This window comes from Staurois parvus, unplaced genomic scaffold (genome assembly GCF_062004578.1).
Source record: "Staurois parvus isolate SC_StPar_1 unplaced genomic scaffold, SC_StPar_1.0 ptg000438l, whole genome shotgun sequence".
NCBI classification, from domain to species: domain Eukaryota; kingdom Metazoa; phylum Chordata; class Amphibia; order Anura; family Ranidae; genus Staurois; species Staurois parvus.
In genome coordinates, this window is record NW_028318234.1 from 7,796,198 (window position 1) to 7,940,376 (window position 144,179).

General features: G+C 40.8%; 1 protein-coding gene across 1 annotated transcript; it reads right to left on the minus strand.

The window, feature by feature from the left end:
- Nucleotides 1-1,617: 1,617 nt before the first annotated feature.
- On the minus strand, nt 1,618-118,681 carry SLC1A3 (solute carrier family 1 member 3). Its single transcript, XM_089687843.1, has 10 exons — nt 118,528-118,681; nt 90,451-90,722; nt 78,639-78,776; nt 20,058-20,262; nt 15,088-15,130; nt 11,490-11,782; nt 10,609-10,842; nt 10,330-10,524; nt 9,005-9,139; nt 1,618-6,899 (listed from the first exon to the last, which is right to left on the minus strand). Exons 2-10 carry the CDS (start codon nt 90,629-90,631, stop codon nt 6,695-6,697), a joined length of 1,629 nt encoding a protein of 542 aa, XP_089543969.1. The 5' UTR covers nt 90,632-90,722; nt 118,528-118,681; the 3' UTR covers nt 1,618-6,694.
- Between the last annotated feature and the right edge of the window lie 25,498 nt (nt 118,682-144,179).

The following is a 144,179-nucleotide window of genomic DNA, read 5'->3' on the forward strand; positions in this document are numbered from 1 at the left end:
GGGCCAAGTCTTTTCATCCCACATCAGTGCCGGACCTCACAACTGTTCTGTTGGCACCAATTCCCATAGACACTCTCCAAAATCTTGTGGAAATTGTTTCAGAAGAATGGAGGCTTTTATAGACAACAATGGAGGGCTAACGTTTGGGCTTTTGTTGCAGGCAACTGTTTGTCAGCTTGGCATGGTTGCCACCTAGGCTTCAATCCTCACTTTCTCTCTGTCTTACCAGGGGTTTGAGGTGATTGTACCCATATTAGTAAACTTGCAGGAGGATTAGTTGGGTGCAGGGGCGGACTGACCATTTGGAAACTCAGGCACTGGTCAGTAGGATGCCCCATGAGATGTCCCTGGTACCTTTACACAGGGGCCCCATGATCCCCTATTGCCTGGGGGCCCTATTAGTTGTCAGTCTGCCCCTGCTTGGGTGCTGTCTGTGGTGCACTTTTTGTTTGCCCTAGCGTCTGGGTTTTTAGGGTGGGCTTTCGAGATGTGCCCTTGAAGGAGCACCCCAGGGGCTGTCCTTGGGATTTGGATGATGATGCAGATGGAGAGGGTGTCACAGACGGTGCTCAATTGTTTTTCTACCATGTGGACATTCGGCCTCATCTGAAGCCAGCTTCTGGTATAAGAACCATTGGGCAGACTCCCGTTGCATCAAGAGCCAGTGGACGTTTGTTTGCATATCCCACAGTGGGATTGCTTTGACCAGCCTTAGGCCAAGTACTCCCTAAGTACATCAAAATCGAAGATAGCACACTTGTAAACAACAGTAGTTTAGGTTGCCAGAACAGCTATACCTAGTTCCTTGGAAACCAACAAGGGCTCATCTTGCAGCTCCTAAAGTTAATTCAAAGAGCCCACTAAACTGCTGGGCCGCAGCCACTAGAAGTAATTGCTGCACAATCGATCAGCAGCATCTGAACATTGTGGCCACCATATGCAGGGATGTCAATCGACACAATAGGGAGGACAGACAAACAGGACCTTTTATGCTGCGTTCATGATGGGCTCAGTGGTTCTCCCTGCAGCTGACTTTGGTGGGAGGGTGGTAGCTTACTCATTTTTTTTATAAGATATGAATTGCTTATCCTTCCCACCCTGGTAGCTTGTCATTGGTCTACCACATGTATGCTGCCAGGTTGGTGCCAGGAAAATGAAAAATTGTATACTTACTGTAATTTTCCTTTCCTGGCGCCAATCCATGGAAGAATACTAAACCCACCCAGTTTGTTCATAGCGATGTACAGGGAATAAGCTGTTGTATAAGCGTCAACTCTTTATAGCTATGCACTGGTCCTGTGGGCAGGGGCAGAGAAATAGGCAGAGCTACTACCACATGTATGCTGCCCTGGATTGGTGCCAGGAAAGGAACATTACGGCACTTATGTGATACAAATTTCCATTTCATGTTCATGGTTTTGGAATGGGATATCCATCAAGCTCATATACTGTAGGTGTAATGGTCAGGTGTGAGCAAATGGTGAGAATACTTTTGGGTTGTTCTGCATGGTTTGTGGGCCCGACAATGCAGTTGTTGGCATACATATCTTTTAGTAAATCAGGCTCAATAAATCCTGAATCTATAAAATCAAAATATATCCTTGCAAGAAAGCAACCTTTATACAGTCTAATTTTTTTTTTATTGAAAATCCACCTACAAATACAGATGCTCAATTCACACTGGGTACATGAGACAAGAATCAATGACATGGAAAAGACTTTCTAGTGTACCCGATATTCATGAAAATAGTTAGTCAAAATCAAGTACATGCAACACAGATGATTTTTTTTAATAAACATTCAACAAATAAAAAGACCAACTTTGACATTAGAATCTTGTCATAAAATTTCACAGATATCAAGAAAATTAACAAATAAAAAGGTACTGACTAAAGTTAAGTTTTGTACAAGCGTAAACATTTTATCTATTATAAAAATATTTCTACTTTACATTTACATAAGATCTGTTTTTCTCTCTATTCATATTAGCAAAATAAAACATTTATATTGTATATGTGTACGTCTGACTTGTCATGTAATGCCTGTATTTTCCTTATAAAGGTACCCAGTTTACAATTCTAAAAATACAGAGATATCTCCGAGATAGTACAAACTCTTCATTCATGAAAACAACTCTCTTTTCTTTCACAAATTATATATACAGAACAGGTATTACATATCCTTCAAAAAAAGGCAAAAAATAACTTTCAAATACATTTGGGCTCAAAGTCAGGTGAGTTCACGAGATCACGTTTAAAGTGGAATTTCAGCCAAGGAGTAGGCTAGGTTGGGACCTTTCTGACAGTTTAATTGCTGCCTGTTCTGTTGGAGAGCTTTAGCGTCGCTTCATGTTCTGTGACTATCAGGACAGGAACCCAGGACAAATCTCTTTAACAAGAATACAGACAGCAATAAAAACACGACAGAGGTTCAAACCCCGTGCTAGTCTTCAGTTATTCCAAAACGAAAAGTTTCCCCTTTAAACGTTTTAATTGTTAACAGTGATTATACTCTGTTCTATAAAAGTAGAAAAAAAGTAAAAGAGACACTTGTGCTTCCTTGTGACTAACGTAAACCTTCATAAGATGCCTGATTTCCGGTTATGAAAGCAATACAACAAACGTCTGTCTAAATTGTATGATTAAATGGCAACTCCAAGTTAAAAGGACATTCTACCCAAAATGTAGGTGAATCATCATATAGTTTCTTACATCTGAACCCTGGCAATGAGATCACTGAACCTGCATTTGCCTACCCAACTGGAACACTGAGAAGAACCATTCTATTGAGACTCTAGGTAATCCTTCCCAGGAGCAATCTCCTTGATGATATAACAGCCCTAGCATACCCAAGTCTGAAATATTTTGTGGACAGGCCCTTTAATGGAGACAAGTGGAACAAGGGGAGGTAAAGGCATTGTACTGATTTTACCCCCATGTCTTATTTTCCTCCAGTGCACTGCTGGAAAACCCTAGAGTGATCCATTGAGAGGTATGAAAGATATGTTTGTGGAATTCCCTTTTAAATGAATATATTATACAGTACTATCACTGGATATGTGACATCTAGTCTTCTACTGATTCTAGGTATGCACATCATATCACAACCACAAAGGAAAAAAAACAAAACAAAAAAAAAAACATAAAAATTTGGTACTCTGGGTAGTAGTCTTTGCTGCACTTTAAAACACTCCAGTCGGTTTGGCCAGTATAGAATTTATACTGTACAGGTGTAGTAAGTAAAAACATACTCTTTTTTTGTGGGGTTCATTTACTAATGGAATCATTTATTGTTCACTTGCACAGTAAGTGTTCCCATCAATCATCCATTCAGGTGCAGGAAAATGTGTTTTATTTTTAATTTTCATATAAAGAATAACTACCTATGGATGACCACACGTCATTCAGATTTGACTTGGGGTTTTGGATTTAAAGGCTAAGTTCACCTTTTCCAGAAAATAACCCATGCAGTCAAGAGGCCCCAGTAGATATTAAAAAACAGCTTGTTCCTTCATTGTATTGTCATACCTGGGCCCCTTGGAAACCTAGCTGAAAAACTCCCATTTAGCAATTACCACATTCGACCTTGTTGTTCATGTACAGCTCAGAGTGTTCAGCAGTTTTCATGTCCTAGCAACAAGAAAGCACATGGTGGTTACTGTCTGGGATCTTTTTGAGCCAGGCTTCCAGAAGGGAACCTGGCAGAACAGATATCGAACTGTCAGACCTCAGGTGATCACTCTGAAATTCAAGAATCTAGCTCAGACACACTAAGCAAGTCTAGATAGAAGACCACATAGTCAAATTCCTGCAGTTCGATTATGAATGATTCTCTTTAATGTCAAATTTGAATATAGTAACAAGGAAGAGGAAGAATGGCCCAATACATACCATTGAAAAGGTTTGTTGAATCCTTGCAAATGGCAATCTAGGAATGTTTGGGCATGGCTATGGAGTTAAATGTTGACTTTTTCTTGATTGTATAATCTCCTTTGAATTGCTGGATATAATTTCCTGTTTATAGATTGAATGGATCGTTTGGGTAGACCCTTGCACTACATAGATGTTGACAAATCTGCATGAATTTATAGACAAATTATAAAATCTCATGCCATGTGGACAGCTTAAAAACTGACTGGATCCTGAAGGAAGCACGGTTTTGCCTGGCCAGAAATAAAACAACTTCTATACTAAAACCTTTACTCGTACAATTACCATTAACCTTCTTTTGATTTATGACTTTAACTTTCTCCATGTCTTTCTATAACCATCTGTGCTCTTTTTTACATTCTATCAGACGTCTTTTCCAGCATTATTATTGCTTTAGATAAACTCACGCTTTACATTCATTCTGTTACATTCAATTCAGTATTCCTGCTCCTCCAGACCAGAGCGCTTGTCTACAAGGCCCTCTTGCCTTCATTTTTTTTTTTTTAGTAAAATTGTTTTATACATGAAGAGTGATAATAGTGGTGCTTACATTGTGAAGACAGGGAATCCTGTGCTTTAAAGTATTTTTAAAGACAAAAGTCATTTTAACGCTCTCAATCAGCCTCTCTCAAACTTTTAACTGTAGAGGAACTCTTAAAATAATGTTCAGAACTCAGTGAACCCTTCCAAAAACCAATTCATTGTCGTTCATCATGATCAGTGGGAAAATGCCCCTTACATTAGTGGCTAACGGGAAGAATGTCTCTCTTATGGTGGTGGCCAGAATGTCACTTTTACAGACAGCTAAAAAGATCATTGGTGTCACACAGCTGGCTCCGCCAAATGGCATTGACTCTTGACCTGTACAGGCAACATTAAATGAGAGGTCAGTCAGCCACAGCTCAAGGAACCCCTAACAACCTCTGGAGGAACCCTAGGGTTCCACAGAACCTTACTTGAGAATGTCCACTCTAGAGGTTGCTAAACTCATCTGGAACCAGGAGGGATTTTTATGTGCTAAATGCTTATATTTTATATCTGTTATAGCCTGATTTGCCTTGTAGAAGCAATGCATGTGAAAAATGTAGTACTGCAGTGCAGAGTATGGTCAGCCAGAAACCCATGATGTCCGATCAGATTTCATCAGAACAATAGGTTTATTGACCAAATAATAAAGACTGTTCAGGAGTCCGATAGACGTCCAGGGGGCCCAGCTAAAACCTTCATTCTCTTGCAGTAAACCAGGGGGAAAGCACAATTGGTCAAAGCTATGTGCCTGCCTGTTACATTATACGGGACAATGTACTTGTAAGTATCTGGTGCCCGAGGGGTCCATGCTAGTACGGACAATGCAAAGGTGTAACTTTTCTATGCTTACTGCAGTCAATACCAATTGAAGGAATGGGGGCCAGGTTTGCTACCCTGCCTAGGGCCCTATTCTGCATTAATGTGTCGTTTTAGCTTAGTAAGTAAGGTGAAGCCATGTTAATGTTAATTACACAATCACCTGCAAGAAAAATATCCTTTTTTTCTTTAATTACCATAGCAAATGATTGGGCATTTAAAGTAAACACAGCTTATTTATTAAGCTCATACATGAACGATGAACATTCCCTTTGTTAAGTAAACAGTCTATATTTCTTTCCTAAATGATCCCCAATGGCTTCTGATTAGTTGCTATGAATTAATTTACAAATAGACTTGCTGCTATTACTGAGCTCTCATATAAAACTGCTTGTTGTCTGCATCTTATAGTTGATATAAAAACTTAAATACTTTGCCAGCAGCATGTTTGTTCTGGGCCAATGACTCAAAAAGTAGACATCCAGGCAACTATAATGTTTAGAAGTAGGTCAGAAATGGTACTCTGTGTAATGCTGTCAGTGCTGTTTCAAATCATTCATTAACCCCCATTACGAATGAAGATATATGGAATTTTAAGAACAAAATAAGATGGCCAAAAATAACGACCTTACTTAAGTGTGACCGTAAACACAAACATCCATAAAGGACTAAGCAATCTAAAGCCTATCTACAATCTCCAATCCCCCACGATGGCTTGCAGGTGCTTTCTCGCCAGCTAGTGGGCAGCAGTTTGTCCAGAGCTGAGCCACATTTTGGGAAATTGTGGGGAAAGTGAATACTTTCTATACTCTACAGTTGTAGATACAAGTTGCTTCATCACATATTCAATGGTACTGTGCATTCCTATGTCAGTCACTCAGTAGTTTCTATAAAATTAATTTGAATGCATCATCTACATGTGCATTGGCACTGTGTGTGCTGCATTATAGAAAAAGGTTATTTAGCTGTACAACTGACAAGGAACTAAAAAGGAAAATCCATCCCCCCAAAAATTAATCTATGTAAAAATATTTGAAGTATTATCTGTGTTGTGGAGTGAAGAGACTTTTTATGAATAAGAAAGACAAATGTAATTTCCAGTATTCAAAAAGACTCTCAGCTACTTGGGTTCCCCTTTCATAAAAATAAGAAAGCAACAAAACAAAAAAAAACAAAACAAAAAAATGGATGTACAAACAATGCAAGGTTTGTTTCCTGGTTAGCACAGAGATGGCAGGGCCACAATGGCAAAATGTTACATTGTATGTTTCACATTGTACAGACACAGGTATTGTGACACCTGCTGATGTTGAATCTCTGATTGCTCCCTGGTGTTGCCACCATCACGAGACCCAAAGTTTGATGATAGAAAAGGAGGAGGAATGTGATTCTGGTCATTTATTCAGGACACATTGTGATGCCTACATCTTGGTCTCACTGTCTATAGGTTTCTCTGTTTCGTTCTCCTGGGAGATGAGCTGGTAGGGTTTCTTCATCTCATTTTCTTCAATCACTGAGTTGCCCATCTCTGCATCATTTTTCTTCAGCTCGTGTCTGGACAAGTGCTCCACTATGCCGGCACCAAGAGAGTCACCAAGCACATTTGTGGTGGTTCTGAGACGATCCCTGAAAAAAAAATCAACAAAGGATCAATAGAAACTCTTGTTCAAGAAAATTCCAAGATACTGCCATCCAAATGAATATTTCACTACTTGGTGTATTATTCACTCTAAAGTTCATCCTGACATTCTAAAGAGAATTAAACATCTTCTACCATCTTTTGTCTCACTGAACAAAAAATACAGATATTATGAGAATGAGATTAATGCTAGTTTTTATGACTATATTCATTAAATGAAATTTTCATATTTTGCATTTTTGGAATAGCTGATAAAGTAGTGAAAGAAAATACATAACAAGGCTCCAAAGAAAATACTCTGATATGAAATCGAAAAACAAAGATCCAAAAACCGTAGTCCAATAGTTTACAGTGACGCGAAAAAAGGGGGGCGGCACCATCTAATTGCAGCAAGTAAGAACATTTATTTAAAAGATAATAGGCAACTCACAAGATGGAAAAAGATAAAAGCGCATGTCCTTGTAATATTCATCCGTTGTGGTACGGAGTGCAGTTTGGATATTACAAGGACAAGCGCTTTATTTTTTTCCATCTTGTGAGTTGCCTATTATATTTTAATGCAAATAAATGTTCTTACTTGCTGCACTTAGATGGCACCACCTATTTTTCCTCATCTCTCTACAGAGTCCCTTCTAGCTTGATGCAAGCTGGCAGTCTCTAAGTTAAAGCTCACCCCCAAGGACTCCCATATGGACTTATAACCTCATATCATATGGACTAAAAATTACATAGGGACCAACTTTGTGTATTATAGTATATTTTCTTTCCTGTTCATCAGGTACCCCCATTTGATTGATCCCCACTTTGCAGCGACCACTCTAACCCATCTGGGAGTGCCCCAAAACACTCCATTTTTTTCAGTTTACAGTGATGCAACTACATTATATGTTATGGAACAGAAAATGCCTAGGCAAACATGGACTATGAACATTTCTGGAATCTATGACTATACTGCCATCAAGTTTCACCCCCTAAAAAAATCTTTTCTTACTTGAAGCCCAACAGCAGCCTTGGTATGTATTACTGTAATCACTAAGTGCTGCAGCAATGGTTAGGATACCCTGTACTAACAGCACGCTGGAGAGCCAGACCATAGTCCTCAAACACAAAGCACAGGTGTGGGTCTCCAGCAGTCCGACATGACCCCTGCACAGTGCTCCAATCACAAGCACTGCTAATGACAAAGCACAGGTCTGGGTCTCCAGCAGTCCGACATGACCCCTGCACAGTGCTCCAATCACAAGCACTGCTAATGATTCTTCATTGCTCAACGTTGTCTATACTCATGATTAAGTTATATCTCCATCATGTATCATAGCTACGCTGGATGGTCTTCAGGTATTGTCTCATGAATCTCAAATCCATTTCCAGGTGCCCACTCCTTGTTTTTCTTCTCTCTTGGTCTAGGCTTCCAGTCATGGCAGTGACTTGAAGTGGAACTTTACCCATAACAACTTGATGAAAAATAATATTCTTTAGCAGGGAACATACATTCCACATTAATAATGATGCTACCAAAATTTGTGTGTGCTGTAAATTGCCTCCAGCATTGCTCCTGTTCCTTCTTGCTGAAGGCTGCTATTTTGCTGAAGCCCAGAGCGCCTGAGCAGCAGAAAATCTTTAGGCTGTCAGCAGATCGGCCTCTACATGCCGAAAATAGCAACTGAGCATGTGCAGAGCAGGGAGAGACCGTGCATTAATGGATTTTAAGCAGTATATGCACTTTTTTTTTAAATGTTTTACATAGCTATACCTGCAAAAAGGGCCAGCATGAAGTGATCTAGCAGGACTTAATTTTCTGACTAAAGCTCCACTTTAAAGGAAATCATGTTATATGTTAATTTTCATTTAAAAAAAAAACTTATGAAATATATTCTGCAACCAAAGGACATACGGATATTACCAGAGATGGTAATCCGTAACCACAGATTCCAAAGTGTGTCGGGTGACTCAGAAAAGTAACAGTTTATAGTGAGCCTTTGGTATTCATAAAAATAGTAAATGAATTGTGCATAGTAGGCAGTTGAGCATAAAATGTCAGCCTATACTTTTGTTGTCAATGTCCTAAATATTTCTGTCATCAAAAACTTACAAGAACCAGTCAACAGCAATGATCAGCGTGATGTCCTCTGTGGGCAGTCCTACTGATGTCAGCACAATGACCATGGTCACCAGGCCGGCTTGTGGGATTCCTGCAGCTCCAATACTGGCTGCTGTGGCAGTGATGCTGCAATTGTAGAAGGAAAAACAAAGAATGTTTACCTGTATTTAAGGACCAACTAAATTATGTTTAGTATGCAGCATATATCATTTATAACCACTTGACCGCTGGAAGGTTTTACTCCCTTCATGAGCAGGACATTTTTTTTTGCTATTCAGCACTGCGTTACTTAAACTGGCAATTGCTTGGTCATGCAACACTGTACCCAAATGAAATTTATTAAAATTTTGTTATACAAATAAAGCTTTCTTTTGGTGGTATTTGATCAGCCATAACCCCAGTATTTTTTTTTCAGCAGCCATTTCTTTTTTTCATAAAAGCAACCCAAATGTTTGATTAGCCGCTGGATAGCTTTTAGAAGCAACAGAAGGGGACGTCCTCCACTCCTGCCATTGTTTCCTACAGCTCTCACTGGCGAGCCTGGAATCCGATCTGGTGGTTATGGCTGCTGGGCAGAGAAAGGACCAGATCATCTTTCCTCACCTCTATGATCTAGGAGGATCGGAGCAATGTCGTTACATCACTTCCGATCTGGGATAGATATAGACAATTTTTTTTAAAAAGCATAAGATCAATTTTTTTTTGATCCTTTGCTTTTAAAAAGGTAGAGGAGAATTTTGGGATCTGTTATAAAGAGGACCTGTCATCCCTTATTTTTATTACAAGGGATGTTTACATTCCTTGTAATAAGAATAAAAGTGATCAAAAAAATTAAAGGGACAGTGTAATAGGAAAAAATAAATTAAAATGCATCAATCCCACCATAAATTGAAACAATCGCCATTTTATTCTATATGGTCTCTCCTAAAAAAAATATATAATGTTTGGGGGTTCAAAGTAATTTTCTAGCAAAAAAATACTATTTTTACTTGTAAACAAAAAGTGCCAGAAGGTTTGGTCTTCAAGTAGATAGTTTTATCTTTTGAATAAATATTCTTTTTATGCAAATAGTCTGCTAGCCTTGCTTGTTTTCCTGCAGTGTGTTCATTCACATTGCACAGTTTTACTATACGACTAGGGTCAGCTAGGATGCAGGAAGCTGCTCCATAAGCCCTACATTTTAGAAGCCATGAACCTGTATCCATGACATAAACCACCGATACTAGATGCAAAGTAGGCCAGATGAGCATAAAGGAGTGATGTGGTGATACATAATATGTTCTTTTTAAGGAAAACAATTCTGTATTTCACATTACCTGATTGTGATAATCTGTCCAAAGTTAAGGTCATAATTGTTCACCTGGGCAATAAAAATTGCTGCCAGGGCTTCATAGAGTGCTGTGCCATCCATATTGATTGTCGCTCCCACTGGCAGTACAAAGCGTGTCACCCTCTTATCGACCTTGTTGTTCTCCTCCAAGCATTTAAATGTGACTGGTAAAGTGGCAGAGCTGTAAATATAATACATTATGAATCCAATGTTCAAGACATCCAATCGTTATGCAGCAAATGTATACAGATGGCAGAATCCTCACCTCGATGAGGTGCCCAGAGCTGTAATTAGGGCTTGTATCAGGCCTCCTATGAACACCCAGGGGTTTTTGCGAGTCACCAAGAAGTACAGCAAGGGCAAGACAAAGATAGCATGAATAAGCAGACCAATGATGACCGTGATAGTGTACATGCCAAGCTGTCCTCCAACCACTCCCATATCTTCCATCTCTGCAATCTTCCCAGCAATCAGGAAAAGGATTCCAATAGGAGCATACCTATGGATCAGACAATCTGTTATTAGTGCTGAGAAAAAAAAAGTTTGCCTGCAGTATTGTAAAGACATTTATGGTAATTAACAGGATGAGCTTATATTTGTCTTTTACCTATGTAGTAACAGGTTTCCTTTACAGGATGAACCATAACCAGCTGGCATTTATCTTTCCCTCTCTATCCAGCCATCTAGACCACCCTGAGATTCATGTTTATACATTTAATACATAGATGTACATTCTTCCAATTAAAGGTTTTTACAAGATTTTCGGGGATTGTCTATGGGAATTTGTGCTCACTTAGTCACTTGTTAGTCAGGTACAGATGTTGGGCAAGAAGATCTGGTTTTCCAGCTCATCCGAAAACTATTGATTAAAGTTGAAGTCAAATCTCTAACTTCCTTCATGCTAAACTCATCAAATCGTGTCTTTAAAAATATGAAATCCTGATTGAGTAAGTAAATTCTGGGTAAGGAGTAGGAGAAAAAAAACAAACATACAAAAGATCATTCTTAAAAGGAAAACTATTAATGTATATCATCACATCGATGCTGCTCTCTAACCTTCAGCAGTGTTTTGGCCTTAAGATTGGTTCTAGTCTATTTGGTACATTTAGGATAAACAATGTTGGTATGGCAATCACTGCCACTTACCACATTATAACAGCCACTAATCTCATAATAGCCTCATTGAGGCAGTCAAAGAAATCTTTTAGGGCTTTTCCTTGTTCTTTCATGTTTCCGATTACCAGCCCGAAACACATAGAAAAGACCACAAGTCCCAGTGCATTCACTCCATTCACTGCCCCTGGCACAGGGATCATCTCCTCCCGAAACCTGGTTAGAGACTCCATGGCATCTGATACATTGTTCATAACTGCAGATAGTAATGTTTCATTCTCTGGAGCTGGAATCTTGAAGACCTTCTTTTCGTAGTTTGTCTTGAACTAAAACAACAACATGACAATTGGTCAGTGTTTCTTAAAACATGTGAAACCGCGCTAATGGGTAAAAAATAAATAAAAATCTGCAGGCACACCATTAGATACCCATGGCTATTGTGTCAACAAATATCAAACAAGTGCTGTGCTATTTAGACAGATACCAAACGAATGAACCACCAAATAATCACAACCCCAGGAATAACCTCAAGAGGGTAACCAATTCATCCAGAATGCATATAAAACAAAACAAAATTTAAAAATGAAAATTAATTAATGTCCACCCTGTACAAATCAATGTCCTTAGTGGCTGAAAACAAATCTTTCTTGTGAATATCAAACTTTTGAAAAAGTGAGCAAAGAAGATGGTGAGAAAACTCTTCAAAGTGTTAAAAAACACCATATACAGTGTGTACTGCTCTACTTGATGCCACACAAAGAAGCTAATGTAGAAAAGTCACATAATGCTTTAAAATATCAGACAGACACCAGCAGTATGTCAGGGGTATAGCTACTTCCATCCACAATGTGAATCATATAACAAATAAGCAACCAGTGCTGCTATTTAGTCCTGGGATATTAAGAGCATCACTTCCCTGGTATGTGGTGATGTAATAACTGTTGGCTCCACCCTACGCGTTTCATCACACCTGGCATCATCGGGTCCTCCGTTTCATCACAACTGGTTTCATTAAGGGCTCAAGTTGAACGAGGAAGCTGTCCGCCTAATATCTTTGGCTCTTGGAATACAGTGCTATTTGCCGAATTTATATGTTATACATGGTGTGGATGGAATAGGCGATACCCCTGACATTCTGTAGGAGTCTGTCTGATATTTTCAAGCATTATAAGACTTTTATTTTAGAGGGTCATAACTTTGCACAGGGATGGCCCACTCTTAGTACAAGAGTACCTCTGTACACCAACTTAGAACTGGTCTTAATTACCGCCAGTAATCTTAGAACTGGTGGTAATTTTTTAGGAATCCGTCACTGCCATAGTGACAGGTTCTTAAAGTGGCAGTAGTTAGAACTAGTGGAATTGGTACCATTTGTATGAAAATTAAACAATATGCAAAATACGTGTTAACAAGGTGTCAATGTATTAAAGTGTTTGTTCACCAATGCCAGAAGTCTACCAAGCACAATAGGTGAGTTGGAAGCTTTGGTGCATGAAGAGAACTATGATTTAATTGGTATTGCTGAATCTTGGCTTCATTCTTCACATGACTGGGCCATTACTATTCCTGGCTAGGTTCTCTTTCAAAGAAAACAGGGTAAATAGGAAAGGTGGTGGTGTCTGTCTCTATGTGAGAAGTGATCTCAGAGCGAGTGTGAAAGAGGACCTAGTTGATGGAGAGTGTGATGAGGCTGAAATATTATGGGTGGAACTGCACATGGGAGTGCATACTACCAAGGTAATCATTGGAGATTGTTATAGGCCTCCCAGTGTTAATCAAAAGGTGGAGACTCAGCTCCTTGCACAGATCGAAAGGGCTGCAAGGGCTGGGACAGTGATAACAATGGGGGATTTTAACTAACCAGAAATTGACTGGAGTAATGGTACTGCAGGAACAGTAAAAGGGAAAACATTTTTAAACTTACTACAGGACAATTTTATGGTATAGTTCATAGAGGCCCCTACTAGGAATGATGCTCTGCTGGACCTAGTAATCTCCAACCATGCAGAGGTTATTACGAATGTCCATATAAAAGAACATCTGGGTAGCAGTGACCATAACATGATTTCATTTATTGTTAGCTGTAAACATCGATGTCAGAGTCCTGTCCACGGCAGAAGTTCTGGAAGATCTGGCATTTCTGCCAGTACCCTGCATGGCTGCAGAAGCACATATCAGCCTCAGTTTGGTGCCAGACGGCCTTTATAAGGAGGCTCATCACTTCCTCAAGTTGCTGGATGATCTCTAGCTCCCCGTGCCTTGTTCCTGTTTCCTGTGACCTGTGACTTCCTGATACCAACTCGGCTTGCTCTTGGACCTGTCTACTCTGTTTAACCCCTGATCTGACCTAGGCTTCACTTACGGATACTCTCTCTCTCTTTCTCCTCTGTGTATGACCTCGGCTATCCCATCTGACTTCATCTGCTCTGATTCCCACCTGGTACCTGACCTTGGCTTGAATTGGCTATCCAGTAAATCTGTAAATCCTGGAAGGACTTGCATACCACGCACAGGCGCCAGACCTATCCCTGTACAACAGCTGTGCTTCTGGGTGGACCACCAACCAGCACTCCTACAGCCGACCTGTGCCACTTTGGGCCTGACTCCTGCTGTCCCACTCTTAGGGGAGTCTGAAACTTAGCCGCAAGGGAAGCCCTCTCTCCATTGGCCTCCATCACCAGGTACGTGATAAGTGAGCACATACGGGAAAAATAAAAATGCTCAATTTTAAGAGAGCTAATTTTCCAAGGCTGAGAGCTGCTCTCCAAGACAGACTGGGAGGGAATATTGGCATCAATGAGCACAAAACAGAAATGGGAGTTCTTCAAAAAGACTGTATGTGAACACACTGCAAAATATATTTCCATGGGCAACAAGTTTAAAAGGCTAAAAATCAAATCTACTGTATGTGGCTTATGGCCAAAGTTAAAAAAGCTATAGATAATAAGAAAAGAGATTTTATTAAATATAAAATGAAGGAACGATATCATCGTTTAAACATTACAAAGAATATAACAGAATATGCAAAAAGGAAATAAAGGCCGCAAAAATTGAAAACGAACAACAGATTGCAAAAGATAGCAGGACCAACCCCCACAAATTCTTCAAATATATTAATAGTACAAAGGTCTGGTCCGAGCACGTAGGCCCTTTACAGAGTAATCTAGAGTGGGTGACTGGGGACAAAGAGAAGGCACATTTATTAAATACCTTCTTCAGCTCTGTGTATACAAAGGAGCATGGGGGAGCTCTTGTCCATAATGGGCATGGTATTGACACAGCTCTAGATTATCCACATTGGCTCACAATTGATATGATCCAAAAATATTTAGACAGAATAAAAGGTGAATAAAGCACCTGGACCGGATGGCATACACCCATAAGTCAAGAATTGAACTCTGTCATTTCAAAGCCATTGTTTCTAATTTTTAGGGACTCTTTAATGACTGGCGTAGTAGCACTGGATTGGTGTAAGGCCAATGTGGTGCCAATATTTAAAAAGGGGTCAAAATCTTTACCAAGTAATTATAGACCTGTTAGTTTAACTTCTATAGTTGGGAAGATACTGGAGAGTTTAATAAAATACCACATAGATGAACTCTTGCTGGAAAAAAATATTTTAAGCAAGTACCTGTTTAAAGCAGGCTTCCACCATGTTCGGAGGGAACATATTTCTGTAAGAAAAGCGATATAGGTTTAGTAAATTATAATAAATATAGTATAATTTTAATAGTAATCATTAGACTTATCCAATCAAGCCTATCCAATGAGATGCACAGCTCCACCTTCAACTACATTCTCATATAGCACAAAACAAGTAAACAGCACCCCACAAATAGTAAAAGATCTATTCTTTATTATATTACATTTGATCATTGGTATCTTCTAAAAGTCCAAAATATTCCATTCATAATTCAAATGCAGACTCAAGTGCATGCACTTTACTGAGTTTTGACATTTCACATCCTCTGAAATCATATATTTACTAAACAGCAACTTTCTAGTGTAAAACCCTCAGAGGAAAATGGCTATCCAAACCAGGACTTTTTCAAGTCCAAAACCAAGCAATCAAAATGTTCTTAATGGGAAGCGAAATCACCACTCTTGAGCACAGGTGAAATATCAGTCCAAAGATGCCTTGAGCAAATTTAAAATCTCAGGAAAAATTAAAAACAACCAAAACAAAAGTCAAACAATATCAAAATAAAAATCATGAACAGAGACAGGCATATGTGGAACTTCACCACCTTGGAAGCAAACCTTTAAATAAGTGACATACCATCATCTATTTATTGGTGTGGGCAGCATTACCACATTTTGACATAATCTGTATGGTCATCTGTTCCCAGAAGGAAACTGAGATGTATGGAACTAGGTGGTCCTATTTGTAACTATTGGATAAAAAGACTGACATCCCATTGTCTGTTCATTCCTTGTAGAAAGTGTGTCTGTACCTCACAGTTCCAATATGTTTATCTATGAGTAGAAGCTTGGAAGCTTAGAAGAGTAGTACAGGGTATTAAAAAACAAACATTCATACTAGGTGGATGCATTGGTCTGATACTGCACCTGTTCCCTGCCGGCTCTACACTGAGAACTGAGTGATCAAAGACCGCTGATAGCTCAGTTCTCGGTCTTCACTGTCAGTCACCGGTTCTCTGCATCTGTATGGATCCTGACATTAAAGTCAGGATCTCTCTAGAGCCTGGACAGGTTAAATGCAGGTTACAAGAGTGCAGAACGAAGTGCACTCCTGTGATCCCCAGGTGAAGTAAGGCCAAAAGAGCTTTGGCCCTTCTCCTTTAAACCTGTAGTGTCCTCCTGATGATTATTATGGAAATGTCTGAAGACAATGGATGGTTTGATACATTTAGGATTAGTATCCCTTGAAATGTGTTCCCCAATTATTTCCTTCAAGGGATGTGTAGTAGAACCTACATGGTGAATGTCACATCTTGAATATACCATTTGTATTATAATGTTTCCTAGTTGTCAGTGACATGATATCCTTACCAACAATCATATATTTACAACAAGTACATTTCATTCTCCTATACCTGTAAGTGCCTTTCACATCCAACCATGTGCGTCTCACATATCTTAGCATTTAATTGTCCTGAAAAGCTTGGAGACAACATATTTCCTAGTGTATGAGTCCTTCAACCCAAATATCTGCATTCCTTTGATAAGACTTTGTACTAAATAAAATGAGTATAAAGTATAGGAACATTCTTTTTTGTATTATATGTTGACAACTTCCTTATATTACTCACTGCAGGCTATAGGAAAAATGGGTACAGTACCCTCTTCCATCTCTTATTATTTCTGCTTGCTTTCTCATTGGAGTCTAGATTTATTGGCAACCATTTTAGATAGGGCAAAGCTAATAAATGCTAGACCTGCTTTCATTTAGACACGTAGAGTCCTCAGAAAAAAAATTATTTCACAAGAACTAGTTTACCTACGAGTATATACCTATTGGAATGTCTAGGATGGCAACTTTGAGCTTTTAAAAAGGTATTTCCCGCTGTTGTCTTTCTTTGGAAGCTGGATACAGTATTCTCTCTTTCCACATCACCCTCTAATGTAAGATCCAAAAAATCAATATGTTGTTCATCCCAGTTTGCAGTAAACAGAAGATTGTCCAGGTTGTTGTTGACTTGCCTATAGAGCTCTGCTGTTTAGATCCAACATGGTGTACAATAGTACTTCCAATAATCCTCCCCACTCATGCTCATGCATCAGTTCCATTAAATTCCCTGAGGCATATTCTGATCCATTTCTGACAATCATAGCAGCAAAGACAGAAAGGAGACTGAGGATTTAAAAGGGGGCTTGCATTGCCGACTTCTCAGTCTGTCTCACTGACCCTTTTGCTTCAATACCCTGAGTATCTAGCAGGACATCTGACTTTTTTCTGACTGGACAGTAACTCAAGAAGCATTGAAGCCAGAAGGTCAGTAAAAATAGGCAGTCTACTAGCTATAGGTAAAACTCAGTAGGTATTCATATTCGGTTTTGGAGCATACATCAAATGCCCCAATTATCCCTTCAGCTTAAAGCCAATAGAGTAAAAACCTAATATGGTAAACCAAATGGAAAAAAAATTCTACCTTTAGCACACTGGTGGCCAATTTGCTTGATATATGAGACTTAAAAGTGTTACTAAACCCCGGACCCTGCATCCACTATATCTGGTCTCCCACAGTACACACAACATGGAGATGCAATTATTTTAGTAATCATAAACTGCTAAATACCTTTTCTCATCAGCAGTTAGAGCAGTCTTGTGACTTCTTTTGTGGGTTTAGTAACACTTTAAATGTGGCCCCTTTTATCACCAAAGGGCTACATATAATATTCAGGAAATGTAATGCTACAGTAGATGGTCAGAGACTGCAAACATGCTAAAGGAGATGTAGGAGACTGGGGGCATGTTGTTTCAGAAGATGGTCATGGACTGGAGACACATGAGACTGCTAAAGATCACTGCTAAAAGAGCCATTTTGCAAATCAGTGCTTCCAAGTTTGTCCTCCCTACAGTCCGCTTAAAACAAGATTTGATATTTTGCTTAGTAAGGTTCAATATAAAGGATCATAAAATAAAAAAAACATAAAAAAGGGAAAAGAGATGGACAGCACAGAAAAAGGTAAAATATTGTGAAAGAAGGAAACTAAACCATTTAACTCTTAGAAGCTAGTCTAAAGAACATGTTTCCTGGCTTGAGTAAGCACCAAAGCATAGTATAGCACCTACAATGATCCCAAGGGCCACACATTAATTTCCGAAGGGCTGTAGGTTGGGCACTAGGTTCTTAGCATATATCATTCTTTGGATTAGAAGCAGCAGACCACTGACTCAAACATGACAGGGTCTAGGCACTTCTGTCTTTTGTTCATCCAGCTTCACAGGAGCCGATCAGGAGTTTTTCATCAGGAAAAGCATGGCCCACCTGCTCCAGCCTTTGATCTCAGATTATTGGATCAACTGTGCATAAAATAAATCCCACACTGATGTCTCCACTCTTAAAAATTATTTTTTGAGGCAAACAGCTGAACAGTACATGCCAGAGAACCCCACCTGGAGACACATTCACCCCAACCGGCTTAGGCATGCTCTTCAATAGAGGAACTGATTGAAGCCTTTGGAGCTACGGGATTTATCTTTATCTTCTGACTATGGGATTAGCTTGATGGTGTTCCAGTCATTTGAAACTTTAATGAAGCCTTCTCATGTGCAGAATCTAACAACATATTACATGTGACAACAATTCACATGGCTGGCCTTCTTTACTCTCTGTTGCAAAGGGGATCTTTCTGCCTCAGCCCCCACCACCAAAATGTGTTTGCACCTCAGCATAAGAAGGCCCTCTTTTGTAATGTGCAAAACAGAACCTCTGTTAATGTACTTCAGTGAGAAAGTAGTGTCAATTCTCTTAACAACCCTATTAGATCTCTATACATCTTGCATAGAGTTTGGCATTCCTTGCAATATCCTTGAGTTTCCACACCTGGGCATTCAATATGTGGTGAGTTACTTGTCTAAAGCAGCCTTTTGCCTTGAGGTTATTTCAGGGGTGCCTTGGAAAATGTGTAAAAATTGGCCAAATGTTTACAAGCCAGCGCGTGAAACAAGCCTGCCTTTTAGTTGCATAGAGCCACAGGTTTTCATTGTGCACCATTACAACCTTCTAGCTGCTGGCATCCTTACAATCAATAACATCAGGAGGATGTCAGCTGCCTGCACAGCATCCTTGTTTGACTCTCCCCTGCCCCTCTCCATCAGTACTGGGGTCACATTAGCTCAGTGATGGAGAAAATGGAGGAAGATGAGAAACAATGGAATACTAGTCAGTACTATTGTGCAAAAGTGTATTTGTTTAGGAAGAATAAATCATCTCTAATGTTGGGTGTCCTACATGTATGGATGTTGCTGCATTATATAAAACCATTAGAATGTTTTTACATTTTAGAATGGGGTGCCTTGGGACTGTCCATAATTTTATAGGGTGCCTTGGGACTGTCCATAATTTTATACAGTGCCTTGGGACTGTCCATAATTTTATACGGTGCCTTGGGACTGTCCATAATTTTATAGGGTGCCTTGGGACTGTCCATAATTTTATAGGGTGCCTTGGGACTGTCCATAATTTTATACGGTGCCTTGGGACTGTCCATAATTTTATAGGGTGCCTTGGGACTGTCCATAATTTTATAGGGTGCCTTGGGACTGTCCATAATTTTATACAGTGCCTTGGGACTGTCCATAATTTTATAGGGTGCCTTGGGACTGTCCATAATTTTATACAGTGCCTTGGGACTGTCCATAATTTAAGAAGTGTGCCTTGACATTGTCCATAATTTTAAAGGGTGTGTTGAGAAACACTGGTCTAAAGGGAATACCAGGAATGTGTTTTTTTATCACAACACTGGGACCGATCATACAATAACAATAAAAGCAGAACCTCACACTAAGCGCTCAATTTGAAAGATTTCAGCAAATGCACTTGAATGGTCCAGAGTAGGCGAGCATCGGTTTTAAAGTTTACTAAAATCTATGCAATACTTAAAAATTTATTTTCACTTCCATTGCCAGCATACCTGATTAAATCCATAAAGGCATCAGCGGCTGTCACCTGCTCAATCTTCCCCTCCCGATGCATCTTATCCTTGCTGCCCTTACCAGGGTGGATAATGATAACAATGATGATTCCAATGAACACAGCAATCACTGTGGTTGTCATATAATAGACTACGGCTCTTATACCCATCTTCCCTGAAGCTTTACTGTCCAGCGCCGCCATACCTAAAAGAAAAAGAAAAAAAATTCCAGCTGTCATTTTTGGAATTGTAAGCTGAATGTGGCAGAAAGATTAGTGCAGCTGGTAGTATGCTAGTTCCCTGGCTGTCACACTACTGCTAACATTTCAAAGTTTTCTTGAGCTACAGACCTGGATCAAGAATAAACATAAGAAATCCTCTCTGTTACTCAAAAGCATGGAAGCCAGACATAGAAAGGAAACTAGCTGCTTCAAAAGGAGGTCAGCACTGCGTGCGCACACACACACGTTTCTCTTGACTGGTGAAATTTAAAGTGGAAAATTGTATCCAATGCCCTAATTTTCCTTTGCTAGTGCCAATCCATGGCAGCAATCTACCACATGTATGCTGCCATGTTGGTGCCAGGAACAATTATTTGCCACCAAAACCTTTTTTTTTTTTCTCAGTTGTGGGCAGTGTGAGAAAGGGTTAGAATTCATCAGCTTTTCACTGGTATCTGGGGGACTGTAGAATATGTCCCCTCATTTCCTGCCCTGATTTTCTGTAGTAAAGTGGGGGAAGCTGTGGATTTTCCCACTTTCTGTCTGTTGAAACCATAGGAACCGAGGGGACTCCCCACTATCATCCCAGACATTAAAGCTGAATTCCAGGAGTTCAGCTCCTCTGTAAAAAGCGAAGGCACACTATGAATTTAAGTCCAAGGAGGTGCAAGGCATCTCCTATACTTATCCCTATTATTTCTATCTGACAGGTTTACAGCACTCCCGGAAGAAAGCTATTGCTGTATTTCTGGGATCAAGACACTGATCCTTTACATAGTTAGTCTGGCTGAAAAAAGACAAAAGTCCATCCAGTTCAACCATTAAAAAAAAAAAAGTTATAATCCTATACCCACAGTTGATCCAGAGGAAGGCAAATAAAGGTCTCATCATCTTCAAAAGTAGAGTCGCTGCAGCTAGTATGCCTACCCCTCTCTTTCTCCTGCCCAATCACAGAAGTCTTTGTGTTATGTGAACTCATTAACAAAATGCAAAGGCTTCTCTGAATGGGCAGCAGAGGGGAGGGGTGGGCATAACTGCTCTGTGTGTGTCTCTCCTCTCTCTCACAGCTCCAGAGCCATGAACCTGTCAGATATGAATAATGTGATGTCATGCACGCGTAGCATTCCTTCACTTTTTATAAAGTGGCTGAATTCCTGAAATTCAGCTTTAAACTGTTTTGTTTTTTTAGTAATGTAGGAAGGTTTCTGAAAGATTTTTACTTCTGTGACCCTGTTGAAAATGTCCTCACTTTCTGTCTGGTGAAACCATTGTTATTAGCACAGGCAGTGAGGGTAAATCAGAATACCAGATAGAAGTAAAAACTACATAGCAGCTCTAATCCTTCCCTAATCCAAAACTTGAAAAATGTTTTTAGTTTCAAATACACTTCAAGGTTCAGCTGAATTTTTTTATTTAAAACCACTAAAAACATTCCAAGTGCATGACAACAAAATGGAGCACAGTCCTGCAGTTTTATTTTCTTTAGAGAGCAGCCACAGCAGGAGTGGAAAAGCCTGTCCCTTGCCAGCATGTTGCAGAAAGGACCTTTGCTGTCTGTGTGGAAGCAGTGGTCTCTCTGCAAAGGTCCAACATGCCCAATGCAGAGTCAGACCTATAGCTCTGAAATCACTAAAGCTCATGCTCCCCACTGTTTGGAGACCTCTAGCTCTAATCTGTGGTCTAAAAAAACATTGTGGTAGTTACTAAAAGCAATAGAGTGGCTTAGATCTCAGTACTTAAGGAGGCATCTGGTATAATTTGTTGTTTGTGCCCGCCCTGCTTTAAAATCACTGGGAGTCAATGGGAGGTGTGTTGTCTGTGCCCACCCCCACCACACGCAAAGCATATGAAGGAGACCACCTATTGATTCATAGTAGCTGAACATTTGTGTTCCCGATTTAAAAAGTGATATTAAACTCTCAGTTCTTAAGCACTTTCAACTGGCGATTTAATTACTTAAGCTGGTGATACATGGGTCAGTTTTTTTTGCTCAACCGGTGGGTTGGCCACAATTCAAAATTCATCTGGTCTCTGCTGATGAAATTTGAGAGCTGGCCAAATTTCAATTCATATATGGCCAGCTTTACTGAGTATTCAGCTTCTTTATCTTTTAATCCTTGCATATGTTCCAGTTTATGCTGGTGTCATGACGTTGTCCTGGGGTTCCTCTTGCAGTGTGGCTCCTCTTGCAACATGCACTCCTCTTCCACCCTTGCATGCAGGGACTAGACTTGTGTCTACCTATAGCGTGTGAATGGATAGAAACACACAGCCCCAGAATGTATGTATAACTGATGCATTAAAGTATGGTGCAACCCCCCCCCACCCCACACACACAGCCCCCCTCCCCCATTTTTTCCTTCTTACCGCTCTCTCTTTTTTTCCCCCTTTCTTTTAGCTTTGTTAAAAAATGAAACATTTTGGAAAAAAGTAAAAGATGAATTTAGGAATTTGGTAGGCTCATGAGGTCTCTGCTATAGTCTTGCAAGATTTTTTCACCACCAGGTCTGTGGATAAGGAGGTACCACCAGTCCTCCTGTACGGGGCCCAGGCCAGCAGGGGGGGGCCCAGGCAGCTGGGTGAATTGAATAGGGGCAGGGAGGGTGATCGGCACAGTGAAGGTGGGGGGGAAATTACTGGAACCAATCCCCTGTATGGCTCTCTCTGCAGCAGCTGAAAGTTGGCTTCCACTCTCTTCTGCTGGCTTTCAGCTGCTGCAGAAAGAGTCGTACAAGAGTCAGTTCCAGTAAATTATCATTACCTATTACCCCTGCTGTCCAGGCCCCCCTGTGTGCCCCCACCTCCACAGTACTGCCAGCTTCCCTCGTTTCCTTCCCACCAGCAGCTGCAAGCACACAGTAGGATCCTTCAAAATAGAGTGGGGGAAAGGTCTGGTAAGTAGGTCACATTTACCCAACCTTTCTTTTCATGAATAAACACAGTGAGTGATTGGTACAGATCACCCATTGTGTTCATTCATAACTGAAGCATGGTAAACGGTTTTGTTTTTTGAGGGGAGGAGGGCCCTGTCAGGTTGGCTGTATGGGGCCCCATGGTTTCTAACAGCAGCCCTGTTCACCACCATTGACTATTGCTGACTGCATCTTTACGAGTGCAATACTGATCTTGTTTGATTATTGGTCGATATAATGTGCGTTTTGGCTGTTTACACAATTTGGTCTGAACTTTCAGTTCTGCCTGAGATTTTCTTTCATACGATCATGATTGTATACTTTTGTCTTTCCCTAAATAAAGAATTAAAAAAAAACACACACACACACCCATAGCCTATGATGGCAGGACATTCCCTTGCTCCTCCTCCTGGCTGGAGACTTCACTGCCCACTGTAAACTCTTTCCTGTGAAGACCGGAAGTTCAGGGAAGCAGCACTGACATAAAAAGAGCCATCAGCATTGAAAGTTGTAAACTGCAAGAGCTGAAGTAAGAATGTTACTAAGTAGTTGACTGGGGAATGTTTATTTTTTGATGTTCAAGTTGTTAGGTTTAAAAACACTGAAGGTTTAATACTACTTTAACCCTGTTAATTTGTGACGTGCCGAGGAGGACTGTACACATGCCAATCCTGACATTTGTCATTTTTGCACATGTGTATAACTGTTAGTGTTATAGGGGGCCCTATAAACAATTTTCTCCCCCCCCATTTTTTTTTGCAAATTGCATTAGAGTAATGTGTTCAGTTTGGAAGCAATCTCTGCTTTGCCAAGCTCTTCTTTATTACATGAGAACCCTTAACTGTGGAATTTTGCAACAATTATTAAGTGAAAAGCATTCTGTTCAGGCTCTCGCTCTTTGTTCCGAGCTGATTTAGAGTGAAACTGGATTTTTCTTTTGCATCCCTTGCCATCCACAGAAGAGCTTGTTATGCCTTTCTATCGGCTCAGTGGGACTATTTTACACTCACTTAAGAAAAAAAAAAAAAAGAGCCTGGCTGAGAGAAAAAGGGGATTGAGGGATATTTTTCTTGTTTGCAAGATCTGTTTATTCCTCACGTCATTCCTTTTACTCTTTGAGAGAGTGTGTGTGAGTTACAGAGGGACAAAATCTCCTGGACTCCTCTTGGAGTTGCTGTGGCAACAAGAGAGGCATCCTTGTTTGTGGTGCCCATTGGTGCTGCAAGTTTCCCAGGGCCCGTCAGAGATGGGAACGGGAGGAGGAGGCCCACGGAGAATGGTGATGAATACACTATGAGGGATGTGGGAGAGAGAGCTTGCCCTGGGATTAAAGGAGAACATACATCTCATCAAAACAATGGACGCCTTTGCTAGAGGCCTGTGAAAGAGAAAGCAGCACAAAGGCCCCCGTGACACGTGAAGGATACAGAACTAACTTTATCGCTCCTCCATCAAGTGTCCATGTCAGGTCCCTTTCAGAACCAACACTACTTACTACCCAGCTTAACTCAACGCATCTGGTACGAATAGTGCTGGGCGGCCATAGCCAATTCACAACTGTGCCCGCTCTGTGTCATAATATAAACACTGCTTTTATTAGGTACAGTCTATGCAACATGCGTGAAGTGGAAATTAAAAGGGGTGTCCTGAAATTGCTAAAATTCCTGTTCAATTCTAGCATCTCCTAGGGAAAACAAGAAGCCACACAGTGGCTAAAATGGCAGCACAGTGGCTAAAATGGCAGCAAAGTGGCTAAAATGGCAGCACAGTTGCTAAATGTTTAGCACTTCAATTTTAAAGTGTTACTAAACCCAGGACCCTGCATTCACTATATCTGGTTTCACTCAGTACACAGAACATGGAAATGCAATTTTAGTAAATATAAACTGCTAAATACCTTTTCTCATCAACAGTTAGAGCAGTCTTGTGACTTCTATCGGTGTCCAGCAGAGCAGTGGTTAAAACTTGTAGGAGGAGTTTGTATTCTGCTCTAGGAGGATGGAAATCCCCTGACATCTGTCTGGACAGTGCTAATTGGCCCTGTGCTGATCACATGTACTCTCCCAAGGAAAAAAAAACAACCTCTCTTGCAATACACACCAAACTGAGCATGTGCAGAGTGACTCCACACCATATTTTTTTTTTCATTATTATACAGTATTTATATAGCGCCAACAGTTTGCTCAGCTCTGCACATTACAATGGGAGACAGTACACGAGACAGTACAGTAACAATACAATTCAATACACAAGGGGTTCCAGGGCCCTGCTCTTTGGAGCTTACAATCTAGGAGGGAGGGGATAGTGGTACAGGAGGAAATAGCTGTGGGGGATGGAGTGGTAGGAATATGTCTTATAGGAGGTAAGAGGGAGACACTGGAAGAACAGAGAAGTCAGGATCAAACAGCATTTTTAAACACTGCAGAGGATTAACCCCTTAGGTTCCACAGTGAGTATTAGAAGCATGCTTTACTGCATATACAGACTGATTTTACTGTTGTGGGTTTAGTAACACTTTAAGGTGTTAGCAAGAGTGTGAGTCGAGTATAAAACTTACCCAAACAAAAACCACTGGACTTTATCGGCTCAGCACCAGAGACTTTACATGTATATAAAATCAATAATTTTATTACAAATAGATTAAAAAAAATAACCTAAAACAAAAGAGTAGCACAGTGGCTAAGTGGTTAGCGCTCCCACCTAGCAGCACTAGGGTCATTGGTTTGAATCCCAACCACAGCACTACCTGCGTGGAGTTTGCATGTTTCCCCTGGGTACTTTGGTTTCCTCCCACACTCCAAAGACATGCTGGTAGGTTAATTGGCTCCTGTCTAAATTGGCCCTATTATGGATGAAAGTGAGTTAGGGACCTTAGATTGTATGCTGTTTGAGGGTTAGGGACTGATGTGAATGTACAATATAAATGTAAAGTGCTGCACAGGGGCAGACTGACAACTCATGGGGCCCCCGGCAATAGGGAATCATGGGGCCCCTGTGTCCTTGCACACCCAAAAAAGCCTATAAAAGGTACCAGGGGCATTTCATGGGGCCCCCTACTGACCCTGGGCCCTTGGGCAGTGCCTGAGTGCTTGAATGGCCAGTCCACCCCTGGTGCTGCATAAATTGATGGCGCTATATAAGTACCTGTAAAATAAAAAGAGATAACCCAGGGAGGACATCAGATGGATGATAGAATAATAGGGAAACTTTAGCTATTTCCAAATGGTCTAAATGTATGTTAAGGGCATCCAAATTTAAGGAAAGAAACAGGCCGACTTGGGCCATGGGATCTAAATCTGCACACCCAGATGGCCAGTATAGGTCTGTGATAAAATGTCAGCAGCTAAGTGGGCCAAGGACAAGTAGAAAGTAGCTTCCCAATAGTCATGCTCCTATAACATGTGGTCTGCCCCTCGCTATCTGAGGACCAAAAGTATAGGAGCACAACTATGGCGAAGCTAAAGTTTCCCTATTATTCTATCATCTGTCTGATGTCCTCCCTTGGTGGGTTTGGTGTGGTCTTATTATCCCGGTTTCCCATGCCTGTTGATGCCTACTCAACATATCGGGTCCTGAAGAAGCCATATTTTGGTGAAATGCATTGACCTTAAGACTGGAACAGCACAATATATCTACATTTTACCAATTGCTGAATATCAAATCCAACAATATGTGCATCGTGCCTATAGTTCCAGTCCATTGAGAACTTTATAACCTGGGGCTCTTTCACCCCTAGGTTATTTCATTTTATTTTGGGGGCACCTCTTTTGTTTTATGTTTTTGGGGGCAGTTCTTTTATTTCATGTTATTTTTTTGTATATGTGTTTTTATCTATTTGTAATAAAATTATTTATTTGATATACAAGTGATGTCTCTGGTGCTGAGCTCATAAAGGCCAGTGGTTTTTGTTTGGGTGAGTTTTATACTCAACCTATACTCTAACACCTCAAACTTGTTGTTTTGTTCAGCAAACCACTCTGGAATTTATCAGACCAGGCCACTTTTTCCCGTTGCTTTGTGGTCCAGGGACAACATGTTCAATTGCTGCCTAATATATCCCACACACTTTCATATGGCATTGTAAGGGGATAATTAATGTCATTCACTTTACCTGTCGGTGATCATGGTGTTATGGCTAATTGGTATATATAAGCTCTTATAGGTTCTCTTTAAAGTCTCATTTCATGTTTTAGTAACTATTCAGCCATAAGGGCAATACAGCTATACTCAGCAGTCTATTTATTCAAAATTTGACGGGCAATAAGCATTTGCATAGCTGTCACGAAGTATTACTGTATTGTGTATAATATGTTTATTTCCTATGATCCTCAACTCCATCTATTAGCCAAAATGAGGTGCTTTCCTGAAATGCCTCAAACAGAAAAATACCACATTATGGCCACTAAATGGATCTGAGGGCCATAGGAAATAAACATTTTATACCCAATGCAGTGATTTGTGATGGATGTGCAAATGTTTAAGGTGATCCTACGGCAATTTTTGTATGACTAGACCCCTGAGTATGTAGTACTTCCACCATAAATTCTCTTTGCTAGTAAGCAGTAAAGACAAGTAGAGTGATATTGGCAAAATCGATTCAATAAAATTTAACTAAGTCAAAATTCACATTTTCTTTGAATGGCCTACATAGGGGAAATTCTCTTGAAAAGAAATCAAAATGTTTATGTAAAGGGTGTTTTTTTTTTGAAGGGGTGTATTTAGGGTAGTTGATTTATTTAGTGTTCTTTGCATTTGTGTTTTTCTTTCTGTGAAAAAAAAAATCATAAAATAAGGAAATGATTGAGGTGTTTTTTGGCAGCAGAATTGGTTGGGGATAGTTGAATGGAGCTTCCATAACCCTCAGAGCCATTTAACATCCACTGCACCCTAAGACCACCTTAATGACCCTTTATCTATTTACTACAGTGTATTTAAGCAAAACTACCAAAATTTACAGCTTTTCTCTGAAATTTAGAGGAATAAAAAATCTAAAATTAACTTATCTCTATTGGGGAGTCTCTCTTTCTTTTATGTATTTTAAATGCAGACAGGGACTCCTGGATTTTAAAAAAACACAAAAACATTTTGTTGTTTAAAAACTAAACAATCCCAATAAACCCTTTTCTCTTTCTCCCCTCTGTCAAGGCACCCCCCCCCCCCCATGTTGAGGGCACATAGCCTGGTACAGTTCGGAGAAGTTACATTATGCAGTCTCATGGAAGTGGAACTTTATCCATGGGGTTGCATATATGTGCCACTGTGATTGTGCTGAGAGCGCGCTGCGCAATGCATTCCCAGCACAGGAGACCAAGCTCTCACCGAGAGATTCGGGAGGCTGGTTCAAGATCACCAGATTGCTGTGATAGCATCTGATTGGTGACAATTGTAAAATATTGGATTCCCCATTACTTTCTGTCCCCATGAGCATTATAGGGACATGTAGGGGATAAACATACTTTGCAGGAACACACATGGCAAAACTAAAAATTGACAAAAACACCAATTCTTTATTATTCTATCCAAAACTATAACCATGTTTGTCTATACATTTTAAACAATGAACAGTGTTGTGTCAAAGGAGAAAAAATAAATAATTGTCTTTAACCAGTTTTGAACAATGGGCATTCAGCAGTTGCCTAAAACCATTCATCAAAATGCACAGAGCATGTGAAGTACACCCTGTCCTGCGCTGCTGCCACTCCTCCCTTTGCACCAGTAATTCTGTTGCTGTAGAAGCTGCTGCTGTCATAAAAATGGATCATCTGACACATTGTTCACATGAAGGATACAGAGATACAAAGTCACATTGTTACTTTTGTATTTAATCAATTTTTATAAATTAATCTGCAGATCAAAAGGATGAGCTTTGATCTGCATATGATGTCACTTAAAAGCAACCTGACAAGTAAAAAACAAGATTTTGTTTAAAAAAAATTTTTTTCCTATTCAACCTCTTAATAATCCTCCATTTACCCCAATCAACCCTAATGAACTTCTTCCCCATCTTCCCTATTATTTTCCTGCTGATTTTTTTTTTTATTTCTATTTTTGTAACCAATGGCATTTAAACTTTTTTTTTGTTTTGGTCTTTTTAGTGTCATATAAAAAAAAAAAAAAACTAAACTACAAAAAAAAAAAAGCTCTTATAAGTTCATCTTCCGTAACATATTACATGTTACACCTATATTTACGGTAAACCATGTTACTGTGGAACCGCCCCCCCCCCCCCATCCTCTATCCCCATTTTGACAGCCAGCAGGGGATCTTCTTCCCCTGCTTGCCATCACAATTTGAAAAAAAATGTGGCTGTGCGAGGCTCCGCCCACCGGACCGCGTCATTTTGGGAATGGGAAAGTACAAGTACCATCAGCCTCTGCGGATGTTGGCATGTAATTCGCAATGAACTACCATGGTGCTGTTGAGCGCTCTTAGGTTAGCTCATAGGTTCTACCTGTCAGTGTGAAACTACCTGCCTGTACGGATATGGGCAGACAGCTTACACTGACAGCAGAGGCGTAGCTAGGATATTTCGCGCCTGGGGACGAACGGCCACCTCATGACACCCCCCGCTTCATATGGTCCCTGTAGACCCCCCTGTCCCGATCACATTGCCCCCCCCCTTCATCCATGGCACTACTCACCCGGCTCGGCTCTCCCCTCGTCCCCTCCAGCACATGCCCGTCTCACTGCCCTCCTCTCCGCTCCTCTCCCGGCCGGCTTCTCTCTCCTCTCATAACTCACTGTGGATGGCAGACGTATCAGATGGCATGTCTGCTGCAGTGATCTTGTGACCTCATTTTGGTGCCCCTGTACCTTGGCGCCCGGGTACATATGTACCCCCCTGCCCCCCCCCCCCAGCTACACCTCTGACTGACAGTCTGTAGGAGTCCGGCATGGCATCCGGGATCTACTGATCACGGATTCGATGCTTTCCAGGCTCCTACAAAATAATAATAGCAAATACACATTTTTTTACCAGCAAAAAATATGTGCATTTATTATAAATTTTTTTAGGGGAACTTATCCTTTAATAACTGCAATGTGTTGTGCTAGAATCCTAATTTTAGTCATTTTTAAACAGGAAAACTTTTTATCTAAATAACACTGATCACATTAGAAAAAAGACAGTATCACTATGAGAAAGCCATATTTGTCCCCAAAAAATGTTATGCATCACTTTGTTATCTTAAAGGGGAAGCAAACTCTCTCAATCAACATGACCTATTTTCAATTCAATTTTCAATCCATGCTGCTAGCATTAGTAAATAGATAAGAAAGTATATTTACTTGTTTTATACTTTTTTTATATTTCAATATTTTTATTGATAAACAAGCATATTAAAGCGTAAAACAAGATGGCTAACAATAAAAGAGAAAAAAAAGGGCCCACCCGCATGGCGGAACAAGATGTAGAATCATAATCAGAACACTGTTTATACTTTTTTTAAAACATTTTTTCAGTTGCTTCCTGATGTCTGGCCTAGGCCAAAATTATAGATCCCAGGAGTCTTCAGAAGAGGAGGAAGGGTTTTCTCAGCTAAGCACACCTTCCTGTCTGCATGCCGGAGCTAAGGGCAGATGGATTCTAGGAAGTAAATACTATGAGGAGTGGTCAAGTCAAACCAAGACTTTTGAGTTTATATAATAAAAAACACATTTCAAGGAGTGGAAACTGCATTTATTTTTCAACATACTCCCTTGCTACATTTATACTCTTATCCCAGCGTTTGACTAATGCCTGGAAAGCTTTGGCATAGAAAGATTTGTCAGTACCCTGAACCATCCTAGGACAGCCTGCTTCACTTCCTCTTCTTTGTGTTCACCGCTCCCACAGAAAGATTCATCTCTTGTACAATTTCATGACAGGGTATGCATCGATTATCCAGGATCAGGTGTTCCACATGCTGAATGTTCACAGAAATGAGTGCTGTGGGCTGAGAACCACCACGACCGGGATCATCACTGACGAACATACGGCCATTTTTCAAACTTTTACACCTTTCAAATGTCTTACTGCAGCTGAGCGTCTCATCGCCGTAATGTGCTTGCAGTCTTCTGTAGATATCCGCGGGTGAAGCTTCACCTTCACACGTTGTTCCATGACTGTACTAACACTGTTGTCTGCCATCTTGATTAATGGTCTCTGGACTGGCCTGCAACATGTGCGCCGCCTTTTCACTAAATACTGCATGTAGTACCGCCATGCTAGGATCCCTATTTATACCTGTAAAGTTTAAAGTCCCGGTTTGACTTGAACTTCCCTCGCACATGAATCATCTGCCCTTACTCAAGATGGCCACAGCCAGAAATGCTAGGGGGTTGTTTCTCAAAGTGATTTCTCAGCAAAGTAAAGCATGGAGACATGGATGGATGGGGGAGTTAGCTTTAAATATTAAAAATTAATTTATTAGCATTTTCGGTTTGTGGTGCTCAGATGCAGTGTAGTTCCACTTTAAGTAATGACAAAGTTATTGCCCAATAAATAGGACTGAGATATAAACATTGCTCTGGTTTCTAGGTGATTTATAGGTGTGAGAGATGAAGCTGTATATGGCTTTGTTAAATGTCTGTCTTACAGTGGAATATGTGACCTGGGGTTATAAGTAAACACTTTTTTTGGGTTGAAAACCAACAAAAAGTGTTTCTGGATATGTTCTGCAACACTACAAGGAATCTTAAAGTGTTACTAAACCCACAACAGTAAAATCAGTCTGTATATGCAGTAAAGCATGCTTGTTATACTGTGGAACCTAAGGGGTTAATCCTCTGCATTGTGTAAAAAGGCTGTTTGATCCTGTCTTCTCTGATCCTCCCCTTCTTCTACTGTCCCCAATCCATCTGCTGATAGTACAGAGCTTTAGGAGTCACTCTGCACATGCTCAGTTTAGTTTGTATTGCTAGAGAGATTTATTTTTATTTAGGAGAGTGCATGTGATCAGCACAGGACCAATCACTACTGTTCAGACAGAGGCTCAGGGGTCATGCAGCCTCATAAGACAGGCAGAACAGAATGAAAACTCCTCCTACAAGCTTTAACCAGTGCTCAACTGGACACTGATAGAAGTCATAAGACTACTCTAACTGCTGATGAGAAAAGGTATTTAGCAGTTTATATTTACTGCAATAATTGTATTTCCATGTTCTGTGTAGGGTGGGAGACCAGATATAGTGAATGCAGAGTCCGGGGTTTAGTAACACTTTAAATTATTAAGTCTTATGAATTATTTTTCAAAATATTTACACAGAATGAAAGTCTGACTGATGACTCAGGCTTCAAATGTCCACATTTAATTATAGTGCCACACAGAATGCCTATAATAGTCACAACATACCATCCATGCCCCAATACAAATGCAGCAGAGCACAGATTACACACAGGATGTCCATCATTGCCATAACAATGTCACAATAAATGTTCACCAATGTCTACTATGAACCTGCAACACTGAATTCACATTAACAGCTCCACTGAAACCTCTTGTGGGTACATCACCACACAAGGCTCCCAATGTGTAAATGCTGTTTGCTGACGTGCTAACAACTGGAGCTTACATAATGTTTACCTGGGCCAGAGAACTACCACACCTTGCTTGTTTTCCTGGCCAGATATTCAGCATTTCCTCCCCATAATACAGAAATCACACGTAACACTTCAGTCATTTAACAGCCCTGAAGAATGGAGTGAATTCTTACTCTCAAAACATGTTGGCTTTTATGTATACTAAAACCAAAAATGGATAATTATTCCTTTTAATCACGGCTCTGGAAGGTTTTACTTCCTTCATGACAAAGGCATTTTTTGCTATTCGGCACTGCACTACTTTAACTGCCAATTGTGCGATCATACAACACTGTACCCATATGAAAGTTATTTACTTTTTCATTTAAAAACATAAGGGGTTGCGTGGCCAGGCTAATCACACAAAATATATAAATAACTATAAACATGAATCAATACTAATAAATAATAAATAAACACCTAACAGCCCTTCACACCCCAACACATGAACACACTTAATAATCTCATAAACAATAATTCAAATAACACAGATAAATGGCATGTACAAATAAACCCAAGCGCAATGATATCAACAAAAAGGGCTGCTTATATAACGAATCCCCAAATGAAGAAAACTGAAGTATAAATTAATTAATTAAAAGACGTAGATGAATAAAATAGATGTTATGGTATTCATATAAAAACATCAGTGTATAAATACCATTAGAAAAAGATCATAAAAGGTGATTTCATGAATATAACAAAGTGCAAAAAATTAAGGGTATATAAAAGTCCAACAAAACAGTCCAATTATAAACCTCATCTGTGTTCCACATTTCCCAAGACAGTGGTCACCAGTGGATCCAATAAAGCTCGTGTACCTTCACCATACGAATTATGCCCTCACCTAAATGATTGACCCATATGTCACAAGTCACAGTTCACAAATCCAGTTTATCACGATCGCCCGCCAGATGGAATCATATACCATACAACCTGGATTGTTAGGATTAAAAACAGTGCCAGTCCCTTTTAAGACTTCCGTGGTCCTGGGCGGACTCCCCCATTTTTATTTTTTTAACTTTTCCTTGACAACTGAGTTATCCTAAAAAACATACTCACCTCTCCAGCGAATCCAGGATTGTCTGATGTCAGCACTCAATGTTCCGTGCTGCTAGGTTTCAGCACTCCAAGTCCTGTGCTCTTTTGATGTAATCAGGAGGCTAGTGATCCCTTGAGGTTTCTTTGAGCTGGCCCCCCAATTATGTTCGGCAGCAAATTCTCAGTATGTACAGCAAAAAGTGGAAAAAAAGACTATGGCTTTGGAAGCCAGCTACCTGGAATAAAGATCTATGGTATGATTTTACATACTGCTTCCACATTTTGCTCTTCCTCAAACAAACTTTAAGCCAATGAGCAATGTGCTATAATCCATGGCAGCCAATCAGAATTCAGAGAGACATATTATACATGGGGTAGGGGTGTTGAATCAACTCATGCCCTTGGAGGTATTATCCCTAGCATAATAAACAGAAATGAGAGCATGCGGAACATGGGACTTTAAATATACCTCCATAAGGTGTAACATAAACACAGGATAAGTATATAATATATTATATAAAAATGTCACTTTCTTTAGACATATAATGGAAATATTCATTTTAAAAAAAACATCCTAAATCCAAACATCTAAGTTAGCAATCTGATGTTTCTGTATATATGGCCTTGAGATCAAACTATGAAGGTCAACGCATTTCCTTCACCTTCAAACAAGCCTTGGCCACTAGCCATTCTCCCAAGGCTTGAATGACGGTGAAGGATTTTGTTACTTAATATTGTATTTTATATAAGTTTTTTGCTTATTTTTCTTTTTTCCCCATCCTCCTTTCAGTCCAGAATTGATATATATATATATATATTACGATAAACTGTTTTTATTTATTATGTTATGTTACATGACTTTCCTTTTGAAGATTCTGTATAAAATGTCAGAACAATAATTTATTTGTATTGTATATGTATTGTTACAGCACTTTTATATTGAGATCCCAGGTCCTGATGAAGCGGGGTTCCCTGTGAAACGCTTTGACCCTCATTAGTTGATCTCAAGACCATATATACAGTAATATCGGATGGCTAACTTGGATGTTTGGTTTTAAGATTTTTTAATGTATATGTCCATTATATGTCTAAATAAAGTGATAATTTTATGTTATTTTATATAATATATTATATTGTTATTCTGTGTTTATGTTACACCTTTGGAGGTATATTTAAAGTCCCAATGTTCAGCATACTCTCATTTCTAATCAGAATTCAGTAGACAGTTGGGAACCTATGTGCTATATTCTATAAGTGTACAGTATAAGTATATATATATATATGTACAGTATAAGTATAAGTAGTACAATACTCAGCTATGTACCCAACTTTTACATTTACTAACTTACAGAAAATAAATCATGCCTTTTTAGTTACAGCCACAATAGAAACAAAGTCATATATGTTATTTTTTTTCAGTGTGGTTGGTTACTAAGCTGCCTTTTTGATGTTTCCTTGGGAGCTTGGCCTCCAGTTTTGGGCTACAAAATCCAATATCTCCCAGTTGTTATCCCCAAATAGTATAAATTGGAAGAGTTTTAGACTTCTAGGAAAAAAGTACATGTTTGGGCAGGGCCAGGAGTAGGGTACCCAAGATTAGGAAGCAGCATATACAGAGTCCAGGCAAGGTTTAACAGTTATTGTATTTAGAAGAATGCAGGGTAAAGAATCACAAAGATGCCTGCAGAACAGAGACACTAGTACTAGTATTATTACTGATAGTAACAACTGTAGTATGACTTGCAGTAACAGGCACAGTAACACTTGCAGTCACCAATATAATTGTCAGTCCACACAGACACAGTGTAGTTCCCAGAAGGATGCTATCACAGTCCTTAATGGCACAGGAGGGAGAAGTCAATTTAGCTAGGCTGGCTTGTCCTGGGAGGCCTTATTCCTGCAGGCCTGCAGCCCTTATTCACAGATATGCAGTGGCATGTCTTCAGCACAACAAATCACAGAACAGACAAGACCTATATTACCAGGGTGGCATCTGCTGGAGGGGTTGCCGGCTGTCAGGCTGCTGGCACAAGAGGCACTTTGAGAAGTTGAGCAGATCTTCAATGGCAACTCCAGGGACTGGTGGCTACGTGTGAAATACAGGGGTATCCTTACCTTTACCCTGCTTGCACTGGAACCTCTCCCTATTGCTAGATATCTTTCCCTGCCAAGTGGTGTACGTCTCCCTACACTGTTCACTGGCAAATGTGCGCCAAAACTCAGCATGGCACTGCTGTTTATTAGCACTGTTTCAACCAAAATAGCCACAGAAGATCACTAGGGGCTGCAGCTTCCAATCAGACAGCAGCTCCCCTGGTGACATCTATGGAGGCTGCAGAGGAACATAATTCCCCTGAGACTCCACTCTATCCTCTAGGTGGCAAGGTGCCACCTACTGGATGGAGAAGGAACTATACCTGCCAACACATGCTATTTGCCATATAAATTATTATTATTATTATTACATCGAGTTTATATAGCGCCGAAGGGTTTGCTCAGCGCTGTACAATAGAGGGGGGGACAATACATGAAACAGTACAGCAACTACAAACAGCACACGAGGGGTTAGAGGGCCCTACTCTTTCGAGCTTACAATCTTACAATAAACCCCCCAAATTAGTTACATTAACCACTTCCAGTCCGCACACTTTTACACCCTTTCCTGTCCAGGCCAATTTTCAGCTTTCACACTTTGAATGACAATTGCATGGTCACGCAACACTGTACCCATATGAATTTATTTTGGTGGTATTTATTCACCACTGGGATTTTTATTTTTTCGCTATATAAATAAAGTCCAAACATTTTGAAATAAAAAAAAGTGTTTTTTTTATAAAATTTTGCAAATAAATAATCTTTCTTCATAAATCTTGGTCAAAATGTATTCAGCTATCTTTTTATTAAAAAAATTACCCAAATTAACTTATAAACCAAAAATTATAATTTTTAAAAATTCTTTTTTACATTTTTATTTTATTTTCTAATATTGCTATTGAGATTTGTTTTTTTTTTTTTTTAACCTCTTCGCTCCGGCCGCACGCAAATGTGCGGCCTCCCAGCGTATGGGCCTTGATGCTGAGCGGCCGCACATTTGCATGCAATTAAGAAAAACATATATGTGCTGAGAGCTCGCGCCCTGCACGCTCCCAGCACACATGTCTGGTACTCACGGAAAGGTCCCGATCTCCTCTTTTGATCGGGACCTTTCCCGATCATGTGACCGCCGTGACTGCGAATCATGGCGGTCACATGACCTTAAAACCCTGCCCCACCTCCAGGCTTCTGAAACCCTTAGACAGCACCAAGGGGGTTAACATAAGGTCACCCTAGCAGTACAGTGTCACCATAGTGACACTGTACTACTTGTGGGGGGGTGAAGATTTTTTTTTTTTACACTGATTGCTTTTACACCCATAAAAGGCTGTAAAAGCAATCATTTCTCCTGCTTTCTGACTGCATTCTTGCAACCATTGAGAAATTCTGTGATAGCTGTGATTGGTCACAGCTTGTCACATGGTACAAGGTTGTTGTGAATAGCCTTGTACCATGTGATCTCTGTGATCATTCACAGATTTCACTAGTAGTAAGCAATGATGTCAGGAAGGGACATCTTGCTTACTACTATTTATGTGATCACTGATTGGCCAATCAGTGATCACATGATCGGGACCTCACATAGAGGTCCCGTACAGTGATCGGTGGTCTGCTGTGTCCTCCGGACACAGTCGGCACCGGATCGCGGTGCCGCGCGCTCTCAGGGAGTGTGCAAAGGCTTAAAATACGGGCGCGCTTATGAATGGCAATCCGCTCCTGCACTGCTCCCGTCCGGCCGTTTATGTACATGGGTCGGACGGGAAGTGGTTAACAACAATAAATGCCACATGGCGTATTAAAGTGGAGTTCCACTCACACTGAAAAAAAATAAAAGTCAGCAGCTACAAAAACTGTAGCTGCTGACCTTTAAAAAACAGCCACTCACCTGTCCCTCAATCCCGTGGTGTCCTCGCTGCAGCCAGTTTCACTGGCTGGCCGGTGTTCCTGGCGCCAGCATCTTCAATGTGGGAACCTGGCTGTGACAGCTTGTGGCTTCACAGCCAGGGGCCTGCTTTCTGAATGGTCCTGTAGTCTTCTGGGCAATGCCATGTGTCCCAGAAGACTACAGGGAAGGGGGTTGGGAAGACAACGTCTGCTCTCCAAAAGGTGCCAATCCCTAAATAGGGAGAAGGGGACCAGTCTTTAAAGAGCTTCCCTTTTTGGGTGGAACTCTGCTTTTAGGAGAAAAGATACATGAAGATCCTAAATGTTTAGGGTTTAGCACTAATTACCTTCAAACCTTCTGAAAGCAAGGGACACACCCCTACCATGCTGATCATGAAAATTAATGCATAAAAATAATTGCTTAAACTAATTAGCGATTTTTTTCACAATATTCTTTTGCTACTATTTTAAAATAACAATTAACACTGAGGCTGGATAAAATATTTGAAAAATGTGATATCAAAACTAGTACTTTTTTATACTGTATAAATAAGACCAAAAACAGGCATATACGGGGCATATAGAGGGATGGGACTTGGTTTAAAAAGATGGATTGGTTTCAAAAGATGGAGAATATGACACCATTGCTTTTCAACATTGAAGTCAATATCTGCATGGTGTATGCAGGTTGTATATTTCTTTCTGTATGACTGTGGTGAGGGAACTAGACTGTAAGCCTCATAAGAAGCAGAAACATAAGTATTTGGTACATGTAGTCTCATGTAAGGCTAGGTTCACATCTGTGTGGGTGGTTCTTGCTGTGAGTCCACATCTGTTCCAGCAGCCACAACCACCTGTACAGAAAAAAACAGGAGATGCATGCAGGGCCATTAAACATAAAGACATGCCACATGCACCAGAAATCACTCCCACACTGGGAACCGCACTATACCTGAGGTTCCTGTGCAGGCTGCGATTCTAGAAATGGTGCAGGGACCTTTTCACTGTGTTTCAGGAGGTATGGCAGCCCATTCAAATGAGCGTAAAATGTTGCTGGCAGAGCACTGTGAACCTAGCCTAAATGTTTGTGGCACCAAAGATTTCATACCAAGTGTTATTTGCTGTTACAATGTTAAGACCTTATCAGGGGCGGACTGACAACTCATGGGGCCCCCGGGCAATAGGGGATCATGGGGCCCCTGTGTACTTGCCCAAACTCAAAAAAGCCTATGAAAAAGCTACCAGGGGCATCTCATGGGGCCCCCTACTGACCCCGGGCCCTCGGGCAGTGCCTGAGTTTCCAAATGGTCAGTCCACCCCTGGACCTTATAGATACAGCTGGAAAAGTAAGCCGATACCATCTTTACAACATATAAACTAACAGAGCAATTCTACATTATTCTACACAGTAATGAGACACATCTATGGACAAAGTACAATAAGCATCAGTCAGTAACAATCTTTCACTAGTTTGACGATGAAAGGTGATGTGGGCTATTGCACATTGGAATTGCTGTTCCCTTCTCAAAAAACCAGAAAGGCACCAGGAAAAGACTGTGGTTGCAGAAATAGCCGGGCCCAAAAATAGCCGTCTCTTGCAGTGTGTTTGTGCCTAGTCATCCAAAACTGAAAGGTACCCGAGACATACTAATTGAGGAACTTATTGTTGCAATCATTTTCCATTAGGCCGGGTCACTTTAAAGCACTAGAAAAGGCTTGTGCTCCAATCCAGGAAGAATTTTAATCCTAAATAAATTGTTTTTACCAGCGTTATGACAGACAGGTGTAGGGAAAGACAAGGTTCCATCAGATGTGTGTCACCTGATACTGAGAATGTACACCTCTTCATTTTATAAATGGATAGTGCAAGAGGAAGGAACTATTGCACCAGACAGCCTTGTGACACAGGGTTACTTACACACTGTCTGTATGATCTCCTTGTATCTGCTGATTAATACAACAGATGTGGATAAACATGGACACATAATATATATATATATATATTTATTTATTCATTTTTATCTTCAATAGCACTATATTAATTAAGAACGCACAAAAAATATAAAAATGTATGTATAACATACACATTTTGCCTGTGAAATAAAACACTAGGTATATACTCCCTATGAAAACAGTGTGCCATCTAAAACCAGGAATGTCATACTGGTGTTTTTTTTTTTTTTTTTAGATCAAATGTGTCTACTTATAACATCCTTGCCTGCTGTGGCCAGTTTAGGAGTTTAACTTGTAACTGTCCTGTACAAAGAATTCTGTAATTCTATCATTAGAATAGTACCACTGCCCCACTATTTTTTTGCAGTGTTTTTTTTTTGGTGGGGTGGGGTGGTTGGCGGTAGTATGGGTGTTGGGCTGGTGGATTTGCATTATTTGATGAGGAAGCCTCAGTGGCCAATAAAGACGTCACTTTATTGAAGGCCACTGGAATAGAAACACTATTTATCAACAGATACAGTAAGAGTTTGCCAACCTAGTTGGCTAAATTCAATGAAGTGTACAGGACTGACCTCATGGATGGGAAATGGTTTGATTCAGAACTGCTTCTCTCCCCAAACAAGTTCATGGGAAAGCAGAAGCACCATAAAGTAGGTCAAATGCAGGTCAGAAAGAAGAACTGCAGTTTAAATGTGCCTCTCAATTAATTTTGAATAATCTCAGAAGTGTCTCAAAATGATGTCAAAAGCATGCTGCATTTACCTATAGACGTCCATCAACACTGGCCCTTATTAGTTTAATTTCTTATTAATTTACAGAATTTTTTTTACCTGGAGGAGGGCTGCAAGAAAGAAATAAGAAGGTCAAAATGCCAACCCTATACCAAGTATGCAAAACTGGTGATTTTGGGCCATATGCACTTACACCTTTTTTGAAACCTTTCCTATTTTACTGAACGGATGTTCCAATATAATTCATAAAGCCTACACTTCTTTGCATAATTTTGAAGTTTTACAATTGATTTCTGGCAAAAGTATCAGTGACAACTTATCAGTAGTAAATAATACAATTAAGCTAATACTATCAATTATATTATGCAAGTCATTAAATTACAGTTTCTATAAGTGAGTAGACCTAATGTGGCCACTAGAAGAGTTCTTCTACTGAACTTGAGTTTGATAAGCCTGCCTTAGACACAAAATGCAAATCAAAATGTATCATTAGGCCTTGAACAGTGGACAGAACAATCAGCTCCTGTACTACTATACTGAATTGTGTTATATAATAATTTATCAAAATAATCATAAGATTAGTAGGGATACATCAATACTGATATAATTGCCGATACCAACTATTTTCACAAGTACTCATGAAAATTCCCCAAAATGCTACTTTGTGGTGTGATTTGCTTCAATACAAAATGTATTCACTGCACTCTGCTCCTGTATGAACCCAGGCTTGTCATAGCCACACAGGAGTGGTGCAGGAAACCTCCCTGCACTGATCCCATGCTGAGTGGAGAGTGGGAAAGAAGGGCATGTGGGGATGTATACAGTAGTGTTGGCTATCAGGCAGGGATTTGAAATCCCCATTGCTTTCTCTCCTCTCCTTTAAGGGTTGACATTACGGGCTAGATGACTTTTGGTTGGTCACCACCGTGCTAACCAATCAGAAGCTGTCTAGCCTGTAATGTCATCCCTGCCCTGAGAAGAGAGAAAGCCACGGTGATTTGAAATACCTCCAACTTTCTCTCCTCTCCTTGCATGGATGCCAGGATGGGCTAGACGACTTAAAGCCGTTTAGCCTGTACTGTCATCCCTGGAAGGAGAGTAGAGAAAACTGCTGAGATTTCAAATCCTCGCGGCTTTCTCTCCTCTCCTACAGCTGAGAATCCAGAGCATCTGCTTCCATCCTCCGCCTGATTGTCGACACCAAGGTACACATGCCCACACGCCCTTCTCTCCCACTCTCCGCTCAGCATAGGATTGCTAAAGGGAGGTTTTCCCACACCGCTATTGTATGAAATCAGGCTACGACAAGCCTGGGTTCACATAGGAAAACACACGATTTGGACAGTAATTGCATTCCCGTTCAAATCACATGCTATTCTTTGTGGTGCAATTTGCATCCATACATTTTGTATTGCACCACAAACTATTGGTACTTGGTATTGGAGAGTACTTGACCGAAAGTATTGGTACTTGCTGATCAAAAAATGGTATCAGTGCATCTATACTGATTAGTATTTTGTTGGCCTAATTTAAATAATTATTTAATACATGTTTGCTTTATTTATATATTGCCTTTTATCAAAATTGCTAAACTACTTATATACTATAAATGTCTTTATTAGACTCCCAAACCAGCAATGTCTCACCAAGAGCAACTTCTTTTTATTACAGCATATCTGCCTAGGGCTTGAAGGTGTCAGTGGTGGCTGCAGTATAGAGTGAAGACCTAAGCTGCTTTATAGATCTATCCATATCCAGGTGGATTGACATGTCTGAGATCACAAGCTTTGGCAGCATTATTTGATACTCTGGTTCATTTTGCTTTTACAAAGGACAAACTCCTAGACCACAAAGTCATATAGTTACATAGTCCGGCTGAAAAAAAAAAAGACAAAAGTCCATCCAGTTTAACCATTGAAAAAAAAAAAAGTTATAATCCATACCCACAGCTGATCCAGAGGAAGACGAAAAAAACCCAGCAAAGCATGATCCAATTTGCTCCTGCTGGGAAAAACAATTCCTTCCTGATCCCCCGAGAGGCAATCGGATATTCCCCATATCAACTTTACCTATAAATGTTAGTATCCAGTTATATTCTGTGTATCTAGGAAACAATCCAGGCCTTTTTTAAAGCAATCCACTGAGCTGGTCAGAACCAACTCTTGAGGGAGTCTATTCCACATTTTCACAGCTTTCACTGTGAAGAAACCTTTCTGTATTTGGAGATTAAATCTCTTTTCCTCCAGATGTAAAGAGTGCCCCCTTGTCCTCTGTGATGACCTCAGGGTGAATAGCTCTACACCGAGTTCACTATATGAACCACTGATGTATTTATACATGGAGATCATATCCCCCCTTATGTATTATAGATGGAGATCATATCCCCCCTTATGTATTATAGATGGAGATCACATCCCCCCTTATGTATTATACATGGTGATCATATCCCCCCTTATGTATTATACATGGTGATCATATCGCCCCTTATGTATTATACATGGAGATCACATCCCCCCTTATGTATTATACATGGAGATCATATCCCCCCTTATGTATTATACATGGAGATCATATCCCCCCTTATGTATTATACATGGAGATCATATCCCCCCTTATGTATTATACATGGAGATCATATCCCCCCTTATGTATTATACATGGTGATCATATATCCCCTTATGTATTATACATGGGGATCATATCCCCCCTTATGTATTATACATGGTGATCATATCCCTCTTATGTATTATACATGGTGATCATATCCCTCTTATGTATTATACATGGTGATCATATCCCCCCTTATGTATTATACATGGTGATCATATCCCCCCTTATGTATTATACATGGTGATCATATCCCCCCTTATGTATTATACATGGAGATCATATCCCCCCTTATGTATTATACATGGAATCATATCCCCCCTTATGTATTATACATGGAATCATATCCCCCCTTATGTATTATACATGGTGATCATATCCCCCCTTATGTATTATACATGGAGATCATATCCCCCCTTATGTATTATACATGGTAATCATATCCCCCCTTAATCTCCTCTTCTCAAGAGAGAATAAATTCAGTTTCTCTAATCTTTCCTCAACATAGATTTGGACATCAGCAATTGGACCTAACTGCCACATGAAGAAGACCATGTACCAACTGTAAAGGTTTGCAGTATACTGACAGTAAGTGCCATATCTTAATGACTGCAACCTGTATTCACAAAATCTAAACTCAACCTTTTCACACAGAACAATTTTCTTGTTTTGCTATTCCTAACCTAGCTTAATATAAAAGCTGCCTCTGTAATTCTGTTCCCTACAGGCTTAGGCCTACTGTGTCTAATGGTAAATCTGGCTCTGCAGACAGAAGACTCCAACAGTTTATGTCTATTGACACCCATAATTAGTGATTTAATTAAGCATTGATAGCAAACATTACACATTTACTGACACTAGTAACTGGCTCCAGAATCTGCAAACAGAACAGTGGACGTGACACTTAAGCACCACATGCTATAATTGACCCTGGCTCCGTATTTTGCTGAGACAGCCCAAACGGCATGAAGAATTACAGAAATCGTAGTGTGAAATCATGGATTAGAGCAATGTGTTATGATACTATTTTGGGACATCAAAGGGAGAAGGCTGTAAATTTAGGAAGCTTAATTTAAAGGAAGTGTTTTACTTTACATACCGTTTTAATATTTCAGGTCACAGCCTTTGTTATCTTTTTATTATCCTCACCCTGATTTCCTGATTTTCCACTGTATGAGATGATGTAAATAAGAAATGTATGAGCATATCACTATTAGATACTAATAAAAAGAAATATTATACAAATAATATTAATAGATTTAATAGTAATTATTATTGCATCCTGTATATGTGTATGCTACTTCTAAAACTGCTTATCCAGAAGGAGGGAAACACAATTCCTCAATTAATGACCGCTATATAATGCGCCAATAAAGTAGTGAAGGTCAAGTTGTCAATATTGTCTGCTTTCCTACTGGGGAGATTTTCTTCCATTTCCGGTCTCTGTGACATTTTATGGGCAGGGAGTGAATGGAAACCTGACCAATGGGGACACAGGCAGCAACGGTAATCTACTTTTTTGGACCCTTGACTTTTTTCGAAATAAAGTTGTATCTGGACCTCTTAGCAGTTGTGTGGTGCTTCAATTTCAATTCTTTACATCATTCTACAAGACAAGGAGGCTGTGGATATCCTCTAGGGTGTAGAAGCTGCCTGCCCAGGAAGCAGATCATTTACATTACATCAACCTCAATTTATTTATTTTTTTATTTCAGGTACTTATATAGCGCCATCAATTTACGCAGTGCTTTACATATATATTGTACATTCACATCAGTCCCTAACCCTCAAGGGGCGTACAACCTCAATACTTTAAGATAACAATACCAGTGAGATAACCCTTTGGATCCAGCGCTCTCTTTCCCCTTTCCTCAATTATTCTTTTCTTTGAGGCTGGTTCCCATATAGGTTCTGCAGTTTGTTTTTGGAAATAAAAATTTACACAGATCCATTCATACCTACACATGTGCATTACAATACGTGCTGCATGCACACAGGTCTGTATGAATTCAGCCAAAAAAGATGGAGCTTAATGGCTTGTTCTCACCAGTTGTGCTGAGTTGCATTGATCAGCATTAATCAAACACACGTTCAACGCAAAAGCACAGAAAACAATTGTTTTCTATTTACCCTGTTTACACCATATAGGTGCGTTAGTATATGTTGCACAAACATGCAGTGTGTCTGCAAAGTGCTGCTGTCCATACAGTTGAATGAACAGTTCTTTTGTGACATTTCAATAAAGCTAATAAAAGGAACAAAAAAGAGAGCTGTAGTGCGTTATAAGAGCGCATCACTCCACAATACACTACCCTAATGCACAACAGTGAACATGCATTATAGGGAGAACAATGCATATGTGTTCGTATGAACAGTTCCTTATGCTCACCTTCTTAGCACATGGTGTGTTGAAATTTCACAGTTTTGGATGTCGCTTCTATCCAACACTTCAGAAAGGGTTGCTTAGCATGTCCCCTGCTGGCCTCTGTGGTTCCATCAGCCGTATCCTACATAACTACAGGACACAGTAGGAATATAGGGGGTGGAGGGAGGAACTATAATGTCCAGCATGGGGCGAGCCATCGGTTACACCTGGAAGTCTTGGATAGTGGCTGTGCCTGGAGCTCTTCAAGGGATCAAAGTTTCAGCATGTGGCCTGCTGGATTAGTAAATATAAACCTTTTTCTTCAACAGGGTATTGCTGTTCGCACCAATTTATAGGGTCGCTTTAACAGTTTGAAAATTATTACCATAAAGAAGAAATTTTATTTTCCAGTTAAAAGAAAAACAAAATAAATTCCTCTGCAGGCATGAGAAACACTAAAGCATGAACCAAGATAGTGAAGCTAAAGCTTCTTCTTGACACCATCCAAAAATATTTAATTAAAAGCATGACTGTCACATTTCATTGACTGAAGTTGGTTCATTGAGGCATGACGAAAAGCTTGCGTGCAATTTGTGACCCCCTCTAACAAAATGTCAACATTAGAAATGTTAATATTTGCTAAAGACAAAAACTCAAGTGTGAAAAATGAAAAAACACTGTTGATGGGCACTTAATCATTTCATAAATGCTACGTTCTTAGCAACTGCCATTTATAAGGCTATTGTTCTTTTTTTTTTTAAAAAAAGGCATCACTTTAGCCTTCTGTGATTTGTGTTTCCTGAAACAGACAGTTTAGCATTGTGGTCTCATGCTGAGAGTCTGTTTGGTACCAATCTTAACTCTTTCTATTACCCCAGCCAAGCTTCTTGTATCGGAATGTGCCAAAGGGAGGGAGGGGGATTTTAGTTATTTATCTCCATTTTGTATTCTCTGCAAGCTATACTGTGGTGATTAGTAACAGCTGACAGTCTCAGCCCGAGAGTCTTTTTATTTGGTTACCTCATTGGAATTGTGGAATACAAAGAGCTGACTGTCCCCTGGCCAAGAATGAGAAGGCCCGGAACACAACAAAATAGGAGCACAGATTCCTGTAACCAAATATCACTGCTACCTGAACAATGGCATCCCTAAATGATACCTTTTTTTATGGCAAGCTATTCATCCTACATAGGATACAGTGCAAAGGTTTTTATTTTTCCCGAGGCTGTGGACACTAATGGATGAATTAGACATCTTATATTTGAGTATACAGCTTGCGTTAATGGTTATGAAATGAAAAGAATTGGGAGAGGCCTGAGTTTTTGAAAGGGCTGAGTTTTGTGGATATAGAGTTAGGGTTATGGAGAGAGCTTCCATGGGAATCATTGTTTCAGATTGCTATAATGCGTAGGAGCTTCAATTTACTATCCAGAAAAGGAATGACACAATTGGTGAAATACACATAGCAGTATGATTCACAAGTTCCTAAAGGGCCATTGTGCTTCGTGCTAACAAAAAACTAGAATATTCAAACCTCATCTTCTTCTTACTTAGCAAAAGCTTGACAGATCAGTCTATATAAAGAAATCTTTGACCCATGGAACATGAAATTTCATGGTGAAGTCCACATTAGCGGAAACACTGATATTTATATTAGGAGATCAAGAAGCATTTATTTATGTGTAGGGAACCCGGAAAAGAGCTTGTGTTTCTAACGCAAACTAGTATTAAAATGTATGTTAACCATAGCAATGAAATTCTCTTTTTTGTTACTTTTTAGTCTTTGAAATTTGCCATTGAAAGTGCATAAAATGCCATGGAAGGGAATAACAGACATGGTTGCATACATGGACCCACCATGGTGGGACAGTCTTGCAAGCTGTACTGGTTCATGTAAGGCCCCTTCATAACGCCAGTAAAAAAAAATTGGTACAAAGGACTTTGTTAAAATTCTTTCGATGAAATCTTCTTACACATTCAGGGTCCTTGTAGGCACAAGTGCAATAGCTCTTTTAAAACAGTTTGTAATAACAGCACATTTTTGGGTCTCCTATCACTCTCTATCAGATTATACCTTAAACAGCCCTGCAAAAAATTAATCAGCTACCATTAATAGCACACTGACAGTGATGCTCACAGCTTGATAATGGGTTGTATAAAACTGGAACATCTGCTCCTGTAAGAAATCCTAAAAAAAAAGAGTTATGATATTTGCTTTTGACAATATTTTGTATGTTTTAACCTTAAACATTCAATAGAAAGAATTTTAAGCAAGACCTCTTTGCCATCACTTATTAGTATTTTGGACCTTTACCTCACTGGAGCTCAGAGGGCTTTACTGATAAAAAAAAACTGAATAGTGCAGTTTGCAAATTATCTTTGGGTTTTGTCATAATGCCACCATTTGCTGTCAAAACATCCAGAGTAAAGGAATGACTAATCCCAAAAGAAAAAAAAAATCTAAATTCTATTATTCTTCATGGGTGGAGAAAGACGTACATCAGAGTTCTGAAACTGGAAACCCTTTACAGTCTTCCTGCTTCTAGCAATACGAATAAAAAGGACAACTCCAGACAAGTAAAATAGTTTAAAGAACGCCTAGGACAGTCCAGGAAACATAGCATTACAGATAGCCATGGATCCTGCTTGTAATCATTGGTAGATGAAAGCTTATGCCAAGGTTCTGTGTCTAAGGAGGACCCAGTCTTTGCAAGAGACCCCTAGTAGTAGGCTGTGTTGTATGAGAATCCCAGGTTTCAGGTGCAAAGAATTCAAATAAGGGAATGGTCCTTAACAATGACAATATCAAGGCTGGCAGCAGTAGGCACAACAGCTATAATGGTACAAGGTCAGCAATGTGGCAGACAATTAAAGATCATCAGCCAGAACAGCAGATCAGAATAATGGGTACCAACATATAACCCAAGCTATTACCAGAACAGATCAGGATCCTGGGTATCAGCAGCCAAAGTCAGCTATTGCCAGAATAGTAGATTGGGATACTGAATACCAGGAGACAAGACAAGCTATTACCATAATAACAGATTAAGATACTTGGTACCAGGGCTGGATCTAGCCTGTCTGATGTAGTAGTGCAGTAAAAAAATGTCAGGGGGGAAGAGGATGGGAGGTCAGCAGGGCAGAGGAGAGGGTAAACAGTTTGTAGAGCAGTGTACAGAGGCCATTACTTTGTACGGCAGTGTACAAGGGTCAGCAGGGTTGAAGAGCAGAAGGACAGGGTATATGGTCAGCAGGGTGAAGGACAGGGTTCAGAAGGTAAGTGAGGCCAAGTTCAGTATTTGATGAGGCAGAGTTCAGGGGTCAGTAGTAGATGAGGCAGAGTTCAGGGGTCAGTATTTGATGAGGCAGAGTTCAGGGGTCAGTATTTGATGAGGCAGAGTTCAGGGGTCAGTATTTGATGAGGCAGAGTTCAGGGGTCAGTAGTAGATGAGGCAGAGTCCAGCGGATAGTAATAAGTGAGAAGAATTGGCCTTTGTGCAGGGGCAACTGAAATCTAGGGAGGGGGGAGCACAGGCCATTCCAACACCCCCCCACCTTAGATCTAGCCACGCTAAGTACCAAAAAGCAAGATGTACCATTACCATAATAGCAGATTGGAATGCTGAATACCAGGGACAAGATAAGACAAGTTAATTAGATGATGATTAGTTCAAACCTTAGGGGAATTACATAAATATTAATCCAACCTATCATGTCAAAATGGGTCCAGAGAAGTTAGGCTGGCAACAAATACTTGGAATCCTAACACTTGTATAGGGTTTGTGAATGAGAGGGGTTGGCATTGCTCTGGGCAAACTAGACCACAAGGAATGGCTATCTATTCAACTAAAAGTGAGTCTTGACCATTGGAAGAGTGCAGCACTGCACAACAACCTTGAAAGTTGACTTGTGGGTACTGGTGATAGTTAAAGCAGAACTACACTGCACCTGAGCAAAACAAACCAAAAACATATTTATAACATTTTTAATATTCAAATCAAACTCCCCCATCCATCTATGGATCAATGCTTTATTTTGCTGAGAAATCACTTTGAAAAACACCCCCCTAGCATTTCTGGTCATGGCCATTTTGAATAAGGGCAGATGATTCGTGTAACATTTACTTCCTGGCATCCATCTGCCCTTAGCCCATGCATACAGACAGGAGGGTGTGCTTATCTTTGAAAACCCATCCTCTTATCTGAAAGGCATCTGGGATGTATGATGTAATTTGCCTTAGCCAGGAATCCAGGAAGTAATTGAAGAAATGCAAAAAAAAAAAAAGTTAAAATAAGTAAATCTGATATACTTTCCTATCTATTTACTAATGCTAGCAGCATAAGGATTAAAAATAGTCAGTGTTGATTGGGAGAGTTGAACTCCACTTTAAGCAATCCTGTGTTGGAAAATGTCTGCATCAACCTATAATGTGTGCTCACAGCCTGCTATGACTATCCAAAGTATGGGTTGGATTTACTAAAACTAGAGCACTCAGAATCTGGTGCAGCTGTGCATGGTAGCTAATCACCTTCTAAATTCAGCTTGTTCATTTAAGGTTTGGCAATAAAACCTGGAAGCTGATTGGTTTCTATGCAGAATGATGCAATTCAGAATTGCACCAGATTTTGCATTCTTCCATAAATATACCCCACTGTGTCTCTATGTTTGAAGTCCCTGTGCTTCCAGGTTTCCTGGTATGATCTATTTCGCTACAATGACTAAACTGACTTTCAGATTCTTTAACCTCCCTGGCGGTATGATTATTTCAGATTTTTGGTGCTGAAAGCGGTACCATTTTTTTGCATGGAAATATGTATTTTTTTTATTGTAGGCTGTAATTTTTAGGAAAAACTCACTGAAATCTGTCCGAACAAGAGTCTAGTAAACATCCCGGGTATGATAAAATTTGAAACACAAAATCATAAATTATAATTTAATAAATAATCATAAAAATAATATAAAATTTAATTCAATAATATAATCAAACCAAAAACACTGAAATGTGAAATAGAGCGCCAAGTTCGCACATTGCTGAGCTCACTAAACTAAAACTAAAACAGGGTGAGTGAGCGCAAATCACAAGACAGCAGCTAGCACACAAGGCAATCCTCAACACCAAAAAAACAAAATATACAAATGGTATGCAGCGCTAAATGGTATATCAACCATCAATAAAAGGATGGATGAGACAGTGAATAAACAGTCAAAATATGAATAGTTCCATATAGATAAAACATAAATAAATGTTAAAATCCAATCCGGCTTGTGGTATGGAGGCAGCTCAATTTTATCTTAATACTGTATCTGATATCCCCCAACAACAAAAGGAGTTCATTTTGGAACTTCTAGATTTTGCTATGCATAGGAATTTTTTCTGGTTTGACCATGTTTTTTATCTGCAAGTTATGGGAGTTGCTATGGGGGCGAAGTTTGCCCCCAGCCTGGCCAATTTGTTCATGGCCAGGTGGGAGGAGGACTTAATATATTCCCGAGATTGGCCGCCCCTGATCTTCTATAGGCGTTACATTGATGATGTGTTTCTTTTATGGCAGGGGGATGAGTCTTCACTTAACAACTTTTTTATCTCTCTTAACAACAATAGTTTGAATATCAAATTGTCTTATGTTTATGACCTTAAGGAAATCAACTTTTTAGACTTGGTTTTGATTAATGATGGCAGTAAGATTTTAACTAAAACTTATTTTAAGAATACAGACAAAAATGGGTATATACCCATGGACAGTTGCCATCACCCAGCCTGGTTAAGGAATATCCCGAAGGGGCAGTTTCTCAGGTTGAGGAGAAACTGTACGAGTCTGGATGATTATCATCACCAATCATTGGTGCTTAGAAAGAGGTTTACAGAAAAAGGGTATGATCCTGATATTCTTGATCAAACCATTCAGGAAGTTGCCTCCTCCGATAGGACTGTACTACTTACTGGGGGTGGGAGAATTAGACCAAGTAAATTTAGTCCATTTATCACAAATTTTTCCATACAACATAGGGAGGTCACTAGGATAATTAAGAAAAACTGGGCCATCCTTAGAGGGGATCCTATTTTGGGTGAAGCATTACCTGACTATCCTGAGATTACCTTTAGAAGGGCACCTCCCCTTAGGCTTACAGTGGCCCCCAATGTGGTGGATCCACCTATGAGGTTGTCATCTGCTTTTGGACTTAAAGGGTTTTACCCGTGTAACAGGTGTATTGCCTGTAGATACAATGGTATACGTAAAACTAGGGTGGAGGATTTTGTATCTAATGTTACAGGTAAATGTTATGTTATTAATCCTATGATTACTTGTAATACCACCCATGTAGTGTACCTTCTTCAATGTTCTTGTAATCTTCAGTATGTGGGTAGGACCACAAGGCGCCTCAGAGATCGCTTAAGGGAACATTTTAATAATATTAAAAAAGGTTTTAAATTCCACTCACTATCCAAACATTTTAGAGATCATCATGCTAGGGACCCTTCATCATTAAGATTCACTGCTATTGATGTGATTATCCAGCAGTGGAGGGGGGGACATAAAAGGAGAGCAGTGTCCCAGCTCGAAACTAAGTGGATAGTGGAGCTTAAATCTTTACAACCTCAAGGTTTGAATGTTGATTTGGATATTAATTCTTTTATTGATAACAGTTGATTTCCTGCTATTTTTGCCCTTTGCTTACTTAGAATTTTAATAGATATCCAGTTTCTACCATTATCATCTTATTGTATTTACCTGATGTCAATTTTTTCATTCATTTATACTATCTGTGCCCTACCTACATGAGCAAGGGGGTTAACAAATGGTTTTATTTCATTTTATAGTATTTTATCATTTTTATGTGTCCACTAACGGATAGCATAGGATGTTTTTCATATACTAATATTTATTTATTGGATTACACCACTATACACTCCAATTGATCGTTAATGTACGGGGTCACAAGTCATGTGATTGCACGATCATATGGTTGTAGTGACATGTATTGCACTATATTATGATGTTATGTATATTTACGGTATAGACTCCTGTTGGGGGGCTCTGTATCCATCGGGCACCCCATTGTGCTTTTATCTGATGGGGTGTCCCTGGTTTGCAGTATAATGGTTGTTCCCATGTAGCAACTATTTATTTGTTTAAGATCTGTGGTCCCTTTAAGAATACTATAGTATTTGCTTTTAGGGTTTCTTATTTATATTTATGCTTTGGAATTTCATGGGGGAGCTGTGGTTGCTAGGTAAACTGGGCTTCCTTATTTACCTCCCTGTGCGTTATATGCCCGCCCATTAGGGTTGGGAGACTTGAGATTTTAATTTTCGTCTTTAATGACGTCGGCGCATGCGCCTGCGCATGCGCAGTGTGGCTTTCCCTTCGGATTTTTGCCCGCTCACTTGCGGGCGGATGGCTGTGAGAGGGGGATTCATTATGAGTTCTGCGCATGCGCCTACGCATGCGCAATGGGGTTCGGCGGCGGCTGGTGAGTGACGTCACCCGCGCATGCGCCATTCATTTCAGCGGCGCGAGGTGCTCACTGCGCAGGCGCGACCGCGGTATTTTTAAATGCTGGCGTCCTTGGGATAGGATTCACCCCTTTCACAACGAGCGTGGCTCGAAACATGTTAGGGGATCCACCCAACAGACGCCATTAGATTACCAGGGAACCACAGATCACCAGGGAAAATTATTCGTTTGACCTGGGCTGTGTTTTTCCCACTATGTGAGTTATATGCTTTATATTTTACTGTTCACCAATTAAAACTTACTTCACCATCATTGCCCATTTTTGCTCTGGCTCATTATTTATGAGCGTTACCAAGGTGGTGTGATCCAGATGAACAGTGCGTGGAGAGGACTTCGTTGGACCTGCTGGTAAAACCGGAGATGACCGTGGGGCGTTTCCACCATTCCTGGAAGTCTCATATGGTGACCGGATGCTGTTCTAGTTGCTGACCAGGCCCTGATGTCCATCATATACATACAACGCTTTGTTTGTATGTTTTTGTGGTAAGCGCAATCATTTACTGGATTTTTCCACAAGCCGGATTGGATTTTAACATTTATTTATGTTTTATCTATATGGAACTATTCATATTTTGACTGTTTATTCACTGTCTCATCCATCCTTTTATTGATGGTTGATATACCATTTAGCGCTGCATACCATTTGTATATATTGCTGAGCTCAGTCGCAAAATCGTTTTCAGTTTCTGATGACGAATTTCCCCCACGAATCATTATCACTCAATTCTGTAAGTGGTTCTGATTTACTATCGCTGTTCTCTAGCTGATCTAAACCGCTTTTGACCTAAAGGGACACTTTTTGGACGCCATGGACATTTCTCAGTTTCCAGGCAGAAAGAACAGACAAAATGCAGGCAGGGCGCAGGACAAAGCACTCGGGACAAATGTATGTGAAATAGGTTGAAACAGCAATGTTTTACTGTGTAAAATGAAAAAAAAAAAAAAGACATTTTTTAAAATTTTTACATTTCCCGCCGCCGGCAGCGCCCGTACGTCCCGACGTCACAGGGACAGGACACAGAAGCCGGATGCCGGCATCGGCCGGAGGAGATGGCCGGGGACGCTGCAGGGGACACATCGTGGGAGCGCAGGGTAAGGTAAGTGAAGAACACATGCCGGAGCAGTGCCGCATGGTATTCCCGAGTGTAGCTCGGGGTTACCGCTTTTGGTACTGAAATGTTACCCCGAGCTACACTCGGGAATACCGCCAGGGAGGTTAAAGTGGTAGTAAAGTAAAAGGTACTGTAAATATTTCCTAATTATGCACCAGGGGCAGACTGACAACTCATGGGGCTCCCAGGCAATAAGGGTTCATGGGGCCCCTGTGTCCTTGCCCAAACTCAAAAAAGCCTATGAAAAAGGTACCAGGGGCATCTCATGGGGCCCCCTACTGACCCCGGGCCCTCGGGCAGTCCCCGGGTTTTTAAATGGTCAGTCCGCCCCTGTTATGCACTGTTTGGGAGATATTTACTTGTGTAGCAGCACCAGGGCATGCACTCTGAAGGAATGGCATGCCCAGGCCCAGACTTGCCATAGGGCACACTGAGCATTTGCCTGGATAGGAGGGTGGGCCAGGCGGCACATAGAAGAACCGAGAAATGCACGGTCCTCTATGTGCCGCCCAGCCGCCTCTCCTATCCATCTCCTGCATGTGGTCGCTCCTGTATACTCCCCCTGTGGCCGCCCCACCATCATCTCCTCCAGCGGTCCCCCCAATCATCTTCTCCAGCGCCCCCCCTCCAGCGCTGCGGGGGGGATCTGTCAGCATATTCCGTTCCCAGTGCTGACAGTCCCCGCCCGCCCCCATACAGACCAGAGAGGAGAGAGAAAGCTGCCCCTCCTCCTCCCGCCCTCTCCTCCTGTGTTTGCCTCGCCCCTCATTTTTTTCTCTCTTTCTTCCCCTCTCTCTGTCTCCCTCCTTTCTCTCTCTGTCTCCTGTTTCTCTCCTTTTTTCATACGTCTCTTTCTCTGTCTCCTGTTTTTCTCCTTTCTTTCTCTCTCTCGGTCTCCTGTTTCTTTCCTTTTTATATGTCTTTCTCTCTCGCTGTCTCCTGTTTCTCTCCTTTCTTCCCCTCTTTCATTTTCTTTCTCTCTCTGTCTACTGTTTCTCTCCTCTCTCTTTCTTTCTCTCTCTCTCTCTGTCTCCTATTTCCCTCCCTCCTTTCTTTCCCTCCTTCTATACATCTTTTTCTCTCTCTCTCTGTCTCCCATTTCCCTCCTTCCTTCTTTGCCTCCTTCCTTCCTTCTATATGTCTCTCTCTCTCACTCTGTTTCCCTCCTTTCTTTCACTCCTTCTTTCCCTCCTTCTATACATCTCTCTCTTCCCCTATTTCCCTCCTTCCTTCCCCTCTTTCCCTCCTTCCTTTTTCCCTTCCTTCCTTCTTTCCCTCTCTTTCTTTCCCTCCTTCTATATATCTATTTTTCTTTCCCTCTCTGTCTCTGTTTCCCTCCTTCCTCCTTTCCCTCTTTCCCTCCTTCCTTTACGTCTCTTTCTCTCCTGTTTCCCTCCTTCCTTCTTTCCCTCTTTCCCTCCTTCCTTTACGTCTCTTTCTCTCCTGTTTCCCTCCTTCCTTCTTTCCCTCTTTCCCTCCTTCCTTTACGTCTCTTTCTCTCCCGTTTCTCTCCTTCCTTCTTTCCCTCTTCTTCCTTTCCCTTTTTTTTCTCCATCCTTCCTTCTCTCCTACAAAAAAAATGAAAATAAATAATACAAAATTGTAAAAAATTAAATAAAAAGAAAAATCTACTGACACTAGTGGCGGAACTAACAGGGTCGCAAAGGTTGCTCTTGCGACTGGGCCCTGGCACTCCGCCACCAGGCTCCAAGGAAAGGGTCCTCGGGCTTTGGGCTGCTCAGTCCAAAGTGCCTGGGCCTATTTTTTTATCCCAGTCCGGGCCTGGGCATGCCCATCCCGTTTCTTCAGAGCTGTGTACCATAAAAAGTAAAAAGCCCACAAACCCGGAAGATGGACCGGGTGAAGATTGAAGCCTTGTCAGTGGTGACAGTGTGCAGCTGGAGGGCTTTGTTTAAAGTAAAGTCTTTCATAATGTGCTAGTATGCGATGCAGTAGAAAAAAGGCAAATGTTGCTTTTGGAGATATTCTTGCACCTCCTGTCTGGTGAAACTGTTGTTGGCAATGGAAAATCTCCCCAATAGACATGTGCAATTTTGTTTCATTACAAATCGAAATTTGGATGAAAGAGTATACAGAAATACTTAGTAATGAATTTTAACAAATCCAAACTAAATACCAAAAACAAATTAATTTTTATTCATTCGTTTCATTCCTTTGCAACTTCAGAGGGTTTTGTAAGTTCAATAGTGTGTCATACTCTGTATTGTTACGATTGGCCAAAGTCAAAGTCACAAAACATCAAAGTCGCCAGCAAGTGGCATCAAAGTCACAAGTAAGTTGCACCTAAGTTGCAGGCAAGTTGAAATGAAGTCGCAAGCAAATTGCCAAAACAACAAACACATGAAGCATGAATCTGAATCTTCCGAAATAACGTCTGAAAATACAAATTCTTTTAGAACTACGAATATACAAATTGAATTAAAATACACAAAACGAATTCCGAAAATGAATCATTCCAACATCACGAAAATGACGAAACAAAATGATTGACAGAATTTTTCATTGTGCACATCTCTACTCCCCAACAAAGCCCCAAATTGCACTAAAACTTGACAAAGGTTCTAATCTTCCACCCTCTCCAAAACTGAAATAAACGTTCTGGTTGGACATAGACTTTAATATTCTTCCCTCCAAGAAGGGTCATTTGAGATGTGAGGAGAACAACAGCCAAAGTTGCTATGCAGCACATAAGATTTAATGTAAAATCAAATCAAGAGATGTAATATTGAGTAATATCCAGGAAGGCTTGACTACAGTGATAGGAATATTGAAATTCAATGAGATTTCATACTGAAACATGACGATGTGTTTGGTAAATTTAACTTGGATACTAAAACAGTTTCTTATATGTTTAATCGGCCAACCTTCTCCCAAAATAAATAATAAAGACTCCAAAAATGAAATAGAACCTATATATGTGTTTGCACTGTGTAGTTGGTGATGCATGTAGACAAATTCCATATACTGATTGACACTGAAGAAAAAAAAAAAACTTACAGAATTCCACACATACATGGTATTTAATGGATCAGCATTGCAGAGCTGGAACAAATCTTCCTTTCTGTGCTCCTATTACCTAAAATATTAATACCTAGGTCTGCTCAACTATTTCCTGAGGATCCACAATTTCTCCAGTGCTTATTTTCTTTCTCAACAGAGTGGTGATTGAGAAACATCCCCCATAGAATCAACAAAGACACGTGGACCAAGAGTGACTCAGCACGAGGGCTTCTCATGAGCTCTGACAAATATGATCAGTGGGGTTTGTACAGTACGCATAATGGATATTTCGTTCCAGATCTGGTGAAAACAGAATTAGATGTGGCTTTCACCTAAAGCAAAGGCTTCCTTACTCATATGGATACAACTTAATGGCAGTCATGGGGATGATGCCGCTCTTTCTCCTCAATGGGCTTTTTGTTATCCTACTGTATGTTTACAATGCTTTGTTTCGGTGACCTTTGAACCCCTGGTTGGAGAAGCTGCAGAAGATCAAAGCTTGACGAGTGTCAAACATCTTGGCTGCCTTGACACAGGGAGGACCACATACACTGTGCCCTACTGTTTACTGCTTTTCTCTTTATTTTTCTTTCTTTACCATATGTTAGTGATGTCTAATTTCCAAACAAGCAATTTTCAGCTTCAAAAAGGCTCCCTTCAGAACCAAACTGTTGCATGTTTATCCCTGAATAGTTTAAATGGAAACTATATTTTCAGTAAAACATTCACAAGGAAAATGGTAAATCTACTTTTAAATTATGGGTCATCTACTTATATAATAATTATTACTTTTAATTTACTGTTACAGATACTTATGTAGCGCTATCAATTTATGCAGTGCTTTACATATATATTGTATAATCTTACATTTTACAAAAAGCTGACAATACTGGAGCTTACACTGACTGCTTAAAGCGGAGCTCCAGTCTCCAAAGCATTTTTTTCATAAAAATGATTCTTTTTTACTTGCACAATATACATTCACCAGCCACTTTATTAGGTACATCTGTTCAATTGCTTGGTAACGCAAATTGCTAATCAGCCAATCACATGGCAGCAACTCAATGCATTTAGGCATCTAGACGTGGTGAAGAAGACTTGCTGATGTTCAAATCGAGCATTAGCATGGGAAAGAAAGGAGATTTAAGTGACTGTGAACAAGGCATGGTTGTTGGTGCCAGACAGGCTGGTCTAAGTATTTAAAAAACTGCTGATCTACGGGGATTTTCACGAATAAACATAACTAGGGTTTACAGAGAATGGTCCAAAAAAGAGAAATATCCAGTGAGCGGCAGTTGTGTGGATGAAAATGCCTTGTTGATGTCAGAGGAGAATAGGCAGACTGATTCGAGATGATAGAAAGGCAACAGTAACTCATGTCAATATGGACCAAAATCTCTGAGGAATGTTTCCAACACCTTGTTGAATCTATGGCAGTTCTGAAGACAAAAGGGGGTCCAACCCGGTACTAGCAAGGTGTACCTAATAAAGTGGCCGGTGAGTGTAATTAGGATATTGTTATTACTGTGATCAGTTCTGTTGATTTTAAATCAATAATTGCTTACATAAATCTGGACGGCAGGCTGTGGCCATTGCTGCTGTGGGCATCTGAAGCTTGTTCCTATTTGTTTCTGGGATCTGTGCAGCTAGCTACCCAGCATGCACCTCCCAATCTTGCGCCTGCGCAGTAATGACACTGCTCGGCGCACCTTGCTGATTACAGGTTACCATAGCAATGCTGGCATTAGCGAAAGTTCCCGCCTCATTGTTATGGCAACTTGTCAATCAATTTCACCATTAGGCTTCCCGAAGACTCCTGGGATAGATGAAACCGATATCTCAGTTGTCCAAGGTCATCGCCTAATGATGAAATCACCTAGGCGGCCGAGACAGGAAGTACTGCCTACATATACAAAAAAGGTATTTAGAAAGAATAATAGAAAAATAATAATTTGCCATAACATAGTGTACCGCGGGTGGGCATTGTGATGCTAGGAACCTGTAAAAATAAGTGAAACTTTGCTTTAAAAAGAGAGCACAGCCAGAAAAAACAGGACTCAATGGCAAAAACTGGACATGTGCAGACATTTGTGTTTTGTTTTGATGGCATTTGTTCATTGAAGAATTTCATTTCACATATTCATTATGTTGAACCCATTTGTTTTCGGAATTTGTTTTGTATCTTCAGCATTCGTTTAGTGTATTCACTGGTCTGTGTGGATTCGAACATTTTGCAGTTTTTTCGGAAGATTGCTATTAGTTTATAGCTTCTATATTTCGGGTAGACTCATTATACATAGAATAAAACTAATTGATATTTTCAGACTCAAGGGAATAAAGGAAAAGTTTCAAACTTAAGAACTCAAGACTTCAACTGAACTGACTGACTGTGACAATTAAACTTCAATTTAAACCACAAATTTACTTGAATCCAAATTACCGGTCAAATTAAATTATTGAATTATTTCCCCAAACTACTATCCTATCATGTGAGGTCATCCGAATAAAACAAATGAAACAAATGCATTTGTTAATTTGGTTATATTTTTTTTTTTCGGATTCGTTGACATTTGTTGCTACGTCCATTCAGAGATTCTTTTACATCCGAACCTCCGAAAGTCAAAAAGTTTCAAAAATCGATTTATTGCAAAACGAAATGCATATGTCTAGCAAAAACTAACATCTAACTGTACCAGGATACTTTATACACTGCAGTTCTAATTGTCATACATTATATGGAAAAATCTTTGTAGAAACCTGGACATTATTATTATTATTATACAGGATTTATATAGCACCAACAGTTTGCTCAGCGCTTTACAATATAACGGGAGACAATACAGCAACAATACAGTTCAATACAAGAGGGATAGGAGGGTTCTGGTCCTTGGAGCTTACAATCTAAGAGATCACACCTATATGAGCTTGTTGGACATACCAAAGCTAAGGGCATCTTCATCTATCATGAGCAATAATTCTAGGGCCACTATTTATGGTTAACTTTAAACTAATGAGCTGTAAAGGATTTTAAAACATTGTTGATGGACAATTGTGAGTATCAGACTTTGTTGCCATTTCATGCACACACATGTTTCTAAATCTTGACATACCAGTATTTGGTATCTATTTACTTAGCTCAGTCTAATCTTTAATATTTTACTAGAAATGTTGATTTTCTTGTGTTTGCATGCATTACACCTAATTTGGCTGTATAAAATGTAAAAAATATAAATAAAATGGCAAAAAACATGTACAACAGTTGACAAACAATTGCACTACACCAAAACTGAGTAGATAAAGTGATATTAAACCAAAAAGCAAAAATGTATATTGCAGCTTATCAATCATTAGATTTGGTGGCTGTATAAGTTTTCTTTTTTAGGTGTTTTTCTTTCTGTATTCACCTGGTCATCTGGCCAGTAACACATCTGTATTAGAGGACCTCCACTCTGTATGAAGGAGTGCAGGAGGGACCTTTGGACAGCAGAAGTGTCACTCTGAGAAGAGGGAAGTGCTAGATGTACTAGCATATTTAAATACACTAACAAATTGAACACAAACTGCAGCTAACACTTTATAATCAGTTACAACAGATTTTTTTCCTTTTGGGATAAAGGTTTTACATTTTAGAAATAAAATTAATACACCCCTGTCAGTGTTAAATGGTATGTCTCATCCCTCTAACTGCAAGAGAGCTTGTTCTGTTGAAAAATAATAAAATAAAATTGAGGGAAGGGGAATGTGTTTACTGTGAGCAACATAATTCATAATGGCAGATCACTGGAAGTCATTGAATCCAGATTCATGAACATCGGTGACTACACTTTTGATCACTATCATGGAACCAAATTCCCATTCAAATGATTTAGGTGTCCGTTTATGGACCAGCGGTAATAGATCGCTGCTCAGTTCTCCGGGAATTCTCGGAGAACACAGTTCTCCTGTGAATGCAGTTTATGAAGCAGTTCTCCGAACGGAGGGAGAACGGTCTCCAAACGCTGGAGAACGGTCTACAAACTCTGGAAAACGGCTGATTTTACTATAATCTCGCGAGATTACAGTAAAAGATCAGTTTACTAAGCAGAGGTAAATTATCTCTGCTTAGTTTTCGGTCCCTCTGATTCTCCAGCTCTGGGCTGGAGAATCTGGAGGGAGAACACAGATCTCCAGAGAAGGCCTGACATGATCTCTTGAGTGTCATAAACTGTGAATGACCAGAGAATAGCTGAGATCCGTTGAATCGCAGCTATTCTCTGTGTCATAAAAGGACACCTTAGTGATTATTTCACACATCTCAAACAGTATATCCCTCCAATACATTTGTGATGTGAACTACAGAAAGAATTTGGTATTTTTTTCTTTAGATAGATTCTTTGCTAAAGTTTAGATGTTTCCTCTGGGTTTGGGAATTTCCCCTTTGATGTCACTGACATAAGTACTAAACTGCTTTGGGGTATTCAACAAAGCTAATAACTGACTCCTAATCCTGTCAATGGTTAAAGGATTTTTGCCTTTGGGCATCAGAGTCAGTAAAAATATTCCAATATAATATGTTAAATAGATTTGATCACAAAACCTGAAAAAATAAACAGTAGTCCAAGTTATGAGAAAAAGTAGAATGTTTTGGCCAAGTCTGTCAACATGCAGGTTAAATGTAATATTGAATTTACTTTAGGTGGGGCCATTTTAAATAATTAACTAGAGTGCCCTGGCAAAGAACCAGTTGTCAGAGCTAAAGGTGAAATACAAAAAAGATTAATAATGAGGCTTGGTGGTTAGCACTTCTGCCTTGCAACACTGAGGTCCCTGCTTTGAACCCTGGTCAGGACACGATCTGCATGGAGTTTGCATGTTTCCCTTTGGTTGTGTGAGGGCACTCTCAATTCCTTCCACACTCCAAAGACATGCCTGTAGGGCGATTGTCTCCTTTACAAAACTTGCCATAGTATATGTATGTATGTAAGATAGGAACCTTAGCTTGTAAGTTCCTTGAGGGCAGGGACTGATGTGAAGTGATGCATAAATTGTTGCCGCTATATAAATACCTGTAATAAATAAAATTTGCGCTATTGAATTTACATTTGTCTTTGCAATATGACTGATTACTCAGCAATGGCAGAGTCCATGTAAAAAGGCAAAAAAGTTTCAATCTGCAACGTGGAGCTCTAGCCTTTTATGTTTTGGATTAAGTTGGGAAAAATTCTTTTGGGTTTTTAGATCTTCTGTGTTAAAAATTCTAACCCTTCTCAGTGCCCTAAAAGTATTTCTTGTTGTGTTACTGTTGGAGACACTCCAACACCTTTCCTGTCCTGGAGACTGCAAATGAGGAAAAACATCCTCAACTTTGACAGCATTTAAATCATCTAGAAGTTCTATAAATTCCCAATTTTTTGCAAAACTGCCAATGTAAAACAATGTGATCTTGGCAGATTGACAGACAGGGAGCTATGGGGCTCTGGTGCAAAACCTGAACGGCCCGCATTTGTTATGGCAGGACCTCTAGTGACCTCTCCAGCCTTTTGTTAACAATTTTAATAAATTAATTCTTCTCTGCTAAAGAGGATCTTTTGGTAGCTTTAAAAGCCTAAATGAACTAATTCCTGCCATCTCACAAAATATAGTAAAAGTATAATTTTTCAAAAAAGTTCTATTTTTTTTCCATTAAGAATCAAACCTTGAAGTGAAGGTACCTAGGCTGAAATTATGTCTGCTGCAGGCAGGAGGAAGCAATCCATCTTCCCTTCCCCAATGATCAAACGGCAACATTATAACTTTGTAGCAAGTCACGAGAGGTTGCATTGGGGGGGCTTTAGGAGGTACAAAATGTAAGCAAGCAGCTAACAGAGTAGCAGTATTTATCACATATATGTTTGCCCACCTTAGACTTCCAATCTGCATTTAATTGTACTGTCTACACCTTTATTTTATTTATTACAGATACTTATATAGCACCATCAACTTACGCAGCACTTTACAAAAATATGTATATTGTACATTCACATCAGTCCGTAACCCTCAAGTTAGTACAATCTAAAGTCCCTAACTTGCATTCATACATACACATAGTAGGGCCAATTTAGACAATTAACCTACCAGCATGTCTTTGGCATGTGGGAAGAAACCAGAGTACCCAGAGGAAACCCACGCAGGCACAGGGAGAACATGCAAACTCCAGGCAGATGGTGCCGTGGTTGGGATTCGAACCAACAACCCTAGTATTGCCAGGCGGAAGTGCTAACCATTTACACCTTCTGTTGTAACTCCAAAAAGATATCCTCGAACCCCTCGTGTACTGTTTTGTTACTGTATTGTCTCATGTTCTGTCCCCCACTATAATGTACAGCACTGGGCAAACCTTCTGGCGCTATATAAATACTGTATAATAATATTAATAATAATATTTGCATGTCTGCTTTAATAAAAGTCTGTATTTTTATTTTTATCATACAGTTCTGAAAACCGATAAAGCACATCATGATTGCATTGGATCCTCCTGTTTGTTCCCAAGATACAAAAGCAAATTTCTTCCCCGCTGATTGCATAATTGGATTATATTTTCTTATTCACTTAGGTACAAAAAGGAGACATATATATAGAAAAGTTTCTAAAAAATAGTGTTTATACACTTGCTAGGTAACTTTTAAGGTTTAGGGCTCGTTCACACCAGTCACACTGCGCTGTGTTGGGCAGCGTTGCCCAGTGTAGTTCCAATGCAAAGATAAAGGAAAAAGACTTGCTTGGTATAGGGCCGGTTCATGCTGATGCACTATGTTGGTATGAATTGCAGTAAAAAGATGGGAGACAGTTATGTGAAGTTTCATTTAAAGCTGCACTCCAGGAATGATTTGTATTGCATACTTAGCTTGGTCCAGCTAACACAATGTAAATATATGTATCTCATACCTAATGGGCTGTTCCATGGGATCTTCCAGGTCCTGATCAGGTTCTGTGTGGGCAGCTTCCCTCTGCATACAGAACACAGGGAGTCCCTCGCTTGTCACTGCTGCCATTTACAGAATTCCTTGTATTTATATTAATGAATACAAGGGTTTCTCCATCTGGATGAGGTGGAGAGTAGTGATGTGTTGCAATGGTATGTGGCCTTTTAATTCCTGGCCCCATCAGCCACATCCCTACTCCTGCAGTTTACACAGGCACCTTAACCTGGCAGCTCACACCACCAACCAGGACTGCTGGCAGCATCTAGAGCAATGGCTGACAGCTCCTCAGTGGAGGCATCACTTACCACTGTACCAGCACCCACCTTCTCACCACCATGAATGAAAAAAACCCACTACTGCACTTTAACCATCCCCTACTCTCACCACTGCAGCTAACCCCCCATCCTTCCTACCCTTAATGACTTGCATACAATCCCCCACCACTACCACTGCACCTGCTCTCCACCTTTACTCCCTGTCCTCACAACCTCTCCTGAATACCCCAAATTGCACTGATGCCCACTTCTGTGCACCTCTGTATTCATCCCATTCAATGAATGGGCACATTGTTGCCAGTTTCCTTAAAAAACAATGGCCTCATTTTATAAAGTACACCAGATTGCTTTGTATAGTGATCAAAGATTGCTCTTCCAATGTAGCAGTAATATTTGGGTATACCACCCCAGCTAAGTATAAGTGCACAGATACACTCACTGGCCACTTTATTAGGTAAACCTGTTCAATTGCTTAGTAACACAAAATTGCTTATCAGCCAATCACATGGCAGCAACTCAATGCATTTAGGCATCTAGACATTATTATTATTTTTTTATTATTATACAGTATTTATAAAGCGCCAATAGTTCGCTCAGCGCTGTACATTACAAAGGGGGACAGAACATGTGACAGAACAATAACAATACAATGCAAAACATGAGGGGATTGAGGGCCCTGCTCTTTGGAGCTTACAATCTAGGAGGGAGGGGATAGTGATACAGGAGGAGATAGCTGTGGGGGATGGAGTGGTAGGAAGAGTGGAGGAGGTCGGTCAAGTTAGCAGGGGGTAGGGTAGGCTTCCCTGAAGAGATGGGTTTTCAGGGTGCGCCTAAAGGAGAGGAGAGTAGGTGATAATCTGATGGGTTGGGGCAGGGAGTTCCAGAGGATGGGTGCCACCCTGGAGAAGTCCTGGAGGCGGGCATGGGAGGAGGAGACCAGGGAACTAGAGAGAAGGAGGTCTTGTGAGGAGCTGAGTGTGCGTGTTGGGCGGTATTTGGATATTAGGTCGGTGATGTAGTTCGGGGCAGTATGGTGGACAGCTTTATACGTCAGTGTTAGGATTTTGAATTTGATCCGTTGCGCAATCGGAAGCCAGTGGAGGGATTGGCAGAGGGGGGGTGGCGGAAACGGAGCGGTTGGAAAGGTGAATGAGTCTGGCAGCCGTATTCAGGATGGACTGAAGCGGGGATAGCCAGCGGTGAGGCAGGCCAGTGAGGAGGGAGTTGCAGTAATCGAGTCGTGATATGATGAGGGAGTGGATGAGCTGTTTAGTGGTTTCTGGGGTTAGGAACGTGCGTATTTTGGCGATGTTGCGGAGGTGGAGTCTGCACGAGTTTGTTAAAGATTGGACTTGGGGCTGGAAGGATAGATTGGAGTCCAGAATGACACCAAGTACTCTGGCCTGCAGGGCGGGTTTGATATTGGCGTTGTTGGATGTGATGGAGAAGTCAGTGGGGGGTGGTGTCCGGGCTGGGGGGAAGACAAGAAACTCGGTTTTGGAGAGGTTCAGTTTAAGGAAGTGGAGCGACATCCAATCTGATATGTCGCTCAGTAGGTGTGTGATTCGGGCAGAGACCGAGGGGGTGAGGTGGGGGGTTGAGATTTGTGTATCGTCGACATAGAGGTGGTAGTTGAAGCTGTGAGAGTATTTTTTAGTGCATAAGTAATTTAAATAATTAAATTTGTGAATATAAACAAAAGTGTCCAATTCTGAATTTCTTCAAATGTCCAAACAAATCCTTTTCAAATTCAGGTGCTCTCAAAAAAATTGTGCCAAAATCCACCACCAAAAGAAAAGTTGGGTAACTCACCAGAGCTCCATGCTGATCAATCTCTAGATCAGCAAAAAACGCTTTTTGCTCTGGGAGCAGATGCAATGAATCAACTTCTCAGGTGTGATGATCAATAGCTACACAATCATCCATAAGGTAGGTATCCACCACTCAATATAATGGTTCCAGGAGCATTATATCACTCTCTCTTTTTATATCTCTCCACCGAGGTCATGTTTGGGAATGAAAGAGAAAATCATGGTGCAGCCAGTTTTTTTATAAAAGTATCCAACAATTTAATAAAGATTTACACTCACAAAAAGGGTGTCTTCACCGACACCAGTATAACAGCATAAAACAGCAAATGGTATAACAGTCTCCTGTTCCCCGTACACTCACTACAGCGCTCGTGACTCAATTTCCTCCACAAACGTCAGCATCCAGCAAGCCCTACTAGTTTCGTCATGAATGACGTCTTCAAGGGGTTTCGTGCTTGTCCCTTCAAATAGTTTTGGATGAAAGTTGTGTGCCAATGATCAGATTATCGCATGAATGCCTCGAAAGTTTTTTTCGTATGATTTTCTGATCGTGTGTACTTGGCTTTAGTCACATCAGCTCTTCTGGTACATACTAAGGCTGTCAGATTGGCAGTCTGGGTCAGCCTGAGCTTGTTGATATCACAGGTCCGTGCGTCTTTATATACAGTAAGTGGCTAAGAGCTCACTGAAGCAAATGCATTACAGTGCGGAGGGGAAATGATATGCAGGGATCACAACAGGTGTTGAACAGACTGATTGTAAAGGAGATCTTTGTATGAAACAATGAGCTGCTCTCCAGGAATGACAAAAACAGGTTCTCCTCTGCTCCTGGGCATTGTGAGATCCTCCATGCAGGAAGAGCGGCCATTGTGTGCAAGATAATGGGGACTCTGGGTCATTTAGACCTCCATGGCTTCCCAGTTACAGTCACGTAGGCAATTCGGACAATGAAATTTATATACTCCAAAAATTAAAGATCCAGGGACCCATCTATGTGTGTGCTAATAGATAATATATTGCCTTTCCATGCATGAGTAGTATGATATTTAAAGCAGGACACCAGAAAAAAAACAACTAAATATGAAGACACTGTTTTACCTGCCAAAGGATTTGTTTTTCTGTCAATGCAGCGCTAAGATTTACATAGCTCTGTCCCACAGCAAGGTCCAGTCTGACAAGAGAGCAGACCATTTTTCTCTGCTGCAGTTCAGTAACCTTGCAGGTCTCCTCCCCGCCTCCAGCCTGAGACACAACTGATTGGCTCTCTATGCTGCTTCTCCCTCCCTCAATCTGAGCACTGCCATGTAGGGGACTTCGGGAGGATAAAGCCACATTAATTAAGTACAATTAAGTGTAGCTTCAGTCTTCCCCCCCAAAATTAAAAGTCAGCCGTTATAAATACTGTAGCTGCTGACTTTTAATATAAGGACACTTACCTGTCCAGTGATCCAGCAATGTTCGCTTCTTCAGGAGGAAATAAAATCATTATAATCAAAGTACAACATATCATAAAAAATGTAATGCATGTATATGCATTTTTTTGATGTGTTGTACTTTGATTATGCTTTGTCCATAGTTCATGTTGGGGGTTTACAACCACTTTAACTAAGGGAACCCAGCTATGTAGCTATGCAGCCAGAAGGCTTCCCACTGTTCCCACTGCTCATGCGTTAGTCGCACTGCGCTTTGTGAATGGTCCTGCAGGCTTCAGGGACCTGCAATGTGAAGGGGGGTGGGGGGTGAACTGCCACTTGGATTACCCAGGCCTCCCCCCACAAAAAAAAACAAATTAGGTTCTAAATGTTAAAAGAGGAGAAGAGAAGGAGGCAGACCCCTTGCGGTGAAGTTCTGCTTTAAACTACTTGCATGAAAAAAAGCATATTTAATTGTGTGTTAATGAATACAGAGCTACACTAATGTCATTATTTTGTGCATGGAATTCAGCTGTAAGCAGGGGTGGACTGACCATTTGGAAACTCGGGCACTGCCCGAGGGCTCGAGGTCAGTAGGGGGCCCCATGAGATGCCCCTGGTACCTTTTTCATAGGCTTTTTTGAGTTTGGGCAAGGACACAGGGGCCCCATGATCCCCTATTGCCCGGGGGCCCCATGAGTTGTCAGGCTGCATTCATACCCATGCAGTTGCATCTGTGCGTGTGCATTTTTCTGCTATTTTATGCCATTCTGCATTTAGGGCAGCCTATTCATTTCAGTAAGCTGCCCTATGCGTGAAAAATCAAACAGGGGCTACTAGTCAAATTTAGTTCTGCTGGGTGGTAGACAACCTAGCCGATTTATAGTCTACATGTTCATTTGGTTTTTCCCATAAATTTAGTGAAGCTGTGGTTTCTTCCTTCTGTCAGTAGGCAGCACTGTCACCTCTGGGATCAGATTGAGAAACTAGAGTAAAACTGACTTATGAATATTCATACTTCCCCTAGCCAGCCAGTAGGGGGTTTATGGCCACTGGTGCATGCTGGGGAGAGTATAAATATTTGGGGAGGGCGAAGTAATCACCCTCTTCCCCCCCCCCAGGCTGTGGCCTGGGGTGGGTGTGTGAGGAGCAGCTGACTGATTTGGCCAGAAGCCTGAAGCCTGTACATGTGCTTGGGGCAGAAGAAGTGGCTCTGAGGAAGAGGCAAGTCCTCGAAACGCGTCAGCTATTGGATGTCTACACTCCCTATTGCAGACTGTTACTCAGCATGGTGTTGACCCAGCTGTTCTTTTATGACGTGCCTTGACTTTATTGTCATTTGTGAGTATAACACCTACTTTATTTCTTATTAATCATTTTTTATGGTAATACACTAGGCCTGTGTGCCCTCTGTTTGTTCTTTCCTCATTCGGCAGAAGAAGTCTGCCTGTCCATTGAGTTCTAGTTCCTGGGGCTCTGTCATCTGGGAGCCTGGCTGGGGACAGGAGAGGAACTGATGATGTTGGAGATGAAGTACCAGAGGTCACTCTGCTACATGAGGTCCTAGGTGAGGAACTCTATTAGTGGGGACATCTATCTATCCCCTTAGTTTAAGTATCCACACATTTCCTGTTGTGTTTATTGGACAGAAAGTGGAGGAAAATCTCAAAGCATAATAAATGAAAAGACATTGCATCCAAAACTAATAAAAAAAAGTTGTGGCCTTAGATATACTTTAAGGGATTCCCTTTCGTAGCAATCCGATATGGCGCATACCGAGGAAGACTTGCATGGCTTTACAATGGCATCATATGATGCACGATATAGATTTTGACACAACTGGCAAAGTTACTGAGATGTAAAGTGGTGAACAGCTGATAACTGAAACCGAGCCATGGAATCTGTACCCAGGACATATGTAACTCGGAGGGGACAGCTGCTAAAGTTCTTTAAGTTGTCAATGTAAATGTTCAATCAGTGCAGAAACTTCAAGCTCTAGCAGGCATAATCAAATCAGGAGAATTGCTGCATCATCACTTTTTAAATCTGTAGATCTGTTTGAATGGCTGAGAATTACATTATTAACCACTCGAGCTCTGGAAGATTTTACTTTTATGACCAAACCATTTTTTGCAATTCAGCACTGCACTATTTTAATCATGCAACAGTGTACCCAAATTAAATGTATATCTTTTTTTTCCACACAAATAGAGCTTTTGTTTGGTGGTATTTGATCACTGCTGATAAACAAAAAAAGACAGAAAACTTTGGGAAAAAAATGCTATTTTCTACTTTCTCTTATAAAACATATCCAATAAAATCTCATTTCTTTATAAATTTAGGTCAAATTGTATTCTACTACATGTCTTTGGTAAAAAAAAAAGTGTATATTAATTGGTTTGCATTATAGTTATTAGAGTCTACAAACTATGGCATATATATATTTGAAAATTGAACAATTATGATGTACTGACCACCTTAAAATACCAGAGCAGTACAAATACCTTCCAAATAACCCCTTTTTGGAAAGTAGGCAGTCCAAGATATTATGTAAGAGGCATTGCGAGTTTTTTGAAGTTGTAATTTTTTTGTCACAATTTTTTTGGAAAATTAAGAAATTAAAAACTTTTTTTTTTTCACAATTTTTTTTACATACTGTCACAAGTGCGGTACAGAGTCATTATATTACTGGTGTGGCCGTGATCAGGGATACTGATGACAGTTTGTCTCTGTGTCTCTATAAAGATCTCTGTATGAGCAATAGCTTTAGCTGTTTGGTTGTGATCTGTGATTGACTAAGCTAATCACATGATACAGGTAGCCCGGTACCATGTGATTGCTGTAGGCCAAACACAGGTCACAGCAGTAAGCAAGCTGTCCATGAATGGGAAGCCATTTATACCAATTTGTTTATATTATTATCATGTGATCTCTATGACCAGTCATAGCGATCGTATGATACCCAGTTACTGGTAACAGCACCGGGCACTACGGCCACAGGAGGGACACTCAGCACACTCCTTACCTAAAGCAGGCTCGAATATATATATATATATATATATATATATATCATGACAAAGTCTGCACGTGTCGCCCTTCCACAGTCTGCAAGTTGTTAAAGTGATGCTAAATAATATTATTTAGCATCACTTTAACGAAATTTAATTTCCAAATTATCCATACACATCCACTGGTAATGGCCCTGTAATATATTTTTCATGAAATCAGTTTACTGTCTTTTTCTGCCTCCTTGAAACGACCTCCGTGAACTCCTGAACATCTCCTTTTCCCATTCTCTCCTGTTGTGGTCATGTGCACTGCTACATACACACTGCAAATCCCATAGACCATCTCAGGAGCATGCAAGAGAGGGTGGCCTTCTGGCCATGGAAACGGAACATAGCCACTCTCTAACAAGAAGTCAGATCACAGCCATAATAAAAAGGAATTTGGAGATTTGGAGGAGGCCAAGACCAAGAGAAGGGACTTTTTCAAATTGGGAAAACATACTTGAATAAACAGCACAGTGGCTAAGTTGTTAGCACTTCCGCCTAGCAGTACTTGGGTCGTTGGCTTGGATCCCAGCCACGGCACCACCTGCCTGGAGTTTGCATGTTCTGCCTGCGCGGGTTTCCTCCGGGTACTCTGGTTTCCTCACACACTCCAAAGACATGCTGGTAGGTTAATTGGATCCTGTCAAAATTGTCCCTAGTATGTGTATGCATGAATGTGAGTTAGGGAGCTCAGATTGTACACCCCCTGTGGGTTAGGGACTGATGAGAATGTACAATACATATGTAAAGCGCTGTTTAAATTGATGGCGCTATATAAGTACCTAGAATAGAATAAATATATTTTTTCCTAATCCAGAGTTTAGTGTCACAAGAATTGTAAGGATTTACGGTTAGTATTAACATAAATAAAGAGTTTTTACTCCACAACAGAGTCTCTGATCTGAACAGGACCAAGTGCTACGTACACTCAATGGCCACTTTATTAGGTACACTTTGCTAGTATCAAGAAAATATCCCCCACACCATTACACCATCACCACCAGTCTGAACTGTTGATACAAAGCAGGATGCATCCATGCTTTCATGTTGTTTACGTCAAATTCTGACCCTACCATCTGAACGTCGCAGCTGAAATCGAATGCCCATTCTCCTCTGACTTCAACAAGGCATTTTTGTCCACACAACTGCCACTCACTTGATATTTTCTCTTTTTAGGACCATTCTCTGTAAATACTAGAGATGGTTGTGCATGACAATCTCAGTAGATCAGCAATTTTTTTAAATACTTAGACCAGCCCATCTGGCGCCAACAACCAAGCCACATTCAAAGTCACTTAAATCCCCTTGCTTCCCCATTCTGATGCTCAGTTTGAACTTCAGCAAGTCATCTTCACCACGTCTAGATACCTAAATGCATTGTGTTGCTGCCATGTGATTGGCTGATTAGCAATTTGTGTTACCAAGCAATTGAATTTTATTATTTATCCTTGCATGTTTTTTGAATAATTAGCGCACTTTTTATTTGTACACAATTGAATAGGTGTACCTAATAAAGTGGCCGGTGAGTGTATATGAACTTGGCTCCTTCCAGGATTAAATGAAGTCATGCATTTTGCAGGGACCACATATAGTTATTTTACATTTCTTCGGCAGCACCGTATGGGACCACAGTTGAAACCATTAAGAAATAAAGACCATTTAAGAGTGCTACTGTATCTAAATGATTTGACTTTAGTCTGTTTAGCAAAAATCCCAGACTATAGGTTTTCTGGATACATGGTTCATGGCTATTGGGAGCATAGCAGATGTTGCATTTCTTTAGTTTTTGCAGAAAGCCTATTGTTTCAATTAGACAGATATTATCAGGTGGGCTTACATTGATATAAGAGGCTCAGCAGGGAGCAATGATCACAATGCAGGTTCACTAAGATGGAAGCAGATTCTGCAAATGTAATTTGGCTGTCACTTGTCATTATGTACAGGTAAAGAGGAATTATATTTGGAAAAAAGGCATTTATTACATAATGATACATTGATAAGAATATTTATGGTAAGTGGATCATTCCTGTATATATTGAACACTAAAACCATAATTCCCAGCTAGAATAGGTTTGTGGGAGCTGGGTACATAAAAATGAAAGTGTAGCAACAGCCAAAAACAAATATTTATTACATTGCAATCTACCAGTCCTTAGATCAGATAGGTGCATTAGTTTTCTTTTTCTTCCCCCTTTATTTTCACCTGGTAATTTTTCCCATAACACATTTCCTGTCCTATGACTGTACTGTAGTTATGAAGGAGCAGAGTTGTCACCCTGGGCTGCTCTCTTGATGATTTGGACAACAAACACTTCCCTCTTTCCATTGCATAGAGAGGTGTTGATTTGTAGTTCAAATGAGATAGTTGGGAAAGCAGATAACATTATTTGAGATTTCAGTTCAGTATACAGGAATTTACAAGGACACAAGATTTCCATGCCACCAATTACATTTTTGTTCTTGGGATAATATACTTTAATAATAATCTGGGTAATTTTTTTTTTTATTGGAGTATCCTTTTAAATTGGGATATTAATTTCAACATACCAGAATATAGAAAAGGTATGCTTGTGATCCACCAGTGAAACTATATTGTACAAAGCCATGTCTTCTGGTAAGGTCAGACTCTGAACTATGGAAAGGAACCAATGGAACTTGGCTGAATATTTTATGCTTCAGTAATCGGAGTATAATGCAGTCAATAGCCCCTTTCCATGAGCGGAGTGAGAGGGAGGGAGGTCATGTCCGCCTAGTCTATTTTTCCTCCTGTGGCTTTCAGGAAGGTAGTAAACCGTTCACACGGTCTAAATCACATGGCCCCTAGTAAGCCTCGGCAAAAAAGGCCAGGACAATGAGATGCCTGAATGAGTCATTGCCAGTAATGGTCAAGGAACCTACTTATTCACACTGCTTTTGTTGTTCTCATTTTGCCCGATGACGTGTATTGTGTGGCATTCGGGTTTTGGGTCATGACAGTGTGGATCCTTTAGAGACGATGCTTATGTAAAAATAACCGACTGAGGTGTGGGTTTTCAGTATTTAAATCTTCATTCAATAAATTAATTCAAGGGACAAAAACTTTATTCATTATTGAAAGCTCAACTCCAGCCTTAAAGTATATTTCTAGACGAATGTTTATTAAGTAGTAAATTCTTAAAGTGTTTGCAATCTTTTGCTATTAATTTGGAAATAAAGGGTGAATACTCACCTGCCCAATGGTCCATCGCTGGCTCTGGCATCTTCTTCTGGGTGCCAGTCTTCCAGCCTCTTCATGGCTGGCGGGGGACAACATCACTCTTGCACATGAGCTAGTCATATCCAGGGGCGGACTGACCATTTGGAAACTCTGGCACTGCCCGAGGGCCCGGGGTCAGTAGGGGGCCCCATGAGATGCCCCTGGTACCTTTTTCATAGGCTTTTTTTAGTGTGGGCAAGGACACAGGGACCCCATGATCCCCTATTGCCGGGGGCCCCATGTGTTGTCAGTCCACCCCTGGTCATATCAGCACTGAGAGACCAGCCCAGCACTGTAAGTTGAAGAAAAAGTGCACAAAAAGCCTGCCTGCTTGCATTTTCTCACAGCAGAACTTCAGTTCCGCTTTAACTTATTTTGTTTGCTGCCTTTTGGCCTGTTCAGTAAGTGGAAAAAAAGCCTGTTGATTGGCAATTATGTATGAAAATAAAAAGATATTTTGTAAAAAATTAAAAATTGCAAAAAATCATTCAAAAAAATTAAAACATTTCAGGGCTCATTCACATGGGTCCTCTGGTCCATACAGTGTGAATGAGTGATTTGTTTGTGCGGCTACAGCTGTCTGGTACTCTATGTCTTCATACAGCTGGTGCATTCCCATAGCGTAACAGAGACTACCTGCACACAGCAACAGCTATATAAAAACATTTTTGTTTGTCTGTGTTCTGTTGGGGGTGAATTCTGTTCAGTTTCAATGCTAACACGGGAAGTGATGGGAAATCTATGTAAAGTAAGAGGAATCCCTCTCAGACAGTTGTCACCAGGGGCGGACAGACCATTTGGAAACTTGGGCACTGCCCAAGGGCCCGGGGTCAGTAGGGGGCCCCATGAGATGCCCCTGGTACCTTTTTCATAGTCTTTTTTGAGTTTGGTCAAGGACACAGGGGCCCCATGAGTTGTCAGTCTGCCCCTGGTTGTCACTAAACATGGTGAAAGTGGTCCCAACCCTTTTCTACTCTATCACTTTTGTCACTTCCTTTCCTGCACAGGGTGTAATGGGAAAGAAGATAACTGTTCAAAAAAAATTAAAGGAACACTTTGAAAACACATCAGATCTCAATGGAGAAAAATACCATGCTGGATATCTATACTAAAATGGACTGGGTAATGTGTTAGGAACGTAAGGATGCCCCATCGTTTGATGGAAGTGAAAATTATCAACCTACAGAGGACTGAATTCAAAGACACCCCAAAAATCAAAGTGAAAAAATGATGTAGTAGGCTAGTCCATTTTGCTGAAAATGCAGCAACTCAAAATGGTCCTTAGTAGTTTGTATGGCCCCCCATGCTTGTATGCATGCCTGAAAACGTCGGGGCATGTTCCTAATGAGACGACAGATGGTGTCCTGGGGTATTTCCTCCCAGATCTGGACCAGGGCATCACTGTGCTACAGGTCTGTAGTCTGAGGTGCAACCCGTCGGATGGACTGCAACATGATATCCCAGAGGTGTTCTATTGGATTTAGGTCAGGCGAGCGTGGGGGCCATTCAATGGTATCAATTACTTCATCCTCCAGGAATTGCCTGCATACTCTCGTCACATGAAGCCAGGCATTGTCGTGCACCAAGAGGAACCAAGGACCCACTGCATCAGCATAGGGTCTGACAATGTGTCCAACGATTTCATCCCGATTCCTAATGGCAGTCCCAGGGTACCATTGTCTAGCGTGTAGAGGTCTGTGCATCCCTCCATGGATATGCCTTCCCAAACCATCACTGGCCCACCACCAAAATGGTCATGCTGAACGATGTTACAGGCAACATAACATTCTCCATGGCTTCTCCAGACCCTTTCATGTCTGTCACATGTGCTCAGGGTGAACCTGCTCTCATCTATGAAAAGCACAGGGCAACAGTGGCAGACCTGCCAATTCTGGTGATCAATGGCACATGCCAAACGAGCTCTATGGTGCCAGGAAGTGAGCACAGGGCCCACTAGAGGATGTTGGACCCTCAGGCCACCTTCATAAAGTCTGTTTCTGATTGTTTGGTCAGAGACATTCACACCAGTGGACTGCTGGTGGTCATTTTATAGGGCTCTGGCAGTGCTCGTCCTGTTCCACCTTGTACAAAGGAGCAGATAGCAGTCCTGCTGATGGGTTAAGGACCTTCTACTGCCCTGTCCAGCTCTCCTAGAGTAACTGCCTCTCTCCTGGAATCTCCTCCATGCTCTTGAGACTGTGCTGGGAGACACAACAAACCTTATGGCACTGGCACGTATTGATGTGCCATCCTGGAGGAGTTGGACTGCCTGTGCAACCTCTCTAGGATCCAGGTATTGCCTCATGCTACCAGTAGTGACACTGACCCTAGCCAAATACAAAACTAGTGAAAAACAGTCAGAAAAAGATGGAGTAGGGAAAACAAATGTCAATGGCCTCCACCTTTAAAACCATTCCTGTTTTGGGGGCCATCTAATTGTTGCCTATCTAGAGCACCTGTTAATTTCTTTAATACCAAAGCAGCTTAAACTAATTAACAATGCACTCTGCTACTAACTGACCAGATCAATATCCCAGGAGTTTCATTAAATTGATGCTATACTCTGATTAAAAAGTGTTCCTTTAATTTTTTTGAGCAGTGTACACGAGACGTCCACACTCTACAGAAAAAATGGGATTGCTTCTACAATGAAACCCTTTGGTGCTAGAAGGTGGTACCAACTTCTTAGCTAGCGCCTACAGGGTTCTTCAAGAGCCCTTAAAACCATCAGCTGCTTGCAGCATGTCACTGCCTGATGTGGGAAACCTGGTGCTGAGGAACGCCCTTAAAAGTTGAAGTTTAAACGGCTTATAGTTTGCCTTCACTGGTCCCCCCCTATCCTTTTCTCCAATATTTTAAATAAAACCCTTTCTATTTTCAGTACTCTTTTCAAGAAACCTTGGTCCTGATGCAAGAAGTGGTCTGGTTCTTGGGAGCACTTATCCAAATATCAAAATGCATTGATTGGTGGACACCAGTCTGAACGCGTGACCTATATTAGTTGCTACAGCATCTACAAATGCAGAGTTACTGGCTTCAATCTGCATCAGGTAGTGCCTACTCTACAGTTTTAAAGGCAAGTTGAAGGGGCCTAAATAAAGTTACAGGTTCACTTTAAATAGGTTTTTTCATTGAATATAGAAGGCCATAAATGTATCTGAAAAGTAAGGATACTATGCTGTCCATAGTCTAGAAGAGCATCATTTCTCAACCTAACATGGAAGAACCCTTGAAATAATGTTCTAGTCTCAGGGAACCCCTGCTAATAATTGCTAAATCTAAAGCTCACAGTACATTATTGTGATGGTTAATGGGAAGAATGTTCCTTACATTTGTGGTCACTGGAAAGAAAGCTGAGAAGATGGCTAAAAAGATTATTGGTGTCAGTGGCTACCTATTTAGGAGACAAACATTGCTAACTACTCAAGGAACCTCTAGCAACCTCAATACATAAAAATCAAAGCCAGCACTCAACACAATTCCTGCCTAAGATTACACACCAAAAATACCTGCTATTACCATGGGTTCCGGGCTCACTTTAAGGTTTGTACCTGCCCAAGTACATTCTGCATACTAGAACCAACACCGTTTTCTTCTTAGGATATCACCATGACAGTTGCAATATCTGACATTACAAGCTCAGTTCTGTAGCTGGCCTAACAGTCACCGACCTAGGTGAGATTTGAACCTGTGTGTCCTACATAAACTTACATCAGGCCAGCAGTCCAACCCCGCTGTAAAAAGCCAAAACTGCCAGTTAAGGTTTGGTGCCACAGATCTTCAGCCCACACAGCGGGCACCAGAGTAATAAGGATAATGATTTAAAGTAGATGGCAAGGCTACACTGGCGACTGCATTAACATTAGCACTACACAGCTATTCATGAATTTTGCAAAAATGTGCAGTCAAGTAATTTTTTAATGTACTTTTCTCAGCCTCCTGATCTTACTTCTTCCTGAGCTGCTACTGGGCAGGGACTTGCAGCTCATTCATTTTACAGGAACTGCTGTGCGGAGAAGATGACAACGCTGCTGTGATTTCAGCAGCAGCATTGCCACCACCTCTAAGGAAAAGGGGTGGCATTAAAACTACTAACAGGATCAACAGGTAAAAATAGGAGAAGTAAAGGGAGGTAAACTTAGAGCATTATACTGTATAAATGTGCACATAGAGAAATGCACAATTTACAGTATATGGGAAAATACTTTTTTTTTTTTTTTAAAGATGTACTGTTACAAGTCTTTTGCAGAGGAGTTTAATTTATTTTAATAATAATAAAGAATACAAACTTTTGTACTTGAAAATTGTTTGCTAGAGATATATCTCTCTATATATAATTAAATGCAATTTGTGACATAAAGAAGCATGAAGAGATGATATGAAGAGGGTGTACAAAGTTGACCAAACCTGTATAAGTACTTGGAGATACTTTATGGTCATGTGACATGCATCCTTATTCAGTACAGAGGTCTAGCCCTCATTCACACTAGCTCTCATATCGGTTTTTATATCGTATGCTTTTAGAGGACATTTCTAAATACAAATAAATGCAAGTAACTATTTTTTGATGGTGCAATTCAGACTGAGCTTTTACCTGTGCCTGGGTGCCATCAGTTTTTCTGCATTTAGAGAAAATAGAATTATATCCGTCCAGAGTCCAATCTGATGGCAACCTTAGTTGGAACCCATCTTTTCTAGTCTGACTTCAATATGAATTTGAATTCTCTGGTTACCATGGACTAGTGAATAAAACCTCTGTTCTTTGTAATCCACAAACGTCACAAATCATCAATACACCCCATGATGACAATACAATGACAAGACATCTTCTCCTTACCTGTAACCAGACTGGACACAATGAGGGGAAGGACCAACATCTGCAGCATTCTCATCAACAATTCCCCAGGGAAGGAGAAATACTTGATCTCCCGAAAGGTCATGTTATATGACCGGACGGAAAACCCTAGGATGATACCTGTAAGAAAGGAGCGGAACAATCACAATAAAGAAATCAGTGGTAACATTTAAGCATTACAGTGGCCTATCTAAGCTTTAAAGAGTAAGTTCACCTTAGAAAAAAAACATAATAAATGCAAATTTTTTGCAGATTGTGGGTGCAATGCAGGGCTCCTGTACACGGTCAGTGTAAGCCGTTTCCTCATACCTTGTAGGCATAGGCAGTTACACAATTATAGGCAAAAAAAAAAAATCAATGAACTACCTAGAGCGCTCAGCAGCCCCCTGGTAGTTTAATAAGGACTGTAGAAGCTGTCTGTTCTTTTAGTTCATTCATTCACAGAACTCTGAATGAATGACGCAACCATTTGGGCGGAGCCCTGCATGTCATGCCCTTTTCAAATAGTGATAATAAATCCCCGATCTCTCACAGGGAGGGGGGATCAGAGAGTAGTTGCACGAGCAGGAACATGTTATATGTTCCACCCTAAAAACGGGTGGAACATGTAACGTTCCCAAAGGTGAACACATCCTTTAAATCCAAAGACTGTGTCAGAGAAGAAGCAGCTTCACACTTTCTAAAATTTAATTTTTAGGACGTGTGTCAGTTGTCGCCTGATTAATATAATTTCTTGCATCTTTATAGTCTTCCAGCTGCTGCAAACATAAGTTTATAGTACAGTTACCAATCTAAAATTTTTGTTTTTTATAAACAAGTGCCTAAAAAAATAAATTGTTACTTTGTTTTTTTGAAGTTCTCCCACTTCGTTGCAGTTTTTCTTCCTGGTGTTCCATGGCTGCCCTGAGCAGCAGTTCACCAGGCCCCAAAGCTGTGAAGCTGAGGTGAACGGGAGATTCTTATCTCTGTGTAAGCACTGACTTGGAGTATGAACAGGACTTTTTTCTTGCCTTCAAGAAGCATGGTTAGGGAACACTAGGATGAAAAGTAGTCATCAGTTGGGTGTAGATTATAAAGTGAACCCTGAATGGGGAAGCACACCAACAATGTAAGAAATTCCATCTGTAATTTAGAAAATACACTATATAGTAGAAATATGTACCCCTCATGAAATAAACCCAGGTCTTGTTCTATTTTAGTACTTCTGTCACCTTGAAAAAGGGTCCAAAATTTAACTTTTTTTTGCTGCCATGCTTCAGTCTTGCTTCAGAATCTAGTTGATATGCTGATCTTATCTTCATGTTTTCCTGTACAGTACAATTGTAAAACCATCATTCCAACCTTCACAAGGATAACCTGTGGGTGCCAGGGTGCTAGGCATAATCCTAGACTCTGACCTCTCCTTTGGGCCCCACATCCAATCACTGGCTAAATCCTGCCGCCTCAACCTACGCAACATTTCCAAAATGCACCCATTTCTGATCAATGACACCACAAAACAACTTATTCACGCCTTGGTTATATTCCGCCTTGATTACTGCAACTCCCTCCTCACTGGCCTACTGTTACACAGGTTATCCCCCCTTCAGTCTATTATGAATGATGCTGCTAGACTCATACACCTTACCAAACAATTAGCGACTGCTGCCCCTCTCTGCCAATCCCTTCACTGGCTTCCATTAACCCAACGTATAAAATTCAAAATACTAACCACAGCTTACAAAGCCATCCACAACACTGCCCCTAGCTACATCACCAACCTCATCCACAGATATTGTCCAAATCGCCCACTCTGCTCCTCCCAAGACATCTTCCTCTCTTGCTCCCTCGTCACCCCCTCCCGTGCTCGCCTCCAAGACTTCTCCAGAACCTCTCCCATCCTCTGGAACTCCCTACCACAGCATGTCCGGTCAGCCCCCACCCTGTCTGCCTTTAGGCAATCTTTGAAAACTCACTTTTTCAGGGAAGCCAACCCCACCTCCGCCTAAGAACTGTACTTGAATCACCTCCGCCAGATCATCCCCCACAGCTATCACCTTTTGTTCCACCTCCCCCTTCCTTTAGATTGTAAGCTCCACAAGCAGGGCCCTCCTATTCCTTCTGTACTGAAATGTATTGTAATTGTACTGTCCCCCTTTATATTGTAAAGCGCTGCACAAACTGTTGGCACTATATAAATCTTGTATAATAATAATAATATGGATGTATGTGTGGTATGGTTTAATGAATTGCCTTTTTGGTACCTGACCTCACAAATAATATTTTTTTGGCTGAATGGTTAAAAGTTCCTACAGACACTCCAAAAACCTGTGGAAAGTCTTCCTAGGACAGTGGAGGTTGCTATAGCCTCAGAGAAAAACAGGGGTGGGCAACTCTATATTATGGCTATGGTTTTGGAATGGGATGTTCAACAAGCTCATACAGGTGTGCTGGTCAGCTGTCCAAAAGCTTTTGCCATATGGTGTAAATATAGGTACCTTGGTTTTGCCAAGTCACTATCATTGTAGAGGTAATTTTCCTTTCTCAAATAGTAGGGATTCAATTGTGGCACATTTTCCAATAGTTTAAAAAAAAGTTTAATGTTAAGGCTTAGTAAATGTAAGCATCGAAAAGGGGTGCTTTGAGTATACCCTAGATGCCTAGATTGAAACTGAGAGCAAAGCTCGTCCGGAGGATATTCCAGTTCCATAGAAAGATTCCCAATACAGGGTCATTCTTTCCCCTTTCAGGGTCATCTTCAGCTAGTTGGACCCACAGTTTCCATACTAAGCTGAAGTGTGTGACTTATACATATACATTTTAATGTATGCAACAGAGACCTTTGCTTCTTGATATTAAAAGATTTTAAATTGCATCCTTTTTCAAATCTAGTAATAATAAATACAAAGGAGTTATGGATTTACAGTGAAATCTTCTTATGTACATTTGTGTTGGTCACAATTTGAGTGGTTTGGCTTTTTTTGCAATAGATCATTTGGCTTCATCCCTTACCACTGACCATATTTCAGATTTATTATTCCTTGTCTAAACTCTGAGGAAAGTCTGTTGTGGATGCAGGACTGCATACAACTGTTTTAGTAAAGAAAATGTTCACTTGGATTTTTTTTTTAAAGCACTTAGACTGATCATAGATGAAAATTCTTAGGAAAAGTCCTAGGCAAATTTGTACAAAAATTAATTTGTAAGATGAAAGAGTTTTTTGCTTTTAACATTTGATCTTGGAATGAATGGACTTTACTGAACAAAAACCACATACACTGCTCCTTCAACTTTTTTCATCACCGCAATTGAAAATGAACATTGATTTTGGCCCATTAATAATTACAAAAAATGATCAAACTTTCTTCTCCCAAGAATTTTCATTCAAAATTCTACCCATCTATGGCCAGTTTTACACTCAAATGTTAAAGTTATTTATGAGAATGGGGGTTGCCAGTATTTATTTCCTTCAGAAAATGCTAAATACCTGGCTGTCATACTCACCCTCTGACTTTAGGACAAAAGTCATTGACCTAAAACAAGTATGCAAAGTCAGAGTAAAGTCAGAACTCCCTATCCATCTACTTGTTCTACGTAGGTCAGTAACTGAAAATATTAAGACAAAATGGTCAGCATGACGGCAAAGCAAACAGCATTTGTAGAATGAGATATTAACAATGGCAGGCTCCTTATATTTCTTTTGAAAGTTTTCTTTTAAAATTATTATTATGTTAGCATATCTGTCAGCTCAGGTTTCCAATATCTTCAGAAATATGAATCGAAGAATGAATGGCTAGAATCTATTTAGAGGTACACTTTCCTAGCTCACAGCTTCATAGTTTCCCTGTACTTTCCCTCACAACAATGTTGAGGAGGACCTGGTCTATATAGATTAGGAAATGTATTTTTAGGATTGCAAAAGGCCAAAAACAGCTATGTGGAGAGCCATTTTCAGATGGATGAACCCCCCCCCCCCAATATGACAGCATGAGAAAATTCGATAATATGTACTGTATTTAAAGCTTAACTCCAAGAAAACAAATAATTACACAGTTAAGATGGATAATTGTGTTCAACAAATCTTCTGATCTGGCTAGACAGCATATCCAGGTCAGTGACATAACATTTCTCTGTTTGGGTTTGGCAATGCAGCTTGGACACCTCCCTGCATGGTAATAAAGGAGCAGCAGAAGACCGGTGGGGTCATCACACTCTTCAGTCTTTCAGCAAACACATGGAACTGATTGTAGAGAAGAAAAATCTGGTTGGCCGCACATTCAATAAAATCACCTTTATTTGGACATCTTCAAAATAGACCCTACACAATGTACAAAATAGTGAACATAGCACTCCAGCTAATGCATTTCATGCCACCTTCTGCGCTTAATCACAGCTCTCGCATTTCACGGCGTCATCAGCTATGATTATGCGCTGATGGTGGCATGAGACGCGTTAGCTGGAGTGCTATGTTCCCTCTTTTGTACATTGTGTAGGGTCTATTTTGAAGATGTCCAAATAAAGATGAGTTTATGGGACATGCGACCAACTGGATTTTTCTTCTCTACTATGATGCCTGCTACGAACAGGGTCAGCACCTTCTAGTGTGCAGTGAAGGTGATACAGGTGGAGACCTGCCTTGAGCGCTAATTACTTTTTATTCACATGGATCTGATTGGTTCAGAGTGCTGCCTCTCTCCTCTCCCAGGTTCAGTACTGTTCTGCAAAAGATTACCTGGAATTCAGCTTTTAAATGCTGGATAAAACAAACCACAGTATGTGTACAGACTCTAAGGCCTCATTGAGACTTGTGGTTGGTGGACGGCATAAAAGAGCAGTTGAGCCCCCCCTTAAGCTGCAATAGGCAGCCAAGGGGGATATTTACATGCTGCGGTTGCAACTCTTAGCTTAGCGTCCGCAGCTAGATTGACCTGTAAAGAACCCAATAGTCTGTGAGGGTAATTGCACACTATCTCTTAGCTATTGTTTTGTGTTATTTAAAGTGTATTTCCACTTTTGCAGACAAATTGGGATAATATCTACTTTATATTTTTTACGCTTCCATTCCCTTAAAAATATTGCTGCATACCTTCTTACTTGCTTAAAAAAAATGTTTTAGCTTTCCCTTTCTATGTAATGTTAGGGAGGGGACTGGAGAGTTTTTTTTACCATAATTAACTCTGTGCTGTGTTTCTTTATCAGTTGTAAGTTAGATGTGTTAACAAAGGGTTAAAAGTATCAAGGACTGGTGGCACATTGTAGATTATTGCACTTTTATAAAAGAAACAACTAACAACAAAATCATTTTTTTTAATGAATTTTGTTTCATTTCCACTTTTGCAGTCGAATTTGAAAACTCCCCGCTATATGTTTGTTATGTGTTCCAGTTCACACAGCATAACTAAAATAATAGCAACATACCTAAAACATTTTAGTATGCTGTGTGAATGGGAGCACATAGCATATAGTAGGGGGTTTTCAAATTCAGTTGCAAAAGTGGAAATTCATTTTAAAAGTTCCCAATTTAAATGACTCCTTGATTTTCTCATTCAGAAACACCCGGAGTTAAAGGAACATACCAAAGTAACAAAAATGAAAGGAATAAAACGTTTTTCCAAGGATCTCCACCTGTTAAATGTCTGGCTATAATAATAGGAGGATTAGGTCGCTGATCAGAGAAGCTGAGCCTTGTTGTCTTTGGGTGGTCTTGATACAAGGTGCTGCAATGGAAAGCACATCCTGCCTCATATTTTCAGGCTTTAACCACTTGCGCTCTGGAAGTTTTACCCCCCTTCCTTTCCTGACCAGGCAATACGGCGCTGCGTTACTTTAACTGACAATTGCGTGGTTGTGCAGCATTCTACCCAAATTAAATGTATGTCCTTTTTTCCCACAAATAGAGCTTTCTTTTGGTGGTATTTGATCACCTGTGTGGTTTTTACTTTTTGCATTATAAACAAAAAAAGACAATTTTGAAAAAAACCCAATATTTGTTATTTTCTACTATAAAACATAACCATTAAACATTTTTAAAAATCTAGATTCATAGATTTAGGCCAAAATGTATTCTGCTACATATTTTTGGTAACAAAAATCCCATAAGCGTATGTTAGTTTGCGCAAAAGTTATAGCGTCTACAAACTACGGGACATATACTGGAATTTTTTTAAAACTTTTTTTATACTAGTAATGGCGGTGATCAGCAACTTATATTGGGACTGCGATATTGCAGTGGACATTTTTACACTGACTCTTTCTGGGAACCAGTGACACTAATACAGTGAACAGTGCTAAAATATACACTGATTACTGTACTGACATTGGTTGGGAAGGGGTTATCATCCAGGGTGATCAAAGGGTTAAGTGTGTGCCTAGCTATGTGCTTAGTGTACACTAGATGGTGCTGACACAAGAGGAAGTGATAGACTGTGTTCTCAGTTTTGCAGGAACACAGGATCGATCACTCCCTCCTGTCACAACAGAGCTGTGCCTATGTAAACATAGGTCCAACTCTGTTCTTCCTCCCTGCCTGACAATCTGTGGGTGTTTGCCAGGACTCGCAGCTCAGCTTATGTTGTGACAATTCACAGCAAAAGTAATCTGCCGGTGGAGCACACACGCCCCTGCAGAACAAAATATATATATATATATGTATATATATATATACACACACATATACATACATATACATACACACGTGATTTTGCACAGGAGACCCGCCCTGTAGCAGTAAAACTGCTATAGGGCAGGGGTAAAGTTTCATTGCAGATGACCAACAACAGCTAAATGAAAGGCAAGTGTCAGTTACAAATAGGTAGTCCTATTAAACAATCCACTTCTTTAATATAAAGTTTTACAAAAATGTTAATTCTTATTTCAGGCAGATATAAATGTATTCATGAAAAATATGATTAAATGCAACTATTGTTAAAGTGGAACTAAACTCTCTCAGTCAACATGAACTATTTTAATCCTTAAACTGCTAGCATTAGTAAATAGAAAAGGAAGGTTTATTATATTTATTTGTTTAAAACATTTTTTTAATTTCTTCGGTTGCTTTCTAGTTTCTGGCCTAGGCCAAAATTATGCCATACATCCCAGGAGTCTTCATGAGCATTTTTTTTTTCATCTGGAGAAGGGGAGGAAAGCCTTTGACAGCATACCCTCTGGCCTGCTTGTCTGAGAGCAGATGGATTCCAGGAAGTAAATTCTGCATGAATCATCTGCCCTTACTCAAGATGGCCATAGCTAGAAATACTGGGGGGGGGGGGGGGTTCAAAGTGATTTCTTAACTAAATAAAGCATGGAGACATGGATGGTTGGGTGCGTTTGCTTTAAATATTAAAAATGAATTAAATCTTTTTTTTTTTTTAGTTTGGGGTGCTCAGATACAACGCCCATTCAGCCTTTGTGTGGCCCTTTGTCAAAAAGTCTCTGCCAAACAGTGCCTGCTTCCAAATCCAAACTCGGCCTAGGATTATTCAGGCACCAATTAAAGCCAAGAACAATTTAATTGGACATTCAATAAAAGTAATTGCTATAAAAATATTTCGCCTGATAGATTTATCTGGTCATGAATAACTCAAGTTTTCATTCAGTCATTCAGTCATATCCACCCCACATACATGTGTTACAAAGTGACTGTTACAATAGCCAAAAACTTTGACACAATGGGGGAGATTTACTAGAACTGGAGCACTCAGAATCTGGTGCAGCTGTGCATGGCAGCCAATCAGCTTCTAACTCCATCTTGTTCATTTATGCTTTGACAATAAAACCTGGAAGCCGAGTGCTTTCTATGCAGAGCTGCACCAGATTTTGCACTCTCCAGTTTTAGTAAATAACTCCCAATGTTACATATGAAACCCAACACATTTCTCTTGTATAGGAATTTCTTATATTCAGTCTGGGTTTTCTACTTCTTTCTTAGAGTACTACTGGGGATTTGGCACCTTGGTAATTATCAGACAACTTTCTGTAATTTCCAATCAGATGTAGGCACCAGAGGCGTCCGTAGGGTTGGTGTCACCCGGTGCAGTAACACGTGGTGTCAACCCTCCAGAGAGGAAGGAGTGGTGCCAGTGTAGCGGTAAAAAGAGTATCCCTTGAAGATATGTATCCCCTGAAGCAACTGCGCATGTGCTGGTTTCAGGCCGAAGAAGCCAATCTCCAACTTTAGCACAGAGACAGCGATCGACTTCTTCGGCCTGAAAGCGACACATGCACAGGTGCTTCAGGGGATACTCATTTTACCACTACACCGTGGCGGGGGCAGCTGTCACTGTGCCAGCATCCTGTTCCTGCACCCCCTGTGATGGTGTCACCCAGTGCGGCCCGCACCCCCCGCAGGACACCACTGGTAGGCACTGTTTGAGTATTCTGTTTAGGCAATGTTTTTCAACATTTAGCTATCTTCTGGCATTAACCTGGTAAGAAATACTGAGTAATAACGCTGCAAATATCAGATCATATAAAAAAAAAAACAAAAAAAAAAGTGGATGGGATGGAAAACATTTCCTTCAAATTTATTCACAGTGTAAGGTGTTGGTTTTAATCATATAATTTATTGTGACCTCTTTTCTCAGTACCTTCTGCGCACAAATCTATGATTTTATGCACATTCTTGAATTTTGTTGATTTTGCAATATTTTTATGATTTTAATTAAAGGACCAAAAATCTCTTTCATTAAATTTTACTTTAAGACTGGCCATAGATGACTCAGTTTCTTTTTTCAACCTATGTGTTAAATGGAGAACACTGACCACACTTCCCCCACCATCAAGATACACAGATCAGTGCTGCAGTCCATAAACTGCAGCACCGATTGAACATTTTTTTCCAACAGGGCAGCTGAACAGAAGTTAATCGAAAAATTTTCCTCAACAGGGCCATATATGGATTTAAATTCTTCTGATCCCTGCTGAACCAGCCAAATTTCGACCCCTGTATGGGCAGCTCAACTTATGTAATCAAAAATTCACTGGATCCCTTCTCTCACCCCTGTCAGTGCTGCAAATTCCGATAGGTTTCGGAGCCAGAGACATCCATGACCTAACATGGCATCCCTCTATAGCTGGGTGCTTATATATATCTTATTGAATTAAAGAAAGGATTCTAACCAACCTCAGTCAGATCATGAATCACTTTAATTTATGACACCTGACCATCACACCTCCTATATGGACAAACGTTTGTGAACACCTCTCCAAATTATTGAATTGAGGTTTTTCCAGTTAAGGGTGCCAGCCATATAGTGCACATTAATAATGAATATAGCGAGCGCTCAGAAAAACCAGCTGCTGGAACACTTCAAGGGATCACTGGACCTCATAACAGAAACATTATATATATATAGTGCAGCGCTGTAATTAAAAATGAAATTAAATTAAAATAGTTTGTAAAGTCCTTTCAATAAAATCAAAATATGTGCAGGTCTCCTCCTCATTAGGTGACTGGAATCAAATGGGAAAAATGCGCACTCACCGACCGCACATTTTAAATGCGCCTGTGTGTGATTTTATCCAGAGGACCGGCCAGGCATACAGCTCCAGATAACACAATGGATCCTCCCTCTCAGACACTGACATCAGCCTTGGGTGCAGCAATATCTCCAGATCCAGAGACCCTCTCGCCCCGAATGATAGGTAGACAGGGATCTCCCTTCCGGTTCCAGGTACCCCAGAAATGGTAGATGCAGATCTGAAACCCTCCAACCGGAGAGTCAAAGAAAAGAGGGAACGCCAATAGTGTGGTGGGTTCAAAACTTTATTGGAGCAACAAACATAAAGCCAGGGTCACATGTGCATACAGATACCATGAGCCAATATGCTGACTGGTAAGAGTGAAAATATTGTAAACCATGTAAACCATGTACTAACCCGGCTGTAGTAAAGATCAGAGACCACTGGACCTCCTCCTGGTCTCAGTGGTCAGGAAGTCACACTTGCTACTGGCTCCTCCTAGGAGGAGCCAGTAGCAAGTGTGACTTCCTGACCACTGAGACCAGGAGGAGGTCCAGTGGTCTCTGATCTTTACTACAGCCGGGTTAGTACATGGTTTACAATATTTTCACTCTTACCAGTCAGCATATTGGCTCATGGTATCTGTATGCACATGTGACCCTGGCTTTATGTTTGTTGCTCCAATAAAGTTTTGAACCCACCACACTATTGGCGTTCCCTCTTTTCTTTGACTCTCCGGTTGGAGGGTTTCAGATCTACATCTACCATTTCTGGGGTACCTGGAACCGGAAGGGAGATCCCTGTCTACCTATCATTCGGGGCGAGAGGGTCTCTGGATCTGGAGATATTGCTGCACCCAAGGCTGATGTCAGTGTCTGAGAGGGAGGATCCATTGTGTTATCTGGAGCTGTATGCCTGGCCGGTCCTCTGGATAAAATCACACACAAGCGCATTTAAAATGTGCGGTCGGTGAGTGCGCATTTTTCCCATTTGATTCCAGTCACTCAATGAGGAGGAGACCTGCACATATTTTGATTTTATTGAAAGGACTTTACAAACTATTTTAATTTAATTTCATTTTTAATTACAGCGCTGCACTATATATATATAATATAGTGCACATTAATTAAAACATTTACCAAACTGAACATAACATTAGGATACTGGCTGGGTGCATGGTTACAATGGTATAAGGTCAGTATGTACAAAAACAATTTAAGTACAGAGCTGAAAGTGTAAGCTGCGTGACAAAAATATAGCTGTACCCCCCATAGTATGAAGTGTGGCCTGAATCTTTGGTTGGGGGGGAGGGGGGGGATGAGGTATGTAAATGCCAACCATAGGTAGATGGGAAAAGGAAGGGAAAGAATATGTTTTAGAACAGCCAGAGTTTGTCCACTTAGAGAACATTAGGTATAACTGGTGAATCGCCTAGAATAAGCCTATCCTGAGATATATAGATATAGGAAGAGTATTAGAAGGGAGAGGAGAGAGAAAAAGAAGTGGGATGAAAGATGAGAAAAGGAAGAGAGAATAAAGGGGTGATCATGGTGGGAAATTAGCAAAAGCAAATAAAATGAAGGGAGGGAGGGAGGAAAGGAGAGAATGAGAGAACCCTAGAGATTAGTGGAAAAGGAAGGGACCAGGGGAGGGAGAGGGAAGGACTTATTGGGTAGGATATAAATAAGCAGCAGGAAGGGGTAATCCCCAAAGAAGTGGGATTACGGTAGTGGAATTAAAGCTGAAGTAAATGAAGAGTTTGTAATGATAGCAGCGAGTAGTTGAGCCATGGCTGCCACATCCAGAGATATTTGTGGGGGGTATCATCAAGTATTGCAATTCAAGATGAATACATTTCTATATGAGGCTTCTATGTTACTGGTGAGAAAAACACTCTTAAAAGTCAACTTGTGACTTTTCCCATTCAGAACTAGGTAACAGGTTCTCTTGATAGCCCACCTCCTTTCCTTTGCTACTAATTTTTACCATCACTTTGCTCCCCTGCTGGCCTATATACCTGCTAGCGTCCTGAGTAAAAAGCCCTGTCTAAGTTCACAGGGCTAAGGGCTTTACCCCAGTCTGACATTTGACTGCTTCAGTGCTAAGCAAGGCATTGTGGGAGCAAAAAGAGAGGAGCCTATGCTCTTCTATACCCAGAAGCTTTTTTTTTTTTTTACACAGATGGGGGATGAGTGAGGGAGTATCCTAAATGAAGGGGGAAGGTTATCAAATAACCTGTTACTCTGTCTTGAATGGGCAAAGTGGCAGGTTTACGTTAAATCCAAATAAACCACCTTTGCTCAAGTAACATCACATAAAACATAACAACAAAAGAACCACAAAGAAGAGTACTTACCGACCACAACAGCAAAGACAGTAAAAAGCACAAAGCCATTCCGTAGTAGGAAGCTCTTGACATCATCCTTGGTTATGTTTTGCATCTTCTTCTTGGCCATCAGAGAACGCTGGCGCACACCTTGCTGAAAACGCTCCATCCTGTTTCCAGCTCTTGGGTCCTCCCCGTTGCTTTTAGTCATCTGTGCCAAATAAAGATGCCTCTACTCTCAGTTCAATGGCAACAGAAACTTCCAGTGGACGATCAGACACGGCGGGTCAGCCGCAGCCGAACTGTAACATAAGATGTGAATAACCTATTATGAAAATCCAAACAGACAATCAGCTCATTTCCGTCTATTGGGGATGACTGCCAATAGTATTCACACACATCACATTGAAGGAGGAAACATTACATACATAATGAACAATAAAGAAATAAAACTGCAATGCAATATGAAATTTAAAAAAAAAATGTTTGCAGTAAAGTAGTCTTTGGATTTGCATATGACGACTTGTTGTTCTTCCCTTAAACCCAACTCTGAGAATTACACACAAATTACCCTTGCAATGCAGCTCCCAACACTGTAAGGGTTAATACTCATTAGGTCAAGGAGGTAGAGGAATAAGGTGATATACTTACCTATTCCTTCCTTCAGCAGGCTTCAGTACTTTTATCTTCTCCCTGAATCTCCTTGCTGTGGACAGTCACTTGCCATCCTCACACACAATACAGGGTCACTGGCCCTGCATTGTACTTAAAGTGTTACTAAACCCCGGACCCTGCATTAACTATATCTGGTCTTCCACAGTACAAACAACATGGAAGTGCAATTATTTTAGTAAATATAAACTGCTAAATATCTCTTCACATCAGCAGTTAGAGCAGGCTTATGACGTCAGCAGAGCACTGGGTAAAGCTTGTAGGAGAAGTTTTCTTTCTGCTCTAGGAGGATGTGAAATCTCTGATCCTCTGTCTGAACAGTGCTGATTGGTCCTGTGCTGATCACATGCACTCTCTCAAGAAGAAAAAAAACCCCCACCTCTCTAGCAATACACACCAAACTGAGCATGTGCATGCGACTATGGATTCAGTCTGTATCAGGTGGTCATTTCAAGAAGAGGAGGGGTAGAGAAGAGAGGATCAAACAGCCTTTTTACGCAATGCAGAGGATTAATCCCTTAGGTTCCAAATTGAGTATAACAAGCATGCTTTAGTGCATAAACAGGCTGTTTTACTGTTGTGGGTTTAGTAACACTTTAATGATGTCATCATGTGACTGCCGGCTGGAGGAGACACTTCAGGAGACACTGGAGGGGACCTGCCAATGCATAAAATAATGTAGCACACCTTATTCCTCTATCTCATAGACTTAACAAGCAACTAACCATTGCAGTGCAAGGGATTGGCAGGGAGGATATGCTACAAGGGAATTTTTATGTTCCAGCCTGGAGTTTAGTTTTAAAAGAACCTGTTACTTTGCCCTATACCTAGAGAACCGATGAGGAAACCAAACTGGAAATCAAAAATACTATGACTGTTGATGCAATCTGATTTTTTTTTATAATTTTTGTCTAATTCCTGAAGTTGAATTTTATGTAACCCCCTTTATATTAAGTAATGTGGTCATCATCCCTGATACAGGACTGCTTAGATGTGATCAGTAAGTCACATAAGATTGTTGATCAGTATTATATAGGGGGTATTTTAAAAAATAGAAAAAGAAAACAGGAAAAAAAAGATGGAAGGGACCAATCAAGTTTCAGTCTCTGGGAGAATTAAAAAGGAACTCTGACTCGTCACTGTTGGGGACAACTCAACTTCTGTCCCTGTTTTCTGCTGTCCAACGTTATAGTAAATAGCTCCAGAGCAAAAGACAACCACCATTGAGTGAAGCACTACCAAGCAGGAGGCAGAGCCTGCATATGTATTAAACAAATATGCCTGCTTCTATCTACACATACATATATTTACAGACTAGAAGTAAGGTTTTCAAAACATTAACATATGCTGAAAATTATTATTTACTGTAAAGTGAATCTGTGAGAAGATAGATTTGCAAACTGCAAATGAGCTTTAAAACAAGCCCTTATTGACCTCTATAGCTGCATGCACTGCAGTGCAATTGATCTTCAAGAGAGACAGCAGAATCACTGCTGTCAGTCTTGTCCTTCAAGTGGTTGCTTCAACATCTCATCTCACCCTGATCACTTTCTCTCCCAGCAGTGACAGCTTTTTCCTGACCTTTTAATCTCTAATGTACACTTAGAGCAGGAACTTTTAGTGGGGGAGAAAGGGAAGCAGTGCAATCCAAAAGGAGGACCTGAACAGCCTTAGTGCTTTGTTCCCCCCATGCACATTGAGAATGAATTGCTCCACAGCTGCCTGCAGCTCCAGAGGTCAGTGAGGGCTTGTTTTAAATTGGATTTACTGCTTGTTAAGAGCATGTAAATGCTTGAATATCCATTCACATGTACAATATTTATTTATTTCAGGTACTTATATAGCGCCATCAATTTACGCAGCGCTTTACATATATATTGTACATTCACATCGGTCCCTAACCCTCAAGGGGTGTACAATCTAAGGTCCCTAGCTTACATTCATACATACACATACAATATAAGAAGGTTATAATATATATCTCCATAACAAAACAGTAAAAAGATTTGTCAAGCACTTCAATTTTCTGTCACTTTAAGAAAAAAAAGTTGCTGAATGGTATGAAGAGTCGGTGCCTAGAGGCTGTAACAGCTTTCTGTACCTTAATCTGCCCGAATATGAGAGATGTCAGAGTGATCCCTTCTCTTTATGAAGGAGCGAAAGGTTGACCGCACTGTACAGTAAAGTTTCAACAAGCAGGAAATATATTTTTATGAGATTAGCGTGGCTGAAATTCTGAGACACTTAGGGGTAGATTTACTAAAACTGGATCACACAGATTCTGGTGCAGATGGGCACGATAGCCAATCAGCGTCTAACTTCAGCTTTGTTCAATGAAGCTTTGGCAATAAAACCTGGACGCTGATTGGTTTCTATGCAGAGCTGCACCAGATTTTGCACTCTACAATTTTTAGTAAATAACCCCCTTGTTGTCACCTTATAGACTGCCCAAACGGCAGCAGCAAGATGGGGGTCATTTATCAAAACTATAAAACTGGTCACACGTGTTATAATCTGTTTGTACAATCTCTGTACAATCTTCTTCAAAATTATGTACTGCATGGGCCAATCCAAAACAATCCTATAATATCTATTAACAAGGGGTGACCTGCATGTAACAAAGCCTCTTAGTTATATCTATGTACACAAGGAAGCTCCAATTAAGGGTCACTCCGTTCAGCCACTGGGAGTATATGAAAATACTTGGGAATTCTGGTCATGGAGAGCATGTGACCCACACTTCAATTTCTCCCATGTGACTGCAGTAGGTGTGTGAGTGACCAATGGTCAGACAATGGTCAGACAATGGTCAGTATTGGTGTCTGACAATGGTCAGACACCAATACTGTCTAGTTGAGGCAATGAGAGAACCACTGTCCCTAGGTAAGCTCTGACCATAACAACTTGGAGCTTACATGGCGCTCCATTTTGCCCCATGGGCATACATACCTTGGGAAAGTGAAGGAACGGCAAGTGTAAGCAGAGAGGGTGGCAGTAAAAGTGAAGCTTAGAAAAAAAAAATCCTAAAATCCCTTCATGTTGCCTCATGCACCTACAAATGCCTTTCATGCACCAGTTTTATTTTTTGCATAAAGTAAAGTACACCCTCAGCAGAGCAAAGAGTGAAGATTAGTGCCAGGATGGTGCAACTTCACACATGAACAGGTCACATGATCATCATTGGCCACCTTATGGATGGACGAAAAGGTGCTAGCAGCGGAAGAATACCCCACCCCCAGTTCCAGCTGAACCAAGGGCCGAAACACAATAATACCCTGGCAGTGCCCCATCCACCCACTGCAAGGATTAAATGCTAGTTATTTCAAGCGGATAGAGAAAGAGGCTCTATTACTTACCCTACTCTCCATTGTAGCTGGCTCCAGCACTGCCTTCTCCTCAAAGCTTTGGTTTATGGTTGGTCCCACAATGTCATCACATACATTGCAGGGCTGTTAACCCTGCATTGGATCTAAAGGGGGTGAGCATGTAGGCAGCTTAGAGAGGAGACAAAGCTTGACCAAGAGGTACAAAGGCAACCCTGCTGGAGGTTGGGAACATTAGCCTTTCCTCCAATGGAAGCCATTGCACAGAAAATCTATCTACTATATTGATACAACCTATGCAATGTTTCTTTTGATGTAAGGCTGGGGATAAATGGATGGATTCCCCCATCCACACAAGTGAGGTGGACATTGTATTCTGACAGTGTATCCATGCTAGAGAACTTGATTGAATGAATGATCGACTTCTGTCAAACAGGGAGGGCCACACACAGATCAAAATTTGGACAGTCTCTGCTGAACCGACAGATATTTGATCCATCTGTTCCCTGCCTAAAGTAATCTAATATATTTAACTGCCTTAACATTTGACTCAATGCATAACACCCAAGCAATAATAACCTTTTTTGTAACTGACTGTTGAAAGGAAACTTTTTAGGGGTCGTTATGATTTACTGTTCGAGTTGCTATGATTCAGAAATAAGTACTTCCTTTAATTTTGCTAAACAAAATAAAGAGAGACTTTTTAATCAGAGTATAGCATCAAGTCAATGAAACTTCATGGATATTGATCTGGTCAGTTAAGTAGCAGAGGGGGTTGTTAATCAGTTTCAGTTGCTTTGGTGTTAATGAAATTAACAACAGGTGCACTAAATGGGCATCAATGAGACGACCCCCAAAATAGTAATGGTTTTACAGTTGGAGGCCACTGACATTTTTTTCCCTACTCAGCTTTTCTGACTGTTTTTCACTAGTTTTGCATTTGGCTAGGGTCAGTGTCACTACTGGTAGCATGAGGTGATACCTGGACCCTACAGAGGTTGCACAGGCAGTCCAACTCCTCCAGGATGGCACATCAATACATGCCATTGCCAGAGCATGGAGGAAATTCCAGGAGACAGGCAGTTACTCTAGGAGAGCTGGACAGGGCAGAAGAAGGTCCTTAACCCATCAGCAGGATCGATATCTGCTCCTTTGTGCAAGGAGGAACAGGATGAGCACTGCCAGAGCCCTACAAAATGTCCTCCAGCAGACCACTGGTGTGAATGTCTCTGACCAAACAATCAGAAACACACTTCAAGAGGGTGGCCTGACATCCTCAAGTGGGCCCTGTGCTCACTGCCTGGCACCATAGAGCTCGATTGGCATTTGTCATTGAACACCAGAATTGGCAGGTCCGCCACTGGTGCCCTGTGCTTTTCACAGATGAGAGCAGGTTCATCCTGAGCACATGTGACAGATGTGAAAGGGTCTGGAGAAGCTGTGGAGAACGTTATGCTGCCTGTAACATCGTTCAGCATGACCGTTTTGGTGGTGGGTTAATGATGGTCTGAAGAGGCATATCCATGGAGAGATGCACAGACCTCTACAGGCTAGATAATGGAACCCTGACTGCCATTAGGTATCGGGATGAATTCTTGGACCCGTTGTCAGACCTTATGCTGGTGCAGTGGGTCCTGGGTTCCTTCCGGTGCACGACAATGCCTGGCCTCATGTGGCGAGAGTATGTAGGCAGTTCCTGGAGGATGAAGGAGTTGAATGGCCCCCACACTCACCTGACCTAAATCCAACAGAACACCTCTGGGATATTATGTTTCGGTCCACACAACTCCACCAGGTTGCACCTCAGACTGTCCAGGAGCTCAGTGATACCCTGGTCCAGATCTGGGGGGGAAATACCCCAGGACACCATCCGTCGTCTCATTAGGAGCATGCCCCGACATTGTCAGGCATGCATACAAGCACGTGGGAGCCATGCAAACTACTGAGTACCATTTTGAGTTGCTGCAATGAAATTTCAGCAAAATGGACTCACCTGCTGCATCATTTTTTCACTTTGATTTTCGGGGAGTCTTTGAATTCAGTCCTCTGTAGGTTGATAATTTTCATTTCCATTTAACGATGGGGCATCCTTACATTCTTAACACATTACCCAGTCCATATCAGTATAAATATCCAGCAGGAGATTTTTTCCCCATTGAGATCTGATGTGTTTTCAAAGTGTTCCTTTAATTGTTTTGAGCAGTGTATTTGACTGTATAGCCATAGTAATTTGAAGTGTAATTTGAAAGGAAAACAAAAGAATGTGTTAGATTGTAAGCTAAGCTTGTACCAAATTGTCTTGTAACTTCATTTTGTAAAGCATTGCACAAACTGTTGACGCTATATATTCCTGTATAATAATAATAATACAATAATGACATACTTAAGGCCTGATTTGCCAAAGGCATGACTGGCACAGAAACTGTATTTGCTTCCAGCAACTTAGGTTGTAAAAACTGCATTATGCATTATTTTACAAATGTAATTAAAACACAGGGTGTTAATTTACTAAAGACAAATAGACTTCACTTTGCAATCATATTTTTCCCAGAGCTTACTGAATATGGTGAAGTTGGCCTAACTGCCATCCTCCAATCGTATGCAAGCAAAAATAGTGTTTTTCTTTTTTGTCCTTGCTTGTGATTGGGTATTTTTTTTTTTTTTTTATTTCACCAAATTCGCTAAGAAAAGTGCAAACTCCTTTGCAAAGTGAACTTTCCTTTAGTAAATCAGCCCCTTAATGTCAATATACTTCTAGATAAACAGTCCCTTCTGTGACAACAAAACTCTATTTACTGTGTCATGTGCCATAAACAGTCATTCTCCTGTGGAAAAACTAAAAATATAGGAGCTGAGGGTGGCCCCGCCTCTTTCTCAGCATGTGATTACTGCCAGTGGTAGGGGAGGACCAAACACAGCATGACTCTCAGCCATAGTCAGTGTGGGCTCGGACAACAAGTTATTTTTTGTGTTTTCTTTAAGAGATCAAATAACTTGGATATTATTAGATGGTTGTATATGTAGACATTTAAATGACTGTCTTCAGAGACTAAAATAAAGCAATTGTTTCTTATTTAATTATGTTTAATTTTTGCATAGCCCTGATTAATGCAGAGATTTTACAGAGTGGCCAACCAAGCCAGAAATGTATGCCCTAATCCCAAATGCAGCCAAACATTTTTTTCTAGTTTGTATATGTAACGGACCCCAGACACCCACGACTGGGTGTCTCCATCAAGAAGCTGCTTCTCTGGCTCTGGAACACGAGATCAGTGGATCTGGCTATTGTTACCCCAAGATCCAGACGACAACAGATTTGAAGTAAACCAAAGGTAGACTACTTTATTTGAACACAGATACAAGACATATACACTCAAGGGACAATCCCCCCTCCCTGCATAATGACATAGGGTGGGGCAATCTACAATTAGTAAGAGACACACAGGTATTCAAACTTCACACCAGCAGACAGTCCCATCAGGAGGGAGGGCTGCTGGAGACAGCCCCCCCACTAAGCTAATACACATACATCCCATAATAGTTTGTTCCCAAGCCAGACAAATAATAGAACAATGGGATGCAGCCACACAACACCAAACAATCAACAACCCCCACTCCATCTATCTCCTAAACATGTCTACACAGTCTGAGACAAAGCCCACACAATATTAGGACAGATCACCCTGTACCCCTAAAAGGCACAGGGTGATTTACACATACGCGGGATATGGGGAGATGACTCAGGGGTCTCCCCACCTCTCCAAAGTTAGCTGGGTTCCATGAGCCCCCCACCAAAAGTGACTCCAGTCACAGTATAGAGCAGCTTTCTCAACCTTTTTCACTATGGAGAAACTCTTGAAATAATTTTTGATTATATCTGCAGCTTATCAGCTCCGGATCTAGGGAGGCTCTGGGGTGGGCTGTGCCACCCCCAGATTTTAGTTGTGCCCCTCCAGGTCTCTGAGAGTGCATCAACTGATCCATGAGCCAGTCTAATGCAGACAGTTAATGTAAGGAGGCACACTGATTGTGACACTTGATGTAAGGGGGCACTCTGATGGGGATACCTGATGTAAGGGGGCACTCTGATGGGGACACCTGATGTAAGGGGGCACTCTGATGGGGACACTGAGACACTGAAGTAAGAGGGTGATCTGATGGGGACACCTGATAATAGAGGTGACTGATGGGAATCCTGCTGTAATGTAGCACTCAGCTGGAGATAACTGATCATATGTAAGGAGGGGGACACTGATGTAAGAGGGTGATCTGATGGGGACACCTGATATAAGGGGTGACTCTGACGGGGTATCCTGATGTAAGGGGGCACTCTGATGGGAACCCTGATGTAAGGGGGAGTACTCATGATGTAAAGAGGGACTCTGATAAGAGCATCTGAGATAAGGTGGCACAGATTCTGTTTAATAATCCTAATCTAAAGACAGCCTAATACATAATAGTGTTTCCCAGGTCATGCCACTGTGTGACAGACTGTCAGCTACTCACACACAATATTGACATTAGGCCCCCTGACTTCTTTTACTGCACCCCAGGTCAGATCCATGCTAGATCCAGCCCTGTAGTTCATGGTGCATTAGCGTAATCAGTTGTAAATGTAATGAAGGAATAAGGAATGTGGTGTGCCCTTCATATCTGAAAGCTAGAGCAGATCATTTTTTTAAACCCCCCATCTATACAACACAACTTTACTATCAAGAAAATTATGATATGATATGAAATAATTATATTATTAATAATATTGAAGGCCAGATCTAATGTCCATTTACAGAGATGATCAGTGGAATAAATGCTCCTTGCAGTGGTCAGTGACGTGTTCCTTTTACATTGGTAGTAAGTATAAAAATACCACTTACATGGGTACTCAGTATAAAAGTGCCCCTCTACATTGGAAGTGCCCCCATTGGCGGTCAGTGGCTAAGATGAATAATTACCATGGTGGTTAGTAGAAGCTATGCCTTGTTGTACTTCCCACTGCTCAAGAAATCCCCAACAATCTTTAGTGGAACCCTGTTTGGGAAAGGCTGGTATAAAGTATTAGGTTTAGTTGTGCCCGCAGTGAGAAGATTTACCCTCACTTCCTTTCCCAGTAACAGGATGTCAAAAAGTCAGGAAGGGATTAGGATATCTCTATAATCGCAACAGAGACAGTAATTTGTGTACTGAAGTTAGGAGAAGTTGAAACATGTTGACTTTTAATCACTTTAGGGTGCATTTACTAATACTGGAGCACTCAGAATCTGGTGCAGCTGTGTATGGTGGCCAATCAGCTTCTAACTTCAGCTTGTTCAATTCAGCTTTGACAATAAAACCTGGAAGCTGATTGGTTTCTATGCAGAGCAGCACTAGATTTTGCACTCTCCAGTTTTAGTGAATAATGCCCTTGTTCTGGTGTCACCATAAAAGGAAGTAAGGAGAGTTCTTCCCAATGAGGACGAAGACAGCAATAGAAACTTGACAGAAGTTCTACCTATGACCCAAACTATCAAAAACTAAAATGAAAAATTTGGCTGTAGTTGGGTTTGAAGCATCTGTTTGAAATTAACAAAAACATGTGGAAAACCCACAAACTACAAGAATACATGCATCTGAACCTAGACAGGATCCAGCACTGCATGACAACACCACTGATATCAATGCCATCATAATGCCTCCATTCAGATGCATTTCTATGAAGGACTAGAGTGTTTGTTAAAACAGAACTCCATCCACAACCAATATTTGGACACATGCAGTGTAAAAATAAATGAGCAGGAATGAAGTGTGAGCCATGCAGTGTTCTGTTAAACTCTTGCTTTCATGGATCCTACACAGTATAGTAAGTGTCAGATGCCAAGCTCTGAAAATTACCCTTTAGTATAGTTCTTCCACAAGCTGACTTGTTCTGCAACTTGTCCATTGAGAAAACATCTTACATTCTTTTCACAAAGTGGACGCCGTTCTGTGATTGGAAGAGGGGAGATTATGACATTTATCCTCACCTCTTCCATTCACAAAATGCCTTGCATCCTCTGAAAAGAAAGCAAGAAGTTTTCCCAATGAACAAGCTGCAGATTGTACTACCCACAATCACATTGGCATTTAGATATCAGCTTTTAGCTGGGGTTAGAGGAACGTATTTAACGTACCTAAATGCAGACAATGCATCCCTATGGCTCCATTCACACACTACGTTTAGGCACATTTTCATAACATATGGTTTTATGTGTTTAGGAAAAATAAGGATGACAGCGTCCAGGAGAGATGTACCACAGCTATCTGTACATAAATACAGTTATCGCACTACAAAGAAAAATTAAGTTACATAGTTAGTCTGGCTTTAACAAGACAAAAAAGACCATCCAGTTCAACCATATAAAAAAAAAAAAGTTATAATCCTATACCCACAGTTGATCCAGAGGAAAGGAGGAAAGCAAAAAGAAAAACAAACCAGCAAAGCATGATCCAATTTGCTTCTGATCCCGAGAGGCAATCGGATATTCCCTGGATCAACTTTATCTATAAATGTTAGTATCCAGTTATATTCTGTGTATCTAGGAAACAATCCAGGCCTTTTTTTGAAGCAATCCACTGAGCTGGCCAGAACCAACTCTTGTGGGAGTCTATTCCACATTTTCACAGCTCTCACTGTGAAGAAACCTTTCCATGTTTGGAAATTAAATGTCTTTTCCTCCAGACGTAAAGAGTGCCCCCTTGTCCTCTGTGATAATCTTTCCTCATAGCTGAGCTCCTCCATGCCTCTTATCAGTTTGGTTGCCCTTCTCTGTACTTTCTCCAGTTCCCCAATGTTCTTTTTGTGAATTGGTGCCCAAAACTGAACTGCATATTCCAGATGAGGTGTTACTAATGATTTGTACCGGGGTAATATGATATCTCTCTCTCTGGAGTCTATACCTCTTTTAATCCAAGATAGGATTTTGCTCGCTTTAGAAACCACAGCTTGGCATTGCATGTCATTATTAAGCTTGTGATCTACCAGAACCCCCAGATCCTTCTCCACCATTGATTCCCCCAGTTGTACCCCCCCTAGTATGTATGTTGCATGCATATTCTTAGCCCCCAAGTGCAGAACCTTACATTTATCAACATTAAACCTAATTTTCCACATAGTTGCCCAATTACACAGTGCATTGAGGTTGGCTTGTAAATTGAAGACATCCTGTAAGGACGTTATTCCACTGCACAGCTTGGTGTCATCTGCAAAGACTGAAATGGGATTGTTTATCTCAGACCCTATATTGTATATAAATATATTAAAAATTAAGGGTCCCAACACTGAACCTTGGGGTACACCACTGACAACCCTAGACCATTCAGATTATAAATCATTAATCACTACTCTCTGAATACCATCTTTTAGCCAGTTTTCTAACCATTTACATACAGATTTTTCCAAGCCTGTAGACGTTACCTTACACATTAGCAGTGTGTGGGGAACTGTGTCAAACGCTTTTGCAAAATCTAAGTATACCACGTTCACCGCCACCCATCTGTCCAAGTATACCACGTCCACCGCCACCCCTCTGTCCAAGTACACCACGTCCACCGCCACCCCTCTGTCCAAGGTTTTGCTCACCTCCTCATAAAAAGAAATCAGATTTTTTTGACAACTTCTGTCTTTCATGAATCCATGCTGTCTGTTGCTTAAAATATTTTTTTCCAGCAAGAACTAATCTATGTGGTCTTTTACACTCTCCAGTATCTTCCCAACTATAGAAGTAAAACTAACAGGTCTATAATTACTTGGTAAGATTTTGACCCCTTTTTTAAATATTGGCACCACATTGGCCTTACGCCAGTCCAGTGGTACTACAGCAGTCATTAAAGAGTCCCTAAAAATAAGAAACAATGGCTTTGAAATGACAGAGCCCAATTCTTTAAGGACCCAATATGTGTATGCCATCCGATCCAGGTGCTTTATTTACCTTTATACTGTTTATTTTGGATCATATCAATTGTGAGCCAATGTGGATCTGGAGCTGTGTCAATACCATGCCCATTATGGACAAGAGCTCCCCCATGCTTTGTATATACAGAGCTGAAGAAGGTATTAAATAAATTTGCCTTCTCTTTATCCCCAGTCACCCACTCTAGATTACTCTGTAAAGGGCCTACATGCTCGGACCAAATCTTTTTACTATTAATATATTTGAAGAATTTTTGGGGGTTGGTCCTGCTGTCTTTTGCAATCTGTCATTCGTTTTCAATTTTTGTGGCCTTTATTTCCTATTTGCATATTCTGTTATATTCTTTGTAAATGTTTAAACGATGATAGCGTTCCTTCATTTTTATATTTAATAAAAGCTCTTTTTTTATTATCTATAGCCTTTTTAACTTTGGCCGTGAGCCACATAGGTTTGATTTTTAGCCTTTTAAACCTGTTGCCCACGGGAATATATTTTGCAGTGTGTTCACATACAGTCTTTGAAGAACTTCCATTTCTGTGTTGTGTTCATTGATGCCAATATTCCCTCCCAGTCTAAGTCTTGGAGAGCAGCTCTCAGCCTTGGAAAATTAGCTCTCTTGAAATTGAGCATTTTTATTTTTCCCATATGTGCTTGCTGTTTACAGCTAACAAATGAAATCATGTTATGGTCACTGCTACCCAGATGTTCTTTCATATGGACATTCGTAATAAGATCTGCATTGTTTGAGATTACCAGGTCCAGCAGAGCATCATTCCTAGTTGGGGCCTCTATGAACTGTACCATAAAATTTTCCTGTAGTAAGTTTAAAAATTTTTGCCCTTTAACAGTTCCTGCAGTACCATTACTCCAGTCAATTTCCGGGTAGTTAAAATCCCCCATTATTATCACTGTCCCAGCCCTTGCAGCCATTTCAATCTGTGCAAGGAGCTGAGTTTCTACCTCCTCATTAACACTGGGAGGCCTATATCAAACTCCAACTGTTTGTTCACCAATGCCAAAAGTCTGCCAAGCACAATAGGTGAGTTGTAAGCTTTGTTGCATGAAGAGAACTATGCAGGGGCGGACTGACAATTCATGGGGCCCCCGGGCAATAGTAGATCATGGGGCCCCTGTGTCTTTGCCCAAACTCAAAAAAGCCTATGAAAACGGTACCAGGGGCATCTCATGGGGCCCTCTACTGACCTCGGGCCCTCGGGCAGTGCCCGAGTTTACAAATGGTCAGTCCGCCCCTGAACAGGAAATATCAGTTGTCACTTACAGGTCAGTAGACTCCTGTTATAATCTGCTGGTTTCAACTCTGGTTTTTTTAACTCCACTTAACAAATGTGAACTTAGTAAAAAATACAGGCAAGCTCAAAAATGAGCAAGCTCAAGATCGAGCTCTACAGTTACATAGGACCTGTATCACCTGTGACCAATTACCCCTCCCCTTAATTAGCAGACTTTAGGAAGACAAGGAAAGGAAGAAAGAAAAAAAAGCTATTTAAAAAGGTGACAGAAAAAAGTAAAAGCTTTTAGTCCCAAAGAAGAAAATAAAACAACTACAAGCACTAGCAATCACCAGCAGTCCAAAGTAAAACTTTCACATTTCCCACTCTTTTTAGTGATCAGCCAGCAAAAAAAAAAAGTAAACAGTTGTTACAGAAAAGGCAAGAATATGCTACCACAGCTAAAACGCACGTAATCACAGATAAACGCAATTTACAAATGCAAGTGATCTCTGTGCCAGGAGTGTTGGAATTTCAAAATTAAAAAAAACATGCATTTACAAGCTGCAGAACAACCGCTAGTGTGAAAGAGGCCAAACATGTTTGTTAGAAAAACGACTTTAGTATCACTTTGAAAGATGATTGGTTTCTAAGGACAGCTGCACCATATTTTGCATGTTCTAGTTTTAGTAAATAACCCATTATCTCCCTAAATGTCTTCACCCATTTAGCCTGCTTGAAAAATCTGTCCTAGAAAAAATGCACTGGATTTAAATGTAGAGCACTGTCCATTGATATTCATGCAACCATTCAATCCAATCATTTTAATCAATCTGGTATCTGAAGTGTTCTTTGAATACAAAACAAAATGGTAAATTTACATCAATCACCTTTCAGTACCAACAGTTTATTGAAAAACGTAAATGGAATCAATCAGCAGCTCTATACGCCACACAATCAGCTAAAGTGATTGGATTTTCTAACCCATCCCATCGCTCCTATCTTTGATAGGATATGTATACAGCTAGCAATGCAACAAATTCCGACTGGGTGGTCTAATCTCCTCGAAAGAAACATTTTCCAACCCTTCTTTTGTTTCTAAACAATGAAATATTTACAATCATTAGTCAAACTTTTCCTTCATTCCTATACACAAGATCTTTCCACCACCATCAATCAGCAAAGTGTCATAAATTCAGCTGCCCCTGACAATAGGTAAATAGCTGTAGGTGACTGAACTCTCATATTTGTACTTAATATATTCTCCATTTGTAGAGTACAGAATGTCTTATGTTTAGGACTATTAGTTCCTTGAAAACACGTTAGCAATGTTGAAAACTTCATTCAATAATCAACTTTAAATCTAAGATTACATGGCATACAACACTGGGTAGCACCTGGAAATCCAATATATCCCCATTGCATAGAATGTAATGCTGTGTTCCTTTCATCCAAAGGTTCCTGTTCTGTGACATTGCAGCTGTCAGAATTGTTCTCAAGTGCAGTAAATTCATCCAGGCTTAAAGCTGAACAGCAGGCAAGCAAATAAATACACAGATGAAATACATGTGAGGGCTATTTTACCTGCCAAAGGATTTGTATTTCTGTCCATTCATTTTTGAGATGAATACAGCTCTGCTACACAAAAAATGTATAGAAAACTCCTGCGCTTAGATGGATATAAAGCATACAGTAAAAGCTGCTAACACCCACTACTATCTAAACGCTGCAAAAGGTCTGATACCCAAGTTTTGGCGGAAAGTGGAGGTGCCGAAGGAAGAGGACTGGATAGAAAGAGTGGAGCAGATTAGAAATATGGAAAAACTCTGCCATATTCAGAAAGATAAGATGGAAGCCTACTATGGGAAATGGGAGAATTGGGAAAAAGCCAGATTATACATGAAATATAGGAAAGAATAAAGAGTAAGTTAGGAAGAAAAAATCACTTGCTCTTATAAGAAGATGGGGAGAAAATGCAGGGAAGGGAGATGGGGATGGGGTGGGGGGAGGAGGCGGGGGGATAGAGAAATATTCCTGGAAAGGGAAAATAAAGTATGATGTTATATTTTATTTTTTATATATATAATGTGATGATGATATGTATTTAAACACCCACTACTGTACCAAAGAAATTACATGAACAAATGAATATAAATGGTGTAGCGCTAATACTCATAGAGCTAATAGACTACAGCTAGTAAATAGAGACAACAGTAATAAAATAAATATGCATATATCAAATGAAATGCCCCTTATAACCATGGGGAATATGTCATATCTTTATAGGTGACACTTAGAATAAAATAAAAGGAGCCGCTGAATCACACAGTGCACATAAATCCACATGAATGAATAACAAAGTAGAGATAACAGTCACTAGTGCAAGTGTAGCACACTCAGTATGTGGTAAAATGTGATAAATCAGTCCACTTTACACTCAAGTGAAAAAACTCTTCATAGACGTGAAGGTGCCATAAGTGCCATGAATCCCAAAGTGGTCTGAGTGCCTCCTCACCTCCTTGCAGTGACCACAAGGGCCAGCAAACCTTGTAGTAACCACCAAATGATCTCCCAGGGACCACCTTCCCAGTTGGACCGTAATGGATGTTAAGCCAGGGCTACAACCAGACCTTCTCCTGCACTCCACCATCCTGGCAATACCTCACGTCCCCTTAGGTTCCACTCAGAGACACAAATAGATACGCTCCATAGTGTAATATTGTCACTTTGTTTGATAATAATTAAAAATGCCCACTCACATGCTTGCAGGTATCATAAGCATAAAACACTGGCTGTCCTCATAACATGTGGCTTCATGGAGTACCAATATGGCGCGTGCGCCGGAAATGACGTCACGGCGTCCCGGAACTGACAACAGGCGCACCAACGCGTTACGTCATGAGTAACACGTGACTTCATCAGTAGCTCTGCTACACAGTACAGCCTTGTCTAGCGAGACAGGATAACTGATTTTTTTATATGCTGCAGATAGGTATAGGTGGCCATAGGTGGGTCTGATCCATGTGTGGCTACTGCTGCTCAACATTAGTCAATCTAATGATCAACTTCTGTTAAAAGTGGTAAATCTGATTGGAGAGTGAAAAAGTTTTACTTTTGACTGCTGGTGCTTGCTGGAGCTTGTAGTTGTTTTATTTTCTTCTTTGGGTCATGCTAAAAGCTTTTACTTTTTTAAATCACTTTTTAAATAGCGTTTTTTTTTCTACTTTTCCTTGTCTTCCTTCAGTCTGCTGATTAACTACTTGCCTGCCGGTACTTATACCCCCTTCCTGCCCAGGCCAATTTTCAGCTTTATGCGCTGTTGCACTTTGAATGACAATTGTGCAGTCATGCAACACTGTACCCAAAATAAATTTTTATAATTTTTTTCACACAAATAGAACTTTCTTTTGGTGGTGTTTACTCGCCACTGGGTGTTTTATTTTTTGCGCTATAAACAAAAAAATAGCAAAACATTTAAAAAAAAATGTTCTTCTTTGTTTCTATTATAAAATTTTGCAAACAGGTAATTTTTCTCCTTTACGTGCGTTGATGAGGCTGCACTGATAGGCAGCACTGATGGGCACTGATAGGTGGCACTGATGAGACTGATGAGCTGCCACTGATGAAGTGGCACTGATATGCAACAATGATGGGCACTGATAGGCGGCATTGATGGGTGGCACTGACTGATGGCACTGACTGGCGGCATTGCTGGGCACTAATGGGTGGCACTGATGGGGGGCACTGCTGGGCACTGGTGGGTGGCATTGCTTGGCACAGGTGGGTGGCACTACTAGGCACTGCTGGGCATAGGTGGGTGGCACTGCTTGGCATTCGTGGGTGGCACTGCTGGGCACTGATCATCAGGGCACTGATCATCAGTGCCCTGATGATCGGTGTCGATCCATCCTCTGAATATTGCTGGTTATCGGCAGTACTTTCCTCACGCTGTGACAGCGTGAGGAAAGTGCAGCCGATAACCAGCAACTGCATTTACCGGTGATCTGCCATGTCAGTGATCACATCGTAAAAGGCCACTGTGATTGACCTTTTACCACATCATGCAATTAGCTGTGTCCATAGGACACAGCAATCATGGAGAACACCAGGGGGTGCACGGGACAGCGCTTTCTGGGAGGATGTCATATGAAGCCCTCCCAGAACTGGACAACCGCATTGTAGCCATCATTCAGCTATAGCGCGGTTGGCTAGTGATTAAGGGGAGGGGTTAATTGGTCACAGGTTATACAGGTACTATATAACTTACTGTAGAGCTCACTTTGAGCTTGCTCATTCTTGAGTTTGCCTGTATTTTGCTTGCTGGACCTTTGACCAAATGGACATTTGATAAGTGGAGTTAAAAAAACAGGAGTTGAAAACAGGAGATTATAACAGGATTCTAACAGGAGTCTACTAACCTGTAAGTGACAACTGATATTTTCTATTAATATTGTAACTGGGATAATGTGTGCTAGCAGGGTTGAAGGTTTTGTGCAGTGTACAGTGTGCCGCATGTATGCAGCAATGGAGCAACAGCTCCAGGATGGATACCGCGGCAACATGTGAGCGACTTGCCCTTTTGGAAACTCGTGTTAGAGATCCGGAGGAGCAAGTTGCAACACTGGGCAGAACCGTCAACCTTGAAAGGAGTCTTCTGCTCTTTAAGCGGGTAGCTAATGGGATTGATGTGGAGGGCGCAGAAGCTAATCAGGATTATCAGGTAGGAAGATGGGTTACTGTAACGGGAGGGAGTGGTAGGGGCTCTCAGAAAAGGAAGGCCAGCCCTGGGTTTCAACACCCAAACAGATTTGCCAAGTTGTGTGAAGATGTGGGGGTGGCAAGCTCAGGGGAGGCAGCCCTGGATGTCACTGGTATACCTAACAGCCGGGAGGGCAGACCATCTGAGAGGGGTGGTGGGGGTAGTGCAGGAAGGCCTAGACAGCTGGTGGTAGTAGGGGGATTCTATAATCAGAAGGACTGATAAAATAATTTGTCACCAGGATCACCTCAACTGAATGGTTTGTTGTCTCCCCGGTGCCAGGGTTCGGCATGTGGTGGACCGTGTGATAAATTACTGGGAGGGACTGGGCATGACCCAGCTATCTTGGTTCATGTTGGAACCAATGACAGAATACATGGAAGGTGGAGGCTACTTAAGAATCAATTTAAAGAACTAGGCTGTAAGCTGAAGGGAAGGACCTCCAAGGTGATATTCTCTGAAATATGCCTGTGCCATGCGCAACTCAGGAAAGACAGGGGGAGATTAGAGAACTCAATGCATGGCTAAAGACCTGGTGTAAGAGGGAAGGATTTTAATTTCTCCTAGGAAGGATTTGGGTTATAGGTGCAGCCTATATGCTAGAGATGGTTTTCACTTAAATGGAAGAGGGTCTGCTGTGCTGGGGGAGAGGTTTATGGGAAGACTGGAGGAATATTTAAACTAGGATCGAGGGGGAAGGGAGAATTAGATTATAAAGGGGTAGTTAGATTAGACGGGTCAGTACTTATTGGTGGGTGGATTGGGGAAAGATGAGGGGAGGGCTATGGCAGATGATAAGAAGGTTCCCATGTTACAAACAACCAGTGGAATTCATACCAATTGCATAAAAATAAAAAATATACAAAATACGTGTGCACAAGGTGTAATGGATTAAAGTGTTTGTTCACCAATACCAGAAGTCTGCCAAGCACGATAGGTGAGTTGGAAGCTTTGGTGCATGAAGAGAACTATGATTTAATTGGTATTGCTGAATCTTGACTTCATTCTTCCCATGACTGGGCCATTAATATTCCTGGCTATGTTTTCTTTCAGAGAGACAGGGTAAATAGGAAAGGTGGTGGTGTCTGCATCTATGTGAGAAGTGATCTCAGAGCGAATGTGAAAGAGGGCCTAGTTGATGGAGAGTGTGATGAGGCTGAAGTATTATGGGTAGAACTGCACATGGGGGTGCGTACTACAAATGTAATCATTGGAGTTTGTTATAGGCCTCCCAGTGTTAAAGAGGAGGTGGAGACTCAGCTCCTTGCACAGATTGAAAGGGCTAATGGTACTGCAGGAACAGTTAAAGGGCAAAAATTGATAAACCTACTACAGGAAAATGTTATGGTACAGTTCATAGAGGCCCCAACTAGGAATGATGCTCTGCTGGACCTGGTAATCTCAAACCATGCAGAGCTTATTACGAATGTCCATATAAATGAACATCTGGGTAGCAGTGACCATAACATGATTTCATTTATTGTTAGCTGTAAACAGCGAGCACATACGGGAAAAATAAAAACGCTTCAACTTTAAGAGAGCTAATTTGCCAAGGCTGAGAGTTGCTCTGCAAGACTTAGACTGGGAGGGAATATTGGCATGAATGAACACAACACAGATTGGGAGTTCTTCAAAAAGACTGTATGTGAACACACTGCAAAATATATTCCCATGGGCAACAAGTTTAAAAGGCTAAAAATCAAACCTATGTGGCTTATGGCCAAAGTTAAAAAAGCTATAGATAATAAGAAAAGAACTTTTATTAATTAGAAAAATGAAGGAACGCTATCATTGTTTAAACATTACAAGGAATATAACAGAATATGCAAAAAGGAAATAAAGGCCGCAAAAATTGAAAACGAACGACAGACTGCAAAAGATAGCAGGACCAACCTGCTATCTATCTGAAAAAATTCTTCAAATATATTAATAGTAGAAAGGTCCAGTCCGAGCATGTAGGCCCTTTACAAAATAATCTAGAGTGGGTGACTGGGGACAAAGAGAAGGCACCTTTATGAAATACCTTCTTCAGCTCTGTATATACAAAGGAGCATGGGGGAGCTCTTGTCCATAATGGGCATGGTATTGACACAGCTCCAGATGATCCACATTGGCTCACAATTGATATGATCCAAAAATATTTAGACAGAATAAAGGTGAATAAAGCACCTGGACCAGATGGTATACACCCACGGGTCCTTAAAGAATTGAGCTCTGTCATTTCAGCCATTGTTTCTAATTTTTAAGGGACTCTTTAATGACTGGCATAGTACCACTGGATTGACGTAAGGCCAATATGGTGCCAATATTTAAAAAGGGGTCAAAATCTTTACCAAGTAATTATAGACCTGTTAGTTTAACTTCTATAGTTGGGAAGATACTGGAGAGTTTAATAAAAGACCACATAGATGAGTTCTTGCTGGAAAAAAATATTTTAAGCAACAGACAGCATGGATTCATGAAAGACAGAAGTTGTCAAACAAATCTGATTTCTTTTTATGAGGAGGTGAGCAAAACCTTGGACAGGGGGTGGCGGTGGACGTGGTATACTTGGACAGAGGGGTGGCGGTGGACGTGGTATACTTGGACAGAGGGGTGGCAGTGGACGTGGTATACTTGGACAGAGGGGTGGCGGTGGATGTGGTATACTTGGACAGAGGGGTGGCGGTGGACGTGGTATACCTCGACAGAGGGGTGGCAGTGGACATAGTATACTTGGACAGAGGGGTGGCGGTGGACGTGGTATACTTGGACAGAGGGGTGGCGGTGGATGTGGTATACTTGGACAGAGGGGTGGTGGTGGACATGGTATACTTTGACAGAGGGGTGGTGGTGGACGTGGTATACTTGGACAGAGGAGTGGCGGTGGACGTGGTATACTTGGACAGAGGGGTGGCGGTGGACGTGGTATACTTGGACAGAGGGGTGGTGGTGGACGTGGTATACTTTGACAGAGGGGTGGCGGTGGACGTGGTATACCTCGACAGAGGGGTGGCAGTGGACATAGTATACTTGGACAGAGGGGTGGCGGTGGACGTGGTATACTTTGACAGAGGGGTGGTGGTGGACGTGGTATACTTTGACAGAGGGGTGGCGGTGGACGTGGTATACTTGGATTTTGCAAAAGCATTTGACACAGTTCCCCACACACGGCTAAGGTAAAGTCTACATGCTTGGAAAAATCTGTATGTAAATGGATAGAAAACTGGCTAAAAGACTGAATTCAGAGAGTAGTGGTTAATGATTCATACTCTGAATGGTCTAGGGTTGTCAGTGGTGTACCCCAAGGTTCAGTGTTGGGACCCTTATCTTTTACTATATTTATAAACAATATAGGGTCGGGGATTATAAATCCCATTTCAGTCTTTGCAGATGACACCAAGCTGTGCAGTGGAATAACGTCCTTACAGGATGTCTTCAATTTACAAGCCGACCTGAATGCACTGTGTAATTGGGCAACTATGTGGCAAATGAGGTTTAATGTTGATAAATGTAAGGTTCAGCACTTAGGTTAGATTATTTTGTAAAGGGCCTACATGCTGCATGCAAGTTGATCCAGGGAATATCCGATTGCCTCTCAGGGGATCAGGAAGGAATTTTTTTCCCTGCAGGAACAAATTTGATCATGCTTTGCTGGGTTTTTTTGTCTTCTGGAACAACTGTGGGTGTAAGATTATACTTTTTTTTTTTAAATGGTTGAACTGGATGGACTTTTGTCTTTTTTCAGCCAGACTAACTATGTAACTATGTAACCCTCGCTATGCTGGCAAGCTGACATGCTGGCACACCCCATTCTTCATAGCTAGGAGGCTGTAGGGGGATCTGGACGGAATTGTTTTCCCCTGCTGGAGCAAATTAGATCATGCTTTGCTGGGATTTTTTTGCCTTCCTCTGGCTCAATGGTGGATATAGGATTATAACTTTTTTTTTTTTGCTTTGCTGGGATTTTTTTGCCTTCCTCTGGATCAATACTGGGTATAGGATTATAACTTTTTTTTTTTATTTGTTGCTTTGCTGGGTTTTTTTTTGCATTCCTCTGGATCAATGGTGGATATAGGATTATAACTTTTTTTTTTTTACTTTGCCGGTGTTTTTTTTGCCTTCTTCTGGATCAATGGTGGGTGTAGGATTATAACTTTTTTTTTTTTTTTTACTTTGCTGGGGGTTTTTTTGCCTTCCTCTGGATCAATGGTGGATATAGGATTATAACTTTTTTTTTTTTTACTTTATCAGGGTTTTTTCTGCCTTCCTCTGGAACAATGGTGAATATAGGATTATAACTTTTTTTTTTTTGCTTTGGGTTTTTTCTGCCTTCCTCTGAATCAATGGTGGATATAGGATTATAACTTTTTTTTTAATTACTTTTGCTGTGTTTTTTTGCCTTTCTCTGGATCAATGATGGATATAGGATTATAACTTTTTTTTCTACTTTGCTGGGGGGGGGGGGGTTGCCTTCCTCTGGAACAATGGTGGATATAGGATTATAACTTTTTTTCTTTTTACTTTGCCTGGTTTTTTTTTAATTCTTCTGGATCAATGGTGGATATTGGATTATAACTTTTTTTTTTTTTTACTTTGCCGGGGGTTTTTTTAATTCCTCTGGATGAATGGTGGATATAGGATTATAACTTTTTTTTCTTTTTTAACTTTGCTGGGTTTTTTTTCATTCCTCTGGATCAATGGTGGGTGTAGGATTATAACTTTTTTTTTTTTGCTTTGCTGGGGTTCTTTTTGCCCTCCTCTGGATCAATGGTGGGTGTAGGATTATAATTTTTTTTTGGGTTGAACTGGATGGACTTTTGTCTTTTGTCAGTTGCACTAACTATGTAACTATGCAATTTATGGATGGTGGAATAGGTTTTTTTATTTTGGGGGTCAGCCAGACAGCCTTACACTTACAGACCTTGTTTCTCCCCTCAACCTGAGACCAGACAATGAAAAGAGAAGCAGCAGACCAGTGCACTTGTCTCTCTGTCACTCAGCTCTCTCCTATTATCAGCATACTTCTTGCACTGCCCTTTGTTGCTTCCACCTCTCTTAGGGCTCGTTCACACTTGGCTGTTTTTCCAACGCTTGCCAAACGCCCCTATAGCGTTTGGCAAGCGTTGGTCCGGTGTTTGCAGAGCGTTTTTAACGCTCGGCAAACGCTCCGCAAACGCTCCGCAAACGCCGCATGCGCTGTTTAGCGGCGGTTGCTAGGCGTTTGCCGAGCGTTAATAACGCCCCACAAACGCCTATAATGCATTTGAGTGGTGTTACTGCTCCGCAAACGCCCCGCAACCGTGTCGCAACCGCACCGCAAACGCCGGCCGGGCGTTTGCGGAGCGGCACCATAGACGAGAATAGGAGGCTTCAAAGCCTCCTGACTCGACCAGAGGCGTCCGTTTTGCCGCGACGCAACGCGACGCGACGCAAACGCTCCTGTTAGAACAGCACCATGTGCTGTAATGTGCAGAGTTGGCAGAGGCGTTTGGGAAGCGGTAAAAACGCTTCCCAAACGCCTCTCTGCCGCCTGCACACAAGGCTAGTGTGAACGTAGCCTTAGTCTGAGCTCTGCTGTGCAGGGACTGCAAGGGCTCGTTCACACTTGGCTGTTTTTCCAACGCTTGCCAAACGCCCCTATAGCGTTTGGCAAGCGTTGGTCCGATGTTTGCGGAGCGTTTTTAACGCTCGGCAAACGCTCCGCAAACGCCGCATGCGCGGTTTAGCGGCGGTTGCTAGGCGTTTGCCGAGCGTTAATAACGCCCCACAAATGCCTATAATGCATTTGAGTGGTGTTACTGCTCCGCAAACGCCCCGCAACCGCGTCGCAACCGCACCGCAAATGCCGGCCGGGCGTTTGCGGAGCGGCACCATAGACGAGAATAGGAGGCTTCAAAGCCTCCTGACTCGACCAGAGGCGTCCGTTTTGCCGCGACGCGACGCAAACGCTCCTGTTAGAACAGCACCATGTGCTGTAATGTGCAGAGTTGGCAGAGGCGTTTGGGAAGCGGTAAAAACGCTTCCCAAACGCCTCTCTGCCGCCTGCACACAAGGCTAGTGTGAACGTAGCCCAATAGGCTGATACCAGATCAAATTCAAGTACTTACATAGATTATATTAACAATAAAAAAAAGTGTTAAATGATGTATTATAGAATACAGACCTGCAGCAGTTTGTGTCTTTTTTATCTGCCTGGAGCTCAGCTTGAAAGCACAGTCAGGTTTAGTACTCAGCCTCACTGTAGACTTGTTAGGCAACCACTCAAGACTGCCTTAAGCATCAATCAAAATCTGCATTCAAGTACAGTTGCAAAACCTGTCAAGTTATTTTTCCACGAGTGTAACAAGTATAGTGATCATACACCCAGAGTATTTACATTTACCCTTGGGCCTATGTAATAAGCTTGTGGAATGTGCAGTCACTATGTGCAAAGGATAATATCTCTTCTAAAGGCCTATTCCATAGTGTATAAATGTAATTGTGCTCATTTGAAACATGATAAATTGATGATGATTGATGTATGACCATAACACTTTAGAATAGTTTGTAGTATGGAAAATGGCATTGGTGACTGTGCTTTGCTAATTTCCACTGTGTTTGATTGACAGCTCCATTCATCCATAGAGATCATACTTACCCAAACAGGCAGTATGGGCACCTGCAAAACGCAGCTCACCGAATGATCCTTGTGTAGTGCCAATAGCAATGATTATATGCATAGAACCAGGAGCGGACTGACAACTCATGGGGCCCCCGGGCAATAGGGGATCATGGGGCCCCTGTGTCCTTGCCCAAACTCAAAAAAGCCTATGAAAAAGGTACCAGGGGCATCTCATGGGTTCGCCTACTGACCCCGGGCCCTCGGGCAGTGCCCGAGTTTCCAAATAATCAGTCTGCCCCTGCATAGAACAACAACACACAGCAACCAACCAGAATTAATTTCCCAAAAGTAAGATCAGTGAAAAATCTATTTGCTTGTAATGGTAAGCGTTACCTTGCTCATTACTCCTTGCCTTATAGGATAGCATTTAACCCTTCTGGCTTGTATCACTAAAGGTCAATGGTTTGAATCCCAACCATGATACGACTTGCATGGCGTTTGCATGTTCTCCTTACACTTGTAAAGGTTTCTTCACACATTTCAAAGACATGCTGGTAGGTTAAAGTGGTATTAAAAACAAAAATGTAATAGATTGCACATGCTGATTCTGATCTTGTCTTACCCTAGGTTCACATCTAAGTGTTTTCTGCAGCGTTTTGCAGAAACGCAGTACAGTTCATTGAACATGATTTCCTATTGGACAGGTTCACATCTGCACATTTTCACCTGGTGCATTTTTTTAAAAGGGTCAGGGACTTTTTTGAACACAAAAAGTTGGCGTTTTTGGTTCTATAGACTTTAATGGAAACGCTGCAGAAAAACATGTGTTGCGTTTTTGCTGCATTTTTCTTTTAAATCTGCCTAGTAAGAAGAAAAAGTAAAAAAAATGGAAAAAAATGCAGGTGCAAAAATGCAAAACACAATGCAGAAATGGCTCAAATGCAACCTGCATAAGTTTGAACCTAGCCTTAGGATGTCTCCACTGGAGGAGCAACGGAGACACCTTCGGACAGCAGCATTGTCAATCAAGTAGATTTTACTAACAAACTAAGCTGAACTCCAGCAAACTATTTAAAGCAGTTACAGCAACATTTTGTTTTTCCTTTTGGGATAAAGATTTTACATGAATGAATAAAGGCTGATCATTGTAAGCACCTCTGTCAGTGTTAAATGGTTCGTCTCAACCTTCTACCTGCCACTTTTGCTGGAAAGCTAATAAACAACAGACTTACTGTTCAGATCAACAGGTTAGAAGAAAAGGAAAAAAGCCTAAAGCCTAAAAGAAAACTAGTTAGCACTTCCGCCTGGCAGTACTAGGGTCGTTGGTTCAAATCCCAGCCATGGCACCTCCTGCCTGGAGTTTGCATGTTCTCCCTGTGCCTGCGTGGGTTTCCTCCAGCTATTCCGGTTTCCCCGCACGCTCCAAAGACATGCTGGTAGGTTAATTGGCTCCTGTCTAAATTGGCCCTAGTATGTGTATGTATGAATGTAAGTTAGGGACCTTAGATTGTACGCCCCTTGAGGGTTAGGGACTGATGTGAATGTACAATATATATGTACCGCACTGCGTAAATGGACGGTGCTATATAAATACCTGAAATAAATAAATAAATAATGCAGTCACCTCATCTAAGATGTGGTAAGTTGCAATATATTGCATTTTTGTTTTTGGCTTTAATACCTTTTCAGTTGGCTAATCATCTAAATCTGTCTTAATATGTGTATCTATGCCTGTGAGATAGGGACCTTAGATTGTAAGCTCCTTGAAGGCAGGAACTGATGTGAATGTACAATTTAAGTAAGGTGGTGAGGAAATTGTCGGTGCTATATAAACACCTGCAATAAATGAATAACCGCATTTGTGTATGTGTTATCGTTTTCCAGCTTTTACCTACTGTATGTCCACAGGCTAATCCCATGAAGTTCTTATATAAACACAGCAGGTTTTCATGGTTTGCATGTGCTGAAAGAGGAATTCACAAATATGGGTAAGGCTTTATTAAATAACACCAGGGTCAGTCCATGTTTGCTCACTTGCTTTGAATTAGTGAAAAAAAATCATTGTGCCTTAACGTGAGAACTGTGTCTTTAAGCTAGGATTTCAGAAGTTTTAACATGAACCTCATTTGTTTTAACCAATCACAGGCAGGAGAAGTTCCTATATTTAAAATTTTTTTGTACCTGATGGGATGTTTGAATTAACAGAGTTGTTGATTTAATAAAGACAAATAGACTATGCAATTTGCAAGTGCAGCTGCACTCTGCAAGGGAATTTGCTCCAGAGCTTAGTAAATGAGGTGACACTTCACTTTGCAATGAATACCCAATCATAGTGGCAGGGGCGGACTGACAACTCATGGGGCCCCCCGGCAATAGGGGATCATGGGACCCCTGTGTTCTCGTCCACACTCAAACCACACCCAAAAAAGCCTATGAAAGGTACTAGGGTCATCTCATGGGGCCCCCTACTGACCTCGGGCAGTGCCCGAGTACCCGAATGGTCAGTCCACCCCTGCATAGTGGCTAAATGAGTAACACCTCTGCCTGGCAGTACCAGGGTTGTTGGTTCAAATCCCAACCACGGCACCACCTGCCTGGTGTTTCCATGTTCTCCCTGTGCCTGCGTTAGTTTCCTCCAGGTGCTCCATTTTCCTCCCACACATGCTGGCAGGTTAATTGGATCCTGACTAAATTGGCCCTAGTATGTGTATGTATGAATGTAAGTTAAGGACCTTAGATTGTACGCCCCTTGAGGGTTAGGGACTGATGTGAATGTACAATATATATGTAAAGCGCTGCGTAAAATTAACGGCGCTATATAAGTATCAATAATAAATAAATACACAAGGGAAATGAAAAAAAAAAACTGCATTTTTGCTTGCACATGATTGGATGATGGAAGTCAGCAGAGCTTCCCCTCATTTACTAAGCTCTGGGGCAAATTCCCTTGCAGAGTGTAACTGCACTTGCAAAGTCCACAATCTATTTGCCTTTAGTAAATCAGCCCCATAGAACTTCAAGCACCTCCTCCCTTAGTATTGTAGATGATATCAGTGCCTTAACAATGCTCTACCGGGCTGATTTACCAAAGTGACCTGCCTGCTCCAACTTCCCCAGAGCCTGATTTCTGTATTTAACGCGAAATCGCTAACTTGAGAATTAAAGGTCATGACTGCGATCATTTTCCGTCAACATTATCAGCTACAAAGTTGCTGCTCCATCAGCATCACTCTTCGTCAATAAAGAAAAGATTGTTGGGAATGAGAAGCAGATTTCGAGAAGCGACTGATGGAATGTTCACAATTCTAACAAGTTTTGGGTAATAAGTAGCAGCAGCTGCAGCCATTCCTATCAATAAAAGAACTAGTGTTTGCTACAAAAAAAACCAAAACAAAACAAAAAAAAACAAAACAAAGAAAACAAAAAAATGACAACAAAGTAATTAGGACACAAAAATGGATACAAAGTGTTCCAGTCCTGCAGCAGCCAGCTGGAATGTGAGATCTATAGAACTGCTGTTTATGTAACACTTCCACTAGAGAGTGCATGACATCCAAGTCACAGATCACTCTCATGTCCCTCTACAAAGCTGATGAGAGATGAAGGAATGACTTACCTTAGTGGGGAGGAGATGAGTACAGCAGCCCAGAGGAGACCCAGAAGACAGACTGAACTTGTGAGCATGTGTTCCACTGCAAACTACTGTGACTGCATGACTTAAGGAAAGGGGAGGAGACCAGGGAGAGACACACAGAGTGGGAGAGAAAAGTTCGAGCTGCTGGAATAGGCGCTCTGCTTCTTGAATATTGATCAGCTTTCAGATCCTTGCTTTTTCTTTTTAGACCACTTTCACGCTTTGTCAGATGTACTTTACATGGAATGCCAAATCCTCCGCCTAGGAGTTTTCACCAAAATTTCAGGATCCCCTTAGAAAAGTCCTTGGACTTATTGCACAGATTCTAAAAAAAAACAAAACAAAAAAAAAAAAACAAATCACCCTTTGCAAGGAAATCTGAACCACATGAGTATGCAAACCTAGCAGTATCTGAATGCAACTACAGTTGTGTTGCAATTTGAAACCCGTTTAATGTATAGAATTTGCAGGTTCAAGAGAAGTCTTGAATACGGTGGTCTGGCTACTGACCAGGCCATTCACTTGGAATACAATGAACAGTCAACTAAAAAGTATCCGTGTGCCCACGCTCCAAGGGTTAATTGTTCATTTAGATCTAGGGCAGGAGTCTCCAAACATTTGAATATGAGGGCCACATCGAATGTTAGGAAAAAAACAGTTTTAGAAATGAATGAATACAATATAAATGAATGAAGACATTTTCCATTGAAACTTTTATGTAATCAATATGATATGATTCAGAACAAAAGAGAAATAACTATAGTAAAAAATTAGTGTCTGCATTAGAGTCCTTCATTACATTATGGTCCCCATCAGAGTCCCCTCATACATCACAATCCCCATCAGAGTCTCCTCTTACATCATGATCCCCATCAGAGTCCCCTCTTACATCATGATCCCCATCAGAGTCCCTGCTTTCATCTCAATCCCCATCAGAGTCCCCTAATACATCACAATCCCCATCAGAGTCTCCTCTTACATCACAATCCCATCAGAGTCCCTTCAAACATCATAATCCCATCAGAGTCCCCTCTTACTTCATGATCCCTATCAGTCTCCTCTTACATCATGATCCTCATCAGAGTCCCCTCTTACATCATGATTCCCATCAGAGTCCCCCTTACATTATGTTCCCCATCAGAGCCCCCTCTACATCAGGATTCCCATGATAGTCCCCTCAAGACTTTGAGGGAAAGGGGACACCAACTGATCTGAATACCCTTTCTGCCTCCATCATCCATTCATAGAAGCTGTATAATAGATTCCATGAATTAAATGCAATCTATGATTAGAAGACGAGCGGATGAATAAAAGGTCCACCTGTTCCATCCATAGAGCCCTTTACATTCACAGAAGCTATAGTACAGCTTGTGTGAATGGAGGAGGTGGGTGGAAAGCGCAGGCATAGTTGGAAATCTTGATGAGTGCATATCCCTTGGCTTTATTAACCTCTGCAGCACCAGGGGATTGTGGAGGATTGAAGATTTCAGGTAGGTCCACAGTCAGAAGTGCAAGGGACGCATCACAATGATTGCAAGAAATGTCCCTTGTTCTGATTCTTTAAAAACCTTTTTCTTAGTAAACTGCGAACCCACCATTTCATGTTCCTGATATATGCCTGCTGTACCATGTACTTGTATGAAAACGTATCCTGTTGTTTATGTATTGTTTCCTTTGTGTGAAATATCTGGTGTTCCTACCAGTCCCTCTGCTTTCCTATTAAAGTCTGACCACACTAGGCAGGAGAGCACAGCATGGTCAGTTCTCTAGCTGTGCACAGAACTCAGCTTGTTCTCCTGCAATGATCAGACACATCAGAACATCAGTTCACACATACCCTGCACAGCCATTCACTGGGAAGTTCATTGTACTGCTTTTTCTCCTTTCCAAGTTCTCTGTTCTCATCTGCATAAAGACCTTAGAGATTATGTGATCACTTATAAAATATGGGAAAAGATATGTATAACGTTTTTATATCTATACCCAAATGTTTTGCCTTTCATTTCTATTTCAAACTAAATGGGTTATTTTACAAGGTGAGGATTTACATATACTGTAAAGCATACCTAAACACCAGAACAAGAACTGAATGTATTGCAGCCTAAATTTCTGTAGATGTGATGACTGAATGTGTTTTTTTTATTCATACTTTTTTCACCTGGTGATACGGCTAGAAACACACTTCCTGTCCCAGGGTGACAACAGTACTGTATTTAGGAGGAACAGTGTTCTCACCCTAGGAAGGCAGTGTTTTAGGACTATAATGACAGCTCCCCATGTCCATAACATAGAGGAAGGTATTTTGTAGTCAAGAGAGAAAGCTGGGAAGTAACTGATAACTGTCCACAGAGGAAGAGAGAACAAGGAAGTTATCAGCTTACAAGATTTCTGACTGGATGGACACAATTTTTTTTTGCATTTGTCAAAAAGATATTACAAAGTTCTTTCAATTATATATATACAGTGCTCATCATAAATGAGTACACCCTTTTTGAAAAGTAAGATTTTAATCAATATCTCAATGAACACAAGAACAATTTCCAAAAGGAAAAAAACAAAAACTGAGTTTTATAGATTATTTGTTCAGCTCATTACATGAAAGTAAGGTTAATAATACAACTTAGATGACAAAATCTTCAGTTTTACTCAAATTAGTTGATGCAAAAATGAATACACCCCACAACAAAAACTACTACATCTAGTATTTTGTACGACCTACATGATTTGTAAGGACAGCACCAAGTCTTCTAGGCATGGAATGAATAAATTGACGACATATTGCAACATCGATCTTTTTCCATTCTTCAAGAACGACCTCTTTTAGAGCCTGGATGTTGGAAGGAGAGCGATGCTCAACTTTTATTTTCAGAATTCCTCTTAGGTGTTCGATTGGGTTCAGATCAGGAGACATGCTTGGCCACTGAATCACCTTCACCCTGTTCTTCTCCAGAAATGCAACAGTGGTCTTAGATGTGTGTTTTGGATTGTTGTTATGTTGGAAAAGTGTATGACGACCAAGGGCACGGAGTGATGGTAGCATCTTCTCTTTCAATATAGAGCAGTACATCTGTGAATTCATGATACCATCAATGAAATGCAGCTCCCCGACACCAGCAGCACTCATGCAGCCCCACAGAAGGACACTGCCACCACTATGTGTCACTGTGGGCACCATGCATTTTTCTTTGTACTCCTCACCTTTAAGAAGCCATACAGTTTTAAAGCCATCAGTTCCAAAAACATTTATCTTGGTCTTATTACTCCAGAGTACAGAGTCCCAGTAGTCTTCTTCTTTTTCAGCATGGGCCCTGGCAAATTCTAGGCCGGCTTTTTTGTGTATGGGCTTTAGGAGAGGCTTCCTTCATGGACGATACCCATGCTTGCCATTCCACTCCAGTGTACGCCGTATTGTGCCACGGAAAACAATCACCCCAGTTTGGCTTTCTACTTTTTTAGATAACCTCAGTGAACTTGCATGGCGATTTTCGTCAACCCTTCTCATCAGAAGACTCTCCTGTCAAGGTGTTAACTTCCATGGATGGCCTGGACTTCTCTGTGAGATGGTTGCAGTTCCATATTTGCTAAATATTTGTATCACTTTTGTTACAGTATTCTAACTGATAAGTAAAGCTTTGCTGATCTTCTTGTAGCCTTCACCTTATTTTCTTTCTCGGGCCTTGTGACATTTCTCTTCCATGTGGTGCCATTGCTGACAGCATGAAATGGAAAAGGGTTTCTTTGTTAAATAATGCCCTTTTATCAAAAGGACTTGTATATAAGCTAAAATATATCAATATCAATTTATCAGTATTGAACTGACAAATTAGTAAATTAATAAATTAGTAGCTTATATCACCGTGCCAAAAGAAGGGAAATAATTATAATTAAATAACTATTAACCACTTCCCATCCGGATGTTGTATATAAACGGCCAGGCGGTGGCAGTGCAGGGGCGGGTGGCCGTTTATAAATGGCCTCCCTGCCCCCTGCTCCCAGGGAGTGGGCAGCACTGCGATCCGGTGCCCGCTGTGTCCGATCATCTTACGGGACCTCTGTGCGAGGTCCCGACTATGTGATTACTATTTGGCCAATCAGTGATCACATGCAGAGTAGTAAGCAAGATGTCACTTCTGACATCATTGCTTACTACGTGTGAAATCTGTGAACGTTCACAGAGGTCACATGGTACAAGGCTATGCACAACTGTCTTGTACCATGTGACAAGCTGTAAGCAATCACAGCTCACACAGTATTTCTCAATGGCTGCAAAAATGCAGCCAGAGAGAAGGAGAAATGATTGCTTTTATAGCCTTTATGGGTGTAAAAGCAATCAGTGTAAAAAAAAAAAATCTTCATCACCCCCCACAAGTAATACAGTGTCACCATGGTGACACTGTACTGCTAGGGTGACAGTATGTAAAAAAAGAAAAAACATAAATAATAATAAAAGTGTAAAAAAATATTTTAAAAATTATAATTTTTGATTATAAACTAACTAACTAACTTTGGCCAAGATTTCTGATGAAATATTATTTATTTGCAAAATTGTATAAGAAAAACACTTTTTTTCAAAATTTTTGGACATTTTCATTTATATAGCAAAAAAAATAAAAATCCCAGTGGTACATAAATACCACCAAAATAAAGCTTTATCTGTCTCAAAAAAATGCTAAAACATTCATATGGGTACAGTGTTGTATGACCGCGCAATTGTCATTCAAAGTGTGATAGCGCTGAAAGCTGAAAATTGGCCTGGACAGGAAGGGGGTAAAAGTGCCTGGACAAAGTGAAAGTTTGAGTTATGATTATTATTCTGTCCCATTACTTTTGGTCCATTAACAAGTGGGAGGCACATATGCAAACTGTTGTAATTCCTACACCGTTCACCTGATTTGGATGTAAATACCCTCAAATTAAAGCTGACAGTCTGCAGTTAAAGCACATCTTGTTTGTTACATTTTAAATCCATTGTGGTGGTGTATAGAGCCAAAAATGTTAGAATTGTGTTGATGTCCCAATATTTATGGACCTGACTGTACATACAAGAAGGCCAGAGGCAGCTGGACAATGCCATCTACTATAAGAAACTGGATTATGATCCAACCCAGGACTTTACAAAGCAATTAAAAGGTCTCATTAAAACACTTCCAGCCTACCTACATTCAGAACTTATAAAAGCGATTACGGATCATCCAGAAATCGGAGACTTCTACATGCTGCCCAAAATCCACAAGCCAGGAAATCCAGGCAGACCCATCATAACAGGTATGAATACACTCACAGAACAAATCTCAGGCTTTGTAGAAAATATTTTAAAACCATTAGTAAAGAATACTGCTAGTTTCCTGCAAGACGCAACTGACTTTCTGAACAAGATCAACAGCATACAGCAATTACCATCTAATACACTTCTAGTGACTATGGATGTAGTATCCCTGTATAGTAATATCCCTCACAAGGATGGCTTAGCTGCATCTCACAGATCCTTATCATCCTCACCAAACCACAAATACACTGCTGAGGATGTTACACAGCTCATTGAATTCATACTTACACACAACTACTTTGCTTTCAATAAAGACATCTATCTTCAATGTACGGGAACTGCGATGGGAAGTAAAATGGCACCCCAATATGCCAATTTATTTATGGCTGACCTGGAGGAAAGATTCCTGAACAGCATGGAACAAAAACCATAAAGATACTATCGCTATATTGATGATATTTTCATCATATGGACAGAAGGTGAAGAAAACCTAAAACAATTTTACTCATTGATCAACACTTTTCATCCATCAATCAAACTAAAAATGGAATACTCAAACACACACGTCAACTTCCTAGACACCACAGTATACATCAGGGATGATACGCTTCACACCTCAATATACAGGAAACCCACTGACAGATGCAACTACCTCCACAGTTCTAGCTTCTACCCCCAACACACGAAATGTGCCATCATACACAGTCAGGCCATTAGATACCACCAAATATGTTCTGACCCAAGAGACAGAGATACACATCTCGGGACACTAGCAGACTCCTTCCATAAGAAAGGTTACAAGGACAAAACTATCAACACCAGCATAAACACAGCCTTGAGAACCCGAAGAGAAAATCTACTTCAGTACAAAGAGAAAAAAACAAACAACCGTGTACCTCTAGTAACCACATGCAACCCAGCACTAGAAGGGATAAGAAAAATAATCAAAGATTTACAACCCATCATAACAGAGGATGGAACTCTGAAAGAAATATTCCAGCAACCACCAATACTGGCCTTCAGACAACCCCCCAACCTCAGAAATAAACTAATCAGTAGGAAACTTCCTTCTGATTATGATGTCACAAATAATGGAAGCAAACCCTACAATAAAATACGCTGCAAACTGTGCAACCAAATCAATCCATCAAAAAGTGTCAGACACTCAGGGATCTTCAATATTTCCAGATCATACAGCTGCACCTCTAGTAATGTTGTGTACCTTATCCAGTGCAGAAAATGCAGCAAAGGATCTTATGTTGGTGAAACAGGACAGAAGTTGCAAAGAAGGATGAATTTGCACAGACATACCATCAACATAAAGAAGATGACCTCTGCACACCTGTAGGACACCATCACACAACCGGACCACACAATGGGAGACCTCTCTTAGTTCTTAAAGAAAATTTCAAATCCATTCAGGAAAGAAAAACGTTTGCACTAAGAATGAAAATTCTATTTGACACAAGAGATAACGGCCTGAATTTGGACATGGGATTCCTCAATCATTATCCAACAGTTTTATGACTATCAGCTCAAGCTTGACTCCCTTGACTCCCTCTGTGATGTGAGTGTTTTCTTAGCCTCCTCCCCCCCCCCCCTTTGCTTTTGCTGTGTCTTATCTGTAGCCTTTTTTTTTTTTTTCCATCTCTTCTAACATTCTGCTAAAACTTTGTGATTTGTATAGTACTGCTTGGACCTTGAAGAAGGGGACACTCCCTGAAAGCTTGTCCTCAAAATTGTATGTTAGTGCAAATAAAAAAAGTATCATGGACAGTACTAAATTGTTTCTGAAGATTCATCAAAAACCCGATTAATTCAGATTATTATTATTATACAGTATTTATATGGCGCTAAAAGGTTTTCTCAGCGCTGTACATTATAGTGGGGGACAGAACATGAGACAATACAGTGACAAAACAAAATACGAGGGGTTCAAGGGCCCTGCTCTTTCGAGCTTACAATCTAAGAGATATACAATCTAATTCAGATGATACTATTCATTCATCAGATGGTCGATCCAACTTAGACTCAATCAAGGTAAGTGTAATCCAATTCCTATAAGCTCAGCAATGCCTGTATGCAAATCAAAGAATGGATTGGTATTTAGATTTCCAAAATAGAGAAATTTAGTGACAACTCCATTAAAGTATGTGGGCTATTTTATTTGCCAAATTATTTGTATTTCTACTATAAATTGATATTGTTTCACTATTGAGGTGTTTGCTGTACTTCATTTTTCTAGCAAACTGTCCATACTACCAGTGGTGTCCAGTATTTAGATTTTATGCTGCCCTAGGCAACACAAAAATTGCCCCCCTCCCCCCGCGCGCAGAGAGAGCCTGACACCAACCAACACCACATCACCCCTCTCGGGAAGAGAGCCTGACAATAACCAACACCAACCAATAAATTACCCCTCCGGGCCGAGAGAGCTTTCCACCACCCCCATACACGCGTACCACCCCACCCCCCATCCAGTGAGAGAGAGTCAGTCACCTGCACAGCTCTGGACATCTCCAGGAATTAGAGTTGGGGTCTGCATACCCAGTCAAGCAGCCCACAGCCTCTCACGGATCCCTCCTGGTCCCCATGCTGCCCCCCTGAAAAATGCCGCCCTAGTCAAACGCCTTGTTGGCCTTGTGGTGAATACGCCCCTGCATATTACTCCCTTTTCAGTCTGTAGTACCTAAGGCTAGGTTCACACTTATGTGGATTTCAGTGCATTGCCTGGTTTGCAGAAACACACTACAGTTCATTTAACATGATTTCCTGTAGATCTAGTTCACATCTGCGGGTTTTGAGCCGGTGTGGATTTTTGAAAGGGATTTTTTTTCCCGCAGCAGACTGCATTTTGAATGTAATAGGCTTCAATGGACCCGCACCAAAACACAAGTGTTGTGTTTTTTTATGCATTTTGCATGTTGTGCTTTGTGTGACCTTAACCACTTGCCCTCCAGAGGATTTACCCCCCTTCCTAAACAGGCCATTTTTTGTGTTACGGCGCTGTGTTACTTTAACTAACAATTGTGCGGTCATGCAACTCTGTACATAAATTAAATTTATATCCTTTTTTTCCCCCACATATAGAACTTTCTTTCAGTGGTATTTGATCGCCTGTGCGGTTTTTATTTTCTGCACTATGAACAAAACTACAAAACATATCCAATAAAACATTTTTTAAAAATCACATTTCTTCATAAATGTAGCTAAAAATATATTCTGCAAATGTAGTCTTTGCCAGAAAAAAAACCCAGTACATGTAAATTAATTGGTTTACATGAAAGTTATAGTGTCTACAAATGGCGGTATATATACTGGAATTTTTTTTTTATACTAGTAATGGAGGCGATAGCGGGACTGCGGTGGGCATTCTGACACTGGAGGGAACTGACTAACTGCCACTGACATCCCCAGTGACACTAATACAGTGATCAGTGCTAATAAAAAGCACTGACACTGTACTAATGACACTGGGCAGGAAGGGGTTAACATCTGGGGCGATCAAAGGCTTAACTGTCTGCTGTGTGTGTTTTACTTGCAAAACATGCTACTGTGCAGAGAAATACACAGCAGCATGTTCTTGCTGGTAGGAGAGAGATACATACATACAGGTCTTTCCCCTGTCAGTGATACTCAGCGATCGCTGGGTACCAGTGGGGAATCTCCGGCCGGGACCCGGTCAAAGACATCTGAAGCTGCCAATGGCGGCGAGGGTAGGGCGGTGCGCGTGCGCCCCCTACCCGGAAATGCAAAGTCAGGTATATATACGTAATTTTGTGCAGCCCTGCTGCCCTGTAGCAGTAGTTCTGCTATAGGGCGGTAGGGAAGTGGATAAACTGGTTGTTAAGGAGCAGGCCGCTTGCGGCTCCTTAACAACCTCCGGTGGCAACCCGCTTCTTAACAACCAGCTAAAGTCACACAAAGCACAAAATACAAAATGCATATAAAATGCAGAACCCCCCCCCAAAACATCAAAAACATACAAGGCAACAAAAAACATACAATGCACCCAGAAAATGCATCAACCACAATCTGCATGGATGTGAACCTAGCCTAAATGCGTGTTAAATTAGCAGCCATAAGCAAATGCAGTTGAGCCAACACCTGTGCTAGTACCTTGGAGGGATCATGCTTTGGTAGTATGTTATGGTTTTTTTTGTACATTTTTCTTTTTGTGCATATTTGCTAGAAGAAAAAAAATGGAACAAAAAAGAAAGGCAGTAGAGCCTTAATTAGCTCCCACTCTTGCTTTTATCTGGCCCTTGGGGCAATATTTCATCCTCTGACACCAACAATGGGGCATAATTTCCCCCAGTGACAGCAACAAAGGCGCACAATTCCTCCGAATGACACCAATGATGGGACACAGTTCCTTTCAATTATACCAATGATGGGGCACAATTCCTCCCAGAGACACCAAAGGTGGTGTATTGTTTACCCCCATTGATGCCAGGAGATTTTCTACTTACAGTCCAGCCCCCCAAAGTCGGAAAAACAGTAAACTGGCCCTTTGTTTAGAAAGTTTGGAGACCCCTGATGTAGAGAATTATGGGAAGATCATGTTAAAGCTTATCTGTAGGATAAGCAAATATCATTTAAATACAGCCATGAAAGCAGGTACAAACAACAGGCCATCTAGCTCTCTCTTTTACAATCTGTTACCCACTCTTTAAACTCTCCAATATGCTCTGTTTAACTTTTCTTCTTACTATAGTACCGCATCTCCTCAAACTCTCATTCCATCTCCACCACACAACCTATACATATCACCCTTACTCCTGCCATCTTCCTATTACTGCATTCATCACCTCCTGCTCTTTCTGAACACGCATGACGTGATAACCTCCAAGACACTGGAACATGTGCCCTTGTATAAATCTCACTCCCATTCCTCCTCCATCACCCTCCTGCATCTCTTAACTTCTGGAGATATATCCCCTAACCCTGGTTCTCCACCTTTTATATTTTATCCCCACCAGCACCCTCCTTCCTCTGGCAGCAGCTGCAACCCTCACACTCTAATTTCCATTTCCCTGCTTCCTAGAACTGCCCCCCCCCCCCTTTTTCATGTGCCCTCTGGAATGTCTGCTTCACCTGTAACAAGCTCATATCTGTCAATGACCCTCTTATCTCCAACGCTTTTAACCTACTTGTTGCAGGATCCTAGTTTCAGGAATCTAACTCTGCCTCCCCAGATGTCCTTTTCAATGGTAACTTTCCCTGGATTCACTTAGACCTAATGGATGAAAGGGAGGCAGAGTTGAACTGCTTCTATCTTCACAATTCACCTTTCATGTTCTTCACTCTCTGTCCCTCTAATTTTTGTTGAAGCCCACTGCATACATATTTTTTCTCCAGTTTCTCTGAGGATTATTGTGATTTATTGGCCCCCTGGACTTATGTCATCATATGACTCTTCTGCCTGGCTACCCTATTTTCTCTTCTCTGATATCTCAACTCCTGAACCTAACCTTTTCTTTTGAACTTAATCAATAGACACATACTTCTAACCATTCTGATGGCAGCACTTTTGACCTTGCATTTTTCCACCTGTCCACTCTTTGCAGCCTCTCCAATGACCCTTTTCCCCACTGTGATCACAACCTTATCAGTTTCACACTCTCCCTGTCTTCAACCATATATCCTTCCAAACAGCAGAACCTCTTTTGTACTTCTCGTTAACATCCTCTTATCCTGTCCTCTCCATCTCTTTTCTACATTTAACTCTTTACTTTGTCCTCCACTGCCTCCAGACACTAACTCACTTGTTGCTCAGGAGATTGACAGTTATTTTAAAAACATGTTTGGTGCCATTCATGAGGAGCTCTCCACTGTGCAGATATCACCACCACTTGCCATGCCCACCAGTCCTCTGGACCCTGTTCGCTGACAACTACTAGGGTCACCCTCTAGCTCCATTATATGTTCTTGACTCACATCTGCAATCTTTTTCTCTCTACTGGTAACTTCCCCAACCCTCCAAAACATGCACTGATCACTCCTATAATAAAAAATCCTGTACTGGACTCTGTCAGTTTGAACAACTTAAGACCAACCTCCTTGCTCCTGTTTATCTCCAACCTTCTTGAATGCTTTGTCTACAACTCCCTGAGATGCTACCTTGCTGACAACAACCTCCTTAATCCATTACAGCCTCTACCCACAACACTTCACTGAAAATGCCCTTTTAAAACTCACTAATGACTTACTAACTGCTAAAACCAAAGGCCACTACTCTGTACTAATACTCCTAGACCTTTTTGCCACGTTTGATACAGTTGACCACCTGCTGCTCCCCAAAAAGTCAGCTCTTTTGGCCTTCAAGACTCTGTTCATAAATGCTGCTACTAGACTCACTCACCTTACTAACCCAACCATTTAGGATCTGCCACCCCCCAAGTCAATCTCTCCAATGCTGCCTAATGTATACAATTCTAAATACTAACAACTACATACAAATCCATTGCACCCAGCTAAATCACCAACCTCATTTCAAAATATCATCCAATCCAGCATTTTGGCTCCTCCCAGAACCTTCTGTTCTCTAGCTAACTCTTCCCATGTTCTCCCCCAGAGCTTTTCCATAGTCTCTCCCCACCTCTGGAACTCCCTACTTCAATCTGTCCAGTTAAACCCTTCACTGTCCACCTTTAGGTGATCCTTGAAAACTCATCTCCTCAGGGAAACCTATTCTGCCTCCACCAAAAAACTATACTTCTACTTTCTCCATCAGCTCATCCCTTACAATTATTACCTTTTGAATGTTGCAAAGTGCTGTACAAACTGTTGGCATTTTATAAATCCTGTATTATAGTAATAATAATTATAAATAAAAGAAGCATCTGTGTCTGTCTTTGAATCCTGGAGTTCTTTGTGTATTTCCTTCAGGTCTGTGCAGGAATCCACTGTGAAACTGTATCTCTGTACATCAGTTTCCTGTATTAAGACCAGTCACTGCTGCTCTCTCTGCATAGGTTATGTGCAGCACGGTGTAGATGTCACTGCTTCTTTTATAAGGTACTCATACAATTGGTGCACACAAAGTGGATTTATATATTTTACAGCAAAGAAGCGGTACATAACAAATTGGCCACTTCGACACACTAATTCAACACATATGCACTGTAGTGCACAACATTGCATGGTAGTGCATTGCATTAGAAAAAATGCTCCTGTGCATCTATTCTGAATGGGTTATAAATGAATAAATGCAGCGCTAATTATATAATAATCTTATATCACTTTAAATACAATAAAGTTCATGTCAATTCCCAAATGAAAACAGGTGCATAAAAGGAAACTTTTGATACAAAAAGCCGTCACCATACACCCAAACAGATTGGCCTCTTACCAGTTTGACCGCACAAAGGACGGTCAACATGAGCAGTGTGATATAACATAAAATGCAGCAATCGATCGTCAGTAGAGATCCCCTCCAGAATAATAAGTAGTTTCTCCACCTTCAATAAACTTCTAAATGGCAGAAACTCCCATCCGATGGTAAGGGAATGAATAAAGAGGAAAGGCAACTCATAGTGTAGTATTTAAAATATAATTCAATATAATTCCACGTACATCAGTGAATAAAACAACCAGCGTGGTAAAACAGGATGTTTCTAACCGACAAGATGGCGCCGTCCCTCCAGAGCGCGATGACGTCATATGGCGAGGCTCCACCCTACGCATTTCGATATTTAAATACTACACTATGAGTTGCCTTTCCTCTTTATTTATTCCCTTACCATCGGATGGGAGTTTATGCCATTTGGAGGTTTATTGAAGGTGGAGAAGCTACTTTTTTATTCTGGAGGGGGGATCTCTACTGACGATTGGTTGCTGCATTTGGTGTTATATCACACTGCTCATGTTTTGTGCAGTCAAACTGTTTGGTAAGAGACCAATCTGTTTTGGTGTATGGTGACGGCTTTTTGGATCAAACTTTTCCTTTTTTGCACCTGTTTCCATTCATTTGGGAATTTACATGAACTTTATCGTATTTAAAGTGATATAAGATTATTATATATTAAGCGCTGCATTTATTCATTTATATCACATTACTGCCTTCATATGTGCAAGCTGCTTTTATTTATTTTTGTTGTTTACAATCTGAGCGCAAGTGTTGCTTTATATTCTGAATGGGTTGCCTTAATGCAAAGCACAACATAATGCACATTAACTCACTACAATGAAGTAAGTGTCCCTTTGAGGTTTAGAAAGTAATTTTGAAATTCCGTGAAATTCACTATTGCTGTGTGAGTTCAAACACCGGAAATGGAAGAATAAACACAAAACCTTATAGAAACACGTTTTAAAGCTTTTTCTGTTTGGCATACAAAAGCTGTGCACATTCAGATTTATAATTTGATTTTCCAGAGCTGCAACATTTAAGATTCTGAATAAATGTACATGACTCTGGGTGACTCTGCATTTTTAAACATATACCGTATGTATTTAAAGCATGTTGTTAAACATGTTCTTGAAGTCTTGTTCTTGTTCGTGTAAACATTGTTCTTGAAGTCAGACAGAGCAATAAAGGCTTACCACCCTTGTCAAATTCTAATGCTATCTGTGCATTATGAAATTTGTCTTCATTGTACGTCTATTTCATGTCACCACACCATAAGACACATTGTTTTTTAAGTTTTTTAAACTATTCTTTTACATCTTGGTTTCTACTGCATGTACAGTATGTATATACAGGTGAAACTCGAAAAATTTGAATATTGTGCAAAAGTTCATTTATTTCAGTAATGCAACCTAAAAGGTGAAACTAATATATGAGATAGACTCATTACATGCAAAGCAAGATAGTTCAAGCCGTGATTTGTCATAATTGTGATGATTATGGCTTACAGCTCATGAAAACCCCAAATCCACAATCTCAGAAAATTAGAATATTACATGCAATCAATAAAACAAGGATTGTACATAGAACAATATCGGACCTCTGAAAAGTATAAGTCATGCATATGTACTCAGTACTTGGTTTGGGCCACTTTTGCAGCAATTACTGCCTCAATGCGGCATGGCATGGAAGCTATCAGCCTGTGGCACTGCTGAGGTGTTATGGAAGACCAGGATGCTTCAATAGCGACCTTCAGCTCTTCTGCATTGTTTGGTCTCATGCCTCTCATCTTTCTCTTGGCAATGCCCCATAGATTCTCTATGGGGTTCAGGTCAGGCGAGTTTGCTGGCCAGTCAAGCACAGTAATCCCACGGTCATTGAACCAGGTTTTGGTGCTTTTGGCAGTGGTGGGCAGGTGCCAAGTCCTGCTGGAAAATGAAGTCAGCATCCCCATAAAGCTCGTCTACGGAAGGAAGCATGAAGTGCTCCAAAATCTCCTGGTAGACGGCTGCGTTGACCCTGGACTTAATGAACCACAGTGGACCAACACCAGCAGATGACATGGCTCCCCAAATCAACACAGACTGTGGAAACTTCACACTGGACTTCAAGCATCTTGCAGTGTGTGGCTCTCCATTCTTCCTCCATACTCGGGGTCATTGGTTTCCAAATGAGATGCAAAAGTTGCTCTCATCAGAAAAAAGGACTTTGGACCACTGAGCAACAGACCAGGTCTGTTTTTCTTTAGCCCAGGTAAGATGCTTCTGACGTTGTTTGTTGTTCAGGAGCGGCTTGACAAGAGGAATATGACATTTGAAGCCCATGTCCAGGATCCGTCTGTGTGTGGTGGCTCTTGATGCACTGACTCCAGCCTCAGTCCACTCCTTGTGAAAGTCCCCAACACTTTTGAATGGCCTTTTCCTGACAATCCTCTCCATGCTGCGGTCATCCCTGCTGCTTGTGCACCTGTTTCTTCCACACTTTTCCATTCCACATAACTTTCTATTAATGTGCTTTGATACAGCACTTTGGGAACATCCAACTTCTTTTGCAATTACCTTTTGAGGCTTTTCCTCCTTATGGAGGGTGTCAATGATGGTTTTCTGCACAACTGTCAGGTCAGCAGTCTTTCCCATGATTGTGATTCCTACTGAACCAGACTGAGAGACCATTTAAAGGCTCAGGAACCCTTTGCAGGTGTTATGACTTAATTAGCTGATTAGAGTGGGACACTTTGAGCCTAGAATATTGCACCTTTTCACAATATTCTAATTTTCTGATATTGTGAATTTGGGGTTTTCATGAGCTTTAAGCCATAATCATCACAATTATGACAAATTACGGCTTGAACTATATTGCTTTGCATGTAATGAGTCTATCTCATATATTAGTTTCACCTTTTAAGTTGCATTAGTGAAATAAATGAACTTTTGCACAATATTCTAATTTTTTGGGTTTCACCTGTATATATATATATATATACACACTATGTATGTATGTACACACTATATTGCCAAAAGTATTGGGACACCTGCCTATACACACACATGAACTTTAATGGCATCCCAGTCTTAGTCCGTAGGGTTCAATATTGAGTTGGCCCCGCCCTTTGCAGCTATAACAGCTTCAACTCTTCTGGGAAGGCTGTCCACAAGGTTTAGGAGTGTGTCTATGGGAATGTTTGACCATTCTTCCAGAAGCACATTTGTGACGTCAGGCATTGATGTCAGACGAGAAGGCCTGGCTCACAGTCTCCTCTCTTATTCATCCCAAAGGTGTTCTATCAGGTTGAGGTCAGGACTGAGGCCAGTGCAGGCCAGTCTAGTTCCTCCACCCCAAACCTGCTCATCCATGACTTTATGGACCTTGCTTTGTGCACTAGTGCGCAGTCATGTTGGAATAGGAAGGGGCCATCCCCAAACTCTTCCCACAAAGTTGGGAGCATGAAATTGTCCAAATGTCTTGGTATGCTGATGCATTAAGAGTTCCCTTCACTGGAAATAAGGGGCCAAGCCCAACCCCTGAAAACAACCCCACACCATAATCCCCCCTCCACCAAACTTTACACTTGGCACAATGCAGTCAGGCAACTATCGTTCTCCTGGCAACCACCAAACCCATGCACGTCCATCAAACAGAGAACACGTCTCCACTGCTCTAGAGTCCAGCGGCAACGTGCTTTACACCACTAAATCCGACACTTTGCATTGCACTTGGTCATGTAAGGCTTGGATGCAGCTGCTCGGCCATGGAAACCCATTCCATGAAGCTCTCTATGCACTGTTGTTGTGCTAATCTGAAGGCCACACGAAGTTTGGAGGTCTTTAGCTATTGACTCCTAAGACAATTGGTGACTTTTGTGCACTGTGCGCTTCAGCATGTGCTGATTCCATTCTGTCATTTTACGTGACCTACCACTTTGTGGCTGAGTGGCTGTTGTTCCCAGTTGCTTCCACTTTGTTATAATACCACTAACAGTTGACCGTGGAATATTTAGTAGCAAGGAAATTTCACAGATGGACTTATTGCACAGGTGGCAACCTATCACGGTAGAGAAAAAGACTAGTTATGGACTCAATTTGTATAAATAAGGGAATTTGTATAAATGTGAATACTAAAGAATAATGATACAAAAAAGGGAAAGGTGATCAATGGCGTACGAAAACTTCTTTATTGACACAGACAAAATTAAAAGCTAAAAACAAAACACAACACAACAAAATTAACGTTTAATTTTGTCTGTACCAATAAGGAAGTTTTCGTGCGCCATTGATCACCTTTCCCTTTTTTTTCCCTCTTTCTTTTCGTTTGATCACATACTTAGGTACCTTTAGGATCATTTGGAGGTTTTTCCACCTATCATGGTACCATGCTTGAATTCACTGAGCTCCTGAGAGCGACACATTCTTTCACAAAGGTTTGTAGAAGCAGTCTGCATGCCTTGGGCTTGATCTTATACACCTGTGGCCATGGAGGTGATTGGAACACTTGAATCCAATGATTTGGAGGGCTGGCCCAATACTTTTGGCAATATAGTGTGTGTATATATATATATATATATATATATATATATATATTCAAATAGGTGAGGCAAAATGCACATCAGTTATTTTCACAGTGCAAAGTAATCAGGCCCTCCCTAAGGCTATACATGAGAAAGTCCAAATGTGTATTACTGCCCTGAAAGGATAGTTCTGGAAAATCTAAAGGAAATTGTACAAGGTGGAGAGCTGAAATTACACATCGCATACAACTTTAATAAATAATAGGTGCAGCAATCCCCAATTGGATATATATATATATATATATATATATATATATATATATATATATATATAAAGAAAATTGGATTGCTGCACATAAAAAACAATTATTGTTGAGAAATCACCGTACAAAAGAGTGATCCAAAAAAAAAAGGACAAAGCCATACGTCATGATCACTCTTTTGTATGGTGATTTCTCAACAATAAAAGTTTTTTATGTGCAGCAATCCAATTTTCTTTTTTCTATATATGGCATTTGGGAGGGCCTGATTGCTATGCACTGACTGATCACCGTCGTGCACTCCACCCATATTACTGCTTTATATATATATATATATATATATATATATATATATATATATGTATATATATATATATATATATATATATATATATTTGATTTACTTGATTTACAAAACAATTTAACACATGGCAAAGGATTACCAAATCATTATGGGTTAACCAGAGCATCCTGAGCATCGGCATAGCAGAGCAGCTTGCTTAGTAGCTCTGTTTGTCTAATTAAAACCTCCAATTAGATTAAACAACCAGATTTGTTTTAGCACGAGTAATCATGCTAATGACTTGCAAAGGAAACTTTAGCTGGCTGGACTACAGAAGAATATGAGACAGCATACTAATAATTTGCATTAAATGCACTTATTACCTGACACAAAAAAGCATTTATATCTATTCATAATAGAGCCCAACTATGTACAAAACTACTAAAATGAAAACTATAATTCCACTAATTTACTTTAGTTATTTTTATATTTTTTAAAAACTGTTTTTGCATCTATCTACCTTTTGATCTATCTATCTACCTTTTGATCTATCTATCTATCTATCTATCTATCTATCTATCTATCTATCTATCTATCTTTGATATATCTATCTACAGTGAAGGAAATAAGTATTTGATCCCCTGCTGATTTTGAATATTTGCCCACTCACAAAGAAATGATCAGTCTAAATATCTAATCGTAGGTGTATTGTAACACTGAGAGACAGAATTGCAACAAAAAATTCAAAGGAAATGCATGTCTAACAAATGATGCACTGATTTGCATGTTCATGAGGGAAATAAGTATTTGATCCCCTTTACAAAACATGACTTAGTTCTTGGTGGCAAATCCCTTGTTGGTAATCACAGAGGTCAGATGTTTCCTGTAGTTGGCTACCAGGTTTGTACACATCTCAGGAGGGATTTTGGCCCACTCTTCTTGGCAGAGCCTTTCCAGGTCATTAAGGTTTGGTGGCTGATGTTTGGCAACTCAACCTTTCAGCTCCCTCCACAGCTTTTCAATCGGATTAAGGTCTGGAGTGTAGCTGGCCAGCTAAGACCAGTCCTAGGTTGCTAATATGGTTCACATATATGTGTATACCAAACCTGCCAATAACCTCAGTACAGTATATATGTGCACATGTTAAAGCCAAAAGCAGAATCATTGCTGTGATTTATGTCTTTGATTGTTATATGACATTTATATATTCATTGTGTTAGCAGAAGCAGAAAAGGAAAATATGCCTTTAAGAGTTAGTTAAAGGTGAGCCAATCACAGACAGCCTCATACTGTACAGAGCCTTAACCAATCCCAGCCAGTTTCACATCTATGCCTGTGTAAAACTCCCTGCTAGGATTTTCTAGAGACACATGCTCACCAGACAGAAGAGGAAACAGACAAAGTTCCAATCAGAAAAGCTTTATGGAAACAGAGAAGGCCAAATAGGTATTTAATGCACTTGTGTGTTCCTCTGTTGCTTAGTAATGCAGGTAGATCTGTATGTAAAAACTGTTGTATGTGTTTACTTGTAGTTCCACCGAATTAAACGAATCAAGTCACTGTAGAGTAATCATAATCGACACAATCTACCGAATTTAACGAATTAATCTAACAACATAAGCTAATAATTCTAATGAATCTATCAAGATAAGCTATCGAATCAACCCAATGTAATACGAATTAAACCATTGTAATATGAAAGAAATAGGCCATTGTAAGCTGTTATATGAAGAAGATTGAAGTTATTAAAGAAGTTAACTAAAGTATTCGGTGTGCTCTTTAAACCTACTGCATCCATAGAGCGGCATTGGAGGAATTACAGAGTAAAGTCAGTCTAATCAAACAAAGAAACAGCAATTGCATCATTTTTCTAATGCCACAGCGCACTAGGCACCAAAGGGTGCTGCGCCTGCCACATGGAGACTGGCTAGGCCAATGCAGGACCTTAATGTGCTTCTTCTTGCCTTGGCCGTGTGTTTTGGGTTATTGTCATGCTGGAACACCCATCCACGACCTATTTTCAATGCCCTGGGAAGAAGGTTCTCACTCAAGATTTGACGGTACGTTGCCCTGTCCATCGTCCCTTTGTTGCGGTGCAGTTGTCCTGTCCCCTTAGCAGAAAAACACCCCCAAAGCAGAATGTTTCCACCACCATGTTTGACAGTTGGGATGGTCGTCTTGGGGTCATAGGCAGCATTCCTCCTCCTCCAAACACGGCAAGTTGAGTTGATGCTAAAGAGCTCAATTTTGGTCTCATCTGACCACAACACTTTCAACCGGTCCTCCTCTGCATCATTCAGATGTTCAGTGGCAAACTTCAGATGGACCTGGACATGTGCTTTCTTGAGCAGAGAGACCTTGCGAGCACTGCAGGATTTCAATCCTTGTCGGCATAGTGTGTTACCAATTGTTTTCTTGGTGACTGTGGTCCCAGCTGCCTGGAGATCATTGACAAGATCCTCATGTGTAGTTCTGGGATGATTCCTCACTGTTCTCATGATCATTGACACTCCACGAGGTGAGATCTTGCATGATGCACCAGACCTAGGGAGACTGACAGTTGTTTTGTGTTTCTTCCATTTGTGAATGATTGCACCAACTGTTGTAACCTTCTCACCAAGCTGCTTGGCTATGGTCTGGTAGCCCAGTCCTGCCTTGTATAGGTCTACAATCTTGTCCTTGACATCCTTGGACAGCTCTTTGGTATTTGCCATGGTGGAGAGTTTGGTATCTGATTGTGTGATTGCTCCTGTGGACAGGTGTCTTTTATACAGGTAACAAAATGAGATTAGCAGCACTCCCTTTAAGAGACTGCTTCTAATCTCATCTTGTTACCTGTATGAAAGACACCTGGTAGCCAGAAATCCTGCTGAATGATAGGGGATCAAATACCTTTTTCCCTCATGAACATGCAAATCAGTGCATAATTTGTTAGACATGCATTTCTTTTGAATTTTATGTTGCTATTCTGTCTCTCAGTGTTACAATACACCTACCATTCGATTTTTAGACTGATCATTTCTTTGTGAGTGGGCAAACATTCAAAATCAGCAGGGGATCAAATACTTATTTCCTTCACTGTATCTATCTATCTATCTATCTATCTATCTATCTATCTATCTATCTATCCATCCATCTATCTTTGATCTATCTATCTATCTATCTATCTATCTATCTATCTATCTATCTATCTTTTATCTATCTATCTATCCATCCATCTATCTATCTATCTATCTATCTATCTATCTATCTATCTATCCATCCATCTATCTTTTATCTATCTATCTATCTATGATTATTTTAGACAATAGAAAAAAAAAATTTTTCAAACCCACTATACAATCACAGTTGCAAAGTCACACGGATAGGAATCACTATTTGATTTCACTGCCTGTGAATTCTTCTTAATAGTACCCCAAAACAAGCTAAAAACATTCAATTGTCACACAAAAGAAAGTGGATTTAAACCAACAAATGTGTCTCAAAATAGGGTCAATGGGTGGGCACATCGATGTATATTCCACCCAGGCGCTGTTATAGCCCATGAAACTATTTCAAAGCCATCAAATCCTCCCTGTATATTTGTGAGGCGGAAAAGCTTCTTAGGCTGTACACTACCCTACAGAGAGAAAACAAGAGGGGCCTGTCTCACGTGGGTCACATTGTGGAAAGCTCTTATCCCCTATCTTGATGTGTGTAAACAATCACGCTCTTTGTATCCTCTATAATGCTTAGCTGTAATCAGTGAGGGAAGGAAGTCTGTACAGAGAAGGATGCTTACTGGGAAAAGAAGAATTCCAATGTTGGGATCGCGTAGACCCAGATTTCATCAAATCTGCCACAGAAAGTGGTGCAACAAGGAGCCACAGGGCCCCGTGCAAACTTTACACAAATCTGATATATTACAGCGTGAAAAACGTTTTTGTTTTTTGTTTTTAAATCAGAATGAAAGTTTATTGAGGTACATCCACAAAACATAAATGAGTACAGACATTATACAAGTCAATGAAATGAGTTCCAAAACACTGATGTGACATAAATAAAAAGAAAAGGAAACAATACCTGTAAGTAATTAAATCAACAGCCTGTACATAACCATATCAGTAGGCACAGGGCCTGGAACAGCTAAATAAATTAGTTAAACTGAAGTGAAGTAGATCTGGCCAGGTTACCAAAGTGTGTAGTGAATTGGAGTAAAACTTTGTATAGCACAGTGTAAGATAAAGAATTGCAATTTTTTCAGTAAAATACTTGTTTTTACATTCCATTCATCTTTTGTTGCATTTCAGTGCTGCTATGGCCTCATTACAGTCACTATCTGTCTATAAGCACTCCAGTAATGGGTACATGGCAATTCTTAAGTTAGATTTCCTGATGGCGACCATTGGACCATGCCTGTGTAATGCATGTTGAAACAGACACAATTAAGCTCAACAGGAAGCCTATGTGACAGGGTGACAACACAGGAGTATAACTGGGAGACAGGAACAAAGTGTTGTCACCCTGAATCGAGGGTTCAGGAGGAATGGCATCCTCTAAACCAGTGTTTCTCAACTCCAGTCCTCATGGACCCCCAACAGGTCATGTTTTCAGGATTTCCGTTATTTTGCACAGGTGATTTGATCAGTTTCACTGCCTTAGTAATTACCACAGCTGTTTCATCTGAGGGAAATCCTGAAAACATGACCTGTTGGGGGTCCATGAGGACTGGAGTTGAGAAACACTGCTCTAAACCATCCTCTAAACCACCTGCAGTTACACCCAGGCCCATTAGTAAACATCTCTGTAGCCACACAATTATATATAATCCATACAGAATATTTAATGGAATATTTTGTTCCGAGCTACATCTTCCTTACAGGCTTATATACAAATGTCCATATACTATATACAGTATATATACATATATTTATATACATACACCGAACAGCCACAGATTATTGGGACACCCCTCCAAATCATTGGATTCAGGTGTTCCAATCCCCTCCATGGTCACAGGTGTATAAAATCATCACCTAGGCATGCAGACTGCTTCTACAAACATTTGTGAAAGAATGGGTCACTCTCAGGAGCTCAGTGAATTCAAGCGTGGTACCGTGATAGGTTGTCACCTGTGCAATAAGTCCATCTGTGGAATTTGCTTGCTACTAAATATTCCACAGTCAACTGTTAGTGGTATTATAACAAAGTGGAAGCAACTGGGAACAACAGCAACTCAGCCACCAAGTGGTAGGTCATGTAAAATGACGGAGTGGGGTCAGCACATGCTGAAGCGCACAGTGCGCAGAAGTTACGAACTGTCTGCAGAGCCAATAGCTAAAGACCTCCAAACGTCATGTGGCCTTCAGATTAGCACAACAACAGTGTGTAGAGAGCTTCATGGAATGGGTTTCCATGGCCGAGCAGCTACATCTAAGCCTTACATCACCAAGTGCAATGCAAAGCATCGGATGCAGTGGTGTAAAGCACACCGCCACTGGACTCTAGAGCAGTGGAGACGTGTTCTCTGGATTGACCAATCACGCTTCTCTGTCTGGCATTCTGATGGACATTGCCTGACTGCATTGTGCCAAGTGTAAAGTTTGGTGGAGGGGGGATTATGGTGTGGGGATGTTTTTCAGGAGTTGGGCTTGGCCCCTTAGTTCCAGTGAAGGGAACTCTTAAGGCGTCAGCACACCAAGACATTTTGGACAATTTCATGCTCCCAACTTTGTGGGAAGGGTTTGGGGATGGTCCCTTCCTGTTCCAACATGACTGCGCACTAGTGTACAAAGCAAGGTCCATAAAGACATGGATGAGCAAGTTTGGGGTGGAGGAACATGACTGGCCTGCACAGAGCCCTGACCTCAACCTGATAGAACACCTTTGGGATGAATTAGAGCAGAGACTGCGAGCCAGGCCTTCTCATCCGACATCAGTTCCTGACCTCACAAATGCGCTTCTGGAAGAATGGTCAAACATTCCCATAGACACCCTCCTAAACCTTGTGGACAGCCTTCCCAGAAGAGTTGAAGCTGTTATAGCTGCAAAGGGCGGGCCAACTCAATATTGAACCCTATGGACTAAGACTGGGATGTCATTAAAGTTCATGTGCTTGTAAAGGCAGGCCGACCAATACTTTTGGCAATATAGTGTATATATATATACACATACACACACTCACCCGCCACTTTATTAGGTACACCTGTTCAATTGCTTGGTAATACAAATGACTAATCAGCCAATCACATGGCAGCATTTAGGCATCTAGATGTGGTGAAGACGTCTTGCTGAAGTTAAAACGAAGCATCAGAATGGGGAAGAAAGGGGATTTAAGTGACTTTGAACGTGGCATAGTTGTTGGTGCCAGATGGACTGGTCAAAAACTACTGATCTACTGGGATTTTCATGCTTGTTGAATCTATGCCACGAAGAAGTAAGGCAGTTCTGAAGGCAAAAGGGGGTCCAATCTGGTACTAGCAAGGTGTACCTAATCAAGTGGATGGTGAATGTATATAAATATATATATATATATATATATATATATACACCCACCTAATATTGAGTAGATCCCCCGTTTGCAAGGTGAGGTCTCCATGGATGGAACTTTTTCCAGCACATCCCCCATATGCTCGATTGGATTGAGATCCAGGGAACTTGGAGGCCAAGTTAACATCTCAAGTTCGTTGTTGTGTTCCTCAAACCATTCTTATATCATTTTTGCAGTGTGACATGGCACATTGTCCTGCTGAAAGAGGCCACTCTCATCAGGGAATACCATTTCCATGAAGGAGTGTACTTGTTCAGCAACAATATTTAGGTAGGTTGTATGTGTCAAGTAACATCCACATGAATGGACAAGGTTTTCCAGCAGAACATTCTTCAAAGCATCAAACAGCTATCCACATTATGTAAAGAAAAAGCGGGATTCATTAAACCACAAAACACACAATCATTTCCCAGCGCTCAGAGATCTAGTACAGTTAAATGTGATCATAAATGGCAACAGCTGACCATATTCCAGGAATGCTTAGCCAGTGCAGCCCTCCTAAGATAGTGGAATCGTGTAGAACTACAAATAGAACAGACAGAAGAAAGCAAGCAAGATACATAAGTGTTAAAAACCACGGGATGCCATATAGGGTAGCAGTCGCGTATCCCAACATACAACCTCGCTATGCTGGCAAGCTGACATATTTCGGGGGTGAGCCCCCTTCTTCAGAGCTAGGAGAGCTACTGTATGTTGGGATGCTCAACTACTACACTATATAGCATTTCTTGGTTTTTAATGCTTTTTTAGTGAGTACCCATTTGTTATGATTTACGTTTTTCCAGTAAATCTCTGCTAATGCACTAGGTTCTTGCACCCTCCTGTCTGTTCTTTTTCTGATTCATTAGACCAGGCTACTTTCTTCCATTGCTCAGTGGTCCAGTTCTGATGCTCATGTGCCCATTGTAGGCACTTTTGGATGTGGACACGGGTCAGCGTGGACACCTTGACTGGTCTGTTGCTACTCACCCGTATATGCAACAAACTGTGATGAACTGTGTGTTTTGACACCTTTCTTTAAGGAACCAGCATCAACTTTTTCAGCAATCAGAGCAACAGTAGCTCTTTTATTAGATCAGACTATATGGGCCAGCCTTCACTCTCCATGTGCATCAACGAGTCATAGCTGCCCATGACCCTGTCACTAGTTTCCCTTCCTTAGACCACTTTTGATCCTGACCACTGCAGACTTGGAACATCCCACAAGAGCTGCTGTTTTGGACTTGCTCTGATCCACTTGTCTAACTGTTACAATGTGGCCTTTGTCAAAGTCACTCAACTCCTTATGCTTACCTAATTTTCCACCTTTCAATCAACTTCATCATCAACTTCAGGGACATGTTCACTTTCTGCCTAATATATCTCATGCACTTTGAGATGCCATTATAACGAGATAATCAATATTACTCGCTTTACCTGCCAGTAGTCATAATGTTATGGCTGA

Coding starts and splice junctions, on each gene's coding strand:
- SLC1A3 (XM_089687843.1), bottom strand. CDS start 90,631: ATGACTAAAAGCAACGGGGAGGACCCAAGAGCTGGAAACAGGATGGAG. Junction 78,777..90,450: donor TGTCTTTGCTGTTGTGGTCG/GTAAGTACTCTT, acceptor CCTTTCTTACAG/GTATCATCCTAGGGTTTTCC. Junction 15,131..20,057: donor GCCTTTATGGATTTAATCAG/GTATGCTGGCAA, acceptor CTTTTCTTACAG/AAATATGTTCCCTCCGAACA.